This window comes from Eumetopias jubatus, unplaced genomic scaffold (assembly GCF_037043125.1).
Source record: "Eumetopias jubatus isolate StellerSeaLion01/CBP00866 unplaced genomic scaffold, mEumJub1_p1.0 scaffold_13, whole genome shotgun sequence".
Classification (NCBI taxonomy): domain Eukaryota; kingdom Metazoa; phylum Chordata; class Mammalia; order Carnivora; family Otariidae; genus Eumetopias; species Eumetopias jubatus.
Window position 1 is genome coordinate 9914220 of NW_028274819.1, and position 138414 is coordinate 10052633.

At 54.9% G+C, this 138414-nt stretch overlaps 5 protein-coding genes across 8 annotated transcripts; 2 read left to right on the top strand and 3 right to left on the bottom strand.

Annotated features, from left to right (window-relative positions):
- The first annotated feature begins 33166 nt into the window (after positions 1 to 33166).
- Positions 33167 to 47281, top strand: FADS1 (fatty acid desaturase 1). Of its 2 annotated transcripts, none has more exons than XM_028117890.2 (12): positions 33167 to 33478; positions 34945 to 35055; positions 35824 to 36021; positions 36696 to 36797; positions 36904 to 37032; positions 40980 to 41040; positions 42391 to 42467; positions 43580 to 43677; positions 43878 to 43974; positions 44241 to 44320; positions 44430 to 44555; positions 44895 to 47280. In XM_028117890.2, exons 1-12 carry the CDS (start codon positions 33287 to 33289, stop codon positions 44944 to 44946), a joined length of 1323 nt encoding a protein of 440 aa, XP_027973691.1. In that variant the 5' UTR covers positions 33167 to 33286; the 3' UTR covers positions 44947 to 47280. The 2 variants fall into 2 exon arrangements, with proteins under 2 accessions (XP_027973691.1, XP_027973692.1); XM_028117891.2 differs by lacking the exon at positions 33167 to 33478 and adding an exon at positions 34299 to 34464 and having other exon boundaries at positions 44895 to 47281.
- A 2550-nt stretch (positions 47282 to 49831) lies between these two features.
- On the bottom strand, positions 49832 to 54386 carry FEN1 (flap structure-specific endonuclease 1). 2 transcript variants are annotated; one of them, XM_028117893.2, is made up of 2 exons: positions 54173 to 54386; positions 49832 to 51733 (listed from the first exon to the last, which is right to left on the bottom strand). In XM_028117893.2, exon 2 carries the CDS (start codon positions 51710 to 51712, stop codon positions 50570 to 50572), a length of 1143 nt encoding a protein of 380 aa, XP_027973694.1. In that variant the 5' UTR covers positions 51713 to 51733; positions 54173 to 54386; the 3' UTR covers positions 49832 to 50569. The 2 variants fall into 2 exon arrangements, with proteins under 2 accessions (XP_027973694.1, XP_027973695.1); XM_028117894.2 differs by lacking the exon at positions 54173 to 54386 and adding an exon at positions 53658 to 54045.
- Positions 54387 to 54526: 140 nt separating this feature from the next.
- On the top strand, positions 54527 to 57657 carry TMEM258 (transmembrane protein 258). The gene is made up of 4 exons (XM_028117896.2): positions 54527 to 54635; positions 56147 to 56256; positions 56836 to 56972; positions 57550 to 57657. Exons 1-3 carry the CDS (start codon positions 54633 to 54635, stop codon positions 56960 to 56962), a joined length of 240 nt encoding a protein of 79 aa, XP_027973697.1. The 5' UTR covers positions 54527 to 54632; the 3' UTR covers positions 56963 to 56972; positions 57550 to 57657.
- A 3032-nt stretch (positions 57658 to 60689) lies between these two features.
- MYRF (myelin regulatory factor) lies at positions 60690 to 88760 on the bottom strand. Its single transcript, XM_028117892.2, has 26 exons — positions 88742 to 88760; positions 79125 to 79212; positions 78680 to 78940; positions 76291 to 76352; positions 75100 to 75379; positions 73877 to 74127; positions 73658 to 73781; positions 71804 to 71999; positions 70581 to 70657; positions 70293 to 70403; positions 69805 to 69895; positions 69217 to 69417; positions 68836 to 68947; positions 68196 to 68305; positions 67407 to 67567; positions 67261 to 67333; positions 66899 to 66987; positions 66535 to 66603; positions 65746 to 65834; positions 65447 to 65638; positions 64948 to 65199; positions 63337 to 63424; positions 63046 to 63120; positions 62573 to 62678; positions 61037 to 61111; positions 60690 to 60835 (listed from the first exon to the last, which is right to left on the bottom strand). Exons 1-26 carry the CDS (start codon positions 88758 to 88760, stop codon positions 60755 to 60757), a joined length of 3333 nt encoding a protein of 1110 aa, XP_027973693.1. The 3' UTR covers positions 60690 to 60754.
- Positions 88761 to 98755: 9995 nt separating this feature from the next.
- Positions 98756 to 122624, bottom strand: DAGLA (diacylglycerol lipase alpha). 2 transcript variants are annotated; one of them, XM_088017454.1, is made up of 20 exons: positions 122502 to 122624; positions 121892 to 122103; positions 120384 to 120485; positions 119841 to 119979; positions 116200 to 116283; positions 115225 to 115256; positions 114032 to 114177; positions 113470 to 113547; positions 111511 to 111635; positions 108556 to 108709; positions 108080 to 108163; positions 107896 to 107973; positions 106906 to 106986; positions 105893 to 106035; positions 105499 to 105567; positions 105076 to 105148; positions 103666 to 103862; positions 102810 to 102939; positions 102120 to 102304; positions 98756 to 100757 (listed from the first exon to the last, which is right to left on the bottom strand). In XM_088017454.1, exons 1-20 carry the CDS (start codon positions 122594 to 122596, stop codon positions 99779 to 99781), a joined length of 3186 nt encoding a protein of 1061 aa, XP_087873580.1. In that variant the 5' UTR covers positions 122597 to 122624; the 3' UTR covers positions 98756 to 99778. The 2 variants fall into 2 exon arrangements, with proteins under 2 accessions (XP_087873580.1, XP_027974041.1); XM_028118240.2 differs by lacking the exon at positions 115225 to 115256 and having other exon boundaries at positions 114032 to 114166; positions 116196 to 116283.
- Between the last annotated feature and the right edge of the window lie 15790 nt (positions 122625 to 138414).

A 138414-nucleotide genomic window follows, 5' to 3' on the forward strand; every position in this document is an offset into this window, starting at 1 on the left:
AAAGTCCATAGGTTAGGGTTCACTCTTAGGGTTGTACATTCTATCATTTGGACAAATGTGTAATGACATGTATTTATGATCATGGTATCATATAGAATAGTTTCACTCCCTAAAAATCCTCTGTGCTCCACCTATTCATCCCTCCCTGCCGCACTAAGCCCTGGAAACCACTGATCTTTTTGTTGTCTCCCTTTCCAGAATGTCATATAATTGGAATCATACACTAAGCAATGGAATGAATCTTTGTGTCTCCCTCAAAATTCATTATGTTGGACTTAATCCCCAATGTGATGGTATTTGGAGATGAGTCCTTTGGGAGGTGACTAGGTCATAAGGGTGCGGCCTTCATACATGGGATAGAAAAATGAATGGGCCCTATAAAAGAAACACTACACCCTATGGCCATGGAGGTGAAAGCAAGCAAGATGCCCTCACTAGACACCCATTCTGTCAGCACTTTGATCTTGGACTTGCCAGCCTCCAGAACTTTGAGAAATAAATTTCTGTTATTTAAATCTATCTAGTCTGTGGTATTTCTATTATATTAGGCTGAAGCGACCAAGACTGGTTTCTTTCCCTTAGCAATACACATTTAACTTTCCTCCATGTCTTTTTGTGGCTTGATATCTCATTTATTTTTAGCACTAAAAAAAATAAATAATCCATTGTCTGGATGAACCAAAGTTTGTCCATTCACCTACTGAAGGACATCTTGGTCACTTCCAGGCTTTGGTAATTATGAATAAAGCCAAATATTGGTTTTAGCAAACATTGGTTTAGTAAACACTGGTTGCAGGTTTTTATGTGGACATAAGTTTTAAACTCAGTTGAGTAAATACCTATGAGTGCAATGCCTGGATCATGTGGTAAGACTATGCTTAGTTTTGTAAGAAGCTGCCAAACTGTCTTTCAAAGTGGCTGTACCATTTTGCATTTCCACCAAGCAATGAATAAGAATTCCTGTGGCTCTACATCATTGCCAGCATTTTGGTATTATCAGTGTTTTGGATTTTTCCATTTTAATAGATGTGTAATGATAAGTCATTGTTTTTTTAATGTGCAATTCTCTAACTACATACAATGTTGAGAATCTTTTCATATGCTAACTTGCCATCTGTATATCTTCTCTGGTGTCTGGTAAAGTCTTTCTCCATTTTTAAAAATTAACATATAATGTATTATTTGTTTCAGGGGTACAGGTCTGTGATTCATCAGTCTTACACAATTCACAGCACTCATGATAGCACATACCCTCCCCAATGTCCATCACCCAGCCACCCCATCTCTCCCACCCCCGTCCACTCCAGCAACCCTCAGTGTGTTTCCTGAGGTTAAGAGTCTCTTATGGTGTGTCTCCCCCTCTGGTTTCATCATGTTTCATTTTTTCCTCTCTTTCCATATGATCCTCTGGCTTGTTTCTCAAATTCCACATATCAGTAAGATCATATGTAATTTTCTTTCTCTGACTTATTTCACTTAGCATAATACCTTCTAGTTCCATCCATGTCATTTCAAATGGCAAGATTTCATTTTTTGGTGGCTGCATAATATTCCATTATACACACACACACACACACACACACACACACACACACATATACACCATTTCTTCTTTTTTAAAAAAATTGTTTTAAGATTTTATTTATTTATTTAATTGACAGAGAGAGGGAGAGACAGCGAGAGAGGGAACACAAGCAGGGGGAGTGGGAAACGGAGAAGCGGCCTTCCCACCAAGCAGGGAGCCCGATGCGGGGCTCAATCCCAGGACCCTGGGATCATGACCTGAGCCGAAGGCAGTCGCTTAACCAACTGAGCCACCCAGGCGCCCTTATACACCATTTCTTCTTTATCCATTCATCTGTCGATGGACATCTTGGTTCTCTCCATAGTTTGGTTATTTTTTACATTGCTGCTATAAACATTGGGGTGCACGTGCCCCTTCAGATCACTACATTTGTATCTTTGGGGTAAATACGCAGTAGTGCAATTGCTGGGTCATAGGGTAGCTCTATTTTCAACTTTTTGAGGAAACTCCATACTGTTTTCCAGAGTGGTTGCACCAGCTTGCATTCCCACCAACAGTGTAGGAGGGCTCCCCTTTGTCCGCATCCTTGCCAACATCTGTCGTTACCTGACTTGTTAATTTTAGCCATTCTGACTGGTGTGAGGTGGTCTCATTGTGGTTTTGATTTGTATTTCCCTGATGCCGAGTGATGTTGACCACTTTTTCACGTGTCTGTTGGCCATTTAGATGTCTGCTTTGGAGAAATGTCTGTTCATGTCTTCTGCCCATTTCTTGATTGGATTATTTGTTCTTTGGGTGTTGAGTTCGATAAGTTTTTATAGATTTTGGATACTAGCCCTTTATCTGATATGTCATTTGCAAATATCTTCACCCATTCTGTAGGTTGCCTTTTGGTTTTGTTGACTGTTTCCTTTGCTGTGCAGAAACTTTATCTTGATGAAGTCCCAATAGTTCATTTTTGCCCTTGCTTCCCTTGCCTTTGGTGATGTGTCTAGGAAGTTGCTGTGGCTGAGGTTGAAGAGGTTGCTGCCTGTGTTCTCCTCCAGAATTTTGATGGATTCCTGTCTCACATTTAGGTTTTTTATCCATTTTGAGTCTACTTTTGTGTGTGATGTAAGAGAATGGTCTAATTTCATTCTTCTGCATGTGGCGGTCCAATTTTCCCAACACCATTTGTAGAAGAGACTGTCTTTTTTCCATTGGACATTCTTTCCTGCTTTGTTGAAGATTAGTTGACCACAGTGTTGAGGGTCCATTTCTGGGTTCTCTATTCTGTTCCATTGATCTATGTGTCTGTTTTTGTGCCAGTACCATACTGTCTTGATGATTATGGCTTTGTAATAGAGCTGGAAGTCCGGAATTGTGATGCCACCAGCTTTGGTTTTCTTTTTCAAAATTCTTCTGGTTATTCAGGGTCTTCTTTGTTCCATACAAATTTTAGGATTATTTGTTCTTTGTTTAGGATTATTTTTCTTTGAAAAAAGTTGATGGTATTTTGATAGGGATTGTATTAAATATATAGACTGCTCTAGGTAGCATAGACATTTTCACAATATTTGTTCTTCCAATCCATGAGCATGGAACGTTTTTCCATTTCTTTGTGTCTTCTTCAATTTCTTTCATGAGTTTTCTGTAATTTTCTGAGTACAGATTCTTTGCCTCTTTGTTTAGATTTATTCCTAGGTATCTTATGGTTTTTGGTGCAATTTTAAATGGGATTTAATTCTTAATTTCTTTTTCTTCTGTCTTGTTGTAGTTGTATAGAAATGCAACTGATTTCTGTGCATTGATTTTATATCCTGCCACGTTACTGAATTCCTGTATGGGTTCTAGCAGTTTTGAGGTGGAGTCTTTTGGGTTTTCCACATAAAGTGTCATATCAACATCTGCAAAGAGTGAGAGTTTGACTACTTCTTTGCCAATTTGGATGCCTTTTATTTCTTTTTATTGTCGGATTGCTGAGCCTAGGACTTCTAGTACTATGTTGAATAGCAGTGGTGAGAGTGGACATCCCTGCTATGTTCCTGGCCTTAAGGGAAAAGCTCAGTTTTTCCTCATTGAGAATGATATTAGCTGTGGGTTTTTCATAGATGGCTTTTCTGACATTAAGGTATGTACCCTCTATCCCTACACTGTGAAGAGTTTTAATCAAGAAAGGATGCTGTACTTTGTCAAATACTTTTTCTGCATCTATTGAGAGGATCATATGGTTCTTGTTCTTTCTTTTATTAATGTAGTGTATAACATTGACTGATTTGTGGATGTTAAACCAAATAAATCCCTCTTGGTTGTGGTGAATAATACTTTTAATGTACTGTTGGATTCTATTGACTAGTATTTTGGTGAGAATTGTTACATCCATGTTCATCAAGGATATTGGTCTGTAATTCTCCTTTTTTTTTTTAGGATTTTAGAATTTTATTTATTTGACAGAAAGAGACAGCAAATGAGGGAACACAAGAAGGGGCAGTGGGAGAGGGAGAAGCAGGCTTCCTGCAGAGCAAGAAGCCTGATGTGGGGCTCAATCCCAGGACCCTGGGTTCATGACCTGAGCCAAAGGCAAACACTTAAAGACTGAGCCACTCAGGCACCCCTGTAATTCTCCTTTTTGATGGGGTCTTTGTCTGGTTTGGGGATCAAGGTAATCCTGGCCTCATAAAATGAGTTTGGAAGTTTTCCTTCCATTTCTATTTTTTTGAACAGTTTCAGAAGAATAGGTATTAATTCTCTTTTAAATGTTTGGTAGAATTCCCCTGGGAACCCATCCGGCCCTGGACTCTTGTTTGTTGGGAGATTTTTGATTACTGATTCAATTTCTTTGCTGGTTATGGGTCTGTTCAGACTTTCTATTTCTTCCTGTTTCAGTTTTGGTCATTTATATTAGTTTCTAGGAATGCATCCATTTCTTCCAGACTGCCTAATTTGTTGGCATGTAATTGTTCATAATATTCTCTTATAATTGTTTGTATTTCTGCAGTGTTGGTTTTGATCTCTCCTCTTTCATTCATGATTTTATTAGGGTCCTTTCTCTCTTTTTTTTTTATAAGGCTGGCGAGGCATTTATCATTTTGTTAATTCTTTCAAAGAACCACCTCCTGGTTTCATTGTTCTGTTCTACTGTTTTTTTTTTTTAATTTCTGTATCATTGATTTCTGCTGTACTATTCATTATTTCCCTTCTCCTGCTGGATTTAGGCTTTATTATTTTCCCAACTCCTTTAGGTATAAGGTTAGGTTGTGTATTTGAGACTTTTTTTGCTTCTTGAGAAAGGCTTGTATTGCTATACACTTCCCTCTTGGGACAGCCTTTGCTGCATCTAAAAGGTTTTGGACTGTCATGTTTTCATTTTCATTTGCTTCCACGTATTTTTTAACTCTTCTTTAATTTCCTGGGTGACCCATTCATTCTTTACTAGGATGTTCTTTAATCTCCATGTATTTGAGTTCTTTCCAACTTTCCTCTTGTGATTGAGTCCAAGTTTCAAAACATTGTGGTCTGAAAATATGCAAGGAATGATCCTAATCTTTTGGTACCTGTTGAGACCTGATTTGCGACTGAGGCTGTGATCTATTCTGGAGAATGTTCCATTTGCACTAGAGAAGAACGTGTATTTTGTTGCTTTGGGATGGACTGTTCTGAATAATCTGTGAAGTTCTTCTGGTGCAGTGTGTCATTTAAAGCCTTTATTTCCTTGTTGATCTTTTGCTCAGATGATCTATTTCAGTGAGGGGGGTGTTAAAGTCCCCTACTATTATTGTCAATGTGTTTCTGTGTTTTTGTTATTTTTTGGCTTATATAATTGGCTGCTCCCATGTTAGCAACATAAATATTTACAATTCTTAGATCTTCTTGTTGGATAGACCCTTTAATTATGCTATAGTGTCCTTCCTCATCTCTTATTATAGTCTTTGGTTTAAAATCTAATTTGTCTGGGGCACCTGGGTGGCTCAGTCAGTTAAGTGGCTGTCTTTGGCTCAGGTCATGATCCCAGGGTCCTGGGATTGAGTCCCACATCAGGCTTCCTGCTCAGCGGAGAGCCTGCTTCTCCCTTTCCCTCTGCCTGCTGCTCACCCTGCTTGTGCTCTCTCTCTCTCACTATCTCTCTCTCTGTGTCAAATAAATAAATAAAATCTTTAAAAAAATAAAATCTAATCTGTCTGATTTAAGGATTGCCATTCCAGCTTTCTGTTGATGTCCATTAGCGTGATAAATGGTTTTTAACCCCCCCTCTTTAAATCTGAAAGTGTCTTTGGGTTAAAATGAGTCTCTTGCAGACAGCATATCGATGGGTCTTGCTTTTTTTATCCAATCTCATACCCTGTGTCTTTAGATTGGGGCATTTAGCCCACTTATATTCAGGGTAACTATTAAAAGATATGAAATTAGTGCCATTGTATTGCCTGTAAGGTGATTGTTACTGTATATTTTCTCTATTCCTTTCTGATCTATGTTACTTTTAGGCTCTCTCTTTTTTAGAGGACGCCTTTCAATATTTCTTCTAGGACTGGTTTGGTGATCACAAATTCTTTTAGTTTCTGTTTGTCCTGGAGCTTTTTATCTCTCCTTCTATTTTCAGTGAAAGCCGAACTGGTTATAGTATTCTTGGCTGCATATATTTCTAGTTTCTTACCCTGTATATATCACACAATCTTTCTAGCCTACCATGTCTCTGTGGATAGCTCTGCTACCAATCTAATACTTCTACACTTGTAGGTGACAGACCTCTTATACCGAGCTGCTTTGAGGACTTTCTCTTTGTCTCTGAGGTTGGTACCAAAAGATTGGGATCATTCCTTGCAAGTAAGTTTTGAGGGGCTTGTTGCATTGATTCCCAAAAATCTTTGACCCAGTCAAAGTTGCTCTGCCCTTGCCAGGGGCCAGATTAAGTAATCTGCTCCAACTTGCTCTATGTGGCTTTTGTTCCCTGAAGGCTTTCCACGCCGCTTTGGAGGATGAGAATGAAAATGGTGGCCTCCCCGTCTCTGGCCCCGGAGGAGCGGAGACCTGCGGCCTTACTCCTCAGTGAGCCCTCAGAGAAAAGCAATCACTCCTGTCTCCCCGGTCTCTGGCCGCACTCCATGGTCACCCAGCTTGTGACCCAGCCTGGATTTTGATGCCGGTTTCCTTCCCCAGATTAGGGAAGTTCTCTGTTATAATTTGCTCCAATATACCTTCTGCCCCTCTCTCTCTTCCTTCTTCTTCTGGGATCTCAATTATTCCAATATTGTTTCATCTTCTTGTATCACCTATCCCTCCAATTCTGCCCTCGGGATCCAGTAGTTGTTTATCTCTCTTTTTTTCAGCTTCTTTATTCTCCATCATTTGGTCTTCTATGTCACGAGTTGTCTCTTCTGCCTCATTTATCCTAGAAGTTAGAGCCTCCATTTTTTATTGCACCTCATTAATAGCCTTTTTGATATCAACCTGATTCGATTTTATTTCCTCGGAAAGGGATTCTCTAGTATCTTCTATGCTTTTTTTTTTTTTAGCCCAGCTAGTATCTTTATAATCGTCATTCTGAACTCTAGCTCTGACATCTTCCTAATGTCCATGTTGATTTGGTGCCTGGCAGTCGGTACTGCCTCTTGTTCTTTTTTTTTTTTTTTGAGGTGAGTTTTCCCGTTTTGTCATTTTGTCCGGAGAAGAATAGATGAACGAGAGAACAAAATACTAAAAGGGTAACAACGACCCCAGAGAAGTATACACTAAACAAATCAGATGAGATCCGAAACCGGGGGCAGAAAGAAAAGAATATGACTAGGCTGGTGAATAGAACAGAACCACACACTAGATTCTGGGTGTATTTTGGTCTGTGAGAAGAAACTGAATCCCAAAATTTTAAAGAAAGAAAAACTTATGTATATACAAAGATAAGGGTAAATACAACGAAGGGATGGAATATGACTGTAAAAATGAAAATTAAATAAGATTTCAGAAAAGGAATTGATACAAAATTGGTTGAAAATGGAAAGAAGAAAATTTAAAAAATAAAAGAGAGAATGTGATCAGGCAGGTGAATAGAACAAAGCCGTACACTAGATTTAGGGTATATTTTGGTCTGTTAGAAGAAGCTGCAACCCAAAATTTTAAACAAAGAGAAACATATATATCTATACGAAAAATAAGGTTAAATACAATGAAGGGGTAGAATATGAGTGTAAAAACGAAAATTAAAAAAGATTTTTAAAAAGGAATTGATAAGAAATTGGTTAAAAAGGGAAAGAAGAAAAATCTAAAAAATAGAAAAAAATGAATATTAAAAAAATTAACTTCAAAAGACTAAAGAATCATGGGGAAAAAAGCCATGAATTCTATGGGCAATATTCCACTAGCACTGGAGTTTTGCCGGTCCAATTGGTCAGTAAACTTGGCCTTGGTTGTATGTTCTTGCTGATCTTCTGGGGGAGGGGCCTGCTGCATTGATTCTCAAAAGTCTTTGACCCATTCGGAATTCCTCCGCCCTTGCCAGGGGCCAGATTAAGTAATCTGCTCCAATTTGCTCTATGTGGCTTTTGTTCCCTGAAGGCTCTCCACGCCGCTTTGGAGGATGAGAATGAAAATGGTGGCCTCCCCGTCTCTGGCCCCGGAGGAGCGGAGACCTGCGGCCTTACTCCTCAGTGAGCCCTCACAGAAAAGCAGTCAATCACTCCTGTCTCCCCGGTCTCTGGCCGCACTCCATGGTCACCCAGCTTGTGACCCAGCCTGGATTTTGATGTCGGTTTCCTTCCCCAGATTAGGGAAGTTCTCTGTTATAATTTGCTCCAATATACCTTCTGCCCCTCTCTCTCTTCCTTCTTCTTCTGGGATCTCAATTATTCCAATATTGTTTCATCTTCTTGTATCACCTATCTCTCCAATTCTGCCCTCGTGATCTAGTAGTTGTTTATCTCTCTTTTTTCAGCTTCTTTATTCTCCATCATTTGGTCTTCTATGTCACGAGTTGTCTCTTCTGCCTCATTTATCCTAGAAGTTAGAGCCTCCATTTTTTATTGCACCTCATTAATAGCCTTTTTGATTTCAACCTGATTTGATTTTATTTCCTCGGAAAGGGATTCTCTAGTATCTTCTATGCTTTTTTTTTTTTAGCCCAGCTAATATCTTTATAATCGTCATTCTGAACTCTAGCTCTGACATCTTCCTAATGTCCATGTTGATTTGGTCCCTGGCAGTCGGCACTGCTTCTTGTTCTTTTTTTTTTTTTTTTTTTTTTTTTGAGGTGAGTTTTCCCGTTTTGTCATTTTGTCCGGAGAAGAATAGATGAACGAGAGAACAAAATACTAAAAGGGTAACAACGACCCCAGAGAAGTATACACTAAACAAATCAGATGAGATCCAAAACCGGGGACAGAAAGAAAAGAATATGATCAGGCTGGTGAACAGAACAGAACCACACACTAGATTCTGGGTGTATTTTGGTCTGTGAGAAGAAACTGAATCCCAAAATTTTAAAGAAAGAAAAACTTATGTATATACAAAGATAAGGGTAAATACAACGAAGGGATGGAATATGACTGTAAAAATGAAAATCAAAAAAGATTTCAGAAAAGGACTTGATACAAAATTGGTTGAAAATGGAAAGAAGAAAATTTAAAAAATAAAGGAGAGAATGTGATCAGGCAGGTGAATAGAACAAAGCTGTACACTAGATTTAGGGTATATTCTGGTCTGTTAGAAGAAGCTGCAACCCAAAATTTTAAACAAAGAAAGACATATATATCTATACGAAAAATAAGGTTAAATACAATGAAGGGGTAGAATATGACTGTAAAAACGAAAATTAAAAAAGATTTTTAAAAAGGAATTGATAAGAAGTTGGTTAAAAAGGGTAGGAAGAAACATCTAAAAAAATAGAAAAAAATGAATATTAAAAAAATTAACTTCAAAAGACTAAAGAATCATGGGGAAAATGACATGAATTCTATGTGCAGTATTCCACTAGTGCTGGAGTTTTGCCGGTCTCATTGGTCAGTAAACTGGGCCTTGGTTGTATGTTCTTGCTGATCTTCTGGGGGAGAGGCCTGCTGCATTGATTCTCAAAAGTCTTTGACCCATTCGGAATTCCTCCGCCCTTGCCAGGGGCCAGATTAAGTAATCTGCTCCAACTTGCTGTATGTGGCTTTTGTTCCTTGAAGGCTTTCCACGCCGCTTTGGAGGATGAGAATGAAAATGGTGGCCTCCCCGTCTCTGGTCCCGGAGGAGCAGAGACCTGCGGCCTTACTCCTCAGTGAGCCCTCAGAGAAAAGCAGTCAACCACTCCTGTCTCCCCGGTCTCTGGCCGCACTCCATGGTCACCCAGCTTGTGACCCAGCCTGCATTTTGATGTCGGTTTCCTTCCCCAGATTAGGGAAGTTCTCTGTTATAATTTGCTCCAATATACCTCTGCCCCTCTCTCTCTTCCTTCTTCTTCTGGGATCTCAATTATTCCTATATTGTTTCATCTTCTTGTATCACCTATCTCTCAAATTCTGCCCTCGTGATCTAGTAGTTGTTTATCTCTCTTTTTTCAGCTTCTTTATTCTCCATCATTTGGTCTTCTATGTCACGAGTTGTCTCTTCTGCCTCATTTATCCAAGAAGTTAGAGCCTCCATTTTTTATTGCACCTCATTAATAGCCTTTTTGATTTCAACCTGATTCGATTTTATTTCCTCGGAAAGGGATTCTCTAGTATCTTCTATGCTTTTTTTTTTTTTTTTTTTTAGCCCAGCTAGTATCTTTATAATCGTCATTCTGAACTCTAGCTCTGACATCTTTCTAATGTCCATGTTGATTTGGTCCCTGGTGGTCGGTACTGCCTCTTGTTCTTTTTTTTTTTTTTTTTGAGGTGAGTTTTCCCGTTTTGTCATTTTGTCCGGAGAAGAATAGATGAACGAGAGAACAAAATACTAAAAGGGTAACAACGGCCCCAGAGAAGTATACACTAAACAAATCAGATGAGATCCGAAACCGGGGGCAGAAAGAAAAGAATATGATCAGGCTGGTGAATAGAACAGAACCACACACTAGATTCTGGGTGCATTTTGGTCTGTGAGAAGAAACTGAATCCCAAAATTTTAAAGAAAGAAAAACTTATGTATATACAAGGATAAGGGTAAATACAACGAAGGGATGGAATATGACTGTAAAAATGAAAATCAAAAAAGATTTCAGAAAAGGACTTGATACAAAATTGGTTGAAAAAGGAAAGAAGAAAATTTAAAAAATAAAGGAGAGAATGTGATCAGGCAGGTGAATAGAACAAAGCCGTACGCTAGATTTAGGGTATATTTTGGTCTGTTAGAAGAAGCTGCAACCCAAAATTTTAAACAAAGAGAAACATATATATCTATACGAAAAATAAGGTTAAATACAATGAAGGGGTAGAATATGAGTGTAAAAACGAAAATTAAAAAAGATTTTTAAAAAGGAATTGATAAGAAGTTGGTTAAAAAGGGAAAGAAGAAAAATCTAAAAAATAGAAAAAAATGAATATTAAAAAAATTAACTTCAAAAGACTAAAGAATCATGGGGAAAAAAGCCATGAATTCTATGGGCAGTATTCCACTAGCGCTGGAGTTTTGCCAGTCCCATTGGTCAGTAAACTTGGCCTTGGTTGTATGTTCTTGCTGATCTTCTGGGGGAGGGGCCTGCTGCATTGATTCTCAAAAGTCTTTGACCCATTCGGAATTCCTCCGCCCTTGCCAGGGGCCAGATTAAGTAATCTGCTCCAATTTGCTCTATGTGGCTTTTGTTCCCTGAAGGCATTCCACGCCGCTTTGGAGGATGAGAATGAAAATGGTGGCCTCCCCGTCTCTGGCCCCGGAGGAGTGGAGACCTGCGGCCTTACTCCTCAGTGAGCCCTCAGAGAAAAGTGGTCAATCACTCCTGTCTCCCCGGTCTCTGGCCACACTCCATGGTCACCCAGCTTGTGACCCAGCATTTGTATCTCAGGTATACACCCCATTTTGAGTCTCCAAACCCAACGGATTCCTGCGGTGCACTCCTGTAGTGCTCTTCCCCAGGGGAGGAAGAGGAGTCTCCCCAAATCTGCCGCTTGTTGGTTCTCTGCTCTAAGAGTAGCAGCCCAGCTGTGCTGTGGATCATGGTTTATGGCAACCCTGAGCTGAGAGCCCACCCCTCAGCTCCGTCTCTGCAGCTGGCTTCCTCTCTCCAATACCTGGGAGCTCTGCCGCACTCAGGTTCCCCCGGTCTTTCTGTGACCCCAAGGGTCCTGAGACCACACTGTCCCAGTGAGGGTTCCACCCCCGCTTAGCCACTGGAGCGACGTCCCTCAGCGGAGCCGACTTCTAAAAGTTCTGAATTTGCCCTCCGCTGCTCTGTCACTTGCCAATAGTCCGCTGATGGAGGCTCCCCACCCCGCATGGTCTATCTTCCCATATATCGCCTTGGATTCACTTCTCCACACACCCTACCTTCTCTAGAAAGTGGTCGCTTCTGTTCATAGAATTGCCGCTATTTTCTTCAATCTCCTGTTGAGTTTGTAGGTGCTCAGAATGGTTTGATACTTATCTAGCTGAATTCCTGGGACCAGATGAAATTTACGTCTCTTTCTCCACCATCTTGCTAACCCTTCCTTCAAGTTTTTTGCCCATTTTTAAGTCAAGTTTTTTCTTATTTTTTTCCAGCTTCATGGGATATGTTTGACATATGTACAAGTTCAAGATGTACAGCATGATGATTTGATATACATATATACTGCAAAATGATTACCACAATAAGGTTGGTTAACACATCCATCACCTCACATAGTTACCTTTGTGTGTGTGTGTGTGTGTGTGTATGGTTGAGAACATTTAAGATCTACTTTCTCAGCAACTCTCAGGTATACAATACAGTATTCTTGACTATAATCACTATGGTGTACATTAATCCCCAAAACTTATTCACTTTACAACTGGATGAATTTCTTACCCTTGACTACCATTACCCATCTTCCCCATCCTCCCACCAATCTACTTTCTGTTTCTATGAATTTGGTCTTTTTAGATTCCACATATAAGTGAGATCATACAGCATTTGTCTTTCTCTGTCTGACGTATTTGACTTAGAATAATGCCCTCAAGTCCATCCATATTGATGCAAATGGCAGGATTTCCTTTTTTTTTGTGGCTGAATAATATTATATTTTGTATACCACATTTTTATCCTTTCATCCATCAATATACACTTAGCTTATTTCCACATCTTGGTTATTGTGAATAATTCTGCAATGAACACTGGCATGCAGATTATCTCTTCAAGATAGTGATTTCATTTCCTCTGGATATATACCCGAAGTGGGATTGCTGGATCACATGGTAGTTTTATTTTTAATTTTTTGAGAAACCTCTATATTAGTTCCCATGGTGGCTGTACCAACTTACATTCCCACCAACATAGCACAAGTGTTCCTCTTTCTCCACATCCTCACCAATGCTTGTTATGTCTTGTCTTTTTGATAACAGACATCCCAACAAGTGAAATAGTATCTCATTGTGGTTTTGATTTGCATTTCCCTGATGACTAGTAATGTTGAGCACCTGTTCACATACCTATTGGCCATTTGTATATCTTCTTTGGAAAAATGTCTATTCAGGTCCTTTGCCCATTTTTTAAATTGGATTATGTGGTTTTTTGCTCTCGAGTTGTATGAGTTCCTTACGTATTTTGGATAATAACCCCTTATCATATATATGGTTTACAAATATTTTCTCCCATTCATTTTTTTCATTTTTGAGTTTTAAGAGTTCTCTGTATTTTTATTTTTTTAAAGATTGATTTTAGAGATGGTGCTCACACATGTGTGAGCAGGGGCAGAAACAGAGGGACAAGCAGACTCTGCACTGTGTGTGGGGCCTGATGTGGGGCTCCATCTCATGACCCTGAGATCATGACCTGAGCCAAAATAAAGAGTCAGACATTTAACTGACTGAGCCACCCAGGCGCCCCTGTGTATATTTTACATAATAGTCCTCTCTCAGATGTGTCTTTTGTAAACACTTCTTCCCAGTCTGTGGCTTGTCTTCTCATTTTCTCGACAGTGTCTTCTACAGAGCATTAGTTTTTAATTTTAATAAAGTCCAGTTTATCCGTTATTTCTTTCATGGATCATGCCTTTGGTGATATAAATGCCATCACCAAACCTAATATCACCTAGATTTTCCATGTTATTTTCTAGGATTTTATAGTTTTGTATTTCACATTTATTTCTATAATCCATTTTAAGTTAATTTTTGTGAAGGGTCTAAGATCTGTGTCTAGATTTTTTTTTTTTTGGTATATTGATGTCCAGTTGTACCAACACCATTGTTTGAGAACTATCTTTTCTCCATTGTATGTCTTTGCTCCTCTGTCAAAAGCCAGTAACTATATTTGTGTGGGTCTATTTCTAGATTCTATAGTGTTCCATTGATCTAATTTGTCTATTATTTTGCCAATACTACATTGTTATAATTACTGTAGCTTTATAGTTAAGTCTTGAAATTGTGTTATTTATTAGTAGTATAACAAGAAATGTTCATCTTAAAAATCAGAAAATACAGATAAGCATTTTAAAACATTAAAAAAAATGCTTATCCTGTCCACCTAGAAGCGACCTCCTTTACTAGCACTCTGAGCTTTCTTCAAGATTCATGCATGTCTGTATAAACATATGTATAATTAAATGGAATAGCCTTAGTCTCATGGAGATCACAGTATGGAGGAAACACAGCCACTACACAATAGTCACAAGATACTGAGTTAAAGTTTGAGTGTTAGGAAGAGATACAGGTTCTAGAGTGACCTGAGAGCCATGAAGGTTGTGTGGAGTTAGGTGAAAAAGGACCGAGGAGTGATAGCAAAATGTTTCTGGAAGTGGAAGAGACTGCTAAAGGCACAGAAGTGAGAGAGAACTTGGCTGTTATGAGGATCTGAAAGAAGTTCTGTAGGTCTGGAGCACAGAAACTAGTCAAAGGTTGGAGGAGTGGAAGGGAGAATTTCAGGCAAGAAGAGTGAGGGATGGGGCTGGAGGGGCAAGAAGGAATAGCTCACAAAGGGCCTTGCAAGTTATGTTAAGGAGTTAGGCTTTATCTGAAGGCAGTGAACAACCAGGAGGTTGACTGGCCATGGGAGAAAGGGAATTGGAGAGTGACAAGACTGGATGTAGGAAGTAACCACTCATTCATTCCACAAATATTTATTGAATACCTACTATATGGCAGGCACTGTTCTACATGTCGGAAGTACAGTTGTGTACAAGCAAGAAAAAAGTGTCACTCTCATGGTCTTTATGTTTTAGTCAGAGAGAGAGATAACAAATAACTAACTTTAGAGAGAGAAATAGGTGCTGTGAAGAAACAAAAATCAGGTAATAGAGAGCAACTGAGAAAGGGTAGTAAGAGATAGGGTGCCACAGGGAGACAGGTCATGTGCAGTGTTAGAGAGCTGGAAGCAAAGATGTGGTTCATCCCCTACATGGGGATGCAGTCTTGCTGGTACAGAATATGGTTAAGAATTAGCAGACCCACTGTGTATAAAGATGCCCTTAAATGGAAGCATCTTGCTAGGAAGTCTTCTCACTTGGTGACATAAGTCTGAGTTTTAAAAAGCAGTGATGTGGCAAGAATCTGGCTTCCTTCTCAATTCTGGCAGGACCCTTCTCGTGCAGAGGGATCAGGGGGCAAGTGAAAAGTTGAGACAGATGGGATCTCCACTCTATAGCTATATCACTTCCTACAAATCTTGTATCATAGACTAAATAAATTAGGAATTTAAAGTAGGAGTGTACATCTCTGTGCATGTGTGTGCATGTTTGTTCTCTTCTTGCCAATCTCTTATCTAATCTGGAACATTGTAGGAAGGCAAGGAAGACCTTTTTGACATAAGCACATTTATTTAAGCTAAGAACTGAATAAGAAGGAGCCACACTTATAAAATGTTGATAGGAGAGCATTCCAAGAAGAGAGAACAAAAGGGTGGTGAATTTGGAGTGTTTGAGCTACAAAAAGAACCGGGATATATAGTGACTGGAATTCCGGCTGGAATATATAGTGACTGCATGGGAACCAGCTGTAAATGGGGTTTGAGAGGGAAGCAGTGCCCAGAACACTCAAGATCCTAAAAGTCTTGGCAAGTGTTTATATTTCAAGTACAGTGAGAAATGATTGAAGGGTTTCAAGTTGGGGAGAGGAGTGATCTGAATTTTTTTAAAAGATTACTTTGGCCTATGTGTAAAGAATGGATTGTAAAGGGGAAAGATTGGAAACATGGAGCCCAATTAGGAGACTATTGGAGAACTCCAAGCAGAAGGTAGAAGTGGCTTTAATAAGGGCAGAAGTGATGAAGATGTAGGGAAGTGGATAAATTCAAAATCTTCTGGAGGTATAATTAAGACCTATGAATGAATTGGATGTACCAGAGAAGGGGTGGTAGTGGTGGTGATGAAGGAATAAGAGAAATTGAGGAAGACTCCTGGCCTTTGGCTTATGAACTAGGTAGATAATGATACCATTTACCAAGACGGGGGAATAGAGCAGATGTAGGTTTGAAAAATCAAAAATTCCATTTTTTAAAAGATTTATTTATTTTAGGGGGAGGGGCAGAGGAGAGGAAGAGAGAATCTCGAGCAGACTCCCTGCTGAGTGCAGAGCCCAAAGCGGCACTTGATCTGGGGCTCAAAATCATGATCTTGAGATCATGGCCTGAGCTGAAATCAAGAGTTGGATGCTAAACAGACTGAGCTACCCAGTGCCCCCCAAATTCCATTTCTAACATTCGGTTTGAAATACCTATTAGACATTCACATGGAGCTGTCAAATAGCTTTCATTATAAAGACTTTGTCTATCTCTTGTTAAAATATATCCCTAAATATTTCACATATTTGCTGTTACTGTAAATAGTAGTTTTGAATTTCATTTTCCATTTTTCCATTGCCAGTATATAAAAATACAATTGATTTTTTTAAAAAGATTATTTATTTATTTATTTGAGAGAGAGAGAGAACGAGCAGGGGGAGGGGCAGAGGGACAAGTGGACTCCCTGCTGAGCAGGAGCTCGACATGGGGTTAGATCTCAGGACCCTGAGATCATGACCTGAGCTGAAGTCAGATGCTTAACCAACTGAGCCACCCAGGTGCCCCAAAACACAATTGATTTTTATATATTGACCATGTATCCTGTGATCTTACTGAATTACTAGTTCTAGTGGCAGGTTTTTTGTTTTGTTTTGTTTTGCTTCTGCAGATTCCATAGAGTTTCCTGCATACACATCATCTTCTCTGTGAATAATAAGTTTCACTTTTTCCTTTTCAGTCTGTGTATCTTTCATTTCTTTTTCTTGCCTATGCAACTGGCTTAGCTGTCCAGTACAATGATGAACAGAAGTAGTGAGAACAGACATTCTTTCTTTCTTTTCTATCTTATAGAGAGAGCATTTAGTCTTTCACCTTTAAGTATGATGTTAGCTTTAGGTTTTTTTATAGACGTCCTTTATCAGATTGAGGGAGTTCCTTTCTACTCCTAGGTTTTTGGGTGCTTCTATGATGGAGGGTGCTGAATTTTGTCAAATGCTTTTACTGGTATCTATTGTATAATTATCATTTGTTTTTTTCTCCTTTATTCTGATAATGTGTTGCATTGCATTGATTTTCAAATTTTAAGCCAGCTTTGCATTCTTGAGATAAACTCCACTTCTTTTATTCTTTTTAATATATTACTGATTTGATTTCCTAATATTTTAATAGAAAAAAAATTTTTTTAAAGATTTTATTTATTTATTTGAGAGAGAGAGGGAGAGAGAGAGAGCACATGAGAGGGGGGAGGGTCAGAGGGAGAAGCAGAATCCCCGCTGAGGAGGGAGCCCGATGCGGGACTCGATCCAGGGACTCTAGGATCATGACCTGAGCCGAAGGCAGTTGCCCAACCAACTGAGCCACCCAGGCGCCCTAATAGAAAATTTTATGCCTATGTTTGTAAGAGATATTGGTCTGAAATTTCACCTTCTTGTAATGTCTTTGTCAGATCTTGGTCAGGGTTACACTGGCTTCATAAAATGAAATTCCCTTCTCTATTATTTGAGAACATTCATGTAATATTGCTATTACTTTTTCCTGAAACATTTGATAAACTTAACCAACGAAGAATCTGGGCTTAGAGTTTTATGAGAGGATTACAAATTTGATTTCTTTGATATGGGGGTTTTTAGATTTTAAAATCTCTGATGTCAATTTTATTAAGTTGTGTATTTGATGGAATTTGTCCATTTTATTTAAGTTGTTCATTTATTAACAAAGTTATTCATAGTATTCCCTTATTATTTTTTAAGTATGTAAGATCTGTAGTAATGTCTCTTTTTTCATTTTAATTTTGGTAACTTGTGTTTTCTTCTTTCCTTCATCATTCTTAGTAAAGATTTATCAATTTTGTTTCATTTTTTCCCCAAAAAAACAATTTTTGCATTGGCTTTCTCTACTTGTATTTTATATTTCATTGATTTTATATTCTTTTCCAAAATAAGCATTTAAAGCTATTAATTTTCCTCTAAGCACTGCCTTAGATGTATCCCACAAATTTTGATATGTTGCATTTTCACTATCATTCAGATCAAAATATTTTCTAATTCCTTGTGATCTCTTTGACTTATGGGTTATCTGGTTATATGTTATTTTCACATATTTGGGGACTTTCTGGACATTTTATTGTAATCAACTCCTAATTTAACACTGTTGTGGTCAAAAAATATAATCTGTAAGATTTCAGTCCTTTGACAATTAGTGATATATTTATTTTGTGGCACAGCATATAGTCTATCTTGAGGAATGTTCAATGTGCTCTTGAAAAGAATGTGTATGTAGTAGTTCCATGCAATGTTTGATAAATGTCAATAGGTCAAGGTGGTTGATGGTATTGGTCAAATATTCTATGTCTTTACCAGTTTTTTTGTGTTCTATAAACTACTAGGGAAGTATTAAAACCTCCATCTACTATTATGGGTTTGCCTACTCCCTTGAGATCTGTCAATTTTTGCTTCATGTCTTTTAAAGCTCTGTTATTAAGTGCATATAAATTTTGGATTTTTTATTTCTTCTTTATGAATTGTTTATTAAGAAAATTCCTCTAGCAATACTCTTAATTTCACAGTCTATTTTATCTGATATCAATTAATATAGCCACTCCAGCTTTCTTATGATTAGAATTTGCATGGTATATCTTTTTCCACTCTTTTACTTATCTGTGTCAGTATATTCAAAATGCAACTCTTGTACATAACTGAGTGTTGCTCTTTTATTCAGTTTGATGATCTGGAATACATGGTCCATTTACATGTAGTGTAATTATTGATATGACTGATTTTTTAAAGATTTTTAAAATTTTTTATTTATTTGAGAGAGAGCACAAGAGGGGGTAGGGTCAGAGGGAGAAGCAGACTCCCTGCTGTGCAGGGATCCTGATGTGGGACTTGATCTCGGGACTCCGGGATCATGACCTGAGCCGAAGGCAGTTGCCCAACCAACTGAGTCACCCAGGCGCCCCTGATATGACTGATTTAAGTCTATCATTTTGCTATTTGTTTTCTCTTTGTCTCTTCTATATTTTGTTCCTTTACCCCTTTCTTCTTGCTTTTTTTTTCTTTTGTATTTCATTTTATCTCCTCCACTAGCTTTTTAGATATACTTCTTTCTTTTAAAGGTTGCTTCAAGAAATACAATATACATCCATAACTTAGCAGTCTATCATGAATTAATATTCTATCACATGTAATGCAAGAATCTTACATTATGTTTTAAACCTCACAATATAGTATTATATATATTTTTTCTTTAAACAGTTATCTTTTGAAAGAAACTTAATAAATGAGAAAAAAATTTTTTACCCACACATGCACCATTTCTGGTGCTTTACATTCCCTGGAATAAATCCCAATTTCCATCTTGCATCTTTTTCTTTCATCTTGAAGAACCTGCTTTACCATTTCATTTCTTGTAATGCAGTCCTACTGGTGAATTCTCTCAGCCTTTTTGTCTGCAAATATTTTTATTTTGCCTTCATTTTTTTTTAAGATTTTATTTATTTATTTGACAGAGAGAGAGACAGCAAGAGAGGGAACAAAAGCAGGGGGAGTGGGAGAGGGAGAAGCAGCCTACCCGCTGAGCAGGGAGCCCAATGAGGGGTTTGATCCCAGGACCCTGGGATCATGACCTGAGCCAAAAGCAGACGCTTAATGACTGAGCCACCCAGGCGCCCCTACCTTCAGTTTTTAATAGACTATTTGTAGAGTAGTTTTATGTTCACAGCAAAATTGAGTGAAATGTAGAGAGTTCCCTTATATCCCTTAAACAACCCCTCAACCACCACCACTATTGGTCTTCATTTTTCAAAAATATTTTCACTGGATATAGATTCCTAGATTAACAGTATTTTTGCCAATGTCCTCTGGGTAGCATTATTTCTGGTGAAAAATCAGTGATAATTCTTATTGTTGTTCTCCTATCTGTAATGTATATTTTCTCCTCTAGGTACCTTCAGAATTTTATTTTTTACTTTTAGAAATTTGACTATGTTGTTGCCTGGGCGTGGTTTCCTTTGTACTTTTTCCTGCTCGGTGTTCATTGAGCTCGTAGGATCTGTGAATTGTTATTTTTCTTCAAATTTGGAAACATTTTAGCCATTATTTCTTTAACTGTTTTCTTCTACCTTAATCTTTTTCTCCTCTTATTCTAGGACTGCAATTATATATGTTAGACCATTGATACTGTCCAATGGTTATTGTCCTTTTTTCTTTTTCCTATTTTTCCCCTCTGTGAGCATCACTCTGGATAATTCCTATGTTCCTATCTTCAATTTCACTGATCTTTCCTTCTGTAGTTTCTATCTGCTATTAATTCTACCCATTGAATTTATATTTCAGATGCTATTTTTCTCAGTTCCCAAATTTCTATTTCTTTTTTTTTTATTGTTTCTATTTCTTTAGTAAGAGTTTCCATCTGTTTACCCAGTGCAGAAATCTTTTCCTTTAAGTCCTTAAGTATATTTATAGTAGCTGTTTAAAAGTTCTTGTCTTCTGTTTACAACATTTGTCATCTGTGGGTCAATTTCTATTGTCCTTTTTTTAAAATTTTTTTTCTGATTTTTTTCATATCCAGAAATTTTCCATTTTATGTTGGACATGGTGAATGCTAATTTTTTTTAAAAGATTTTATTTATTTATTCATGAGAGAGAGAGAGAGAGAGAGAGAAGCAGAGGGAGAAGCAGGCTTCCCCACTGAGCAGGGAGCCCAATGCGGGACTCGATCCCAGGAGCCTGGGATCATGACCTGAGCCGAAGGCAGACGCTTAACCATCTGAGCCACCCAGGCGCCCTGAATGCTAATTTTTTTTAGTGTCAGGATTTAGTTGCCTTCCTTTAAAAGATGTTGTGTCTTGCTCTTTTATTCTTTAATTTTTTTTCAGTAGGATCCTTGCCCAACGTGGGGCTTGAACTCACAGTCACATGTTCTACTGACAGAGCCAGCCAGGCACCACTGTTGTGTCTTCTCTTAATCAACAGTTAATTTACTTGTGGGTAAGCCTGATTCTTTTGAGGCTTATTTTTAAACTTTACTGGAGGGGTGCCTAGGTGGCTCAGTCAGGTAAGCATCCGCCTTTAGCTCAGGTCATGGTCTTGTGGTCCTGGGATCGAGCCCCGCATCAGCCTCTCTGATCAGCAGCAAGGCTGCCTCTCCCTCTGTGATCTCTCTCACTCTCTCTCAAATAAGTAAATAAAATCTTTTTTTTTTTAAGATTATTTATTTATTTGACAGAGAGAGACACAGTGAGAGAGGGAACACAAGCAGGGGGAGTGGGAGAGGGAGAAGCAGGCTTCCCGCCGAGCAGGGAGCCCGATGTGGGGCTCAATCCCAGGACCCTGAGATCATGACCTGAGCCGAAGGCAGGCGCTTAACGACTGAGCCACCCAGGTGCCCCAGTAAATAAAATCTTCTAAAAAAAAACTTTACTGGGGTGCTTGGGTGGCTCAGTTGTTGGGTGTCTGCCTTCAGCTCAGGTCATGATCCCAGTGTCCTGGGATGGAGCTCCAAATCGGGCTCCCTGCTCGGCGGGAAGCCTGCTTCTCCCTCTCCCTCTGCCTGTTGCTCCCCCTGCTTGTGCTCTCTCTCTCTGTCAAATAAATGAATAAAAATCTTTAAAAAGGGCGCCTGAGTGGCTCAGTTGGTTAAGCGACTGCCTTTGGCTCAGGTCATGATCCTGGAGTCCCGGGATTGAGTCCTGCATTGGGCTCCCTGCTCGGCAGGGAGTCTGCTTCTCCCTCTGACCCTCCCCCCTCTCATGTTCTCTCTCTCTATCTCATTCTCTCTCTCAAATAAATAAATAAATAAATCTTAAAAAAAATCTTTAAAAAAAAGTAAAACTTTACTGGAAAGGTCTAGAATGACACATAGCCTGGGACTAGAGTGGTGCTACTCCTAATGCATGGCTTTTCTGGGTCGTCAGCTGAATGCACGGAATATTTAGGGATGTCTCCTGATTCTGGCTAGTAGGAACTCCTATGTCTCCCAATACTGTGAGACCAAGTAGCTGTATCTGCCAGACTTGTGAAGTCTCACCCTGTACACTATCTTTAGTATTTGCCTACATACTTAAGAAGACCCATATGCAGATTTCTGAATTCTCTCTAATAGCATGACCCACAAATCCAAGCCGTCTCAAGTTTCAAATGTTAAAATAAATCTCTTCTATATTTTGCTTGGATTCCACCTCAATACAGCATCAGAAAGTATCATCAGGCAGAAAGCCAGAGAGACAGTCGGGTCCACTTTGTATATCACAATCTTGGGGATCACAATCTTGCACTGCCCATTGTATAATGTCCAAAAACAATCACTTCATATATTTTGTCCAGCTTTATGGTTGTTATGGTGTTTATAGTGGGAGGGCCATACAGTATAGAATTTCAAATACTATATTTAGGTAACCAGTTCCCTACTATGATAGACATTTAGGTTGTTTGAAATGATAGTGTAGTGTTAATGATTAAATGTGCAGCTCTATGTTAAATTCCTGGTTGTACCACTACTGGCTGTGGGTCCTTGGGGGGATTTGCCAGCTCATCTCCCCACTTAAAAAAATGGGATATAATGATAACAACCGCTTCATAGAGTTATATGAGATACTATATGTGAGATAATTAGAACAGTTCCTGGAACACAGCAAGTACTCAAAAATGTCGGTTATAATTATTCCATATTCTTACTGTTACAAAAAAAAAGTGACAACGAATACTCTGTGACATTTTATTTGCACTCTGTGAAAGTCTATCTCTATTATTCCTGGGTCAATGGATATATGCCTTTATGTTTTGATAGATATTGCCAAATGCTTTCTAAAAACACTGCACTAATTTACCATCTCATGTTTTTCCAAACTCTTGCCAAGTCTAAGAGATGCCAAACCTCTAAATTTTGCCAAACTGATACATGAAAAGTACACCCCCCCTTTTAATTATGGGACAGAGTTTGAGCATCCTTTCATGTTTATTGGCTCTCTATACATTTTTTCTTATGACCTCCTGTTGGTGTCACTCATTTTGGTTTATTTTTCTCTTATTGATTTTATTCATTCATCCAACTAATTGTATTGAGTACATATTAGGGATACCACAGTGAACAAGACAAAGCCTCTCCCTCATGAAGTTTATAATCCAGTCAGGGAGACAGAAAATTGGCAAAGAAAGATTTAAATGATTGCAAATCCAGGAGCACCTGGGTGATTCAGTTGGTTGAGCATCCAACTCTTGATCTCAGCTCAGGTCTTGGTCTCAGGTCATGAGTTCAAACTCCATATTGGGCTCTGCACGGGGAATAGAGCCTACTTAAAAATTCAATAAATAGGGGCACCTGGGTGGCTCAGTTGGTTCAGTGTCTGATTCTTGTTTCACCTTGGGTCCTGATCTCAGTCATGGGATCTAGCCCCAAGTTGGGGTCCAAGCTTGGCATGGACCCCCCAGTTCTCTCTCTCTCGTATAAATAAATAAATCTTTTTTAAAAAATTAAATAAATTAGGGGCACCTGGGTGGCTAGTCAGTTAAGCAAGCATCTGCCTTTGGCTCATGTGGTGATCCTGGGGTCCTGGGATCAAGCCCTGGGTAGGGCTTCCTGCTCAGTGTGGAGTCTGCTTGAGATTCTCTCTCCCTCTCCCTCTGCCCCTCGCCCTGCTCTCTCACTCTCTCTCCCCCAAATAAATATATAAAATTTTAAATAAATTAATTAACATTTTTTAAATAAAAAAATTACAAGTCTTATGAGAAAAAAACAGACATTAAAATCATGAGAAAGCAGCAATAGGCAGAATGGGGGAGCACCACCCTTAGAACAAGTGGTATTCATGGAAGGAGCATTTGGAGAAATGAAATTTATGTTGGGAACAGATGGTTGAGGAGACAATCATGTGAGGAACAGGGGGTCACATTTCAGGCAGAAGGAACAGCCATATGCAAAAGCTCTAAAACAGGAATGAGCTTAGCATGTTTCAGAAAGAGAAAGGCCACTATGGCTGTAGAGTACTTGGTGAGGGAAGAAAGACATCGGATGAGATTGGAGAGGTAAGCAGGAGGCCACAAGAGTAGGAATTTTATTTCAAGTGCTATGGGAAACCAATGGCAGGTTTTAAGCAGGAAACTGACATGATCTTAAATTCTTAAAGATCACTCAAGCTCTTCTGTGAATAGATAGCAGGGAGTCAAATGTGGATAAAACAGGAAGGCTAGATAGGAAACTTGTAGGAATCCAAGCAAGTGACAATAGCTTGGATAAAGTGGAGACCCTGGAGACTGAGGAAAGGGAGGAGATTTATGATATTTCTGGAGGTATGGCTGCCAGGATTTGGGATGGACCAACCATGGGGGCTCACTGGGAATGAAGTTTCAAAAGTGAATCCCAAGTCTTTAGCTTGTTCACTGAGTGAACAGAGCATTTACAATGATTGGGAAGACAGGTTTGGGAGGTGAAGTGGGAGATGGAAAGTTTGGGTTTAGATATCTTAATTTGGATATGATGGTATGACACCCCAGCGGAAGTGGAAAGAAGGCATTGGATATGTGAGTTAAAAGCTTCAAAGAATAGTCTGGACTACACATATAAATTTATTTTATTTTATTTTATTTATTTTTAAGATTTTATTTATTTGAGAGAATGAGAGACAGAGAGAGCATGAGAGGGGGTAGGGTCAGAGGGAGAAGCAGACTCCCTGCTGAGCAGGGAGCCGGATGCGGAACTCAATCCTGGGACTCCAGGATCATGACCTGAGCCGAAGGCAGTTGCTTAACCAACTGAGCCACCCAGGCGCCCAAATTTATTTTATTTTTTTGAGATTTTATTTATTTGCCAGAGAGAGAGAAGGAGATAAGTAGAGCGAGAAGCAGGCTCCCCACTAAGCAAGGAGCCCGATGTGGGATTTGATCCCAGGACCCTGAGATCATGACCTGCGCCAAAGGCAGACGCTTAACTGACTGAGCCACCCGGGCGCCCCTAGAGTTTTGCAATCTAAAATGATATAGCTGTTGGGGCGCCCGGGTGGCTCAGTCGTTAAGCGTCTGCCTTTGGCTCAGATCATGATCCCAGGGTCCTGGGATTGAGCCCCGCATCGAGCCCCGCATCGGGCTCCCTGCTCCGCAGGGAGACTGCTTCTCCCTCTCCCACTTCCCCTGCTTGTGTTCCCTCTCTCACTGTGTCTCTGAGATCTGCCAAATAAATAAAATCTTTAAAAAAATAAAAAAATAACATGATATAGCTGTTAACTAGACTTACTGTGGTCATTTTGCAATACATACAACTGTCAAATCATTATACTGTGTATCTGACACCAATAATAATGTTATATGTCAATTATACCTCAATAAAAAGAAGAGCAATGGGTTAGAAATTTTTTTTTAAAGATTTTATTTATTTGAGAGAGAGAGAATGAGAGAGAGAGAGCACATGAGAGGGGGGAGGGTCAGAGGGAGAAGCAGACTCCCTGCTGAGCAGGGAGCCCGATGCGGGACTCCATCCTGGGACTCCAGGATCATGACCTGAGCCGAAGGCAGTGGCTTAACCAACTGAGCCACCCAGGCGCCCCTGGGTTAGAAATTTTTACAAAATGACTTAGCAATGGGAAGGTCTTGCACTTACATGGGGACTTTCCCTCAAAAAATGCAATGCAAGTTGAATCAGAATGGCTGATAAGAATGAGGAAGCCTGGGGCGCCTGGGTGGCTTGGTCCTTAAGTGTCTGCGTTCAGCTCAGGTCCTGATCCCAGGGTCCTGGGATCGGGCGCCCTGCTCCGCGGGAAGCCTGCTTCTCCCTCTCCCACTCCGCCTGCTGTGTTCCCTCTCCCACTGTCTCTCTCTCTCTCTGTCAAATAAATATATAAATAAAATCTTTAAAAAAAAAAAAGAACGAGGAAGGCTTACACCCGGGAGGAAGCAGGGGAAAGACTGTCCCGCCCCTACAGAAGGGCATGACAAGTCTGGAGCCCTCCCCCACAGTGAGGTATCCAATCGCTCGGCCACATTTTTATAAAAACTCTAACTCAGTTTTTAAAAACAACAAAAAAAAGAGTTTAGATGCCATAGTACTTGGTAAAGTGGTCTCTTTTCTGGGTTTCCACATTTAGCCTTTCTGGATGAAAACTTTTGTTTTGGTTCAGTAAATACAATGAAGTGCTGAGCACATTGTAAGTGTTCAACTCAATGACTCGCTGCTATTATTAACATTAGAAAAAAAGGACCCTGGCCTGAGAGCCAGAGGTTTGGGGTTCATTTCTTTATTTCCTTATACTAGTATATAAGGAAAAAAAGAAATGTATTGGCTCACCTAGCCTGGAAGACTAGCCAGATAAGTTACAGAACTAAACAGCTCTGGAAACCACGGCCTCTGGAAGCAGCAGTTTGACACTTTCTAACGTCCCTGCTTTTCTTTCCCTATCGGCCGGATTCTCTTACTGCAGAAAGATCTGCATGGGACAGATAACTTAGCTGTGCCTGCCGAGCAACCCTAGCAGAAAGAATGCTCCCCCACCCCCTGCTTCCGTGAATTAATCCCAGGGAGCGACTCTCATGGGCTGGAGGTCACATGTCCAACCCTCGGGCCAATTACTGCTGTCAGAGAAATGAGTCGGTTGGCCAGGCCCAGGTCACAAATCCAGCTGTGGATCCGGGCTGTGGGGAACAGGTCTGTTCCTTCTTGTGGGAGGTCACAAATCAAAAGCAATCATAGCATACCTTAGTATTGCTATACCATCACTTCACTGCAGGCTGCTGGGTCTCATGGCCACTCTGACCCATGGTTTCCTCATGTGATAAAATGGAGATTTCTGACTGATCTGTCTCGTTTTCTTTCTCTTTCTTTTTCTTTTTCTTTCTTTCTTTCTTTCCTTTTTCTTTCTTTTCTTCCTTTCTTCTTCCTTTCTTTCTTTCTTCTTTCTTTTTCTTTCTTTCTTTCTTTCTTTCCTTTTTCTTTCTTTTCTTCCTTTCTTCTTCCTTTCTTTCTTTCTTCTTTCTTTTTCTTTCTTTCTTTCTTTCTTTCCTTCCTTCCTTCCTTCTTTCTTTTAAATAATGAGGGTCAGGGCAACCCTCTCGGGTCCCCTCCCTCCTCAAGAGCTTTGTACTATCACTTTGCTATCGCTCAATAAACCTTGCTTTGCTGCCCACCAAAAATACATACATACAGACATACATACATAAAAAATAATGAGGGTCAGAGGACACATGGCATGTAAAAATGCCATACACCTATTATCTTAGTGAACAATATCAGTCAGGCCAAACTACTGTAACCAAGCTCACTGGATAACAATTTGTTAACTTGTGGTGAAAGCCGTAACTGTTTTTTAAAACATTCAATACTTTCGACAACAAAAACTGGCAGAATGATAAGGCTACCCAATTTAGTTGCCTTACGGGACCGGCTGGGGACCCTGTCTAAGAAACTGAGTTTTTATCAACGGCATTGTCTTGGGCGCTTGGGTGGCTCAGTTGGTTAAGCGACTGCCTTTGGCTCAGGTCATGATCCTGGAGTCCCTGGATCAAGTCCTGCATCGGGCTCCCTGCTCGGCAGGGAGTCTGCTTTCCCTCTGACCCTCCCCCTTCTCATGTGCGTTCTCTCTCTCTCATAAATAAATAAAATCTTTTTTAAAAAAGGCATTGTCTTTTTTTTTTTTTTTTGAAGATTTTATTTATTTATTTGACAGAGAGAGACACAGCGAGAGAGGGAACACAAGCAGGGGGAGTGGGAGAGGGAGAAGCAGGCTTCCCGCTGAGCAGAAAGCCAATGCAGGGCTGGATCCCAGGACCTGGGATCATGACCTGAGCCGAAGGCAGATGCTTAACAACTGAGCCACCCAGGCACCCCATTAGAGTTTACTTTAAAAACTTTTTATTTAACCTTTTTTTTTTTTTTTGAGAGACAGAGTACAAACAGGGAGGGGCAGAAGGACAAGCAGACTCCTTGCTGAGCTCGGAACCTGACTCAGGGCTCGATCCCAGGACCTGGAATTATGACCTGATCTGAAGGCAGACGCTTAACAACTGAGCCAGTCTGGTGTCCCTCCCTTTTATTTTAAAAAGAGATCCTTTGTACTGTAAAGTGTGGCATTAAAAGACTAGCAAAAAGCTGACCTGGATGCCCCAGGGGCGGTGTAGACGAATTCCCTGGGGGATATCTGCAGCTCTGGGGCCTACGGGTTTAGACCTGCCTTCTCCCATTTCACAAAGGCAAGCCTGAGCGCCTGTGGGGAAGAAGGCGCCCCAGACAAGTAAGGACAACCACGCTGACCCTGCCACGTCTTCTCTGAACCAGGGTGGCCTTATATCAAACACATTCATTGAACCTACGGTTTAGGAACTATAGTTATCATCAGGTCTAGGGGTAAATTCCAGCTCAGGTCTCCTATTTTTTCTATGTGTGGCTGCAGCACTTTGGATCTCAAGTCACCTTACCTGTAAAAGAGTGGGTTTAACACACCTGTCTGTAAGGTGCTTATAGTCTAGACAGTCATAAGATCCCACTAAGAAAATTCCACGAGTTCATCCTCCATGGGCCCCTTGCCGCTCCTTCTCCCATGCTCTTAGAATGTGGTAAACTGAAGGAATACTCTTTCTAGTCATCCCTGTACCTCTAATAAAAGTGTGATCACGAGACTCTCTTTAGTTCAAGCACTAGACATCATGATTTTCTTTCATCTTAACTTACAGCTATTACAAATGATTTTTCATAATGCAAGGACTGATTCAGTTCACTTTATTAGAGCATACCGTAAGGTACTGTGTTCACTGTGTCCCCACAAATTAGCTAATTTCATAGCAACCCAGCCACCAAAAGATGGCTTTGATCTTTAAGGGTCTGAGGCATTGTCAATTGACAAAAGGCTGCAACAGGAGCCAAGCACAGCCAACACTCTTCCTCCTCTACTTGTTGACTTTGTGAAGGACTCAGTCCCTTGTCTATGACGTCTGTGATTCTTGACAAAACACATCAAAATCTGAACTCACACCTCAGGTTGTTCCAATGGCCTTTTGTAGTCATGTTACTGAAACATGGTCTGATGAGAATTGGCAGGAGGGCCTTCAGCTGATTTCCCCCCCATTCCCTTAGTAATTCCCTTAGCCTGAATAGCTGGAGGAGTATTCACAAGTCTCAATCTGGAAATACGCATATGATTCATTTCCTGGATAAGGCAAGTTAATGGGATCAGCAGAGCCCACGAGGCAAAGGATTTGTCCAGTGGGTCAGGCCTGGGAATAGATTTTTTACAATCTCCATGATCATGTATGTAGGAGCACAGGGAAATGAGAAGGCATTAGGGTATCTGTCTGGTGGCCTATATTCCTGCTAACCTGTATTTTTTTCAGGCTGAAACGATCAGTTATTTCAACAAATTTATTGATTCCACGCAGAACCCCAAACTAGGGTACTTTGAATATACCAGGTAGAAAGAAATAGAATTTACAGTCCCTTCCCCGGAGCCAAAATACAGGACACTATGTCCCCACAAATTAGCTAATTTCATAGCAACAAGTTTATTGATTCCACTTCTGAAATAAGAGCGCTTGCAAAGGAAAGAAACATGAAGGCAACTCCACGTCACACACACTTCTTAAATGAGAATTAGAAAAAGGAGTACCCTCTTGACCTCTAATCATCTTTTCCAGTGGTCTTAAACTAGGCATGATCCATATGATATTGGACTTTGTATTCCCAGCGCCTATTAAAATAACTGACAAAGAGCAGACACTCCACAAATGTTAATGAAACACTTGGTGAATGGTTTTAGGAAGGTGGGGTTAATCAAAGAATCATCCTACAAGTGGCATTTTAAAACAATAAACTTTTTGGGCGCCTGGGTGGCTCAGATGGTTAAGCGTCTGCCTTCGGCTCAGGTCATGATCCCAGGGTCCTGGGATCGAGTCCCGCATCGGGCTCCCTGCTCCTTGGGAGCCTGCTTCTCCCTCTGCTTCTCTCTCTCGCTCTCTCTCCCTCCCTCTCTCTCCGTCTCTCATGAATAAATAAATAAAATCTTTAGAAAAAAAATAAAATAAAACAATAAACTTTTTTTCTGAAGGTAAAAGTAATCCATGCTCATAATAAAAAATTCAGAAAGTATTAAAGAAAATATAAATGACCTTGTTCCACTCATCCAGAAATAGTTACTATTATCATTTCCTTCTAGTCTTTTTCTAGAGTGACGATTATCTCCTCAGCCAGTAAAATTTCATCACATTATTTTTAATGTCTGCTTAATATTCCACTGATAGGCATCTAGGTGGCTGCCATTTTTTGCTGTCATAAATATTTCTTCAATGACTATTTTTTGGTTATAAATATTTTTCCCTAAAAGATTTCCTTAAAGCAGAGCCAGACCTATAAATACAGAGAACAAACTGGCCATTGCCAGAGGGGAGGAGGTTGGGGGGGCGGGGAGTAAAATGGGCGAGGGCAAGTATAGAGATAGACTTCTAGTTGAATTAAGTCATGGGAATAAAAAATACAGCATAAGGGGGAAAAGTTTCCTTGGGCTATATCCTGAAACGTGAAGTTATTGGAAACATTTTTAAGGTTCTAAATAAAGTTACCAAACTAGTTTTCCAGAAAGTTTCATCAATTTACATTCCCACTAAAAGAATACGCTACAGGAATAATGGTTGTAGCAAGGTCTTTCTTTCTTCTTCAGTGAGATTAAGCAACTTTACAGAAAAATAAAGAATGTCAAACTATGAAATGTTTTCACTGTGGCAGAGTCTCCTCTGTTATTTAATACCCATGGGATTCTTACAAAACTTTAATCAATGAGTACTCTGGGTTCTGCTCTTTTCACCACAAAGTACTTTCTACCTATAAATATAGTTCACATCATGGTCATTTTAATCACTCTGTAATTCCTCATTGTGCTAATATATCCCAGTGAGCCTGAAGGTTTTCTTACTGTCAGGATTTGTAGCTGTTTCCAGTCTTTACTATTAAATTAGCAATAAACACCTTTGTAGCTTCCCACTCCTGGCTTTTCCAAGAGTGAAATTACTCCACTGAAGAGTACAAACCATTTTATAGCTCTGGTTACAAACGGCCAAGTTGCTGGGCAACGTTTGTTTTTTTAAAAAGGGAAATTGGCATACGGGGCGGGGGGCAGGGTGGGTTGTCTCTCATTCTGCAACAAGGTCCAGGGCCCCGGAATCTTAACCAGAAGCCAGGATACCTGAGCTTCCTCACAGGCACTTGGGAAGTCCCTTTCCCCATTCTGAAACTCAATTCTCTTATCTATAAAATGAAATATTTGGATCGAAGGGATTAATGTCCTTTTCCACCAAAAATCCAGCCACACTCTTCCCAGTCTGCTCTACATGCCCCTCTCTTGACTCCTAGGAGCTCATTCTCTAGCTCAGTGCTTGGGACAAGGATCTGCTTCCTTTCTCTTGGCTGCAGAGTCCCATCAAAGTACCCAAATACTAGTGTCCTCAGAGGAGAGACAGCAGAGCCTAGGGGTTCAAAGCAGCACAAGCTGGTTTGAATCTCGGCCCTGCCACTTACTAGCTATGTGACAAAACACGTAACGTCTCCTCTGTCTGGAAGGTTAATACTAGTTTCTACCTCAGTGGGTTGTTGTGAGAATTACGTGAATTCATGTTTATAAGACACTAAGAACAGTGCCTGGCACGGAGTAAGTGCTTTATAGTGTGCTTGTTGAGTAAATAGGAGAAAATTTAGCAGTAAACTCTGGGTCTCTTCCTACTGCAACAGCTCCTTGACCGGCACCCCCAGCCTCTGTGATGGGGGAACAGAAGGCAAGCTGAGGACAAAGCAGAAGCTGACACCCCCCCACCCCACCCCCGGCATGGGATCTATGTGACATTCCTCAGGCACTCCTAAAGGAAAAACAAATAGTTAACTTATACAGATCACAATCCTACAAGATGGGCGTCTCCCTCAGTTTACAAATGTTTTAGCAATCTACAAGAACAAAGCATTCCTATCATAAATAACCTAGCTTCCAGAAGGAAATGTAGATAAAATTAAATGCCCTTATAACCTGCAGCCCATTGATAGATAATTGAAGTAGGCAGAGTGTAATGTTCCTCCGGGAAGCTACCAACTATCTTAATGTTAATGCCTTACTAGAGGGGTAAACAACCTCAACTTGACAATGGCAAGGCCGCCGGTATCTTGTAGGTCCTCTTTAGCATATGAAAGTTCTTTTGAAACCTCCCTTTTTCCTTACCGCCCCCGAACCCCATAGTATATAATCAGCCACCCCTCACAACCCCCGGGCAGCAGCTCTTTCTGTCCGTGGGTCCTGTCCCCGTGCTATAATAAACCACCATTTTGCACCAAAGACGTCTCAAGATTTCTTTCTTAGTCGTGGGCTCCGGACTCCACCCCACTGAACCTCACCTATATCCCAAAACCCCATCATCTGGGTGCTTCCTCCCTCCCTCCCAAAGCCCAGAGGTCTGAGCCCCAAATCCCTCTACGTAAAAGCCTCCTATGGCTCCCGGGTGCCTTCAGGACGTCGTAGGGATGCCTCAGCTTGAAGACCCAGGCTCTCCACACAGAACCTCCCTGAGGTCAGGAGATGCTGAAAACCACTTCCTTTTATTTAAGTATTCCAGTTAATTCAGAATAGACCAAAAATTAAAACAAAAAGGGTAAACAGGGCTACAAAAATTGTGGGGCATTTTTAACGTTATTTTGGGCAAAAGAAAGCATGAACATGCCCCAAACCCAATTAACCGTAATTACGTAGGTCACAGATAACCGCCAAGGGTTCGCACACTGTTATTTCAGGCCCCACAACCGTGGGCGCCCTGGCGAGGAGGCCGGGGGTTTATCAGATGGATCTGCGCTGGGTCGGCGCTGGGTCGGCGCCCGGGGCCTAAGGACCAGTCCCCTAGGGCAGCCTCGACCCCAGGACGACCCCTCCCCACCCACCGGCGCGCCGAACCCCGCACCCAGGAGCGTCCGCAGAGACTGCGTTCCAGCTCGCAGGACCCCCGGGAGCCGTACCGCGAGTCGGGAAACTGAACTCCGCCACGAACCCTCCACGGAGCCCGCGAGGGGGCGCGCCCGCCCTAATCCTCCCCAGCCGAGCCCGGTGGGAAGGCGGGGGCTCGCTCCCCGCGCCACGCGGCTCGACCAATGGGAGCGCGTGCAGCTGGGCTCCGCGGTACGCGCCGCGGGTGCTGAAAACCCGGCGCGCGCAAGCGGGTCCGTTCTCCGCGCTCGCGAAGGTGGCGCGTTCTACCCCACGGGCCCGGAGCGCGCGCCTGACCGCCTCTGCCCGGATGGACTCCGAGACCGCTACCCAGGCGCCGACCCAGCGCTACTTCACGTGGGACGAGGTGGCGCAGCGCTCCGGGCACGCGGCGGAGCGGTGGCTCGTGATCGACCGGAAAGTATACAACATCAGCGAGTTCTGCCGGCGGCACCCCGGGGGCTCCCGGGTCATCAGCCACTACGCGGGGCAGGATGCTACGGTGAGCGCTGCCCGACCTCGGCACGGGAGTGGGCGGGGCCGGGCGGCTGCCGCTGGAGGTTGAGTGCGCCAGGCAGGAAGTTTGGCACCCACGGACGAACTCCCAACTGATTCGGGGGAAGAGCCAGCAGGCGTCGAGCGTACCCGTTGCCCACCACTTAGCACGGGATGCAAGGGCAGGAGAATGGCTGTGAAAACTGAATCAGGAGAGTTGGGGATGGAGGCCGGCAACGTGCCCACACAAACAAAGGACTGCGCCGCCCGTATGCGTGCGTTCCGTCTGTGGCCCCGTCTTTGGTCGCCAGACGTAGGCAGACGTACCCCAGAGCAGGACAAGCAGGGAGGAAAGCCAGGATGCAGGGTGCCGGGGACGGCGGAGCGGCTGAGGCCGAGGGAGGGAGGGGTCAGCGGCAGGAAGAGGGAGTCTCGAACTGTCTCGGTGGGTGCGAGGGGAGCGCAGTGGGCGTCTAGACTGCGCGTGCCGGCTTGCGAGTGGGAGCAGGAGAGGGAAGCGTTCTCGGGGATAGGGCCGAGGCGGGAAGCCAGCCAGTGCCCGCTGCCGTGGGAACCCCCGTACAGGGTGAGGGGGCGGATGGGCAGGCAAGGCCAGAGCTTGCAGCGGTCACCCCGACTGACCACTGGGAAGCCGGCACTGCCGAGAGCTAAGAGGTGGGCGCTAGCGCATGCGCAGACAGAGCAGGCACCGACGCAGGGTCTTCACGCAGTGTGATTTGGGGCCGGGGCTGGGGCCGGCCGCAACGGGGATAGCGATTGGTCCAGATGCGTGGTGCCACCGGCCGCCGGCTCCGCCCCGGCTCCCGCCTCGAGTGCCGCTTCCCCGTAAGGCCTGGGACCGCCTGACCTACCAAAACCAAAAGTAGCCACCCTGCGGCAGGGGGTGGTCAGAGTCTTAGGGGAAATAATGGAACCCTACCAGGAACAGCGGCAGAGAGAAGGGGGAGAAATGCAAAAGTTCCCAGTTCGGAGGTAGGGAGTCTTCCTACTCACATTTTATGAAGAACGCTGGCTCAGAGGGGATCTATTAGAAGTCCCATAGGTAAAAACAGAAGTCTCAACAGCCCCACCCATCCCTTCTAGTTGTTTCTCACCTAGATCTTAAATTCTTGTGCAAGAGCTGTCCCTAGACACGCCTAAAGGACAGGCCAGCCTGGCGGACAGGCCAGCCCAGAGAAGTCTTTCTGTGGTCACCCCTACCCACGCTTCTTATTCCTTGCTGTGGTGCCCTTTTCACTAGAACACATGCTGGGTGTTCCTGAGCTGTGCACACACCTGGGAAAGGTCTAAGCACCCTCAAAGGGCAGCTGACTGGAGGGAAGTGGTATCTCTTTGAACTTGGATACAGCCTCCTTGCTGGATCAGGAGGATGGCCTCTGGTGTGAGCCCTCCAGGAGCCCCGGGGGCTCGGGCTGGCTTCCTAACCGCTCTGTCTTCTCCCTATCCTTGCAGGATCCCTTTGTGGCGTTCCACATCGACAAGGGCCTTGTGAGGAAGTATATGAACTCTCTCCTGATTGGAGAACTGTCTCCAGAGCAGCCCAGCTTTGAGCCCACTAAAAATGTGAGACTCTGCTGTTTGGAGACACTTTGATTGTTGAAGGGCAGCGGGGAGAAGGAAGGCCTAGATAAGACCAGAGTTGGTCACAGTCAGTAGTTTTTTTTTTTTTTTAAGATTTATTTTATTTGAGAGAGAGAGAGAGAGAGAGCATGAATGGGATGAGGGGCAGAGAGAGAAATAGATTCCCCATTGAGCAGGGAGCCCTATGCGGGGCCCGATCCCGGGACTCTGGGACCCTGACCTGAGCTGAAGGCAGACGCCTAACCAACTGAACCACCCAAGCGCCACCACAGTCAGTAGTAGTTCTTGTGAAATCTTGAGGTCCCTGTTTCTCCCACAGTCACTGGGACACAGGCATAATGAGCGGGGCTTTGAAACCTACGGCTCTCACAAGGCCACCACCACCACTACCCTCATCAAGACCTATTAAGCATGTACTCTGTGTCCGCCATAACCACATAGAACCTGTACGCACTTACAGATGAGAAAGCTGAGGCTCAGGGAGGGTGACCAATGTGGCCAAGAATCACTGTTAGTAGATGGCGGAGCAGGGACTTGATTCAAGTCTGTTTAACTCCAAAGACCACATGCTCTCAGGCATGATCCCTCAGCACGTCTTTCCTCAGTGTTGTGGTAGACTTACTTAGGATTATGGACTTCCCACAGCTATCTGGGGGTGGGGGGTCCTGGAGCCTAAGAGGGCCCCTGTGTCCAGCAGTGTTGGGTTACAGCTGGGAAGAATAACAGCCCCTCCCTCTCACTCTTCCACAGAAGGAGCTGATTGATGAGTTCCGAGAGCTTCGGGCCACAGTGGAGCAGATGGGGCTCATGAAGGCCAACCATGTGTTCTTCCTGTTGTACCTACTACACATCCTGCTGCTGGACGTAGCTGCCTGGCTCACTGTTTGGGTCTTTGGGACATCCCTTGTGCCCTTCCTCCTCTGTGCAGTGCTGCTCAGCATGGTTCAAGTGAGAGCTCTTGGCTAGTCAAGAGCACAGCCATGCTCAGCATCCTCATCCTTGGGGAAACCTCTTTGTATGCCTCAGAAGGCCAAGAAGCCTGGCACTGTGACTGGGGCAGCACTGAGGATATGGGAGAGAGTTAGCGCACAAAGACATTTTATCATCTGTGCCTTTTACCTGCTCCTTAACCGCACGTGCACCTTCACTTTGTGTGAAGTGTAGCCCAAGTGTGCCAAGAACCAAAATTCTGATTTCTCAGAAAAGCTTGGCTTTCTCCTCACCACCACATTGCCCAACATGCTAATAAGGCTTAGAACCTGATATCAGAACCCATTTCCCAAGCCTGTTACTCACCTCTGAGTTTGTCACTCTATCCTTTTTTGTAGTCTGGATATTCACTCCATCATAAGTCCTAGAACTCCGGAGAGTTCTATGGGAACTCTTCTAGGGAACTGAAGAACAGGGAAAGGATAGTGACTTGCCCCAACGCTCGCATGAGTTAGGGGCAGAGCCCGAGTTAGGACCCAGGCTTCCTGACTCCTTTCCTGACATGCTCGAGGTACTGTGGCAATCACAGGGCTAGGCAGACGAAGGAAGGGGGTGAGGCAGGGAGCCACTGAGGTCACTGAGATGGAGCCTGGGCTGGTGGGCTGCTCTCAGCGCTAACCTTTCTCACTCAGGCCCAGGCCGGCTGGCTGCAGCATGACTTTGGGCACCTGTCTGTCTTCAGCACCTCCACCTGGAACCACCTGCTACATCATTTCGTGATTGGCCACCTGAAGGTCAATGAGCTGGGGAGGGGCTCTTGAAACTCCAGTCAATGAAGGGTTTCCTTGGGGGGATGGGGGAAGGCTAGGCTTTCATACTCATGTCCCTGCTTTTCTGTAGGGGGCCCCTGCCAGTTGGTGGAACCACATGCACTTCCAGCACCATGCCAAGCCCAACTGTTTCGGCAAAGACCCAGACATCAACATGCACCCCCTCTTCTTCGCCTTGGGGAAGATCCTCTCTGTGGAGGTGAGTAGAAATATCAGTGGAAAGGTCTTGGGAGAATGGCAGCCAAGCAGAAGAGAGGGCTCCGGGGAAAATGTTCACAATGCTGTCAGTGTGGGTGAGACAGTGAGGCCAGGCTGGCTTGCTGGCAGTCGCCAGAGGCAACAGGCAATAAAGAAGCTGCCCAGGACAGAATCACCTGTTACCCCTGGTGAGTGCAAGCCAACAGTTACTGCATAAACGTACCTCACGCTGCAAGGGATCCAAACAATGACCAGATTACTGTGCAGATCTCTGCAAATCGAATGGATGGTCCTCCTTGGGGATGCTTTTTAGATATTCCTACCCCAGGCAGTCACCCCCACCCCCACCCCCCCCTCAACTTTGATATCCTACTGTGTGCAGTCTTCCCCATCAAGGGCTGGACCGACTGTCTTACTCTTCTTTGGTTTTTTTTTTTGTTTTTTTTTTTAGAGTTTATCTTTTTTTTTTTTAAAGATTTTATTTATTTATTTGAGAGAGAGAGAATGAGAGATAGAGAGCACGAGAGGGAAGAGGGTCAGAGGGAGAAGCAGACTCCCCGCCGAGCAGGGAGCCTGATGTGGGACTCGATCCCGGGACTCCAGGATCATGACCTGGGCCGAAAGCAGTTGCTTAACCAACTGAGCCACCCAGGCTCCCTGTCTTACTCTTCTTTGATGCCCAGTGCCTGGAACATTCATTTGCTGAGTAATTCTTCCCACCCATCTGACCCCAGCCTGACTTCCAGGGTGGTCAGTGTTGGGTTTGAGTTATCACCTGAGGTTATGAGCAGAAATTGTAATGCAGCTGCTAAAGGATGAATGCCTGAGGGTGGAGATCTGGAGAGCTTTTGGTGAACATAAGGCCACAGGAGGCTTTGAATGGCCAATAGAGTTGTTTGTAAAGTTACTTTAAAACCTTCTGTGCCGGGGTGCCTGGGTGGCTCAGTCGTTAAGCGTCTGTCTTCGGCTCAGGTCATGATCCCAGGGTCCTGGGATCGAGGCCCACATCTGGCTCCCTGCTCGGCGGGAAGCCTGCTTCTCCCACTCCCACTCCCCCTGCTTGTGTTCCCTTTCTCGCTGTCTCTCTCTCTCTGTCAAATAAAAATCTTTAAAATAAAAAAAATTTAAAAAAAAAACCTTCTGTGCTGAGGCTCTAGGCTGTAGTTAGAGTCCCGCCAGTTCCCCCCCCGCCCCACTGTATGATACTTCCGCGTGCCAAGAATTCAGACTGTTCCATCCTAGGCATGAGTGAGTGCAAGGTAGCCTGGCTGTCCTCCCCCTCTGGCCAGGAGAGGACTCTATGGAAAGGCTTTTACAGCGTTGGCTGTCCTGGCACCAGGAGCCCCTTGTTCAGGCTTATGCCCCACCTTTCCATAATGTCCTAATTTTCCTACCTCCTAAGCAAGGACTTGGTTTGCTACACGTCCAACACTGTATTATGGTCGGTCAACAGTGTGCGGATGATGAATCAGCCCTGGCCCCGCCTGTGTGGGTGATTTGTTAGGCAGAGCATCTAGTTCTTGGTAGCACTTCTGTCACTACAGAGGGTTAAAAAAAAGAAAAAGCGTGGGAGTTTAAGTGGAAGAGAACCTTCTCACACCACTGCCTTTATTGCTTCTTGGTACTAGGGTTTTCAAGAAACTCCCATTTGCAGACACTAAAAACAGAAAGTGATCTAGGATCGATAGATATTTTTCTGTCTAGTTATGAGCCTGAGGATGGGCTGCCTATTAGTAAATGCCTTGGCTGCAGGCTGCTGGGCCTTTGCTTCAGCCCCTCTGGGAGCTGATCACCATGCTAACCCCGGGGCATCCACCTCAGTGCCTCCCGAGTCTCCTGGAGAACAAGAAAACGCAGGGGACACCTCACCCTAAATACAAACTTTCTGGCTCTGTCCGAGAGTTGAAACACAATAGGGCGGTTATTAGGATCATAATAGCATCTGATTGCCATTCAAGAAGGCAGCAGTGGACAGGGCTCCCTTCCATAACAGTTCCAAAATAGGCCAGTGTCTTCCCACTCACCCCCACCAAACATGACAGGTGCTCCTCATCTGCTTTTCCCCGTAGAGGATGGGGTGAACTTCACCCCAACGTCCAGTTTATCAGCAAGCCTTGTTAATACTGTCTCTAAAACATCCCAAATCCCTTGACTCCTCCATCTCCATTGCTTCCCGTCCCTGCTCCCCCCCAATCCATCTTGGAGCCTGATTCCTGCTCCAGCCTCTTCACTGGTCTGCCTGCAACTATACCTCCCCCCACTACAGTTCATTCTCTCCTCCTGCAGGCTGAGTGAGCCTTTCGAAGTGCAAAACCGATAATGCTACACCTGTTGAAAGCCGTCCAGTGGCTTCCTATCACCACTGGAATAAAACCCAGGCTCGTTACCAAGGTCTTCGCAGGGCTCTCTAAGGTCCGCTGTGAATTGGCCTTCCCTAGTTGTCCAACCTTATCGGTCCTTCTCCCCTGTTGCTTACTGTTCCCGGCCACACTGCCCCTTCTGTCCCTCACACGTCCTGCACCTTTGTACTAGCTCTTCCCTCTGCATTAAATGCTCTTCCCCTGTATTTCTGCTTTGCTGGCTCCTTTTCATTCAGGTCTCAGTCCAGATGTCAAAAGCTCAGAGAGACCATATCTGACCACCAGAGCCAAAACGCTGCCTCCCACACTTTGTCCTATTTTCCTGTAATTACCTAATTAGTTCTGTTCACACGTTTGTCACCAGCTTCCTCTCCTCAAATTATAAGCTCCATGAGAGTAGGAACTTCTGTGTTGCTCACCTCTGTATCGTCAGCACCTAGAAGAGTGCCTGGAACATAATAGGTGCTCAGTAAATACTTGTTGAATTTAATCAGTTAATACAGAAAGGATGCTTCATTTAGCAGAAATGCCTTGCACAGAATCAATCAATCAATAAGAATAAATGTTATTGTCAAAAACAGTGGGTGGATGCACAGAAGAAAGAGGGACTGGCGTTCCACTCGGGAGTGGAGTACCTCCTATGCTCTGGGCTCATCCGGTTGCCAGAACTAATTGGGGCAAGAGGGGCAGCAGGAGCCATCAAGTGAGACAGCAGAGCTTAGCTGTCATGATTTCGGGTGCCCATGCGGGCATTCAGGCTGACTGACCTGACAGCACCAGCCCATCTCTTCAGCAGCTAGGCTTATAAAATAATCACTACCCACTGGGAAAAGCCTTGCCAGAACCTTCAGATTGCCAAGTTCTGTCCCTTTCCGCCGGTATTTGCCAACTTCGCTTAGCATTCAAGGGATTTTATAAAGTTCATGTTGTAATCAAGAGACCAAAAGAGGGTCTGGATGGATCGATATAGAGAGAATACTGGCCTGTGTGGGGGTATAAATGGTTGTCTCTGGTCAAAAAAGTACCAGATGGATGGGGCGCCTCAGTGGCTCAGTTGGTTGAGCATCCGACTCTTGATTTTGGGTCAGGTCATGATCTTGGGGTCCTCGGATCGAGCCCCCAGTCAGGCTCTGTGCTTGGTGGGGAGTCTGCTTGGGATTCTCTCCCTTTTCCGCCTCCCCACCCACTCTAAAGTAAACAAATCTTAAAAAAAAAAAAAAAAGTACTAGCTGGGAGAAGGGGAGAGGATGTGGAGGGGCCTGGAAACCTTAAGACAAAGGTGTCTTTGGATGACGTGAGGAGTCCTGAGGACCTGCAGCGTCTGCAGTGCTCGTGCCTCTTGTGGGCAGGGGCCATGGAGCTGTATGCCATGGTGTGTGCACCTGGCCGATCACAGCCTGGGCCGTCCTGCGCCAGGTGCTAGAGGTAAAGCCAGGCCTGCTGGAACATTCTAACAGCACCAGCAAGCTCAGCCGACAGCCCCTGGAGTAGGTCTCAACTCCTGAGCAGGGAAAAGCCAAGGTCACAGGGGGAAGGGAATGGGGTGACTGGTCTGTGGGTACTGATTTGTGTTTGCTTTTCTTCACAGCTTGGGAAAAAGAAGAAAAAGTACATGCCATACAACCACCAGCACAAATACTTCTTCCTGAGTGAGTGTCCTCATCCAACACAGAGGGACTCTTGGGATGGGGGTGCTGAAGGGGTGTCAGGAAGAAATGACTTTCTGAAGGATTATGGTATTTAAGTGAAGACTGGAGGAAGTACCCTGTCCCTGACTGGTTACTGCCTGCATGGGAGCAGACTACCATCTCAGTTGAGCAAAGTTAACAGGCTAATGTTTGGTCAAGCGTCATGTGTATCGGGGCAGAGGAGTTCCTCTGGTCTCACCCTGGCTTCCACAAGAGCATTGAGCGGCCAGGTACAGCCCTCGTGATTAAACCTTAAACCTTGGGAAACAGACTTGGGCCAAGTTGACTCTGTGGGGCAGTCTACCACCCAGGGGGATAAAGGCAGACATGGCTATGGGAGGACTGGACTCACAAAGGAAGTGGAAAGGCTGTTAGAGCTGAAAAGGAGTATATTTCTGTGGTTGTCTTAAGCTCTCTCTGAAGGCTGTTCTATATTCCTTGCTTTTAAAACCTTCCTAATGCCTAAAATTGGAGTTTTCAAACTTCTAAAGGAAGGGAAAGGAGGATTCCATTGATCCCATTTTAGTTGAAAGGAATTTATCCTAACTGCCTATTATGAACCATCACTACTGGAGAAAGGGGATGGGGTAGAAGGGTAGAGCAGAAATGTCTGGAAGAATTTTAGAATCCATGGCACATCAGGATAGAGGAGCCACAGGTGAGCACGGTCGTGCAGGGGGTTATAGGGAGCTTCAGGGCCCTGCGGAGAAGGGACACAGAAAAGGAAATGGGACAGCATTAGGACGGGACCACTTCTTCAAATCCCTTCCCACACCTACCCTCCAGGGCTTCAGGTTGGGCGGTACAAGCTCATTTCCCTAATCCAAAGAAGTAAGCTTTCAGCCCACTGAAGCATCAGCAGCCCCACCCCACCCCACCCCACCCCACCCCAACACACACACGCAAACTTCCCTGCTCCTGTCCCTTCGCCTGCAGGCAGAGCATCCAGGAACGCAGGGCAGGTGACTGCAAGGCAGGGGCAGGCCAGGGAACACGGGGAGAACCCGCAGTGGCCTTCTAAAGGCTTGGCAGCACAGCGGCTTCCGGGCATGGAGCTCGAGAATGGAAGAGAATGCCACTCCCACCCTCACCCTCCTGGCATCCTCTTGGGAGGTTTTGCCTTCTTCAGACTTGCACTCATGCCCACCTTCAGGGCCTGCCGGTTCCAATGGAGTGAGGGATGCCAAGGCAGCTGGAAGGGGCCACAGTTAGAGATGGCAAGGGGGTGGCCCCACGCCGGAGGCCACCTCTCAGGCACTGAACTGCCCTCATGCTGCTCACACCTCCTCCCTGTCTCCATTTCCTTCCCAGTTGGGCCCCCAGCCTTGCTGCCTCTCTACTTCCAGTGGTATATTTTCTATTTTGTTATCCAGCGGAAGAAGTGGGTGGTGAGTATCTATGGCCCCCAAGTTCCACATCCTTTGTCTTCAGAATCCTGAGGGAGGGGAATGCGGGTTCTCCAGAGGAAAGCTCACTGAGATTTACTCCAGGCCTAATATAGAGCAAAGTTAATAGAACTGAGTATAGACCTTCCTTGTCTCTAGATGGGATGATCTGGACTCAGCAGACAGCCTGACTCCCAACGCCCTATTTCTTTTTTTTTTAAAGATTTTATTTATTTATTCATTCATTCATTTATGAGAGAGTACGCACACACAGGCAGAGGGAAGGGCAGAGGGAGAAGGAATCTCTCAAGTAGACTTGGTGCTGAGCATGGAGTGCCAGGCTCAGTCCCACGACCCTGAGATCATGACCTGAGCCAAAACCAAGAGTCGGATGCTCAACTGACTGAGCCACCCAAAGCACACCCCCCCCCCCCCACCGATGGCCTATTTCATTGAGCTGGTACCTCCTGAGGTTCTTGTGCTTGTCATAAAGCCAAGAGCCAGGCTTGGGGGTGGGGAAGAGGTAGACGCAGAAGGTTCTAGGATTCCAAAAGGGTCTTGCCTGCCTCTGGCTGGATGAGGGGCATTAGAAAAGGCTTTGTGAAGTCACTTTTGTAGCTGGGCCTTGGAGGATAGGCAAAGGTGGGGTTGCGGGGGATGGACTCTGAGCAGAGAAGCTGGGAGGTGAGGGGCAGTTTTGGTCACTTGGACATGTTGTGGACTTGTGCCAGGGGAGAATTGTGGTGCAGAAGAAGTGCTTGATCAGGGCCCTGGCACAGACCGAGCCTCTGTCCTGGAAGATTCATTTGGCAGCATGATGAAGGGATAAAGAACTTTGATGGGTTGGGAGGAGCTGGAGGCAGGGAGACCCCTGTAGGCCTTGGCACCTGTGAAGGAAACAGGCAAGGAGGACAGGGGGCCCCCGCCAGGAACGGAAGGAAGAAGTGGGGTGGCATGAGATATTGCAGGACCGGGCGACAAAGAGAAGCTGACGGTGACAGAATGTTCCACTCTGGGTTCCTGGCAGAGTGGCTGTACCACGCAAATAGGTGAAATGAAAGGAAGAGGAAGAAGTGCTTTGTGCCAGTCATCATGCTCTCTGCCTCTCAATGTAGGACTTGGCCTGGATGATCACCTTCTACGCCCGCCTCTTCCTCACCTACGGGCCGTTTTTGGGACTGAAAGGCGTCCTGGGCCTTTTCTTCCTGGTCAGGTAGTATGTGATGGGGAAGGAGGGGTGGCAAAGAAAAGCTGCTGTTTGGGAATAATGAGTGTGGTCTGGGGGCTGTGCTGGGGCTTTAGGCGGCAGGGGGTGTCCCAGGTGTTGGCTTGGGCAGATGGCCAGGCCCGGGGTTATCTGAGGGAGAAGAACTCTCACTTGTATTATTTTTGTCTGTGTACCATATCCACCAGGTTTCTGGAAAGCCACTGGTTTGTGTGGGTCACACAGATGAACCATATCCCCATGCGCATTGATCACGACCGGAACATGGACTGGGTCTCCATCCAGGTAAGGGACGGTCACTTGGAAGATCTGGGGATGACACAACTAATGAAAAAGGCGGGTGGGCACAGATGCAGGCTAGGGGGTGGGCGTCCCCAAACAGCACTGCCTCATTAGCTTAAAGCTTCTCTCCTGCCACCATGTGGAGAAGGGAGTGACCAGGGACCGTCCCACCCCCCCCCCCCCCCTTAGCCAGCTTTGCCTGGAGAAGGCTGGGTTGGCCTTTCCATCTGGCACCCAGAGCCACGCTCTCCCCTGCCCTCTTCCTCCAGCTCCACGCAACATGCAATGTCCACAAGTCTGCCTTCAATGACTGGTTCAGTGGACATCTCAACTTCCAGATTGAGCACCAGTAAGTAGGGAGACCTGAGAAGCAGGGTCCTTGGGAGGGTCCCTACGGGGAAAGTGGGGAGGTGGAAAGAGCAGAGTAGGGGCCACTGACGGTCCCATTCTCCCTGAAGTCTTTTCCCCACGATGCCTCGACACAATTACCATAAAGTGGCTCCCCTGGTGCAGTCCCTGTGTGCCAAGCACGGCATAGAGTACCAGTCCAAGCCCCTGCTCGCAGCCTTCGCCGACATTATCTAGTGAGTACCTGAGCCTGGGAACAGGGCAGGCAATGGGGCCGGTGCTGTGTGGGGTGGGGGCAACAGGCAGGGTCCCCCTGGAATGGAGGCCACCAAGACAAAGGCAGGGTGCTCTGCTGGTCTTGCAGCCAAGTCAGGCCTTTGTTCTCAGTGCCATGGCCCAAGCTAGTTCTCAGAAGCAAACGGGAGGAAAGGGGCCATATGCCATGGAGATCAGCCTCCATTCCTCTGTAAGAGCCCCACTACATGTCTGTAGGGTGGTTTGGCTTTTGGGCCTGGCTCTGCGTGTGCGCTCACTCTCTCTCACTCTCACTTCCTGCTCCCATCTTGCCCCCACAGCTCCCTGAAGGAGTCTGGGCAGCTCTGGCTAGATGCCTATCTTCACCAGTAACACCTCCCCACCCCAAATCTGGAAGAGATGCCTGTCTTCACTGATAATACCAGCCCACCTGGAAGAGGAGTTTCTGGCACCAAAGCAGAGGGGGGCTTGAGGGACAATGCCACTGTAATTATAATATTCGGGGGGGGGGTTGAGGAGATAAAGGCTCAACTCAAACCCTTCCCCTTTATCTTCCTGGCACAGATCTAAGACCCAAATGGCTAGGGGGACGTGCATGCCCCCTGGAGGGAGGGAAGGAGCTATTGGGGCAGAGATGTGGGAGTTTACTTTGCTTTTTCTAGTTTGGCAGATACAGATGCTTGGTGAGCAAAGAGGGAGTCAGAGGGTGTTGGAAAAATAGGGAGGACATACTGAGCCCCAAAATCAGTAAGAGATTTAGCATTAAAATTCCAGCCAGGAAAGGGGTGAGCCCATCTCACTGGTGTGCTTCTCAGTGCCTTCTCCACCCTCTACTATCTGAGGAGATAGAGCAGCTGAACCTTCCAAGCAAGATTTAGATTTGAGGCCTGGCATAGTGCACTGCCTTGGAGGCTCAGCTCACTCTAGGGCTAGGTGAGACCTAGGTCTGCCTCAGGCTCCTGGAGAAGCAGTTTTCCCACTTCTAGAAGCAGGCAGAGCAAAGCCAGGACTGTGGTGCTGGAGACATCTGACTTTGAAGGATCCTGGCATTATCGATTTTGAGCTTATGTTCCATCCAGGGCACCCAAGGTGCATTAGGTCATAGTTCTTGCCAAAATAGCAAGGAGAGTTACTGGCCATTCAGAATCCCCTTCACCTTGGGATCACCTCTTGTAACCACCACTCAAGGAACAAGACACTCCTAGGATGGGAGTCCACTTCTTGATTCTTCATCCATAAACAAGTGAACAGATGGGACTTCTTCTCCCTAAAAACAAATGGGGGTTCCCAGTGCTTTCCCTTTGTCTTCCTACCTGTAATTCCACGTTTAACAAAGTAGTTAGCACAAGTGACCACGTTGGGAGACCCTGAACTCCAGTCCTAAAGAATATAGTGGTTGTTAAGAAATGTTCTACAACCTAATTATGTTACAGTATTACTTCTGAGTGGGAACGGTGAATTAAATATGATCACTTCACAGTTCTAAACCAGAGATAGGAAGATAAAAACAGTTTGTGAACTGTCAACTCTGTTCAAGCATCTTCTCGGCTGGACACCAGGTAGGAATTTAGGATAATCTCTTAAAAAGCCTATCCATCTAGGACTCTGAAAAACAAACTGAGGGTTCTGGAGGGGAGGGGGGTGGGGGGATGGGTTAGCCTGGTGATGGGTATTAAAGAGGGCACATTCTGCGTGGAGCACTGGGTGTTATGCACAAACAATGAATCATGGAACACTACATCAAAAATTAATGATGTAATGTATGGTGATTAACATAACAATAAAAAATTTAAAGGGAAAAAAAAGGCCTATCCATCTAATACTGAAATATAGTTTTTTAAGAAGAAATCTCCTGGTTCTTAAAGGTAACAGTTTAACCCATCTCTTAAGCAAACAAAGGAATGAGCCCAGGAGTCTTGCCTTAACCCCCAGGGCTTGTCATCTGCATTCACACCCAAAGCCAGCCTTCCCGCCAGGTGAGGGGGTGATTTGCCTGTTCAACAGCACCTACTCTTAAGCATAGAGCATTTTGGATATGGAGAAGAGGAAACTCAAAACTAGAAGGAAAAAGCAGAGCCGTAGGAGAGTCCACATTTCATTGTAGGAGAGAATAAAGGTGATCTGAAAGTGAGCTTCCATGGGGTTCGGACACCACTTGTGGAAAGGCTGTGGGGATGACTTAGAGGTTTGTCAAAACAAAGATTAAGGAGACAACGGGCAGGACGGGTTGCAAAAGAGTTCAGCTCGGGCGCCTGGGTGGCTCAGTTGGTTAGGCGACTGCCTTCGGCTCAGGTCATGATCCTGGAGTCCCAGGATCGAGTCCCGCATCGGGTTCCCTGCTCAGCGGGGAGTCTGCTTCTCCCTCTGACCTTCCCCCCTCTCCTGCTCTCTCTTTCTCATTCTCTCTCACAAATAAATAAATAAAATCTTTAAAAAAAAAACAAACAAAATAATTCAGCTCTTCTCCATTTGGGCAGAACCTGGTTTGAAAGAGCCTGGGTTGAAAGACTCGAAGCAGGATTGAAAAGTTCTTTCATGGGGCGCCTGGGCGGCTCAGTCGTTAAGCGTCTGCCTTCGGCTCAGGTCGTGATCCCAGGGTCCTGGGATCGAGCCCCACATCTGGCTCCCTGCTCGGCGGGAAGCCTGCTTCTCCCTCTCTCACTCCCCCTGCTTGTGTTCCTGCTCTCGCTATCTCTCTGTCAAATAAATAAAATCTTAAAAAAAAAAAAAAAAAAGAAAAGTTCTTTCATTGGCTTCCTTGCTCCAGAATAGGTGCCGATCCTGCCCCATCCCTCTGGTCCCTACTACCCAAGGTTTAGGAGTTCTGTCACCAGCCTGTCAAGCCATCTGGCTGCTAATCTGAGCAAACCCAGTGTGGCTAACTGAGCCAAGTCCAGGTCCTCAAAGCACTTCAACCACTGCGGCCTTCTTTCCTTAACCTAGACCAGTGAGGTCTCACATGGCCACAGAGGGACACATCGGTGACAAAAAGGCTCAACACTGAACACAATGAGTGATCTCAAATCCAAGCAATGACATGAGAAAACAAGCTTAAGACAAGTCACCTCCAGTCACAGATTGTGGCAAAACGTCTGAACTCAGTGTTTTTAAAATTCCAACATACATGTTTATCTTTGTTAGTCTCATCTTCCCACCACTTTACTGGAAGCACTTTCTTTAATTAGGCCCCACATCTGTATCCTTTTTGTGTGTGCCAATTTTGTTACCACATCCAGACAAGGAAAGATGAAAAATAAAGTTCAGTTTGACCAAACGAAGGCTATTCACTTATAATCCACGATTTTCTTCTGCACATGTCAATGGGACTCCCCATGCCAGTGCTGTAAGTTACTACCTACCTACCTCTATGGCTGGAACCTTCTGACCAGGAGTTCCCAGACTCCTCTGCACAAGGCCTTTGGGCAGAACATCGGGATCCTCCGAAAGAACACCAAGGCACAGGTAGGCTATGGCAAGGAAAAGCGAAGCCAACCCCTTCTCAGGACCCCTGTATGTTCAGGTGTTAGACTGCTCAGTAACACTAGCCAGGTGTGCATGCGTCTCCTGTCATGAGGCAATACCCTCACCCTTTCGATCTGTTTCTAGTCTCAATACGGGTAGTCCCTAAAAGTCTACTGTTTTGCCTGAGTCTTTCTCTGCAGGCGCAATGCTTCAGAGTGGGACTGCAAAGCAATGCCTTTTAACCCCAATCCTGCTAGGACAGCTCCCTTTGAGCAAGAACATAACATGCTAGGTAAAAATTTGCAGAACTGGTTTTCCCTGCAATGTGCAGTGGTTAATAAACTAGAAAAGACCAGACAACTCAACTTGAAAAAACAAGAGGAGGGGTGCCTTGGTGATTCAGTTGGTTAAGCATCTGCCTTTGGCTCAGGTCATGATCCCAGAATCCTGGGATCAACCCCCACATCAGGCTTCCTGCTCTGAGCATCTGCTTCTCCCTCTGCCCCTTCCCCACCCTGCTCATGTGCACATGCACACTCTGAAATAAGTCTTTTAAAAAAGAAAAGGGGCAATTAAAAGAAATTGTTAAAAAAAGGGGCGCTTGGGTGGCTCAGTCGTTAAGCATCTGCCTTCGGCTCAGGTCATGATCCCAGGGTCCTGGGATCGAGCCCCGCATCGGGCTCCTGGCTCAGTGGGAGCCTGCTTCTCCCTCTCCCCCTCCCCCTGCTTGTGCTCCCTCTCTCTCTGTCTCGAATAAATAAAAAATCTTAAAAAAAAAATTAAAAGAAAAAAAAAACAGGAAAACCACTCTACACGTCTGACTACTACAGGGCACAAGCCCTTAACTAGAGCTACAGCACTGAGACCATCACTCCATAAGAAGTCTTTGCACCTCTGGGCCCCAACATCATTACCACAGACTTAAGATTACTTGGCACTCCCAGAAGTTGTGTGGCTTAGTCCAATCTGACAAAACCCGTTCCATTCAACTGATGGATACAGCAGTGAACAAAACCAAGATCCCTGCCCTCAGAATAGAACTGTCTACACCAGTGGTTTGGGAGTCCCCTAGTTATATGAGAGCACTGTTGGGGAGACTGTCCCACTCCTGCTTCAACCAGAGCAGCTCAAATCCTGAGGTTCCACATAAAATTTCACTTGAAAAATAGGTTGCTCCATTAGAAATTTTGAAAACCACCAGTCTTTAGTCTACCCGCTTAATCTGTTAGAATATTAGCAGTTTAAATTTCAGGTTGCTTAAGTGTGCCTGTTAACTTCAAATGGCAGTGACAGGAATGCTAAAAAATTAGAAACTCCCCACCAAGTTTTATCAGGATTATAAAATTTTTAAAACATTCCATCTCTATGGGAAACGGCGACCCGAATTTGATGTCACAGAAGGAGCATGAAAGTTATTTCTGAAGTGCAGTTTTTTCACAATTTATAAACTGGTAAGGTAAAAGCTTGGATGCTATGAAGTAGTTGATTGAAATTGTGAGGCTCTCTCCAAGGAGCTCCTTTATCTCACACAGGAGGTGGGAAACTAGAAACCCATTCAATTTATGAAAACTTCTTTCCTAGTTAAACTAGGCATCCTCCTCCAAATGGCTGAAGTACTGCCAAAGCTACTTTAGCCATTCTATGGGGTGTGGCGCCATCTTGTGGCCACTCTCAAACCTCTCGTAACGGTACAATTCTGGGGTGTTCTCTTCAGTGCGAAAAGAACATTACACTGCCTGAAGCCTGGGGACGCTCGAGATGTTTTCAAATGTTCTCAGAGAACGTGACAACCTGGTTACTTTTATAATTTTATTGACTTTTCTCATATCTTTAAAACAAAACAGCACATGAAAATAGCATCTTATCCCAGTCTCAACTCAGTTGACTGCCTCAGAGAGGACATTAGAATTTCGCCATCTTATGCCCCTAAATAACCACTGTGAAGACTCAAGTTACATAGCAAGTTCAAGTTTCTGCCCACCCCAGGACACATAACCAGTAATCAGACCCTTACTGCCAACTCCAGGGACTCTAGCTCTCCCTGCCTATCTTAGTTCTCAGCACTCTCCCCATCTGTTAAGACTCTGACTTCCTGACGGCTGTCTCACAGGGTGGGTCAAGGCTGAGCCAGAGAGAAGTGCAGTCTGGTTCCACCACCCACTCCCATCAGCCACCAGTTGGCCAGCCAGGAAATCATTTTTGTCCAGCCTGCTATCTCTACCGTTTATCTCCCACTCCCTCTTCAAAACTTGTTGCTATCACTTTCATTTAACAATAGATTCAGTGTCCGGTAAATTGCCTGAGAGGTGTTTTGAGCCTGACATACTTTCCTGAGCTAAAAGAGAAAACAAAGTAGCTCTATGGCGTTCCTGCCATAAGATCAAGTACAAAAGGGAAAAGCACTACTTGAGAAGGGTAGAGCCAGAGAAGCAACGCAATCCCCTCCCTGCCCCCAGAGGTTTTTCTAGTGCTAGCTCTTGAGGGTACCATAAGGCAGATATTCTAGGGTCAAGGAGGTATGAGGGAAACTCATTTATTTTCCCCTTTTGAACTTCCCTGCTGCCCCAGTCTTTGCCTTCTTCTTGGCAGATCCCTGGGGTCCGGGCTCCTTGCGCTTAGCTGAAGAGAGAGAGCCAGTCACCTTGAAGAAATCATCCAGGCGGCCCTGGGTGCTGCCCTGGCGGCTCTTGCTCAGCCGCCTGACCCCACTGCGGATTCGCTCCTCAGAGAACTGCTTTTCACCACACATGAACTTGACGAGCTCTTCTTCATTTGGCTCACTCCACTTCAGCTCCACAGACTCTGGGTCAAGCACCTCGGGCTCCAGGAAGAGCTGCTGGGCCTCCTTGTGGAGCCAATTTTCTGGCACGGGGTACTTGCTGGGGTCAAGCCGACGCACGATCTCCTCAATGCTCTTGTGCTTCTGGATGAGGTCCACGGCCCGCTTGGGCCCAATGCCCCGAATGCTCTCACAGTAGTCACTGCCCAGCAGGATGCACAGATCTACAAACTGCTCCTGGTTCAGGCCCAGCTCCTGCAGGATCCGGCTCAGGTGGAATTCCTGGATGGGCAGCTTCTTGGCCTCGCTGGCAGTCAGGTGCCGCATTAGCACAGGGCTGCCAAAGGTCAGGCAATCCATGTCCTCGGTGGCCGCGGCATAGACTTTGCCAGCCTTCACGAGGGCAGCACAGCTGGCCTCGGCCTCACTGGGCGCATCAAGGTATGGGATGCCCATGAGGCTCAGCAGATGCTTGCACTCATCATTGTGTTGCTTGGTGACCTTTACCAGCCTCTTAGTAAACTTTTCTACCTCCTCCTCGACCCCAGCAGCCTGAGCCTGCTGCAGCTGCTTCTCGGCCTCGGCCCGCCGCTCACTGCGTTTGGCCAGCTCACCTGACTTGAGCTGTGGTGGCTTGCCGTCAAAGACATACACGGGCTTGATGCCATTCTCCATCATGCGGATGGTGCGGTAGAACATGCCCATCAGGTGGCTGGTAGTCTCACCCTCCTCATTCTGCAGCACATCCCCACCCTGGCGAACAGCAATCAGGAACTGATAAATGCTCATAGAGGCATCAATAGCCACCTTGCGGCCAAAGTAGCTCTTGATGTCATTCTCCCGGATGGCACCAGGGGCCACATCAGCAATCAGTTTGGCCAGGCCTTGAATTCCCATAGCAACACAGAGGAGGGACAGCTAAAAAAGAAAGGAGTAAAGTAAGAAGAGGAGGGACTTAAAGGATGCAAAGGATCAAGGGTTATAACTGGTGCCATCTCACCAGCTCCATGCCTTCAACTGAACAAACTGAGCACAACACAAAGGACGCCAATTTGGGACCGCAGAAGATGAAAAGATGAACAAGACAAGGTCACCATTGGTAAAAAAAACTTACCGTCTAGCAAGGGAGCCCACTCAATACCAAGGCTTCCTGAGTATCGGGGAAAAAACTGGGTGTTAAGAGGAATAAGATCCTGCTGATGTCGAGGGACTTAAGGTTTCGTGGATAAGGAAGGCAGCAATAGGGCTCACACGCAGTAAGGGCTACAACTGGTGTGGGGGGAGGAGAGTGCCTGGCCTGGCCTGAGGAGCCCGGGGACCATAATGACAGAACCAGGCCCTGAAGGACAAGCAAATACTGGCTAAACAAAGATGACACAGGTACAAAAGCAACCATAAAACAAGGCTGAATGTGCACAGTGGCAAAATAAACACGAGTTATCTAACCTCTTGCCAATTCATACATTCCTCCTCTGTACCTTCACGCCAGTCCCTGAACACCCCCAACTCATTCCTCTGGCTCCCCACCTCTTAGCAGATGGTTAGTTTCATGTGCCAACTTGGCTAGGCTAAGGCACCCAGTTATTTACTCTAACACTAATCCAGGTGTTGCTGTGAAGGTTATTTTGTGACATCTATCATCAGTTGACTTTAAGCAAAGGAGATTCCCCTCCATCACATGGGTGGGCCTGATTGGTTTTAAGGCCTTGGCAGCAAAAACTGAGGTTTCCCAAAGAAATTCTGCCTGAAGACTGCAGCATCAACTCCTGCATGAGTTTCTAGCCTGCGGGCCAGCCCGATCATTTTCAACCTTGCCAACCTCTTACAGTCACCTGAGCCAATTCCTTAAAATAAATCTCCTTATATATGTCCATATCCTATATCTTACTGTTTCTCCGGAGAACCCTGATTGATACAGTAGCCCTGAAGAAGGACTGGCAAAAAACCATAACTGGATGGGAGTTATGTGGCTTTCTCACACGCTGCTGCTCGAGTCTCCCTTCAGTAATCCTTCAGCACTGCGACTGGTTTCTACTTCTACCATGAGGTTGCTAGGAATTCTAAGTCTTTCCCTTTGTATTTTCTCTCCACCACTAAGTCTGAAAATGTGAACTCCGTGGCTCCTACCTGACCCTAGGTCCTGATCTAGAAGCCTGGCAACCTGTAGTTGCTCAGTCCCACGTTGCACTTCTGTGGTTCAGGCCCCTTCACAAGTATTTCCTAGGGCATTGTTTCCCGAACTTCGGTCAGACCCAAACCACCCTCACAATTTTTTGCCACTTTCATTCACTTAATATTTTCTTTAAATGGACACCATTGTTTTAAAAACTCAGGTAAGTTGAAAAAGAGAGCTCTTAAGCAGTAATGTCTGTGCTGTATCAGTTATATATATATTTTTTAATATTTTATTTATTTGAGAGAGAGAGAGAGCATGAGAAGGGGAAGGGTCAGAGGAAGCAGACTCCCTGCTGAGCAGGGAGCCCGATGTGGAACTCATCCCGGGACTCCAGGATCATGACCTGAGCTGAAAGCAGTTGCTTAACCAACTGAGCCACCCAGGCGCCCCTGTATCAGTTATATTTTGATGCGTTCAATGTGTAACCATTAAAAAGGATTTTCTGGGTGCCATTTAAAGTCATCTTGTGCCCACTGGTGGTATGTGTCCAACGCTCCAAGAAATATTACACTAGACGTTTTCGTTGCTCCCACTTTTCACAGGATTCTTTCTAAAGCATAAGTGACCCTGCAACATTCCCCCCGCCCCCCCCCCCCCGCCCTTCTACTTAATTCCAAACACCTCAACCTGTCGTCAAGATCTTCCATGCTTTGCTTCCCAACCTACCTTCACAGTCTGGGGGCCAACGCCAAGGCTGGGATAAGGCCCGCCCTTTCTCACTGCTGCTCAGCCGTGCCCTCCTCCCGCCATCCTCTAGCTCTCCTGCTCGGAACCGTTCCTCCCGCAGAAGCCACTCGATCCTCTGGGTCCGGCCTCAGGCTGCCTGCTTTGCTAGAAGGCTTACCGGGAGGGAGGTCAGTGCCTGCTGGCCGGCTAGCCTCCCACAACCCCCAACAGAGGGAGGCGGGAAAGAGATCTAAACCAGTGAAGTCTCCAAAATGTTTCTCATCCAGGATCTTGGTCAAAAGCCACAACGGCCCCTTTAAGTGGAAGCTGTTCCCTCCCCGCCAACAAATGAAGCAAGAGTCTCGGAGGTTAGGCGACCGGTCCAAGTCGCACTGCGGGAAGGTGGCGGGCGCCCGCGCTCTGGCCTTCGCCCCGCGCGCGGCAGACGGCCCCCCACAACGCCCAGAGCGAGGCGGACCCCGCCGCCCTCGGAGACACTTCCCATGGGGTCTCACCTGGCCTTTGGGGCGCGAGGCCTCGACAGCTAGCGCTCGGTCCGGGGCTGCCCAGGGCGGTGCTCAGTCCCGCACCCTCCTCAGCTCCGCCGCGGATCCCCGTCGTGCTCCGACGCCTTCCAAAGCCCGCGCTCCGCTCACGTGACCCGCCGCCGCGCACAGCCTCCTGGGAAGTGCGGTGCCGGGCCCGACCCCCTCGGCCAGCTCGCCTTGTGGCAAACAGGCCCGCCGGGGAGAACGAACCCTCTCAGCGGCTCTGCCCTACGCTTCTCCATCGCTTGCCCCAGCTCCACATCAGGGGCCCACAGGTCCCAGCCCCAGCTACACCCTGACCCACGGGCCTACAAATCCCACAATGCCACTCGCGCGGGCGCACTTCCTCTTCCGCTGAGCGGGGCTCCTGCTCCTGCCGACGTGTTATTCCGGTGGCGGAGCGGCGGATGACCCTGTGCCTGGCAAAATGGTGAGGGGGTGGAGGGGCGTTCCGGATAGGGCTGTGAGGACCCCCTTGGGGCCCGTTCCACACCCCGATTCTCTCGCAAAGGCCTCAGACGCCTGAGATCCAGACAGCGGGAGGCTCCTGTATTCTCCGGCTTGGGCGGAGGGACGGGACGGGAAGCCCCTTGCCCTGGCCTCGTTAGGCTGAGGTTTTGATCTGGCGACTTTTAAGGGGTGAGGCGTGTGAGGTGCATTTTTAATACCTTAAGCTTTTATTTCTGTTACCTGTGATTAAGCTGTTACCTCTATTTGGAAAGTTCTTCCTCCTGCTGAACTCCTACTCATCCTACAAAGCCCAGGGCAGATGTCAACCTTCTTGGTGAAGCACGTCCAACTCTCTCAGGCACTTGGCCGCTGTCTCCTGGGAGCTCCCACCTCTGTACAGACCTCTTGCCACACGTCACGGTCTTCTTTGTTATCTGCCACGCTGCCACGCCTCCTAGTGACCACCATCTGACGTGCATCTAGCTCTGGGAGGATGTCTATTCATCTTTGTGTTCCCAGTGCCAAACACAGGGCCTGGAGGCCCAATAAATGGCAGCGATTGTCTTTATCATTTGGGGGGGGGGAGGGGGCGTAAATGTTTACTGAATTGAATTCCAGTGTCTCTTAGAACAATGGGGTCAATTTATTTCTCTAGAGTTGTTATGTTCTGGACTTTAGGAGCGCTGGCTGGTGAGTGACAATGGAAGTCAACATTTGTACAGAACTTTACGTTTACAGCCCTCCTTCACAAGCATTATCTCATAATCTTCCCTGTAAGCTTGGGAAGGAAACAAACACCTTTTGAACGACTACTCTGTGCCAGGAAGTGAGCTAGATGCTTTGACGTTCATCATCTTTCTTAAATCATACATCAACTCTGTGAGTGGTGTTATTATAACTATTTTACTGAGATTCATATTATTCAGTAGAGCCAGAGTATTAACTGAAGTTTTTTGCCAGTAGATCCTGAGATTTCATAAGAGCGTAGTGTGAAAAATACAGATGTAGAAGTTGAGATTGGCTCCTGGCCCAGGCTCTGAATTACAGCAGGATTCTGAGCTTGGTGTCTACAGACATGGGTCCATAAAGCTCCTAAAAGTATAGGCAAACTTTTTCTTCCTTCTGGTTTACCCTGGGCAGGGTCCATACTTTTTATCACATTTTTTTTCATAGTCATCAGTGGTCTCAAAAAATGTTAGGGACCACTGGTCGATAGCTAATCAATCACCTTCTGTGTCAGCCTCTGATTCTTAGCTGCCCTTCTTGTCTCATGTTGAAAAAGCAAAGCGCCACCTTGGTTCAAGATGTCATTGTTGTCATTTCCAAATGGAATCACTTGGTGTTGGTTCTGAAGGACTTTCATACTTCCCAGGCTTCATGAAGCAGACCTTTAACAGTCCTAGAGGAGGAGGCTCCTTGACGACCTCACACTCCCCCTCAGGTTTAAGTCCTGGGATTCTTTGATAGCTCTGATCTCATGCCCTCCTCTAGGAGCTCGAGGCCATGAGCAGATATACCAGCCCAGTGAACCCTGCTGTCTTCCCCCATCTGACTGTGGTGCTGTTGGCAATTGGCATGTTCTTTACCGCCTGGTTCTTCGTGTATCCTTTTACTGAGCAGCCAGTGAGCCAGAATTAGCAATGTGGGAAACCGAGGGAGAAACCATGCTGGGTACGTGCACCCTGCCAGTTTTGCTCTGGTGTGGGGGTAGGGGGAAGGTAAGGAGGTTGAAGAAAAGCTGTTGATGTCCAAGGTCAGGTGCTGGCCTTATTTCCCAAGTTCAGGGGAGCTTAGTTTGCTCTTCAGATTTCCAGGATAGTGAACGGAAGGCCTGGCTGGACTGGAGGCTGGGGACAGGGAATCTGAAGTTGGGAAAGTGGTAAAAGGGTATGCTCAGGCGGCAGGAGATCTGAGGGCTAGTGCCAGTTCCACTGTTCACTAGCTATGTGACCTGGGGTAAGTGACCTAACCCCTCTGGGTCTGATTTTCTCCATGGGTGGTTGAGGGCTGGTAGGAAGCAACAAGAGTCCAGGTCATCTCTCAGGCCCTTCTTCCTGGCAACACTGAGCCAGGCAAGCCTTCTAGAAGGCTCACCCTATACCTTTTTCCCAGAGCTGCACTGGCCAGGCTTCCTGTCCTAGGCAGTCCATCCCTTTGCTTCTCCTTAATCACCCTGCCAGTTATGAGGTTACCTCTACCAAGTACACTCGGGATATCTACAAAGAGCTCCTCATCTCCTTGGTGGCCTCACTCTTCATGGGCTTTGGAGTCCTCTTCCTGCTGCTCTGGGTTGGCATCTACGTATGAGCTCCCAAGGGTAAGAGCTGCGAGAGGGTGGGCACTACAGAAGCTTCCCACATCCGCATCAGTGGGGTCCTGAGGCCTGTGCAAGACTTTGGTTAACGGTGACAGACTTAGAGTGGAGAGGGACACCAGGCACGTGTGCCTCTTTCCCTGTCCCAAACGGGGATCTGAGACCTACATTGTCATTCTAAGTTCTGCACACTGCCCAGGGCTTTGGGATACATTTCACAGGGCCGTGGGCACAGTCTTCCCATGTTAGACATTTGCATCCTTACACATCATACATCATTGACCTGGCGAAGCTGCTTGGGAATGGATTAGAAGGGGGTCAGAATCTAGGAGTACCATTGTGGTTAGTTTGAATGTTTTCAGTCAGTAAAATAAATCTTGACTAAGTGATTAAAAAAAAAGACCCAAAACCCTTGCTGCAGATAATCCACCGAACAGGTCACTGAGAATCAGCTTTGGTGGCTCAGCTTCAGAGTAGTGTGCCCATCAGCCCTTGCCCCAGGAGCACAGGGTCCAGTGAGAAGAGGAGGTGGAAAGAAGGGTCATCGGTTTCATTTTGATACCCCCTCTCCTCTTTTCAGGTTCCAACCAGGAGCTTCACTGAATTCCTGCTTTTGTAAATTAATTTTTTTACTGTTGCTGGAAGTGTCCCACCTGCTGCTCCCAATAAAGGCAGATGTGTGACCATCCGTCTGGCGCCCATTCTGCAGGGGTGGGGCAGCGGTGGAGTGGCACCGGGACCCACGTGACTTCCCCAGTCCCACCCCTTCCCATTTTTCTTCTGCCTTTCAGATGGTTCCTCCTGCTGGGAAACCCTGCTCTCTCTACCTGTGAGGGGTGAGGAGGGTATGGGAGGGGTGTCTGTCCTTGGAATTTAAAGCTCTGTGGATAGGAAGGGGCCAGGCCAATCCTCCTCTGTTGTTTTTAGAGCAGACTTGTCTGGGAACCCGCACCAATCAAGTCTGCCCTGGGCCAATCCCATCCTCTAAATGTAGGCACCCTTCTGTGTGCTGGGGAGCTTCACAAGGCTCAGTTTGTGCTGCCCAGGGGAGGTTTATCCTAGGGTGGCTCCTTTAACCGGGGCAGGGGTGGGGGGGCGGCGGCAGCCGTAGGTCCATGGGATGTGACTAGGGGAGGGGGCTGCTGAGTCCTGTTCCCAAGCCTAGCATGAAGCTAAGGAGGATAATGGGATACAAGGCATCCATCTGGCTCAGGAACCCCAGAACTCCAGTTGGTCTTAGCCCCACAGGCAACTCCATCTCCTACCACAACAGTCTCAAGAAGAGATGGGGAGGCAAGGTCAGATACAAAGCCATGTTTTTACATTTATTTATATATGTATATTTACTTCAGAAGGAAAGAACAGGGACAGGAAACAAGCAGGCCCAGGGCTGCTTCCCTCTGCCCACTCCAGAGTCAGAGTTGGTACACGATAAATATGAGTCAGCACTCAGGGACAGGAACTGGGAGTTAACTGGGAGGGAGGGGCGCTCTATGCACATGCAGGCTTTTGGGGGGGGAGGGTACAGTATGGGCAGAGGGATTTGTGCATTGAGAGGCCCTATGTACAGCTTGAAGCTTGGGGGAGATTAGCCCAGTGGCTTCAGGAATAAATGCCAAAGGGGAGAGGGGAAGGGAGGGATGGCTGCTGGACCCCATGTAGGGAATGGAGCCAAGACCCCCACTTACCAGTGCCAAGCAGGCAGCTGTCAGCCTCCAGCAGGTGACCCACTACCCTCCCCTGAAGCCCTTTTACCTTCATGGGCTTAAGGCAACTTTGGTCCAAGGTTGACCCCCCCCCGCCCCACCCCCCCCCACCCCACCCAAGCAGCTTGGAGTCCCAGCTTGGCCCCAATCCTTGCACTGAGGACCCCTCCTCAGGCATGGAAACAGCCAGCTGCTAACCAGATTGGGGCTACGCTGTGTCCGGAAGGGCTCCAGGGGGCAGTGGAGGGTCACTTTCCAGTTAAGGACTGAGGGGCCACAGTCCAACGACAGGCACCCTCACTGAGGAAGCCCCAGAATCCTATTGCAAAGGGTGGGGCTCAGCAGTTTTAAGGCATTTCGGGAGGGTTCCCCACAGGGGAGGACAGGGGAGACAGAACAGAGTAGTCCTGCGGAAGGCCTGGCTCCCTGGCTCCCTGCGTGGTGTGGGCAGCCACGTAATTCCTATGTCAGAATGAGGGAGGGGAGCCACACTGGGGAGGGAGCTAGGAGGCGGGGTAGCCCTCTCCCCCAGCTCCCCTGAGGATAAGTGCTTTGAGACCCACGGCAGAAGGGGGCCCGCACTTCACAAGCTTCTTCAAGATTGCAGCTCCCCACAGAAAGGCCTCCCATTCAAAGCTGAGAATGAGAGGGGTAAGGCCTGGTTCCCAGAGAGGTGGCAGAACACCACAGGGCAGGGATGGCAATTCCTGTTCCCCTCATTGAACCCGTGTAGCCGTGGCTAAATGATTTCCACACTCCTTCTGTGAGCCTGGATGTGGCCTTAGAACATTCCAGGCTCCCACCAAGACCGGTTACTTTAACACTGGCACTTGAGTTAAGACGTCTTCAGTAACGCAAGCCCATTGCTCCACCTCCGGGAGGAGAGGGCGGAGATGGAATCTGCTGCCGAGCCCGACATGGGATCCCTTGATTTGGGGAGACAAGGTCGCCAGCAGACAAGAGAGGAGGGAGAAGCCAGAGTCTTAGTGGTTGGGAGTGGGATGGGTGTCTCAAGCCTCCCTGGGATGGATCAGAGCCAGGGCCCTGTGTTTGTAAATGTTTCCCCAGGGCTCTGCACCTCTCTGGCCTTTCCATCTCCATCCTTCCACTCGTGCCCTGGCTTAAGTGCATTTTAGTAATTACTTCATTAATAACAGCAAAAGCTATTTGTCTCCACGCACCAGCCAAGACCAGCCTGCTGCCCTTACAGGGATTCCTGCTCCTCTGCTCAGAGAGAGTGGTGGGTCACCGATACCACTACAAGCTCTGGAAGCTCCCAGAAGCCCAGGCCATGGGGCCACAACACCCATCTGGGGGGCTCGTGGGGAACTTCCAGGATACTCCAGGTTTAAGGGCCCAAGGCTGACCTGGCCCCCTGGCCCCCCACACTGGTTCAGCCAGGCACTAAGTATATGTAAGGCACATGGTCAGTCTTTGCAACCCATCCAGGGCTGGCTTCAGCTGCCCTGGGAGCTCTTGGGAGCCAGTGCTCCCAGGGAGAAGACACCTCCTGGGCCACACTTAAAGCTTCAAAGTCCCAAGTCCAGCGTAACAGTCAAAGCCCAAAAAGTCCACCACCTCGCCACCCCCCAGGGAGCAGCTTCCAGGGTGAGGGCTGTATACTCTCCGCCGACTCATGGATCCAGCCAAGTCTTTTAGGGCTCCAGCCAAATCCCCACTCCAAAAGAGGGGTGGCTCGCAGTCTCAAAAGGGGAGAGTGGGAGGATAGGCTCTGGACAGTCACAGGCTTACCCTTGCCTCCAGGGCCCCTGCAGCCAGCCCTCCAACCACCATATCTGGACAGATACGACGTGGTCCAGTCCTGGCCCCAGGGGGTCTCTCGGGCTCCCCCTGTGGTGTGAGGGGCGACCAGCAGGAACAGCAACTCCAGTGTGAGGACTCCGACGAGTTTCCCCAGTCGTGGGGAGGGCCAAGCCCGATTCAGTCTCTCCGAGGGAGTGCCAGCGAGCAGCAGAGAGCTGGCGGGGCGGCGGGCTCCAGTGTAACGCCACGGCGTCCAGTGTGGAAGGGGCGCGTGGGGCCCCGGCCCGGGTCTGGTGCCGCCTCCGGGAAGGCAGCTCAGTCACACAGGCGGTAGAAATGGAAGTAGTAGTCCGTGGCCGGCCGGACCGGGGCCTCCGTGCTGCAGTTGGCCTGACCCTTGTGGGGGAGGGCAGCAGGAACAGGTAAGGTGGCTCAGGGGGTGCAGGGCAGGATGCACTCCCCCCCCCGCCACATCACCTGGCATTGCGCCCCAAGTCTTGCCATGTGCTCCGGGAACCCCCACGTCCTTTCCCCAAGCCCCACACTTGAGATGCAGGTGCCCGGGCCTCTGGGGACAGATGGGTTGCCTGTACTCACCAGCAGGGCCACCCGGAAGTGGTAGGTGAATTCTCGGAAAGACAGGATTGTTACTGGCCACTGGTGGGAAGTGCCCTGGAGAAAGGGGAGAGGGAGGGGTAAAGACAGCCCCCTGGCCCTATCCCAGCCAGCAGCCCTGGGCTCTAGGGCAAGTGTTATGGAGGCTAAAGTCAGAGCTGGGAAGAGAGAAGGGAGGGAGCACGTTCTGCTTTGGGGAGCAGTAGCACCCTTTACGCAGACTCGGAGCCAGGCTCCCGCAAGTCCAAAGCTGCCCTCCCCTGGTCCCTGCCTTGTCTTTTGCCGCCTTCGCTCCCCGTTATGCTCCAGGCACATCAGAGTATTTCATGAACCCCATCCTCACCCCAGCCCAGTAAGGTGATGCTGCTTATCGATGAGGAAGCTGAGCTATTGCTTGAATCACACGGCACCGTGTGGCAGAGCGGAGATTGACACACAGGCTCCTGGGCTGTCGTGCTCTCCCTTGCACGGGAGCCTGAGGCCCACCTTCAGACAGCTTGCCCGTGTCCCAGCTGAGGCTTTGGCGTGGCCTCCCTGTACGTGGCCCCGGGCCTGAGCTCTGCATCCTGACAGCGGCTGGCTGGGCTCTCCCTCTACTTGCGGGCGTGCTCTCCTCTGCCTGCGCCTCTTTCAAGGCTCTCACCCACTCAAGTGACTTTCTGCACATCTTCCCAGCTAGGGAGTGCATTCTTCCAAGGCAAGGCCTGTGTCCACCCTCGCCCCCCACCCCGGTCTCCCCACAGATGGGCCCAGCACAGGGCCTGGGACAGAGGAACCCCAATACATTTTTGTTGAATAAACATGAATCGTTGAGAAGAAATTCCCACTTGTGCGGAGAGTCACAACTTGGGTCACATGGGGGTAGGAGCTGGACAAGGAAAGGGCCATGGTCATTTGGTTCTCAGAGCAGGAGGTAGGCCTCTACAAGGTAGGCTGAGCAATCTTCCAAACTGGAGGACTGAACTGTGCCGCTGCCCAGCCTGAGCTTGAGGACTGGGCTCCTTCCTGTTTCCCGACTCCTAGCCTTTTGCCACACCTCCAGCTCTGCCAGAAGGTCACACGTTCCCTGGCCTCCAAACCTCTGCACGTGCTGTTCTGCTCCTGGGACAGTGTCCTCTTTTCTTTGTCCAGCTGACCCCAAATCATGCTGCAGGTTTCGTCTTCATTAAACATGACTTTTGGGGTGGCTGTTCTGACCCTGAGCACAGACAAGTTTAGCTCTCCCTGCCAAGGACCTCTAGGATACCCTCCTCATCCCCGCCACTGCGTTCATCCCAGGTTAGTCCTGGTGGAACTGTTTTCTTGCCAGGGGCTCTTGGCAGGGATGGGATAGAGCAAGGACAGGGCAAGGAGATGCTCTGCAGTGAGCCCAGAGGCCCAGGCCTTAAGGGACCCTTGTGGAGATGCCTTCACTCTGACTCCCAGCTCCTTCTCTTCACCTGTTTGGGGGCCCAGTTGTGCCAGGGAAGATGAAGCCCTGGGGCCTAGCTGGCCCCCAGCTTCCCAGTCGCCTCCTACCTGGGTGTCCTGGTAGGTGTGCAGGCTCTGTGGGAAGCCCCCCTCCTCACACGGCTCATCCTTTGACATCAGGCTGCACAGCACCACAGACACGGGAGACGAAGAGCTGGGGGAAGGCCCGGTTAGCGGGGAAGTGGGGTTCCGAGTTCCTCAACCCCACCCCGCCCCCAGCCAGCCCTCCACACCACCTCCCCTGCCCTGCTGAAAACAAGCCACGAATCCTCACACAGCCCGAAAATGATGCCTACTAGTCAGGCCCTAGACAGCCCTTTCCCATCTACCATCCCACATGGTCTTCACACCCGTGAAACAACAGCCTTTTCTAGATAAGGAGCTGAAGCCCAGAGACCGCCAGGGTCATACAGCCAGTCAAGCACAGAGCAAGGGATAAAGTTACTTAGCATCCCTTCTCAGACCCCTTCCCCAAGTTGCCGAGGACTGCCGTGTCTCCACTGCCCCATGCTGGCACTCACTTCATCTGCAGAGTTAGGCTGAGGTGCAGCGGGGTGCTGCTGCTGACAGGGATGTGGTAGGTGAAGTTTCCAGGCCTGTAGGGGCAAACACGGCTCCTTGGACCAAGGATCCCTGCTGAAGCCCCTTGCCTGCACACCCCAGCCCCAGGTCTGTACTGGAGCCCATGGAAAGCGGCTGCCCCACCTTGGGGGCGGGGTTGGAGGGGGACGGCATCTGGGCATCTGCCCTGCCTGGGCTCATGGCACCTGAGGGAATCTGTCCTTGGGGTGAAGGGAGGGAGCCAAGCCCACCTGCAGGCATCCCCTGGAGCGCAGTACTGGGAAGTGATGGGCATTGATGTCTCCAGCACCTGGATGGAGGTCAGGGAGGGCACTGGGTCTGCAAGGAGAGGGGCTGTGGGGGCAGGGAGGAGGGTGACAAGGCAGGATACAAATAAGCAGCAGCCAAGCTGTTCCTTGCCAGGCTCACATTCAGTCACTCACACCTTAGTATAAGTTAATTTCAGGTTATTCTTTCCAGACCCCCACAATGGCCAGGGTCACACCGCCCTCTTCCCCCCGCAGCACTACGAAGAGCCGCTTCCCGTGAGCCTGGGGTCTGCCTCCTTGACAGAACCTGAATACCAGGAGCAGGGATGGGTCTTCCATATCCTTTGCCAGGGGCTTACAGGAGCCCGCTCACAGTCCTTTCTCCTGTCTGCACACATCTCCTCCATATTCAGTTCAGTTCAGCGGCATCAAGTTGGTAGCTTGAAGTCAGCCGCAGTGGGAGCACTCAGTCACCACAAATCAGGGCTTTTTTCCCCAAGAGCCAACTGTTAAACACCTACCAGCACCCCACTCGTGAGGGCCTGTGGCCTTCTGTGGATAAACCCACCACAGACTGGCTGGCTGGGTGGGGGTGGGACTGAAGGGTGACGTGGCGGGTGGGGGAGACAAGGCTTTCCTGGTCATCTACGGGCTGGCTGCGCCTGACCCACCCACCCCCACCTAGGAAGGGGAGGCTGGGGCCACAGAACATCTGCTGGACCTGGCATGTTTTCAGCTCTGAGGCACAACCCAGGCACGCAAGGACCCCCCCACAGGACCCAGCATGCCCCTGGGGTCACGGACAGATACCTAGATACAGACAAGACGGAAGGTACCCTTCTCGTTTCTCTTCTGGGCAAACTCCTGTGGTCCTTCAGAGACTCAGCTCCAATGTCACCTCCTCCAGGGAGGCCTTCCTGATCACCTCCCCACCTCAGCCTGGACAAAGCGCCCTCCCCCGTCACCAGGCTGCCTACCCGTCCCCTCAGAGCCCCGTCACGCTACTACAGTACTGTGTTCTCAGGTCTCTGAGCATTTCGGGGTCAGGGCGTGCCTCTCTTCATTACCCCCATACGATGCACACAGCCGGCCACAGAGCACGAGCCCCTGGGGTTTCCCCATCACTCTGAACTTCAACCTCAGCAAGTCACCATTCCTAAGCTCTTTTTTTTTTTTCTTTAAGCCACAAAACCCATCAAATGAAACCTGATAAGGAGGCCCAGTATCTAGAGCAGAGCCACTTGGCTGAAGCCCAGAAGGCCCCTGGCCTCCTCCGTGACCTCCGGGGCCCTGGCATTGGCCAACATGGGGTGGGATTCCAGCTCTGTGGCTGCCCGGCCACACAACCCGGCTCCGTTTCCCCATCTGAACCATGGGGATGACCCCTTCCTCGCTGGGATGTGTGAGCACTGAATGAGGCGAGTTACATATGGCCCCCAGCCTCATGGCTGGGACTGCACAACGCCCAGCAAATGGCTGTCGACTGACGGTCCTGCGCCAGGCCTTCCGGAGCCTGGGCTGAGCGGCGCCCTGGCCAGGGAGCCTCGCTGGCTGAGCTGAGAAGATGAGGGGGCAGGCAGGTAGGGCAAGTACCTGGCTGGCCCCGGGCCTGAGTGGGCTGAGCGGGGCTCAGGCCAGGCTCGGGGGCCCCTCGGCGGGTCCGGCCATGGAGGCCAAGGCTAGGGCTGTTCTTGGCTTTGCCTTGCCCTCCAGGGAAGGGGACTGCAGGGCTGGCCAGAGGCTCTGAGCTCTTTGGATGCTTGGAGTGGCCAATACCATTGGCTGACAGGCTCCAGGACTTGGCTCTGATGTTGGTGACTGGCAGCAGGGCCATCTGGCTAGGGCCTGTGAAAAGAATGAGGGATAGGCTGAGCAGGGGGAACTGGCTGTCTCCTGTCCCGCTTTCTCTAACACCTCACCAGACTCTGGGTGACCCCCCTCTGTCTCTTCGTCCCCTCGGGGAGACCCACCAATCTCTCCAGAGCCCCATTCTGGGCTTCAGGATACCCTCCCACCAATGAGACTTCGGGGCCTTCCTCGGGACTCACATAAAACCCCCTCAACCCAAACCCGGGACCCGGGAGAGCCATACCTGAGCGGTTGGTGGAGGGGCTGGGACTGGGGCTGAGGCCGTGGCCAGGGTTAAAGCTGGGGCCAAGACTCGGGGCAGCGGTAGGGCTGGGGGTGGGCGAGGAGCAGCAGACGACTGGGCAAGGGCGGCTGGAGCACAGGTCCAAGGTGGGGATGACCGGACCTGGGGCCGAGCTGGTCAGGCCAGTGGTAACTGAGGAAGCCGAGGCTGTATGAGCTCCAGGCCGGGCAGCTGAGTCCCCGCTCAGAACACCGCTCCCTTCCCCCCACCCCCACCCTCCAGACCCACCCAGCGCGCACCCAGCAGCAAGGAGGGCGGTGTGCCTGGCAGCCCAGTGGTCCCGGGGGAATGTCGGAGCTGGGTGGTCCCGAAGCTCTGGCTGGACCTGCTGGGGAGGGGCGAGCTGAGCTCAGAGGGACTGCGAGAGCCTGAGCAGGGAGGCCTGGGAGTCCCAGAGAAGTGGACAGGAGAGACAGAAGGGACAGGGATGGTGGAAAAGAGGCAGGGGGCAGGATGGCAGAAGCCAGAGGTAGGAGGGAGGGGGCTTGGTCCAGACACGTACCATGGGCACATGGCCTCACTCCCCCCAGGGTGCTGGGGCCGGAGCAGGGCCAGAAGACAGGAAGTGGACACGGCATAAGAGCTAAGGGGTGGCAGAGAGGAAAAAGAACCGGGGCGGGGGTGGGGGGGAACAGGTGCAGGGGAGGAGAGAGAAAAGACACGGTCAGAGATAGCCCCGGAGCCGAGGTGACAGTGGGCAGACAGAGCCCGGGGTCCCACCCTGGCCCTCCTTCCCTGCCAACTCCCCCTTCCAACCTGGGCCCCTCAGATGCCCCCTGACTCACAGAGGCCCAGCTACCTCAAGGAGCACTGAGTAGAAACATTGGCTTCAGCCTGGACAGCGAAAATGCTGCCCCTCCTCCAGGGAGACCTTCCCACCCGGCCCTGCAAGCCCGGATGGGCTGAGAGCCTGAGGCGCTGTCCCCTTCGGAGGAAACAGCTTCCACAGCTCCGCTGCCCCTGGGCTGCCCACCAAAGCCCCACCTGTCCTGGCAGCCTGGCCGGCAGCCAGGCCTCCAGGGACATACCCATCAGTTTCTACCAGGTCCTCCTCGGCGCGCAGGCTCAGCACGTACAGTGTGGACATGGACACCACGCTGGGAGCCACAAAAAAGGGCCACTGTTAGAGCTGCCGCCATGGTCCTGGCCCTCTCTCTAGGGCAGGGTCTGTGGTCCTTGGCTCCAGGGGCTGTGCTTGCGAATGAATGATGCCTCTCCACGGTCTCCTCCCACCCCCGGGGCATGGGACAGAAGGAGGCAGCCCGCTTCCTTCCCAGAGACCTCAGGCAGGTCTCATCTCCCAGCCCCATCTTCCTCTTCCTCCAGGCCTGGGCCCAAGGGCAGCTCACCTTCCCCCAGCCAGCCCTGCCTGGAGCCCGGGGCACAAGTCACCTGAAGGCCATGACCACCACTAGGGCAATGATGGTTCCCTGCAGGAAGCGCTGGCTGATGCAGGTCTGGTCTGGGACCACAGAGGACGACTGAGGACCGACAGGAAAAGGGGAAGAAGCAGAAAAGGCCCAGACTTAGGGAGACCATGGTGTCCCTTGGTGTGGGCTCTGCTGGAGGTGGGGGTGCTAAGGTCTACTCATGCCTACGGTGGGGGTGGGGGGATGGACAGAGGGAGAGGAAGGAGAAACGGGGCCAGAGAGCTAGAAAGCTGGGAGAAAAGAGGAGCCCTCGCAGTCAGAGAGCCTGGAGAGCGAGGGCCCGGCCCAACCTGCCTCCCATCTCCCATCCGTGCCCACCCTCACCTTGCTGGCCACCTTGGGGGGCCTCTTCTTGTGGGGGACACTGCCCGCCCGGCTGAACTGGCTCCCTGCACGGCTGCAGCAAGAGGGCCAGGGTCAGAGGTGCCTCTGGGAAGGGGATCTTGCCCCTGCCTGGCCCACGCCCCCACCTGAAGGCGCCCGAGCTGCCCGTGGACTTGAGGCTGTCCAGCCGCCGCAGTTTGGCCAGCTTGTGGCTCCAGCGTTCCAGCTCATCAATGCGCGTCTCCAGGTTGTCCGTCAGCTTGCACAGCTCCTTCACAGCACCCACGTTCTCCATGAAGATGCGCTCCTGCCACGGGGGGTGGGCGCCGTCAGCCCCTGGGGAGCCCTGGGCTACAGGGAGCGGCCGCGTGGAGGCCCTCCAAGCCTCCCTACCCAGGCCAGCCCTAGCTCCCCCAACTTCCTGTGCCTACCTCCAAACAGCTGCCCCACCTCTGCACCATTGCTTGGGCCACCTGTCCAGCCGGAACGGCCCTTCCCGCCCCTTCGGAACAGTCTCTCAGAGGCGCCCAACCTCTGATCTCGTGAACGTGGGGTCGTACGCTTCAGCTCCTTACTATTCAGCCGAGGCCAAAACCTATGACTTCACCCTCACCATAAGCCATGTTCAAGCTTTGCGATAGCCACCCGAGAGGGTCTTGGCAGTGACTCTTTAACCTCCTTTCGAAGGGGAGGAAAATGACCCCCAGTGCGCTTCGTCTTGCTGTAGACCACACAACCATAGTGTCGCCAGCTGGCCCTTGGATGCTCACCCCCTTCCCTGGGAGGTGGGGAGGGGGCTCTGGACGCATGAGAGAAGACTGGGCTGCCCTCACCCCCTGCATTTCAGCCCTACCAGTCTCCAAGGGGGAGATGAACACCCCCCAGCTGGCCCACCCCCTGCCCTTGGGCCACCCAAGACCTCCCACCCTGCAGACCTTGTTCACCACCAAGAAGTTCTCTATGGTTTTCCCATTGGCAAAGACCAAGTCTCCAGTGTCCTTCACGGCCTCAGGCAGGATCTCCTTCACTTCCTGGGCGATGACACCTGCGGAGTTGGGAGGGGAGTGGGGTGGAGAACGCCCACAGCACCATCATGTAAGGAGGGGGCCCGGTTTGAGGAGGGCAAAATTCTGGGGGCTAGAGATTTGGGATCCAAGGTGCCCTGGAGCAGGAAGCTCCAACGGAGCTTCAGTTCAGAAGGCTGCAGTTCCGGGGCTCAGGTGTGGGGTTCCCTGGCCTGGGGCAAGGGTGGATTCCTCGGAGGAATGATCCCAGTGGAAGTGGGCAGAGATAAAAGCAGGATTCACCTAAAGAGCCGAGGATCCCGGGACCAGGATTCCGGGACTTCTAGTGTCAAGGGGGTAGCTAGCCGACACCCGGGGAGGTCCGATTTTCCAAGGGCTGAGGGGTGGGACTTCTAGAGGGCAGGATTCCCTGGGTAGGAGTTCCAGGAGTCAAGGAGAGGGGGCCTGGGAGTGGGGTTTCCAGCGGGCTGGGACAGGGGACGGGGTGACTGAGGGCCGAGGTTGCCGGGTTCCCGGACCCCAGCCCCAGTCCGCGCAGGCCGGTCCTTACCGGTCTCTGGTGCTGTGGCCTCGATGCCCGCCGTGGCTGCAAACTCCGGCTTGTATCTGTAGTGCACCAGCCGCATGCGCGAGATCCTCTTCAGCTGCTCCGTGGTGTCCACCTGCCCGGGAACCAGGACCGAAACTGAACCCCTCCCCTCCTGGGCCCATCCGAGGTGGGGTCTGGGGTTGTACGGCGGCCGCCCGGGCTCTGCGGTGCGGCGGGGAGACCCCTAGGGCCTGCCTCCCTCACCTCCTTCCCCTGCCGCCCTGCCCTTCCACCTGGCCCCGCCCCCCACGAGCCCCGCCCCCTCGCCCTCCGCCCCTCCCGCTGGGAACTCCGCTCTCCCGGCCGCACGGCCCCGCCCCTCGCCCACAGCCCCGCCCCCACCTCCTGCACGTGCTCCTTGGCCCGCAGGTCCGAGGGGTGCATGAGCGAGCCCATGACCTTGACGTTGCCGTGCACTACCAGCGCCTCGTCGGGCCGGTCCGTGTTGATGCCCACGCGGCCATGGTGGAAGACAGTGTCGGGCACCTGCGCCCGCTGCCACAGCACGTCGCTGTCACTCTCAAACTGGCCTGGGTTGGAGGCCTAGCACAAGTGGGCCGGGGTTTGGATCAGTCCCAGGGGCGGGGGACCTGCAGTGCCCTGGGCAAAGCGGAAACCCTGCAGCTACCTCTCCGGCTCCAGGCAGGGATCCTCACCCCACCACGCCCAACTTAAACTGCACCTCCCACTGTGGCACCTTTCAGTCACTCGTGGGATCTCAGGAGGCTACCCAGGCCTTGTCCACCTCCACCCTTGTGAAGGAGACACTGTGGCTCAGCGGGTGGGAACTTGCCCGAAGCCACCCAGCTAGGGCCTAGCAGGATCAGCATTCTAGCTCCTGACTCCCCAGGACCCCAGTACTTTTCCTGGGCGCCACCGCTCCCAGCTCCCGAGAGAACTCTTGATCCCTTGGGAGGAGGTAGCCCTCACCCTCACGATGATGCGCTCTGAGATTTGGGCAGCCAGCGTGTAGTTCTGGTTCTGGGCGTGGGCCTGGAGGGCCACCACCAGCATGAAGTACCTGCAGCACACAGGGGTTTAGAGGCACCCGGGGTCCTGCCCCACCTGCCCCTGCCCGCCCACCCCCTTCTCCCCGGCCCATGTCTGCTGTACAGTGCCCGGGGTTCCCAGCACCCCAGTGGGGAGAGGGCATTAACACCTCATCCTACAGAGGAGGAACCTGAGTCTCCACCAGGGGGCAGAAACTCCCCAGGGCCCACAGCTAGGACACCTGGAGCTGCTCATCCAGAAGCCAGGCTTCTGCTCTCTCATCCTTAACTCCATTAGCCTTAGCTGGGAGGCTCAGGTCTCTCTTCTGTAAAATGGGTCAGTGTGTGGGACACTGCGACAGCAGTGTCTTCCTGCCCCTCCTCCTTAGAGATGGAGGGCCGGCCAGGGCCAGGGTGCAGCCTGCTCACCTCTGGTCAGGGTTGGGTTTGCCCTTCTTGCGCATGTTGTTGGCAGTGGTCTCACTGAAGTGCAGACGGCCCACAGTCACCTTCGTGACCTGCTCAGGGGGCAGATTGACCCTGCAGAGGAGCGGCAGGGGACTCAGGACACAGGGAGGGGGGCTTCCAAGAGCCAGGCGCCCAGTCGGGAATGCGCGGGAGGCAGATATCGTGGGTGCCTGCCTGGCCCCCTCAGCTCCCAAGCCAGCTCCAGGGCCAGCCCACCCGGGGACCACCACCCCCAGGGTTGACACTCACGTGACAGGGTTAAAGGGCCGCTTGCTCCGGTCCGACTGTGACTGCTCGATGTTGATGGACTGGTTCAGGGCCTCCAGCTGGGGGAGAAGCAGAGGCCAGTGGCTCATCAGGGCCGGGGTCCCCGCCTGGTTCTGCCACCCTTCAGCCGCTCAGCCCGGGCCTGGCCCAGCCCGAGCTCCCCTGGAACTGGAGGCGAGGCCCTCCCTCCAATGAGGGCACAGACAGTCACATGGCTCTCCCAGCTACGCATGCACCCACTCACACATTCCACGGACACACGGCCCCCACCCCCATCCCCGCGGCCCCTCCATGAGCAGCGGCGGAGCCACGCCAAGGCGCCAGGTTCCAGCTCCTGGCAATGGAGGAAACCCACGCAGCAGTGCCCCCAGGGAGGTCGTGGGCTCCAAATCAGCCACTCCGAGGCTGGGGCTAGAGGGGCCCCAGGGGAGGAGCCTCAGGGCAGGTGTCCCCAAGGGCCGAGGACTGTAGCAGAGTGAACGGGAAGGCCAGAGGAGGAGGGATGGAATGGGCATTCTCAGGGTGTCCCAGAGGTGGGGAGCTGCCTCAGGAAAGCGGGGGCTGCGAATGGGCACAACCCTGTTTGGGGCACAACCAGAGGCAGGGCTGGAGGGAAGCGCTCGTGGGCGAAGCTCAGAAGTCAAGGTTTCGCTGGAGGGCACCAGGAGCTCTGGAAGAATGGCAAGTGTCGTGCCCGCTGGTGTCTCGGGGGGAGAGTGAGCTGGTGGCCCCCGTGGAAGCTGCTGTGGTCACTTAGACGAGGTGGGGGTGTGGTCGGGGCCAGGGAGAGGCAGAGGGGAGAAGAGAGAGGAGGTGGGCAATGCTCGAGGAGAATAGCCAGACCTGGTGCATGATGATGCGGTGGGGGCAAGTGGGCCCCTGGATGGATGGCCCCCGGAGTGGCTTGGGTAACCAGCGCCCCGCAGCCCTACTCCCTGAGTGGGGAGCCCCGGCGGAGGGGCAGGCTGACAGGGAGTTCGTTGGGGGCTGAGGATCTAAGCCGACATAGGGGTCAGGAGAAGGGCCTGGGTTGGGGGTATAGATTAGGGGGTCACTGGGTAGAGAAGGAATCAGGGAGCACAGCTGAGAAGGGGGCTGAGGGGGCTGACGGTTGGGGTGCAGGTACCCTCATTTTGCCTTGGGGTCGTTCAGGTCCCCAAGCATTCCCTGCTCCCCTTCCCTCCTGGCTGAGCCCCCAAACCTGCCTTCACTCCGTGCAGTTTCAGGTAGAAGCAGTCGAGGGGCTTGAGGCCCTCAGGCGTCTTGACGTACTTGGGCTCGCCCAGCATGCCGATGTACACCGTGACCTGGAAGTGGTTCTTCTTCTGGCACACGAACGCGTCGTCGCCCACCGAGAAGTTGAAGCCCTTGTCAGCGTCCACACGGTAGGTGAGCATGGGCCTAGGGGCAGGTGAGGGTACTCACCAGAGGCACCCCCACCAAAGCCAGGCCTGGAATGTCCCTCCCCCATGCCTGCGTTGCAAAGCGATTTCCTACCCAGTCCCCACCGCCACCCCCCGATCCTCAGACCACTCATGGGGCTGCCCCCCACTTCTCAGAAATGAAAACTGAGTCCCCGGAAGGATTTGAGCTCAGGTCGGCCAACTCTTCAGCCAATATTCTTTCCTCTATGTGGCTGGGCCCAGCCCACCCTGGTGATGGGGGGAGGAAGGGCAAGACCCCTGAGGGCCACGAGAGGGCAGTGAACTCCTGAGGAGGGGGCTTGACGGCCCCTCCTCACCCTTGGCTCCTTCCCAGGAGGCTGCCTGAAGCCCCCTCCCTCACAGGAGATGGGGTGAGAGGGGGTGCGTCTGCAGAGCTTCACTGGCCTGACAGCTGGTTGCCATGGAAACGGTGGAACCAGGCGCCGGCTCGGGACTGGCCCAGCCCCGGCCCACTGGCTTGCTCAAGCCCCCAAAGTCCTCATTCTGACTCCTCCATCCGCCCAGGTGCGGAGAGGGGCACTCTGGGCAGGGTAGACACAGCCTCAGTTTACCCATCTATGGCTGGGCAAGGATTCCAAGGATGGATCCTTTGGGGGACCTCCGGGCAGCAGGAAAGGGGGCAACTGTTGGCTCATCCTCACCCAGGTCCCCAGGCACAAAGCAGTGCCCCCAGTGCCCAGGGCCTGCCTGGAGGAAGATGGGCAGAGAATGATTCCAAACTTGGGGGAAAAGGCTTGGGGGCCTGGCTAACATCTACGGAAAGGCCTGGGGCTCCACCCACCTGCCTGCCCCAGGGGAACACCCAGGAAATACATGGGCCACACTGGGGGTCTCCGCTGCCAGCTTCCTGGCCTTAGGGCCTGAGATGGCAGGGCTGGCCTGGACAGCATGGTAGTGAGAGTGGGGGCGGTCGTCCCCAGGTCACAAGGGTAGGATCCTTGAAGACCTCTCCCCCCATCCTGACAGGGTCTCAAGGGATCCTTCAGCCAGGACAGCAGCTGGATCCCCCCCACCCCAGCCCCGAGCGCTCTGGCTAAGGGCTTCAGCCCCAGCCCAGCTCCAGGACGCTGTTCTCAGCCACCCCGCCCAGGCCTGGCAATGTCCAAAGGGAGTCGGTGAGCCACCCTCTCACCCCCACCGGACTTCTGCAGGAGTGAGGGGAGTGGTCCCACAGTGCTCCTGGCCCGGTCCCAGGAAGCTGAATCCACATGGGTGGGTGCTGAGGGAGAGCTAGGAATGCTCGGACAGCCCTTGCCTCCCCCACCTCCTCGTCCCTCCCTTCCAGGGAGGGGGCTGCTGGAAGGGCCCTGCCAACACAGCTTCCTGCTACCTTCCTGGAATGCAGAAGGAGTGGGGGAGGAGGAGCCACCCACTTCTCCCTGCCTTGGCTCCCACTGGCCCCTCCCTGACAGGCACCACCTCCTTAAGGAGGCCTGGGGCAGGCCCACAAGTCGGGAACCCCGAGGGCCTGGCCTGGTTCTGCCCTGAGCCTGCTGCTCTCCTGTAACCCGGGCCCAGGGGGCGCCAAGTGTGCTCCCAGGCCCCCTTGCTCTGGGACCCTGACACCAGGGCCGGTCCCCGGATGCGGTGGCAGGGGTGGGGCGGGGCACTCACAGCTCCTTGTAGTTGGCGTCGTACAGTGTGGCCCACTTGTTCTGCTGATGCGGTTGCCACTTGATGGACTGGTAGTTGGGGTCCAGGTAGGAGCCACTGAGGCTATCATTGTCCTGCAGGAGACCTGGAGGGAGGAAGCAGCCACATGGGCCCTGGGCCCCAAGCCCCCACCTCAAGGGGAGCTGGCTCGCTGTGAGCTCCAGCAGGCCAGGCACATACCTGGTGAGGGTGCCCCTGGCGGGTGCCAAGGTGGTGTCTGGACCCGGGCAATGCTGAGGGGCAAGGAGCCAGGCCCAGGTGAGAGGGGGCCCTGGGGAGGCCAGGGTGGGGATGGGGCTCGAGCTGGGTGTGGGGGCAGGGTCGTTGCTGTCCCAGGCTCCTGTTTGATCATTCCATTCAGCATCTGGGCATTGAGGGTGTTGGGAGGTGATTCGGAGTGCTTCCTCTTCTTGGAGGGGTGTGTGGGGAGCCTGGGGGTTACACAGAGGCGTGCCATGGGGGGCTGGCTCTTCCTGAGCCCCCTCCCCCCTGGGCAGTAGCCCCCGTTCCCTCTTCACCCCGTTTCAGCAGGATATGTCCAATCCAGAGGACACCTCCTCCAAAAAGCCGCTAGGCTTTACCTCCTCAGTGCTCCCCCATCGCTCTGTAATGCCATTCTCTGCTTCTGTCACTCCTCTCTACCCCGGCAGCTCATGGAACCCGGAGGGCAGGAGCCACACCTGACTTGTCTGTGTGCCCCATCAGGCCCAGCCATGGGCCTGGCGCACAGAGTGCCCCGAATTGTTTGTGGAAGGAACAAGCCGGTTCCTTCCCTGGGGTGTCATTCTCAGGGCCACCCTTTATAGTGGGGGCTCCACGGAGAGCAGCCTCCGAGGCTGGAAACAAGCTCCAGGGGGCGTGGGCCACCAAGGCTGAGAAGGAGAGCTCCTTGGAGAGGAGGCTGTGGAGTCTTGCCCTGAACTAAAGCTTTCATGACATCTCGATGTGTCAAACAAACAGATAAAAGGACAATTCTCCTGGTTGGAGTCAGAGGGGGAGCTTGGGTCCATAGCTAGAACTTCCTCCAGAGCCCCCGGACTTTGTGAGAAGGTTGGAAAGTCACTGGTGTCTGGGGAAAGGCACAGGCCCGAGGTTCAAGTCCTGGCTCTGCCCCTTCCTGGTTCCATGACCCGGACAAGCATTTCCTCCCCCTGGGAGCCCCAGTTTATCTATCTGGGCAATGGGGGTGGCCATGCTCACCAAATAAGGTAGTCGGAAGCATCTGGCCGGCCTATCTGGGCTATCTGGCTGCTGGGTGGGCACATCCGTATACACGTGCTGACCCTGTCTCCTGGGGGCAGAGCCTTCTGCCCTCCTGGCTCATCCGGGTCCCCACCTCCATCTCTGCCCCACCTGCTGCTGCCCTGGCCCCCCACCCCCAAGCCCACCTGCCCCAGTCTTACTCAGCTCCATGCTGCTGCAGCAGCTGATGCAGCATCTGGGACTGCTGCGTGTGGTGGAGATCGCTGGGCACGAGCCCCTGCCCCATGGCAGCATAAGGGGGCATCGGGGGCTCGGCCTTCATGTACAGGTCCCGCTGCAGGACAGGGTAGTGAGGTGGGGGTGGCGGGGGCGGTGGGGGGCCTGGGAGGTGGGCCGGAGGTGGAGGCGGGTGCTCCAGGCGGGAGGGCACTCCCACGTGGCACAGGGTCTCAGGGGTTATGGTGCGCAGGAGATGGGGGTCTGCGGGAGAGATGGGGGGTAGGCATCAGAGACCTACATCACTCGGGTTCCCGGGCACGGGGTTTCCCACCTTCTCCTGAGACAAGCCCCGGGGGGCTGACCTCCCACCAACCCCACGTGGGAGGAGGGCTGGGCAGCCTGAGGCTGGCCACTAGAGGCCCCGGCAGGGAGAAAAGCCCCTGTCCAGGGGGTGGGCAGCTTCTCCCCCCTGCCGTCCTAACCGGCTCCTTTCCCCCAGGCCTGGCTGCCCAGCTCCCGGGGGAAGGCCCCGCATCCCAGCATCCTCCCCCAGCCCCTCTCAGGCCTGATCCTCCTCTGGGCCTCAGGAAGGAGTCTCTCGGGGACCCTCAGCACAGTGCTGCGGCAGCCCTCCTCCATCCCGCAGCCCCTCCAGCGGGCTCCCAGGGGCCAGCCCCCCAGCTCCCTTTGTTCCCCAGGAGGCATTCCAGAAATGTTTTTGGTAAGATAAACAGAACTCTTGACCCCTCTCTGGGCTGTGGGGAGCCGGCTGCCCGAGATCCTTCTGCTTTGGGCCACCTGGGGGCCGCGGCACCCCTGGCACCCCCCCACCAGGGGAGGTGGGCCCAGGAGGCCGGCCAGGCCTGTACTCGGGCTGCACCCACAGCCTTTCCCCAGCCGTCCACTTACCGCCGAAGGGCGCGTCCATGATGGCGCAGGCGGGCAGGCGGGTGGCATCACCGGCAGGGACACTTGCTCAGAGGCAGGGCCAGGCTCCCCACCCGCCCGTGGGAAAACAATAGCCAGCACCGGGGAGTATTTGACCAGCGATAATCTGGGCCTGTTGGGCGGCCGCTGGCCCCCTCCCTCCCTCGCTCCCTCCCTCCCCGATAAGGCCGCCCCAACCACTTGCCCAAACCCCGGAGGGGGAGGGCGGTGCCCGCTGAACTCACCATTCACCTGCTGGGGGGAGTACGCCTCGGAGCCCGAGTCTGGGGGAGAATCCGGCAGTGTGCTGCAGGAGCAGGAGGAAGGGGCTGTTGGGCGGGCAGCTCGTCTGTGGGGCCAGATCCCGGAGACCACAGATGCTGCAGGCCCTGAGGTCCCCCACTCCCCTCTTCAGGGGAATTTCTCTGTATGAGCCACCTTGGGGTGCCAGGCAGGGCCTCTGCCTGAGTTGTAGGTGGGGGGCCTTGGGCTCCTGCCCAGCATCCCCTCAGACCTACTGGGCACTTGGGGACCAGGAACCAGTGTCCCTGATGATGGCACAGGGATTCGAGGAGGAGGCCCCTGCTCCTCGCTTCCCACACCCACTGAAGCCCCACTTTCTAGAAACTCTAGGGGAGAGCTCTCGGGGGCTCTAGGAGGCTGGGCCGCCCCACCAGGGGCAGGTGTGGGCTGGGCAGGGAGCCAGCCCCACCAGGTTGGGGTGTATTTTTTTCTTGCCGGTTTTGTTTTATCAGCGGTTCAGGCAAAAGAACAAACTCAACCCTGAGAGATCAACATGTCCTGCGTGAACCCTGTGTTCGCCCGGCGAGGGGAGGCTGCGGCCAAGCAGGGACCCAGCTCTCTGGCCGTCCTGGTCCCCACATCTGGAGAGACTGCGCACCAGGGTGCCCAGGCAGCCGAGCCCTCATGGACACAGCCCTGGGCTGATTCCAGAGTTCTCATGCTCCCCTGGATGAGCCACCCACCCAGCCCCCCCCAGGCTGTGTGAGAATGACAGAAAAGGCAACAGGGACCCGATCCTCTGCAGCCCTCAAGGTCCCCGAGGGCTGCCTGGGGCCTCTGCCCTGCGCCCACCATCTCCTGCCTACTTTCTGTACAGTGGCCATCGGGTTTTCCGGTGTGTAAAGGTCCCGCACACCCTCTGCTCCCTGCAGTGAAACGTCTCCAGTCCGTGGGACCTTGTGTTCCTTCCCCACGACTCCTCGTGCTGCTCATTAGTCCTCGATTTGGTGATTTTTTGATTAATAAGTCCCTCCCCAACCGGCCTGCAGGATCCACCTCAGGAGGGACATGTTTGTCTCATTTGGCTCCTAGAACAGGGTCTGGCAGGCGCAGGGGTGGTGAAGGGCCCTGGGTCCCTCCCGGGGGGATGGGGGCGGGGGAACAGCCCGGGCCACACGGTCTCTGTGTGCTTCTGGGCAAGCCCCTTTTCTCTCCCTGAGAAATGGCATCGGTGTGCCTTTCGAGTCCCGCCAAGGGGCAGCACGGCTTCACTGGCAGGCCAGCTGGTTCTGGGGTCTCCCAGGAGCTGCTTACTGCAGAGGCTCGATGAGCGTACAGGGTCCTGCAGCAGGCAGGTGCTCCTCTTGTGTTCGTCCTTGGTCTTTGCCCTTCGGGGTCTGGGCTCAGGGACAGCCTCTCGGCCGGATGTCTGCCTTCCGCAGCGAAAGCACACCCCTAACACCCCAGCTCACTCCCGCGGGCCTCCCCCAGTAAGCCAGGAGCCAGCTCCAGTACTCCCCCCTCCACACTTGCTCTGGGCTTCCTCCCCTTATTTCCACAGTCCTGGAGGGGGAAGCATTTTGAGCTCACTCCACAGCCGCAGATGCTGAGGCCCTGACTGAGGCGGTGGGTTATCACGCCACCAGGCTGCAAACGCTGGAGCTGGGGGTAGGGCCAGGCTGTGTAGACAGCATCACGCCCCCAGCACTCTTACTATTCTTCTACCCAAAGACAGGGTCCCCTGCTCTCCTGCTACCCACGCTGGGGAACCCAGAACTTTCTCAGAGCCCCTCTGCAGAACCCAGCAGACCCATGTTCCTGCCTATCCTCATAAGCACGGGTCTGTGGGCGGCCCCGGAGTCTGGCTGGGCTGCTGACTGCCTGCTTCCTGTCGTCACAGCAGGGCCCCTGGTGTGGACTCCTTGGAGAAAGGAGAGAAAGGGCCTGGGAGGCTGGCTTGGGTAGGGGGAGCTGCAGGTACCGTATCTGTGCCGTCAGCCAGCTCCCTGTGGCCCCAGCAAAGAGCAGCGAAGATGCAGGAGTGGATGGGCCTGGGGCAGTGATGTATGTGTGCACACAGTGTGTGTGTGTGTGTGCCTGTGCGTATCCGTGTAGGTACGTAGCCAGGTCTCTAGGCTCCCCTCCTCCCATCCCCTTTACACAGCTGTCAGAGAATTTTCTAGCACTTACATCAGCCCTCATCACTCCCCTGCTCAGAATCTCTGGGGCTGCCCACGGCCTCGGAACAAAGCCACGAGTCCCTCCTCAGCCACCCTACCTACCCACAGGGCAGCCGTCGCCCCTGCCAGGCCACCAGCAGCACCTCCCAGGCCATGGCCCCTGCCCCTATACCCCGCACACCTGCCCCCCACAGTCCCCACCCTCACTCACCCTGGGGCATAGGGAGCCTTGGGCTCGGCCTTGATGGGGGGCCCAGAGCCCCCCAGGAAGGGCTTGGGAGCACTGGCCATAGCATTGTTGTTGCAGTTGAGCGCGGCGCTGTAGCTCGGGGCGGGGAGGGAGCCGTGGCGCCCCGGGGAGGGTCCGCCCCCAGGGGGACTCAGGTGGTGGCCCCCGCTGGAGCCCGGGATCGCCGGCGGCCCGTGGGGGTAGGAGGCTGCACTGGCTGGAGCCGAGATGTCAGGGAAGCAGCTGTGGAGAAAGGAAGCAGCTCAGCGCCAGCCAGGACCCCAGCCCCTCCCCAGGCCCCCACTTGCCGGGGGCAGCGTGGAGTCAGCGGATGGGAAGAGACGGGGGAGCAGCTTGCAGACTGGGGCTGCAGCACACCTCCCAGGTGAAAGGTGGAGGCCAGGGGCGTGGGGGCGGGGCCACTCACAGGTCAGAGGCGTCCTCCTTGCTGATGTACTCCTCCAGGATGCTCGTGTCTATGTTAGAGGGCTCCAGGGCACCGTTGATGTCGTGGCCTGCAGGGGAGGGGCAGATGTGAGCTACCCCTAGGCCTCTGGGCCCTGCCCTGCAGCTCTCCCCAGGCCGGGCCCTCCAAAACATATGCCCCCAGGCTCCTCCCCATCTGTGTATCCGTGTCCCTGGAGAGTCCTTCAGTGCCCACCACCTGACGCCCCTCCAGGGGGCATCACACTGATGATGCTTCCCTCGACTGCCAGCCTGCCCGGAGTCTCTGAGGAGGGGAGGAGCCCAGAGCGCAGATCGGGGACAGACAAGCCATTTCCTGTGACATGAGCAAGTCCTTCCTCTTGTCTGCAAAATGGGGTCATCGTTCCAAAGCCTTACGGGGGGCTGGGAAGAGTAACTGAGGTACTTTACTGAACTGAGTGCCCAGTGGATGCCCACCACCCTTGAATGCTGGACCCAGACTTGATGACTCTGTCCTGCGCTGCCTCCCTCCAGACGGCCCAGCTGCTGGGCACCCAGGAACACGATGCCGGGCTGGGCTGGAATCACACGTCCTGGGGTGGTGGGGCCGTGCAGCCAGGGGAGCCTCCTGCACCCCAGGCCCCAGCTGCAGATGGAGAGGGAGTGGGGAATGGAATCAGAAGCGCCCGGCTCAGCCTGCTGCGTAGCTCGTCGCCCCCATGACGGGGGCTGGGGTGCCCATCCCTGGTGTTCCAGAGAAGGAAACGGGCCCAGAGAGGTAAGGGCTTGCCTGGCCTCACAGCAGGGAATGATGGCGGCCTGAGGTCTGCTCCTCCACCACCCTCTCCTGGGCCCTCCCTGCTGGCCCCAGCCCCACAAAGGGGAGGGGCTCACAAAAAAGGAGCCCAGTGCTCTTGGGCATAAGCAGGGGAGGAGAGGGGGAGGCGCTGGCCCTTCCCCTCCCAGGGTCACCTTGCAGGGGGGAGCGGGAGAGCGGGGTGATAAGGGGGCTGACGCAGAAGATGCGTCAGCCCCGATAATGGAGGACGGCCCTACCCGCACTGCTGACCTGGGCTGACCAGCCCCACTGAGGCAGGAGGTACCCCTCCCACAGGCCCCTGGAGCCATGAGCCTGGGGTCTGCACCTCATGCCTTCTCCCGGGCGAGCCCTGGAAACAGCTCAGGAAGATCCAGGAACAAATCCTGCCTTGCCTACTGCCCGCTGTGTGACCTTGAGCAGGTCACATACCCTCTCTGAGCCTCAGTCTCCTCATTAGTAAAATGGGGACATGAACAGCTAACACTTTACAGGGTTGACTATGAAACAAGTTAAGGTACGTAAGGCGCCCCGCATATAACGGGTGCTCAGCAAACAGAGTGGATGTCCTCACTTCACAGACCCAGAGCCCTGGGGTCCCCAGGAGCCCCTGGCCCAGGCCCCTCCCTGGCCCCAGCCGGCATTTCAAGAATGCTGAGCCCCGCTTAGGTGATTAATGAGTGGCTAAGCCCTCCTAGGAGTCACGCGCTGCCTGGGACAGGCCCTCCTGCTGGCCCCCACCCCTGGCTCACCCAGCCGGGAACCAGGGACACCCACCGAGCACTGCCAGTGGCCATGCAGGGCCCAGTGTGGCCAGGACGAGAGAAGCTTCTCAAGCTGGGAATGACCAGCCTGCACATCAAGGTTCTAGGATTCCCGTCTACGCCCTGGCCCCCACCCCGTCCTTCCCTGTTACCCAAAGATCCCATTTATTGAATGCCTACTGTATGCCAGGCACTCTGGGAGCCGAAGACGTTAACAATCATAGGAGTTTGTTATACACAAGGCATCCCGCGGGTTCTGCACGTGCAGTGTGACACTTAACCCTAGTCGGGAATGGTGGTAACAAGAGGACAATGATAGGGGCGGCAGCTCCGGCGGACCGAGCGCCTGCCTACCGGGCCCCGCCACTATTCTCAGGGCTTTACAGGAGGATCGCCCAATTATTAGCATCATCCCCCTTATTCAGAGAGGTTAAGTCTCTTGCCCAAGGCAACACAGCGAGGGCGATTCAAACCCGGGCACAGGGGCCTGACTCCAAGGGGGAAGGTGTGATTGGTGGTGGATGAGACTTCCTGGCCATTCTGGGCTGCCCCACCTTATGGGCTGGCAGGGGGGAGGGGGCTTCCTCAGGGGGTAGGGAGGGAGGGAGCACTGGAGCATTACCCCCCCACCCCCCCACCCCCCGCCCTGGCTGCTGATGTTGCAGGTTTTTGAGACTGAACTTGGAATCTACAGTGAATGATGGGGTGATGGAGTCATGGTGTTGCTATTTATAATAGGCCAGGCCCCCTCCTCCCCTCCTCCCCCTCCTCTGGCCAGGAGCACTCCTAATCACCCCTAATCCTCCTGCCCACCTCCCTTGGGATAGGGGGGCCTCAGGCTGAGGCATCCTGGGAGACCCTAACGAGAACCAGATGTGGTTGAGGGGAGGAGAGACCCTCCCGTGCCAGGGGCCGGGAGGACGGGAGGACAGAGGAGGGAGGAGGGAACCACTGGGGGGGGTGGGGGAGAAATCAAAGGTTTGGGGAGTTGGTGGGCCTCCTGAGGAACCCTGAGCCCACATCTTCTCCTTCTCTGGGACCCCACAAGGCCTGCCGGACGTTCTCCCCACACGGCTCAGCCGAAAGTGTCCAGCCACCAGGCAAATGCCACCAGACTGCCCCAGAAATCATACTGGAAACTTCTAATCAAACATTCGGGAGGACAGGGTGGGGGTGGGGGCTTGCCAGAGCGCAGAGATTCCTGAGGCTGGGGCAGAGCCCCCAGGAACCCTGGAGGAAGGCATCAGCACATTTTGGGGGGCCCCTCTCCCCAACTGTTCCCAGAAAGAGCTCTGGAACATCCTTGAGCCAACAACAGATACCGGCCAGGCAGGAAGCTAAACGTGTCTCCTGCTGAGCCTCAAGATCTCCCTGGGAGTTGGGGAGGCTGCCCAAGGTCCCACAGTCAGAAAGTGGCACCACCAGTATCCCCGCTTGCCCCCTGCTCAAACCCTTCCACAACTTCCCGCTGCTGAGGATAACCAGAGCCCTCCTGGAGGTCCACAGTGGTCCCCCTACCTGCCTCCCCCAGCCTCCTCCCCTAACCAGTTCCCTCCCCGCACCTCTCTCGGTCCTAGGGCCCTCGCACATGCTGTTCCCTCTGCTGGAGGAAGCCCATTCCCATTCACTGGGCTTACATGTAAGTTTCTCCAAGACGCGCCCTCTGACTCCCATTCCCGTGACTGGCAGCCTCCTTTCTCATCCAGCTCCTTACTCGGCTGCCCAGCAAAGCCCTCACAGGTGGGCGGAGGGTCTGTCCCCTGCCCATCCGCTGCCCATAGCTCACTCACCGAGTGGTCACCCTGTGCCCACACTCTATATGGCTCACATTTAACTCCCATAACAACCCTACAGGAGAGGTGGTTTCCTTGTTCTCCGTTTTACAGATGAGGAAGCAGGCTCAGAAAGGATAAATGCCTTGCCCAAAGTTTACAGGTGTGGGACCCGGGATATGAGCCCGGCCCTGTTCTGCCTCTCTGGGATATAAGCATCTAAGCATACAGTAGGCACACAATTAATGTTCATGGAATGAATGAGCAAAGTGGCATGCAGGACACTAGAACCAGGCCTGCCTGGGTCTGGGGACCTCCACCCGGTCGTGTTATGGTCAGGGTCCAGGGCTAGACAGGGCCCCTCCAGGTACCGCCTCTGCCCTGCTGAGCTATGCGCCCCAGCTGCTCCTCATTAATTAGGACCTTTATTACCTGCTTCTAACAGGAGCCAGACACTGCCCTGCCCCCTGGCAGGCTGGGATAGGGGCTATGGAGAGGAAGCCCCCTCCTCTCTTCTCTCCTCCTCGCTTTAAGGCCACCCGGCTGGGCAGAAGAAGAACCGAGGGGATACGAGCCAGGTGCAGGATGAGGGCGGGTGGGGGCCCAGGTGGTCCTCCACCCTGGACCCCTCCCTTCCCCCTCCTCATGCTCATGACCACCCCCCGACCAGCTGTGGCCGCTGGCTGAGTCTGAGCCATTGTCCCAGGGAACGGGGGGGAGGGTGGGGACACGGCACAGTGGGAGGCTTGTGCCCTGCCCACACCTCCCCCCCCACCCGTCAATGGGGCACTTGTCAATTCATGTCCCAAACATGGCGGAAATCCCGTCGGCCACGTGGCTGTGGGCAGGGGAGGCCAGGGCCTAAGGATGCTGGCCAGGCCTAGCTGATCAGAACCTGGGGCTGACAGGGCCCAAGCCTGTTCCCCGCATTCTGCCCTGAGTGTCCACCCCAGGCGTCTGAATCTGAGGGCACCCCGGCTCCAGGCCATGGCTGGGAGCCAGGATGGTAGGGGTTCAGGGGACTGCCCACCCTAGCACCCCCATGATGCCCTCAGGGACTCCTAGGGTCAAAGAGGCCTAGCAGCTAATGTGGGCCCCCCTTCAATGCTATGCCACCCTTGGCAAGTGACCTGCCCTCCCTGCGCCTCCGCTTCCTTCTCTGTTGAGGGAAGCAGGGATCCCTGCATCACGGAGTGGTCCCGAGTCTTCAACAAGAGGGTAGGAAAGCTCCTCACTCCCCAGAGGCCATTCCTCAAATAACATTCATCGCTGTTTCCTTCTCTCTTGGGGCTCCCCTCCTCTCCTGCCCAGGCTCTGCCCCTCTCGCCCATGCCTCTCCACCTGTTGCATATCTGCTCCAGAAAGCCTCTGAGGGGGCCTCCGACCTTCTCCCGAGTCCCTCTGACACATGATCGGTACCATACTGTTATTCTGGCACATACACAGCAGAGTCCAGCCTCCAGGCCTTGGCTATAGCCCCCCCCCCCCCAACTACCCCGGTGGGTAAGCCTGTGACTGCCTCCCTGCTCTGGAAGCCCCTCCTCGATCTCCTCCATCACAGCGGGCCCCCAGTGCTGTCACTTCTTTCCTAACATGGCCTGACCTAATCGACGCGCTCCAAACTAGTTCACTCTGGGACAGGGCACAGTAGGCTCTCACCTCCTTCGGCTTGAACTTTCCATCTTTATTAATACGATCTGTGATTAATGTAATAACTGCTAGCGGTCCCCGCTTCAGGCTTCAACCTGTGACCAGACCCTCTCACTCAAAATGCCTTCCGGTCAGACGCTTGATTTTGCAAGCTATCCTTTGCATCTCTGCATCAAGTCTCCAGTTAGCTGGGGGCTGAATGACAAGGATATGGCTCCTAGGTCACTGCCATCAGGCCCTTAAATCTGAGCCATGGTTGCCTTTATTTGCCAAAAATGCAAAAGAACCCCCATCTCCTCCAGGGGACCTGGAATCTTTGGCCACCCCTGAGCTGTAGCTATGTCCCCCCCCCAGACCCCACACAGCTACCACCCCGTCCTCGGGTCGACACAGGCTGAAGTCAGAGCCCCAAGAGGCTCCCAAGCCAGGTCCAACAGAACTAAGCCCAGAAGCTGCAACGTGTTCTGTGGGGAACCCACACTAGTCCCCAGGGATCTTCAGTTTGCTCTGGGGGGCCCCCCGCCCTGATGCTACAGGGCCAAGTGAGCTCCTACCCGACGGCCCCATCTCCGTCATACAGGGACCAAGCCAGGCAGGCTGGGGAAGGCCCTCCCCACAGGGGCAGAGTAGAGACCCCGCAGCTTGGGGTGGGGGCGGGTCTCTACCAGGGTTACCCATGTCTATCTGTATTCACACACCAGCATGTCCCCCCAGCACACACACACGTGTGTACACAAGGGCACACTCCCACTGACAAACACACGCTCGTGTACGTACACGTACACACACACACACACACACACAGTGGCATCCCCTTCCCACGCGGACACACACGTGTGCTCATTCATTCAAACAATTACTGAGCGTATGCCATGCGTCAGGCACAACGCTTGGCTCTGGAGCTGTAGTAATGAACAAAACAAAACCTCCTGCCCACGAGGAGCTGACCTTCTGGAGGCAGAGTCAGATGACAAGATAGAGGAGTAAAAATCCATAGCATTTCAGAAGGTAACAAAGGCTACGGGGAAAATAAAGCAGAGAGAGGGGCGGGGGTGGCAGGAGAGTCAGGACGAGTTGCCGTTTTAAATAGGACAGTCAGGGAGGGCCTCACTGAGACGAGATGGGAAGGTGGTGAGCCACAGGGATATCTGGGAAGAGCATTCCAGGCAGCGGGGAGCCAGTGCAAAGGCCCTGAGGCATGAGCATGCCTGTGCTTCTTCCCATGTCGGCACCCCTCCCAGACTCCAACGCTCGGTGCACACAAATGCTCACTGACCCAACGGCAGGCCCAGGCCAACAGCCCTCCCGATCGGGTCTGGCTGGAGCCAGATCCAAAAGAGCCAAGACAGTACTGCAGAACCCCGGCTACCCCTACCCCAGGCCGCAGACCCCACAGGGGAAAACCACAGAGGGAGAAGAGAGCTCAGGGACTGAGATGGTGAAGAGGAGAGCGAGGGAGGGCCCCGAGGGAGGAAGGGTCCCGAAACTCCAGAGAGGGACAGAGGCTGTGGTTGTCCCATCTGAGAGCTGGAGGGACCCAGGTCGGAGGCAGGCAGCGCTTTCTCACTGATGCAGCCTGGAGACAGGCAGAGGACGGGATGCCCTGGGGACTCCATAGGCCAGGCCAGTGGAGCCTCTGGACCCAGCTGCCCGCCCCCCACCAAGCCAGGCTTTTCTCCTTCCCTCCCCTCCCCCTCCAGGCCTTGGCACTCCAGGGGTCTCACTGCTCACATCACGCGGCACACAGCCTTGAGCCTCTGAGGGAGGGCTCTGAGGCCCAGAGAGGTCAAGGGGCTGAATGGAAGTCACCCAGCCCAGCCATCCGTGGTGGCTCGGGACCCTCAGCACTCGAGGGGCCCCCTCCCTGCCCCACTCTAGGCTGGCACCCAACTGTGACAGGGGCCCCAGGGGCCCACTGCGGCCCTGCTGTGGCAGCCCTGAGTGAGGCGGACACATCACCTTCCTCTCCTGCCTCAGCACCGCCCTCTTGGAAATGAGACACCCCTACACTTGCACAGAGCCCCGGGACTCCCAGGAGGCAACTTATGCAAAACGCTCCGGCCTGGGTGCGGCAGGCAAAGACAAAGGACAGTCAGCCCCTTCCCCCTGCCACCAGCCCCCCCACCCAGGCCCAAGTTCCCCATCCCTGAGGGGCAGGGTGGGGCCCCAGCTGGAGGCAGCAGGAACCAGGAGCAGGCATCAGGACCCCGCGGGGGGCCAGCCCTCCAGGATGCTGGGTCCCTGCCTGCAGAGTGCATCCCATAAAGCTGCGGGGTACCCCCATCCTTGGCATAAGCAGCCCAGAGAGGGTGAGGGGCTTTCCCAAAGCACACAGCGCTGGCCACAGGCCCCAGCCCAAGGTGGGGCACTGACCTACCCCGTGGATCAATACAACCTCGAAGTGGGGGGCATAATACCTGCCCTGAGCCAGGTGAACGAGGCTGTGCAAGCCCCGTGGGACAATAATCACCATCCAGGCTGCCGTTTCTGGGGCGTTACCACACCGGGCACTGTACCAGGCCTCAGAACACCCAGTTTACCCAATCCCCGCAGAAACCCGGGGAACTGGGTCCTGGGGCTGCAACTGTATTCCCATTTTAAGGATGAGAATGTGGAGGCACAAAGAAGTGCAGAGATCTGCCCAGGAGAGGGACCGTGGGCAGGCAGCCGAACTCGCGCTCTGGGGAGTGCATAAGGCCATGACATATCCGACAGCTGCCCCCCAACCCAGGGGCTACCCATACCCAGTGGCAGCAGGGGCTGAAGACTTTCATAGGGGAGAGGAGCCCCCCCCCAATACACACAGCCAGGCTGTGAGGGAAACTGAGGCCCAAGACAGGGGGCCATGAGGAGGAAGACGGCGGGTAGGAAGGGCAGACAGCCTGGGTAGGGCAGGGCCACCCCGCCCCCGTTAATGATCCAGTTAATGATTTCTGCTCCCCTTCTTATCAGAGGGCAAAGTCCAAGGGTAGCAGCCAATCAGCAGCCTTGCTGGGCTGTTTGTTACCCAGCAGCCTCAGCTGCCAGGGCCCCCCCAGTCCTATAAGCCCTTGAGAGTTAGAGAGTGGGGGCCAGGTCCCCAGGAGGAGGCCATTCTGCCCAGAGCGACGTACTTGTCTTTCCCCCAAACACCCTGCTTGGCCCTGCCTAAGACCCCAAGGGGTCCTCTGCCAAGGCCCCCAGACTCAGGAGAGGCCCTGAGGCAAGCAGGTGGGAGACAGCCTTCTCCTCCCCAGCCCCCCCGCCCTGCACTAACCCCAGGCCCTCCCAGAGTGATGACTTCCTCGGGTGCACCCCCCCACCCCACCTTTGTTCACACAGCCATTGTTGCCTCCAATGTTGCCTCCAATGACCCTGAGAATGTTTCCTGCCCCCACCCCAGCCCCATGCCACCCTGTGCCCTGTGCTGGGTGTTGGGAACATGGGGATGAGTCAGACCCTGCACTACTATTTCCCCTCCAGCTGGACTCAGGACCTGGGGAGGAAGGGCTGAGACAGCACTCCTCCAGAAGGCACCCCATCTCATCTTCTCGACAGTCAGGGGTCCAGCTGCCTCCCCCATCCACCCTTCCACCATCCTTGGTGCACCATAGACGGGTAGACAGGCTGACATGGGGCACAGGGCCGTGCGATCACACACCCCAACTCAGCCCCAGACTCCTGTCCCAGGTGGGCATCCTCTCCCCAAAATCATCAGGTGGCCTCCCCCTGCGGCCTTCTCCTGCCCTCTGGAGGCAGACAGGCTGGTCCCCACCGGAAGGCCACCCTTCCTCCCCCAAGGCCCTGGTGGCGGAGGAAAGAGCTGGGGGCTTGGCAGCTCTGGCTAATGCTGGCTAAGTCCCTTCTCTCGGAGTCTTGGCCCCTGGAAAAGGGGGCCAGTGCCGGCCCCTACCTCAAGTGGCTTTCAAATCAGGATCCCGGTGCTCTGGGGGCTGTGGGGAGCCCCGCCGCCCCCACCCCCTGCCATGAGTTTGCCTTTCTTTGGTGCCTAAAAAGAACCTCACTGGAAGCCCCTGGTCTGGTCCAATCCACCTGCCTACCCCAGGAGGGGAAATGAGGCCAAAGAAGGGAAGTCACCGGCCCAAGCCACCCATCAGGTCTGTAAGGAGTAAACGCCCTGGTGGGGCTCTGGAGGCCAAGTGGAGGTCCCCCCACCTCTCAGTGGCCTTTTCAGCACCTGCTGGAAGCCCAGTTCCCCTAGGTCTCCAAGGCTTCCTCCCCAGCACCTGCTTTCTTTGGGGAGGAGGTGGGCACTGCTCGCCCAAGCCCCAGGTGCCCCTGGAACCAGGGGTCAGCACCCTCCACCTTCAATGCTCTAAAACGGCCCTCCTGCCAAGGGCTGGGAGACGAGGCTCATCAGATCTGAAGGCATCAGTAAGACCTCTGCCACCCCTTCCTGTCTTGCAGGTAAGGAAAAGGGGTCCAGAAAGGGTGAGAGCTCAGCACAGGGTCACAAAAGTCTCAGCGGCAGGGTCCGAGCCTGTACCAGAACCTCTAAGGTTCTGTCGGACTCCCCTGATGTCGTCTTGCCCCCGTCCCTGACCAGGCTCTGGGAATCCAAGGTCCCAGCCAACCAAGATGCTGAGGAGTATACCTGCCACCACGACCCTGTTACCTGCCGGGAGCCAGGGCATCCTGCCTGGAGGGTCCCCTCTCTGCAGGCCCTGTGCCCGCCGATCCAGGCGGCCGGAGCCTCCTTCTAGGGGATTAGCAGGGCGGTCACGGGGGCCCGGCTGTACCAGCCTCGAGGGGGCCGCCCCGTCCCAGCCTCCCACCCGAGGCCCAAAGCGCCTTAGCCCCGAGCCCACCACCCTGGGGTGGGGCACAGCCTGGCCCACTGCACAGGGCAGGACCCAGGACATAGGCAGGGTGTTCCTAGAGAGTGGGCCATGGCAGACAAGGGGTCTCGATCCGCCCCTGCCCTTCAGCAAAGGCTTTTTCCATCTCCGGCCCAGAGCTGAAAGCACGGACCCTGCCCATGTCCCCACTGTCCACAGGGAGTGAACAAGGCCACGTGAGGACCAGACTAAGAACTCAGGTTCCAGCCCCAAGTGCGAGAGTTCAGGAACAACATAGCCACGTGCACAACACTCACTTGCTTTCACACTTGCACTCACGCGCACACGGAGGCCTGGCCCTGAGGTCTCCCCCACACCACTGCATACCCGCTCCCCGCCAGGGTCCCCCCTCCCACGTGGCCCCCGAGACTCCTGGCCCTCAGCACCGGCGCACCTTCCCGCTCATCTCAGGCTCTGGGAACACTTCTCCAGTCCCTGGCTCCCTCCACCCGCCTCAGCGGGCAGCACCCCCCCCCCCCACTCCCCACAGACATTCTTGAGTCTCCTCTTATCTCTCTGGAGGGAGCAGCACAGCCTCCCCGCCAGGCCAGCCGCATGGCTGAGCTGTGGCGTCAGCCCCCACCCCCCACCCACGGCCAGGAGGGAAAGTTTGGCTCAGGAGATGGGGAGCCTGAGCGGGCCAGGCCCACCGCTCTGCCTGGGGTGCAGGGTCCTGGGGGAGGACGCATGGGGACTTCTGCAGGAAGCAAGGGGCCTGGCCCATGGCCGTCCTTGGTATCTAGTGGGCTCAGGGCACCCCCAAAACAGTACCCTTTCCCTCCTCCCCAGGGGCCCCCAGCCCCCATAAGGCCCCTTGAGGGTTCATAAAGGATGAACAGTGTCTAGGGAGAACCACAGCCCCTGGGACTAATGGGGGGGACTGCCTAGGACCCTCCAATGGCCCAACTGCCTCGGGATCAACCATTTAATCTAGTCCAAGCCTGATTTCTTGGGGTCTGGGTCTGCTGGGGTGTCCAGAATCCTGAAGTGAGGAGGCCTGAGGCTAGGAGATGCCCTTACCCATGCAGCAAGCAGGAGTGGACAAAGGCTGCCCCCGCCCCCCACCCCAAGTCACAGAAACAGAGACACTGAGGCAAAGGAAGGCCTTCCTCTCTCCCTCCTGGACTCCAAAGGTATCTGGGTGCTAGGCTTGAAACTTGGGCCATGATCCACCACCCTGTAGCCCAACAGCCCCAGCACAGTGGTGCCCCGCGGACCGCCCCATCCCTAGGGGCAGGTTCACGCTGAGGAGTAGTAGGCTGTGGGCTTAGGGGCTGGGGAGAGAGGGTGGGGACAGAGGCTTGACTACCCAGGTTGGTGGAGAGGAGCACAGGAGGGGCCAGAGGGGCTGGCGAGATGTTCCAGTGAGGGTCTGAGAAGCCAAATGGGCTGGGAGATGTCAGCCTGCACCTCTGCCCCCCCTTCCCACACTCTGTCCCATTCCTCCAGCGTCCAGCACCCTGGAGGAGGGGGAAAGACCTGGAGGAGGGGCAGAGGCTACCCAGGAAAAGGGGAGGGCGGTCTGGGTAGATATAGGAGCTGACCTCCAAAACCACAGAGGGTGTGTTGGGGGGTGGGGGGCAGCGGTAGAAGAAAACATTGTAGATTGTGTGTAGATGTCTAGATCCCCACGCTGGGAAGGGTCCTCTCAGGATTGAGGTGAGGGGGGTGAGGTCACTCCAGGGCTCGGGGGCAACAATCAGAGGAGGCAGAGCTCCAGGGACAGGTGTGGGTGGAACAGCCCCGAGGAGCCTCCGAGGGCTGGCAGGATGCAGTTCACCACTTTGGGAGGGTCTCAGAGTGCGGAGGTGGCTGGCAGCAGGGATGCCGACTTCGACTTCGAGAAGGTTCTAGCCCAGGGAAAGCCTTTCAGGGTGGGGGGGAATCCAGCCCATGGAGGAATGCTGGGGAGGGGTTCCAAGCCCTGAGTAAGGAAGGGGTAGCTGCTTCGAGGGGAATTTCAGCCGTGGGGGAGGGAGCAGCTTTGCAGAAAGTGGGTGACAGTCTTGAAGGGGGTCCTAGTCTCAGAGAAGCACAATGGGGAGGTCTCAGCTCCTAGGAGTCAGGCTGGGGGTAGGGTGTCCACCTGAAAAGGACACAGGGGCCTGAGTCTCTAGGCAGGGGGCCCAACCTCTGGAAGGCATGCTGGAGGGCTGGGGTGCCAGCCTAAGAGGCATGGAAGATCCTAGAAGGCATGCTGGGGTCCAGGCCTCAAAGGGGGTCCGGAAGTCTGGGTCTGTATGAGGTTCCAGGGAAGCACAGCGGAGGGTCCCCAAACTCGGGAAGTGCACTAGGGGTGGGAGGTGTCAGACTTTAGAGGGGACTGCAGGTCCTGGAAGGCATGAAGGAGGACCAAGCCTGGGAGGGGACACAGCTCCAAGAAAGTTGTGTGCTGGGGGGACCGGGAGGGGGTGCCCAACTTTGGTAGAGGTGGGCAGTAACCTCCAGGAGACTCCCAGCCCTGGGAGCCAGCCCGGAGGGCCCCCCCTCCCCGCCCCGCCGCCCAGAGGAAGCATTCTGGGGGGTCCCAGCGTGGTCGAAGCAGAGTTGGGGATCCCGGTGTCCGGGGAGATCGGCTGGGGGTTCCCAGCACGAAGGGGGGGTCACCGCCCTTCCCCCCCAATCGCGCCCCCCCCCCCCCGCCGGCGCCCCGCTCCCGGCTGGCCCGCGGTCCCTCACCTTCGAAGAAGCGCTGCAGCGCCTCCGTCTCGTCCACCACCTCCATGTCCGGCCTGCCCGGCGCGCGCTCCGCCGCGGCCCCGCTACAGCCCGGCCCGGGGGCGCGGCATCGCCGGCGCGGCCCGCGCGACAGTCCCGGCACGGCTCCCGCTACGGTCCCGCCCGGCCCGCCGGCGCGCTCGCCCCTCGCGCGGCCCTGGCCCGGCCCCCCGCCCGCCCCCCGCGCCCCGCCCGCCGCACCCGGCGCCCCCTGCCGGCCTGGCCCGCGCTGCAGCCCAGCGGCGGGCGGGCCGCGCGGCCCCTCCAGGCGGCGCTGGGCGCGGGGTGACTTCCCGGGGCGGGGGGTGGGGTGGGGGGCGTCCCCCCGCAGTCCTCGCCCTCCCCTTGGGCACGGGACGTTAACAGGCTTCTGAATCTTAGCTTCTCGGGCCAAACCTCAGAAGACACCCCCCCATTTCTTCCCCTGCCCCGCCCCCCGACCTCAGCAAGAATAGCACCCACGTCTGGTGAAGAGACAGTCGCACTGAGGACTTTACGGTGTCGCCTCATCTAACCCTGGCAGGTGTCCCACCGAGGACACACTACTATGTGCATTTTGCAGAGGAGGACCCCGGCTCAGGCTCAGTGATGAGCAGTCCTGTCGGAGGGAGCGCTGTCCCGTAGAACTTTTCCTGGTGACCGGAATGTTCTCTGGGTGACTGGGTGATCTAGTAGGGCACCCACTAGCCACACGTGGCTATCGAGCACTAGAAATGTGGCCGGTGAGGCTGAGGAACTGACTTTTCAGTTTTATTTTATTTTCAGTAGCTCAAGCGCCAATAGCCATGTGCCGCTGCGGTAGTGGACGTCCCAGGTCTGAGGCTTTCAAGGTAATTGGGGTCCAAGCCACATTCAGAGCCCGATCCCGGCTGACCTGGAAAAGCAGTGTCTCGTTCCTGTTTCCCTGTGTGGGAGCGTGAGGCCTGCAGGTTCCACCTCCTGTCCTAGCGTGTGTGTGCAGGATAAACCCACCATCCCCGTCCCTCTGTCTCTATCTTGGCAGCGCCTCCTTGTCTCTCTTTTGCCCGACTGCGCTGCCTCTGTCCCCAGTGATGGCCTCTAGAACCTCCCAAACCACTCTTTTTTTTTTTTTAAGATTTTATTTATTTGAGAGAGAGAGAGAGCACGAGCTGAAGGGGAGGGGCGGAGAGAGAGGGAGAAGCAGGCTTCCCGCAGAGCAGGGAGCCCGATGCGGGGCTCGACCCCAGGACCCCGGGATCATGACCCGAGCCGAAGGCAGACGCTTAACAGACTGAGCCACCCAGGCGTCCCGCTTTGAAACATTTTTTTAAAAGATTTTCTTTATTTGAGAGAGGAGTGAGCACGAGAGCGAGAGAGCACGAGTTGGGGGAGGGGCAGAACGAGAGGAGAAGCAGACTCTCCAGCTGAGCAGGGAGCCCCGATCCCAGGACCCCAGGGCCCCAGGATCAGGACCTGAGCTGAAGGCAGACGCCCAACTGACTGAGCCACCCAGGCGCCCCTCAAATCACTCTTTTTAAATGTCACTCAGATCATGTCATTCCTTTTTGAAAACCAGTAGTTGCCCATCATGTTCAAAACAATATCTAATCCTCTTGTTCTGGTCTCTGAGGCCTTCTGTGAGCTGCCCCTGCCCGTACCACTGACCTCAGCTCCTCCTTTTCTCTTCATTGCTCCCTAAGTCACAGCCCCCAAGGCCTCCTTGCCCTCCCTCAAGCATGCCAGGCGCATCTGCCACATGCTGTTCCATCTGTCTACAATGCTTGACCCCGCATGATGGTTCCACGTCACTCATCACCTCTCCGACCACCCTGCCTGAAGCAATTCCCCCTACCTGCCCTTCTTTCTCACCACATAAAAGATTTGTACTTGGGGCGCCTGGGTGGCTCAGTCGTTAAGTGTCTGCCTTCGGCTCAGGTCATGATCCCGGGGTCCTGGGATCGAGCCCCACAACGGGCTCCCTGCTCGGCGGGAAGCCTGCTTCTCCCTCTCCCACTCCCCCTGCTTGTGTTCCCTCTCTCGCTGTGTCTCTCTCTGCCAAATAAATCTTAAAAAAAAAAAAGATTTTTACTTAGTCTTTGTGATTATCCTTCTTGCTCTAGATCCAAAGCTCTGTGAGGGTAAGAGATTTTTCTCGCTTGGTCATTGCCGCAGCTTCAACACCAAGAACACTAGCTGGGACGCCGTACGTGCTCAGTAAATATACGTGGAATGAATGGACAATAGCATCTTCACACCTCAGAATCCTAGATCTCTGAGACTTTGGAAGCAGAGAATTCTGGAATCTCTGACCCAGCGAATCATCTCACTACGGAGTGGTGCTGCTCACAGCCGCTCGGGATCCTCCAATACAGCAAGTCAGAGCTGGAAAACTGATCCCACCCGACCACTGTTTGACAGATGATGGGACTGGGACTGAGACCGCGAGGCCGGGAGGGGCGGGAGGACCACCGGCCGACCGAGATCGCAGCCCCACCAGCCCAGAGCGTGCCGCGCTGCCCGCCAGTGGCCCCCCGGAGGAGCGTGGGGGGGGGGCGAGCGGGCTGCTGGGGGGCACGGGGGTGAGAGCCGGCGAGGCTGCGCCCACCCAGGCAGCCCTCCCCTTCCTCAGCGGCCAGCTGTGGGGGAGGGGCGGCCGGTGCCTGAGCCCCAGATGTGGCCCAGTCAGCAGGCCCGTGGTGGCCCACCGAGGAGGGTCAATGCCACGACAGTTCTGGGGCTGGGGGAGGGGGCGCCCAGGCCGGCGGGCGCCTCACAATGAGGTTCTGTCCCTCCGGGGGCCGCTCTCCGAGCCTTTGCTCCCAGATATATAGAATGGGATTTTGCTGGAGGCCCCAGCTGTGTGTGCTGCCGGTGCCCCCCCCGCCGCCCGCAGGGGCCGGGCTGAGAAGGGGGGAGAGGGCCACACTGAGACGCCTATTCTTTTCCAGCTGATACACCCCAGAGGTTTTTTTTGCCCTCCGCAGCCTCCCTTAAGACAATTGTTATTCTCTGCTCTGCCCCCTCCCCCACCGGGTCAGGCCTGCCTGTGGACAAAGTAGACACCCGCCTACGCCATGTGATTTTTTTTAAATGAATTTATTTTAGGAGTTGCCCGGGACCAGCTGGAAAACTAGCTCCTTTCTAAGCCTCCACCTGCCCACAGGTCTTTCCACCATATTCCACATGGTGCTGAAATGTCCACCATTTGAGGGCCATCGTGATGAGCTAAGCATTGTCCTTGTATGGGTCATCAAAGGAGTGGGATGTGCATATTTTGTCCCCAACACCCCAACTCCTCAAGTTGGATCATTAAGCCTCTGGGGTGGCCTTGAACTTGGATGGGGTGGGATGGGGCTTCCGGTTCATCCTGTGGGAGCTGGCCTGGCTGAGGGGTTCTGGCCCTACCATCTCCCCTGATTCCCCTCGGCCACTGAGCAAAGGAGCAACTGGCCCAGGGGTTCCCATCTCTGGGCTGGGGGAGAGGAGTGGCTAAAGTCCCAGACTCCGGGGCTCAGCCAAAAGTTGGTGCTGCCACCCCCAAAGCCCATAATGAAGTTGGGGTCCAAGCCTCTCTGGGACAGGGCGACGACAGCGAGGGCTGGTAAGGGAGCCCGAGGGAAACTTGCATAACCAGCACTATGAGGGAGCCATCCATAGAGAGGGGCCCCATCTGTACCCCGTCCCCACCAAGCCCTAATGAGTGAGCAGCCGACATGTCATTCCCGGTCCTGCAGACACGTAGCTGTTCCTGTGGTCATCTCAGCCATCCTCCAGGGCCTGCCCTCGGGTCCTTGGAGGACTCATCTGTAAATCAGTCTATTATTCCCGCCTCTCTGAGCAGGTAGAATGTCAGGGAAGTGATCAATAAATCCTGCTTTCTTCTGTTCCAGGACAGTTCCTGGTGCTCAGCTCCGGCCGGTGAGTGATGGCAGGGCCAGCGGGAGGCAGAGCTGGGGAGAGGGCGGAAGGGACTGAGGGTGACCGGGCTGGAGGCCAGGCCAGGAGAGGGTGGGGCTCATCAGCCAGCCAGAGGGCCAGGCCTCCCTGCCGCGGGACTGCCGACCCCCCATGGGCTCATACAGCCCTGGCACCTGCCCCCCTTTGCAGAGGAAGGGAGGAAGGCCCAAGGGGTGGTAAGTGGGAGCCCAGCGTCAGTGAGTCTGGGGGTGCGGGCTTCCCCGGACTGGGGTGAGAGGGGCGGGGGGAGCCCTGCAGGACAACCTCCCTCCCACCTCCCTCCCAGCTGAGGTGGACAGGGCGGTCCACAGGGCCTGCATGGAGATGGGAGGCCCAGCGCTGCTCCAGCCCTTCCCGGAACTGCCCCTTGCGAGAGCCCTGCCCCACACAGTCTGACTGTGTGACCTTGGGCAAGTCACAGCACCTCTCTGGCCCCAGGCTTCTTCTGCTTCTGCTCCATTCATCGGACAGGACAGTTTGCAAACTCAGTGAGACTGAGTTTCTGAGGAAGAACCTCAGAAAACCATAAAATGATAGGATGGAGGCCAGAGTCCTCAGCTAGGAGGCCCGGATTCTGGTCTTACATCTGTCCCCACAGCCGGAGTCACCTTAAGCAGGTCTTTGCCCTCATGGAGCCTCTTCTGTTCAAAGAGGCTGGGGGTGAAGCCAGGCACTGGTCTGTCGCCTTCCCCCAAACTCCACCAAGTAGGGTCCCTCCGGGCTTGGGGGTGGTGGTGAGAGGGTGGGCAGTGTGGGGAAGGGGAAGGTCAAGGTCAGGTCAACGCTTGGTTGGCTCAGTGCCTGGGCTCGCTCTGCAGGCACCCTGGGACTGGCTGGAGGAACAGCGCCACCTGCTGTACGGGGCCGGGGGTGGGGCAGGCCAGGCCTGGGGCTCCAGGAGGCCCAACAAAATGTCGGCTCACCCAAGGCCTGCAGCCAGCTGCCCCCCAGGCCTCACGGTCCTGGAGCCTGCATGCGCTGGGGTTCCTGGGGTGGCCTGGCTGGGCCTGGCCAGCTATTCTGCACCCTCCTAAAGAAGCACTCGGCAAAGGTTTCCAGTGGCCCTCACATTTCAGGGCTACCCTGCTGGAGGGGGGGTTTACTGGAGTCCTTCCCCCTCTGCTCTAGTTCTCGGTATTGGGTATGGGGAAGGGGGGGAACTGTCAGACCAGCCTGGTACCCCACATGCTGGCTCTGTGGTCTTGGGCAGCTTACTTACCCTCTCTGTGCCCCAGACCCTTCAGGGAGGAGAAAAGCGGCTGACAAGTCCCGTCTTTCAAGGCCCTGATGAGGTCATGAAAGTGGATCCCGCCCCCCCCGCCCCCACCTGTACATCTTTCACGGGGGCAGGACTCAACAAGGGACTGCCCCCATTCGTGTGGGGCTCTGAGGGTCTTCTGGTCCCTCACTGTGACTCTGAGTGTGGTCCTAGACCAGGGCATCGACAGCAGCGCGAGCCAGGCTCAGAGGGCACCCCCCCCCCCCCCGCCGCCACTGACCTCAGCCGCGGGGCCCCGCCAGCCCATCGTCCCCTGCTGGGAAGAGAGGTCACTCAAGGCAGCGTGCTTCTACATCCAGTTTATACACAGCTCTATACAATATACAGAAACCTTTATATACAGATATATTTATAGAATAAGCTATATTAATTTGTCTCTCCTTTTTACAGCAATATTAGTTTGGATCTTTCATACAGTAAGTACAAAAAGTCGTGGGCGAATGGCACGGACAGTGCATGAGTGTCTCTGGGGCCCAGCTGCTCGCCACCGATTGCATATGGAGGTCACCCAGGCCCCTGGGAGAACAGGCCAGCGCACGGCTGGGAAAGTTTGTGCTGCGGTCTGGGGGGAGCGAGTGGGGGTGGGTCTGAGCCTAGCTGGGCTGAGGGGGGTGGCTCAGACCCCCCAAAGTGTGGTGTGGGGAGGAAGGGAGAGATGCGCAGCAGGCCCACTCCTTCAGGGATGTGGGGGGCAGGGGGCGGGTTCGGGGCGGGCTGACCCTGGGGCATCCAGGGCTGAGTCCGAGCCTGCCCCAGCCCCAAGTCTGTAACCCTGCGCGGCTGCAGCCTTGGGGGTGGGGAGTCTGTCCCTGATGGCTCAGTCCTGGGCATGGGTAGGTACCACGCCCCCTTAGAGGTCCCAGGGCCCACCCTGGCAGAGGAAGAATTAAAAGGCCAGACACCAAGTCTTGCCCAGCAATTGGCTGAGGTGCTTGTTGGAACTTTACTCTGATTTACGATTTGTTTTTTTTAAACTCTTAAGAGCCACTGATTCCATCTTGCTTCTGCCGGGCCCAGGCTCTGCCAGCAGCGGGCCCCTCAGCAGGGGCGTCCTGGAGTCTTGTTGGGGGGGGGTGCTTGTCAGAGAGGGAGGTAGGCCCAGCTCCCCACTCTCTGTCTCCATCTGTCAGGGTGGGCAGGGGTCCCAGAGCAGCATCCGGGCCAGTCCCAGCTGTGTGGGCCGGAGGTCAGGACACAGGCCCCAGATACCAGTGATCATGAGATTGGGGGGGGGCGGGTTTCTTGGTCAGGGGAGTCTAGCAGCCCCGGAGAGGCCATGGAGGGGCCAGCGTGTGGGGGGGGGTCTGCCTCCAAGACGAAGGCACAAGCGGGCGGTCAGCGCCTGGGCACACAGCAGTTTTCCAGACCCGGGGTCAGGGCAGCAGGAAGGACACGGGGGATGGCGACATCTGAAACTGAGCTCGCCCTATGCATCCCTCCCGCACAGGCCCCCATCCTAGTCTAGGTTCTCGGTGGGCTGGGAGGGACAGCAAGCAGGCAGGGCAGGTCGGGTGGGCTGGGAGCCCCAGCAGCCCCTTCCCTCCGGAGCGGCGCACACTCATGCACATGCACAAACACGACCCACGCCAGCATGCACACCTTCCCCGGCCAGCTTTCCCGGGCCGGGCCGGGGTGGGGGGCGTTCTCCGACTCCCCCTTGCTTCCCCAACCCAGCAGGGAAGGAACCCCCCAAACGTGGGCTGTGGAGGCCTCCAGCTGAACGGGGAAGGCCCCAGAGCCCCTAGCCCTCCTTCTCCCTCTTTAGCCCGGTCCCACAATGCACCACTCTTGGCTCCAGGTCCTGCCAACAGGACATCGAGGGTGGGGGGGGGGGGGGAAGAAAGCCCTGCTGCTAGGACAGAGCTCAGGCCGGTGAGGAGGGGGCGCTGAGGGGAACGGAGGTGTGTTTGGTTTCAGATCCCAGGGCCTGAGGCTGCCTAGGCGTGGGGGCGAGGTGATATAAAGGGGTTACATGGGGCCCTCAGAGGAAGGGGGATTTGGGTGCCCTCCTTCTTCCCAGGGCACTGACCCTGCAGCCAGGGGTGGTTACACCTGTGACTTCTGCCCTTTGAGTGGCCAGGATCCCCGGGGGTAGAAGGCAAGCCGGGAAGTAATGGGCAGATGGGGCAGGCCAGGGTACCTCGGACCCGTTGCCAGAGGGATCATCATGAGGGGCACCAAGCAGAGAAGGGGTAGTCTCGACCCCACTCTCCTCCAGGCCCCCTGCAGGCCCCGTGGCTGCCTTGGGCTCTGTGGAGACGGGCCCCCTCCCCTCCCTGCTCGAACCCATGATGGGGCAGGGTGGGGTGGGGGTGCTTGCAAGCCCAGGACACATCCTGAGCCCAGCCCAGCAGCATCTGTAAACATACACAGCACTGCGGGCCATCTTGGTGTGGGGTCACCCCAGGGGGCTGGCCAGCAGGCACCAGATCTGGGGGGTGGCCAGGGCAGATGCCAGCCTGGACCACAGATGTGAGTATGTGGGGAGAGAGCCGCTCTCCATCTCGGCCCCGGAAGAGCAGCCGGAGGGCAGTGATGGGGAGTTGCCAGACCCACGGGCCCCTGTCCTGTGGGGCACAGTGAGGCTGGGAGGGCGGAGTGCTGCCCTGCCCACCTGACAGGCTGCCCCAGGCTCCTCCCTGCTTCACACTCCTCCCCCATCTAGAGGACCTGGATCCCGCCCCGCCCCAGTGGCCCTAAGCTGAGGTAGGGCTGCAGACCCCCAGCTCAGCAGCAGTGCCCCATGCCTGAGGCTAAACTGGCCCCTGCGGCGGGGTGGGGGGGGGGGACTCTCCTCAAAGCGGTTTGGCCCTGGGGGCAGCCACCAGGAGCCCGAGGGGCCACCTGCTCTCCCCCCTCCCCCCGACCCGGGCCTCAGCCGGCAGTCACTCTTGGGGTGCTAGCGTGCCGAGATGACCAGGTCGTCCTGCTTGGCGGGGCTGGCCCCGTGGCCGGTGGGGGTAGAAGTCCGGATCTTGTCCACTGCCAGGCACTCCTGGCTGCTGAGACCCGTGGGTGTCAGGTCCATGAGCTCGCCCGAGGAGCTGAGCGGGAAGGAGGGCGAGAGCGAGATGCCCGAGGAGGGGTCCGCTGAGCCGGCGAAGCGCCTCGGGGGCTTGGGCACCAGGTTGGGCTCAAACTGGGCGCGGAGCAGGATCTCTTGCTGGCTGGGGGACTTGGGGCCCTCGGCATAGTCGCTGGTGGGGCTCTCGGGCACCACCATGCAGTAGAGGTCCTGGAAGGAGCTGCTCTTACTGTCGAGGTTGAAGAGGCTGTCGATGAACTCCGCAAACTCCAGCACCTGAGGGCTGGGCGAGTCCCCCAGGCGCCCGTTGTGCAGGGCCAGCTCTGCTCCGGCGGCCACCCCGCCGCCGCCGCCGCCGCCGCCGCCACCGCCGCCGCCCTCCTCCTCGTCCTCGGTGGCGGCCGCACTGGGGGGCCGCTCGGGAGTGATGCCCCCGCTGCCCGGGGCCGCCTCCAGGGGCTGTGTGTCCTGGGAGTGTTTGGACAGGCTGTCGGCCCCCAGCAGCTCGGTGCGCGAGCTCAGGGACGGGTTCTCCTCGGGGATGGCGGGGTCGATGTAGAAGAGGTGGCCCTCGTCCCGCTCCAGCACGGCGTGGAGGCTGGGTGAGCCCCGGATGCTGCGGAAGCCCGACGAGCGGCGGGAGTCGAAGCTGTAGAGGGACTCGGTGTCGGACAGGCTCTCCATGGTGGCCAGGGGCGCCCGCCGGGCCTGCAGCTCGGCCGCCAGCCGCTCCTGGGTGGAAAGCAGCAGCAGCTCCACGGGGTCCTGGCGGGCCACTGCCACCGCCGCCGCTGGCGTCAGCAGCCGCCCCTCTGAAAAGCCCTCCAGGCTCATCTCAGACTGGGACTTGCTCCTACAGAGGGCAGGGCAGGGGGCGCGAGACTCAGGAGGGGCAGGGACACCAGGGTGCGGGGGGCTCCCCCTCCTGGGCTGCAGGGAACTTGGGGAAGGGGGGAGGGGAGAGTTAATTTAGCGGTTGCTCAACAGGGTGGGGCAGGGAGGCTTATTTTGAAAAAAACAACTCACAAGAACCCAAGACAGAAGGCAAAAGGGGCTGATGTTGTGGGTGGGGGCACCGAAGGCCTAAGGCCCCGCTGGGAGCCCTGGGGTGCCCAGAGCGCTGCCCCAGTCACTCGTGAGGCAATGGTGGGAGGGGAGAGTGGGGAGGGGGAGGGAGAAAGGGAGAGAGCACTGCCCACAGCTGCCCCCACTGGTTCTCTCGCACCCTCAGGGCCAGGGCCCCTTCTGCATGGGGGGGGCGGCAGCGGCAGGGACCACACACTGGGGTTCCTCCCCCCTCTGCCATGGGTTAGACCCTCTGCTGGACGGACAGGGGAGAGGCGGGAGCGCGGGGGGGGGGAGGGGGCCCAGCAGTTCCTCTGCGCAGATGTGGTCAATGCAGCGGCCACAGGCAATGCACAAATGGTGGGGAGAGATGTCCAGGTGTCCCCACCAAGGGCCTGGAAGCGGCGACCACCCTTCCGCGCAGCCTCCTGGCCAGATCTGTGACCTGGCCCCGAAGGGTCCCAGAAGGGCAGGAAGATTCCTCCCCCCGCCAAAAGGAGCCACCCTTTCAGAGCCAACCCCTGTAAGAGTGTGTGTGAATACTGAGCGTGTGCGGGACTGGGGGCACGCACGCAAGGCCCTGTTATGTGTGCAGTGTGCATACCAGGCTGGCTGCACGTGTCTACGTGTCCGGACACAGGTGCACTCACACACTCACGTGCACGGGGGCCCATCCTCACAGCCCTTTTGTATGTGCGGCTCGGCCTCTGTCTTGTTGTGCACCCTGTACGGGAGTATGTCTGTGTGGGGCCCTCCGTGCACTTAGAGCTACTGCTCGTGAGCACGTATGTGTACGCGCTACGAATACTTGTGTGCGTGTGTGTAAGCGCACGGGTCTCCATCTGTGTGGGCTAAACGGCTCTCAGTGAATCTATGTGCTTGTGGCCCCGGGTCTGTGCATCCCTAGGTGACCACCATCCCATGTGGGCTTTAGTGATGGCAAGCTAGGGGGGCCAGGGGAGCAGGCCAGGAGATCCTGGAGAGAGGGGCAAGTTCGAGCCTTCTGCGCAAGCGTGCAGAGCTTCGTGAACACCCGGAGGCCCAGTGCGTGCATGGGATACACATGTGCACAAGCATTCACGCTCCGGAACGCACCTGTGGCGCCACACGTACCCAACGCGGCGGGGTGGGGCTGCGCGGCAGGACTCACCTGACGCTGTTCCGGTGGTCCGCGGTGGGCAGCTCCAGGGCGAGGCCAGTGGGCATGGGTGGCCCCGTTGGCAGCGGCTGCTGTTGGAAGATGAGCTCGGGAGTCAGGTCCACCTCAGTGGGGCTCACCATGACCTTAGCAGCAGAGAGCAGGGCCGTCTTCCCCTTGTTGTAGTTCTCCAGCACCTGGGGACAGGTCGGGCAAGCTGGTGGCGGTGGTGGAGGGGTGACAATCACATGTGGGGGCGGGGCAGCAGGCCAAGCCTCTCAGGCCAGAGCCTCATGGGGTCGGCCGGGCCCCACTCCTGCCCCCCACCTCCAGCCCAGGTCCCTGCTCCACCAGCACGGCCTGGGACTGGCCCTGCAATCATGCCTTGTCCTGCAGATGAACCAAGCTGACGTTCTCCTTCCCTATGGGCAGCCTTTCCGCGGCCAGGTGATGGCTGAGGGTGCCCCTGCTCGGCTGTGCATCTGTCATGGGCCAGGTCCCTGGGAGTCTCCCAGACCCCTCCCCGCCATGGGGCCCACATAGCAATGTGGACAGCAGAGGTGTGGGGACCAAAAGACGAGTTCCGGCTCACTTCTCTGAGCGTCCGCACCCTTGCCTGTCCTACGGGGATGGAGACCTGGCCAACAGGGCACTGCAGGGCTCTGATGAGGCGTCACTGCCCAGGCTGCTCCGGGGGCTCACCTTGTTGAGCCCCTCCATGACCACATAGGGGAGGTGCTCATGTAGCATGGCCGGCGAGATGATCACTTCGTTGAAGGCCTTGTTGTCGCCCCAGATGGCAAAGTACGTGGGCTCCTCCTGCTCACAGCAGCTGGGGGAGCATAGGGGCCGGAGGGGAAGATGAGGGTGGGTGGCAGCCTGGCTCCGGTCCCCAGGTCCCTGGGCTCCCTGCTCCGGCCTCACCCGAAGCCCTTACCCTCCCCCTCCCCCGGCCAGGAACGTTGATGCCAAAGGGGCCTAAGCCACAGTCCCTACATAGCCTACTACCTGCTCGTGGCCTGGGCCACACCTGCTCGGCCCTGGGCAAGGCCCGGCTCACAAGCCTTTTGTCACTGGGACAGAGGGTTCAGGCCCCACCCTCTGAAAGAGCACGAAGTGGGAGAAGTCTATGTACTGCTGGCCCACTCATCTCTCCCGCCCCCGCCCCACCCCTGCTCACAACCGCTGCCCACTAATTCCAGAGGGGATGCCACACAACTGAGGCGGGAGCTGGCCAGGGCCTCAGGGTGACCCCCCAGGGCATCCGCTTTTAAATGGACCGTAAGTGGGGAGAGCTACCCTGGGGGACACCAGGGAAGGCCTGGCACTGGGAACAAAGGCTGGGACTGTCCAGAGAGGAGCCTGGGGTCCTGCTCTGGTCTTTTGTTCTACTTCCACGGCCCAAGGACAGTGCAACCCTGCCATGAGTGTCCTGGGCAATCCTCTCCCCGCCTCTGCCCACAGTCCCAGGGGGGTGGCTAAGCAAGGCCAGCCCCATCCCCCACGCCCCTGGGCACTGCCGCCTCCCAGCTGACCCAGGGCCACAGGCAGCACCTACCAGCACTGCTCTGCTGGGTGGTTGTGGACCACATGGATGATGCGGCCGGGTGGGTAGAGAGGGGTGCTGGCAGACAGGGCGATGGTCAGGTCGCTGGGGTGGGTCCAGAGCCGTGTGCTGGCAAGGGTGGCCACCTCAACCTCCTCAGGCAGCTCCGACTTGGGGATACATTTGGTGGCCCCCACGATAATTCGCCACTGTGCAGGGTTGGGGGGGGAGATGGGGACAGAGCTGACCAGGGCTGGCTGGTGGGCAGCGGCAGGAGGGGCCTCAGAGGTGACAGGGATGGCCTGTCCTGGATGGCCACGGGGCAGAGGGAAGAACAGTGCCCACCTGAAGAGGCAGTGGCTGAGGCATATGGTGGCCACAATGGCCAAAAAGATGCCAAGAACAGATGACATGACTGTTGAATTTCAGGGCTAGAACGGGGCTGGAAGACCAGTCAACTCCTCATCTAGAGGATGGGGAAAACAGCCCAGCAAAGGAAGGGACTTGCTCTGGGTCACGTCCCGCGTCAGAGACACAGCAGACACCGAAGTTCAGTCCAGCTGCATCTGCGAGGCCTGGACACGTCTGGGTTGACCCCAGCCACCTGACGAGCACACAGGCCTGGGTCCGATAGGAGCAGCTCTGCCTCCCAGAACCGGGCTCCTCCAGGCAGACATGGCCCCCTAAGGCTCTGCTGCCCTGCCCACCTCTGCCACCTGGTGCCTGGCCCAGGGCCCTGCCTGCCAGAAGGTCATGGGCACCAAGGCTGGGAACAGTCCAAACTGGGCAGGGATGAGTGGGGTGGGGCCGGGGGTCAGAGAAGACATGCTGGTCTGGGTTGGCCCCTTCCTGCCTGCCTCGGGGTACCTGGCCATGGCACCCACGCCCGCCTGGCACGCTGAAGCTGGCTCGGCACAGGAAGAGCCCCCAGTGCGCTCGGAGACCTGATGAGGGATGAGGCAGGGCTGAGCCTCTCCTTAGCCCCAGCGGAGCATCAGAACAAACTGCACCCAGACCCCCTCCGGCGGTGGCATCAGGACTCGGTGGAGTCTGGGGAACCGCAGCGGGCTCGGCAGAGGCCTTCCTGTCACGAACTCGAAGCACTTCGAGTTTGAGCCTTGGGCCTGCTTTTTCCTGACTTTAGGCAGCTCTGGGTGACAGGGCTGGCACTCAGGAGCCCCTGGTCCCAGTCCTGACAGCGTGTGTGAGCAAAAGCAAGTCCCTTACCCACTCTGGGCCTCGGTTTCCCCGCTCTGTACAAGGACAGGTCATAGGGGAGACAAGATGAGCGCGGAGGTGCTGAGAGTTTGACGGCCCGGTGTTCCCGTGACATCGGCCACATCGAGCCTGGCCTCACATGGCTGGGCCCTCTTGTGCTTTGTGCAAGCCCAGCATGCCAAGCAGGGGAGCGGGGGAACTCACTTTGGGCTTGGTGCTTCGCTGTAGGACGTCTAGGAGCTGTCTGCGGAAGCCTTCCAGCTGGGAGAGGCCGATCCTGGGGAAGGAAGCAAGCCGGATGTCAGCCTGGCCGGGCCAGGGACTGGGAGGGGTGTGGGGTGTGCGGGCGGAGGGGCAGGCCCGCCCACGGCAGCTACGGAAAGGAGAAGACCACGCCGTCGGTATCATGGGGTGGGAGGGGTGGGCAGGGGTGAGTCTGCAGCTCAGCAGGGCCTAGCCAGGGAAGGGAGGTCAGGCAGGGTGGGGCCACCTGTCCTCTCGCCCTGGGGACTCTGGGGGCTCTGGGATTCGCCGGGGAGATGGGAATCTGAGGGAGAGGCCCCAAGGGGGCAGGAATAGCTGGCCAGGATGGTGGTGAGAGGGAGCGACTTGTGACTTGCAACTCACCTGGGGACAAGATCTTTGCCCAGAACCACGGCCGTCACAAATTCCTTGGAGTACTCCATGGCGTCCTCACTGCAAAGGAAGCCAGGGGTTGCTGAGGCAGGGGTGGTGAGGGGGCCCTGTTCCAGCGTTCCTGGGGTTCGTGTTTTGGTTCAAGGCCCTGCGGGGAGCTCACAGGTGCCAGGCTGGGCTGCCTGCTCCTGGTCGCACCCTTCCTGCCCGTGAGGCTTTGCGGGGCGCAGATCCTGGGGTCTGCCTGGCATTTGACAGAGCACCCCTCCCTCCACTTACCAGGCCATTCCCAGGCCCCCATGTGACCAGAAGCCAGACTGCCCAGGCCAGCTCCTAGGCCTTTAGCCCCATCAACCCCAGGCAGCTCAGGCTCCGGGCTGCTCACCTCAGCAGGCCTCCTGGTGGGGAGTAGGCAAAGCACTTGAGGGTAGGGTACTGGGGGCGCAGCAGGAAGGAGAGAATGGCGGCGGTGCCTGCACCCAGGGAGTGGCCCACCACAATCAGGCCGTAGTGTTTTGTTCCTCGGCCCTGAAAACCAAGAGAAGTCTGAGAGCCCTGCCCCCTGGATTGTCCAGACTATAGCTGATACCGGGCAGGCAGAGGGGTCTTCCCAGAGTCCTGACACGGGGTCTGTGCTGTGTGGTCACTGTGGCAGCAGAAGAGCCAAGCTAGACTCGCACAGAGCAACTTCCTGGGGAGACTCTTCTAATAAACTCCTACTCACCTTTCAAAACCTTGTTCAGAGTACCTCCTTGGAGAAGCCCCTCCTGATTTTCCGGGAGAGGCTTACTCCCTCCTAGACCCTGCATCTGCACGCATGGGAGACCTTTACATGTGGTAATTACACTCTACTGTAATAGCGTACAGTTCTACGGAGATTGTCACCTGCCCGTTTCTGTGTCCCAGCTACTAGACTGGGGTCTCCTGAGGCCAAGGACTGCTTGGCTTTGGGAAGGGCGGTTGCAGCACCTTGGGGGCTGCCTGCCCGCGGAGCAGGGGATGGGTAGGACCCAGATTGCCCCAACCAGAGCAACACCCTTCCTATGGGCTCTGTAATTATTTTTCTTTGTGGCCTGCTCTATATTTTGAAGCCCCTGCCCAGAGCCATCTTTGTGCCCCCAGTGCTTGGCATGGAGCAGGTGCTCATGACTGGGGGTGCTGGGCAGGGAGGCCCAAGAAATGCTGGTACGAGAGAGGAAGGGGTCAGAGGCGGGGGAGGGACTGAGCAAGTGAGGAGGGGGCTGGGAGTCAGGCATCAAAGGGGAGTGTAGGAGCCTGGCTTGTGCCACCGCACAAGGTGTGGGGGGGCTCCCCCATGCACGCACCCTGCCCCCAGGGCTGTTTTGGGGGAGGCAGAGCCAGCACGGCCAGGGCTCAGTGCCAGGGAAAATGCCTCACCAGGTCTCGCCCAAAGGCCTGGGACAGGACCATCTCCTGCTCCAGCTTCTTCTTGATGTACTCAGCCGAGAGGACCATTCCCTGGGCAAGGAGGGACAGAGGTGGGTGTCACGGGGAGGGAGGTCTTTTATTTTTTATTTTATTTTTTTTAAAAGATTATTTATTTTGAGAGAGAGAGCGAGCGAGAGAGCATGCAGGGAGCAGGGGCAGAAGGAGAGGGAGAGAGAGTCTTAAGCAGACTCTGTGCTGAGTGTGCAGCTGGACACAGGGCTTGGTCTCACGACCCTGAGATCATGACTTGAGCTGAAACTAAGGATCAGACGCTTGAGGGCGCCTGGGTGGCTCAGTCAGTTAAGCGTCTGCCTTCGGCTCAGGTCGTGATCCCGGGGTCCTGGGATCGAGTCCCGCATCGGGCTCCCTGCTCAGTGGGGAGTCTGCTTCTCCGTCTCCCTCTGCCCCTCCCCCTGCTCACGTGCGTGCTCTCTCAAATAAATAAAATCTTAAAAAAAAAAAAAAACCCAAAGAATCAGACGCTTAACTGGCTGTACCACCTAGGCGCCCCGGGAGGGAAGTCTTTCAGAGACCAGCAAAACCATGACTGGAATCTCACCAATCCTGTCTCAACCATTTCCCCTTTGGCCCTCCTAACAACCTGGCTGTGGGGGCCGGTGGACACTTTATTACATCATTTCCATTTCACAGATGACAAAACTGAGGCTCAGAAGAGTTGTGTGTCTCACAGAAACCAATCTCTTCCCAGCTGCCTCTTCAGGCTCTTCTGGGGCAGGATCTGGGCCAGGCAGGACTGCGGGGGTCCCGGTGGGTGGGCCACAGTGGATCTTCTAGATGAATCCGTGGCTCCTCTGACCCATCTCTCCCTGGCGGCCCAGCAAGCAGGGAGACCCCCCCACCCCAAGAGCAGGACAGGTGTGTGTGCTGGCAAGGGAGGGGAGGGGAGAAGGGGCCTCGGGGGCCGGGGAGGAGCGGTACCTTGTGCCCCAGCCAGGCGCCGTGGTGCCCCTCCACGGGGAGGCGCTCGGCGTCACCGGTCAGGTCTGTCAGGGCATCCTTGTGGAGAGAGAAGACAGGTGAGGGCTGGGGTGAGGCCAGGAAGGGGGAGGCGGGCACCCCTCGGAGGCCGTGAGGGGTGGGCTGGGAGCCACACGGGGCATACCTTGGGGGAAAGGGTTCCCCGGATACTGATCACCACCTTCTTCTTGTCGTGGTCCACTGCCACATAGAAGGGGGTCTCATAGACCTAGGATAAGGGGGGCTCATGAGCCAAGTGGCCCTGGGATGGGGCCAGACTCGGGGAGCGACCTACGCAGGTCTCCTGACCAAGGAACCAGCTGCCTGGGCCCCCGCAAGGCCGCCGGGGCTCCCTGTAGGCTCCCCTCCAGCTCAGGCTGCCTGAGAGCTGCTGTCCTGCCTGCGGAGTCTACAGGGACCGCTGCCCTCTCCCCAGGGCCTCGCTGCTGGGTCCCCCATCCCTTCCCCCACAGCGCTGCGCCGAGAGGGCCCGGGGCTGGGTGCGGGGTCGGGGAACACTCCCTAGCCCCAGAGGGGGTGCGGGCCCGGCCGTGGCGGCGGGGGGACGGGGTAGGCTGGGGGTTGGGGGGCGCTGCACACGGGCCCGGCGTGGCCGCTCACCGCGTCGTGGCAGGAGGTGTACACGATGTCCACCGCGGTCATGTTCTCGTCCAGGAAGTGGCGCCGGATGGCGATAGCGTTGCAGCCGCAGCAGTTGTCCTCCTCGATGGTGACTCCTGGGGCGAAGCGGGGCCGCGCGGGGCACAGGCAGCACCTGGCAGGGGGGCGGGGGCTCAGAGACCCCGAGAGCACCTGTCCCTGCCAGCCTCTCTGGAACCCCCCCTCGAACGGTCCCAGAGCCCTCACCCTACTTGGCCTCCTGGCGGCAGGGGACCCGGGGGGCCTCTCCCGCTCCCCACAACGCTCTCCCCGCCTCACCCCTCCATCGCTCCTCCCTCACTGGCGGCCTCCCTGGGCCCATCCTCCGCCATAGCTGCGCCCTTCTCTTCTTGCTAGCTCCTCACCCGTCTCCGGCCTCTGAGCTACCGAACCGCCTGACCTGCTCCGGGCCCCCAGATGCCCCCCTCCCGCCTCCCCAGGCCCTGCTGGCCCGCCCCCGTGTGCTCCCTGAGTCCCCCTGCTCATTGCCCAGCGCCGTCCTTGGAGCTGGCCTCACGTCCCCTCCCCACCTCACGTCCCACAGCCCATCGGTCGCTCGGCACATCGGCTCGCCCTGCCTTCAACTTCGGAACGGACTCCAACCACTTTCCCTCGCGCCCACCCCTGCCACCATCATCTCTGCCTCGGAGCGTCATGGTGGCCTCCTGACGTGCCTCCCTCATCTACTCTTGCGCTCGATGTTCTCCATCGGCAGCCAGAGTGACCCCCTAAGACCTAAGTCGAGCCATGTCGCTTCACTCGAAACCCGACAGTGATGCCCTTCCTGTCCAGTGTAAGAGCCAGAGTCCTTGAGAGGGTCACCGGCGCTGCCCCATCTGGCCCGGTTCCCTGGCTTGCCGCCTCCGACCTCCCTCGGGCCCCACTGGCCCTCCTGCCCACCCTCGCATGCACTGGCCAGACTGCCCGACAGGACTCCTCACTTCCTACGCGCCTCTGCTCGAGTGTATGTCATGGTGAGGTCCGCCTTGGACACCCCCTCTAGCCCAGCCAGCCCCCTGCCAGTGTTCCCTGGCCGGACAACACCCCCCCTTTATTTCTCTCCCAAGCGTGCCGCTGGTCCTGGAGGCTCTGCGCCCTTCTCTGTGTACTGTCTGCCTCTCCCCCCGGCAACGGCTCCCCAGGGCCGGGGCTGCTCTGCCCCATGTGCAGCCACGTGCCCAGCACCAGACACACAGAGGCATCCCCCAAATGAACAGCTGAGCATCTGAGGGCCCCCCCACCCCCGGCCCCGCTGCTCAGGGTGCAGCGACTCCTCAGGCCGCCAGAGGGAGCCAGCAGCCAACAGATGGGACCCTGGAGCCGTGAGCCAGAACACCAGGCCCCATGGGCTCCCTGTCTCGAGAGGAGAGCTGAGATTTTATGAAGAGTCCCGAATTTCGGGGATGCTGAGCGGTTTGTCCTCACCCAAGCAGCGCCTAAGGGACTGTTACCTACTTCCCAATGAGGAGAGGCCTCGCTGGGAAAACTCAGCGTCCAGCCGAGTCTGGGAAGCCACGGGGCCTGCAGTGGGCGACCACCTCAAGGCACGTGGGGGGAGCCCTCCCCGACTGCAGGGCCAAGGGGGGGCCGACCCGGGTCTGGGGTCCAGACTCCTGTTCCCAGGCAGCTGCCTCCTCTCCGTAGCCTCAGCCGGCATGTGGCCACCACAGTGTGGCCTTCAGGGACAGACACCGGGGCTTTCTCCTCGCAGCCCCGAGAAGCTGACAAAGCAGCATCCCTCCTGTCTGCAGATCCCCCCGAGGGCCCAGCCTGCCAGCGACTCCCTGGCTTCTCAAATACCCCATGGGCAGGCTGGACAGGCATTGCCTGCACTGGCGATGTCCTCACCCTGCCAGTGAGTAACGGAGCAGAGCCCGTCAGAGCCCAGGGCTCGAGGCTCCTGGTCTGGTGCTCATTTGGAGAAGCTTCTCAGCAGTGGCAGGGACTCCCAAGGACGCTGGGAGGACAGCCAGCTGTGGGAGGGGGCATGGGGTGCCTGGTCCCACTCACTCGGTGAGTCACTGGAGGATGGGAGAACAGGGTCCCAAGGGCTACCCATCCTTCTGCAGAAAGGAAGGGCAGCGCAGGAGGGGTGTGGCTGCCCCAAGGGCAGGGGTGTCACAGACAGAAGGTCAGCCTTTCCAGACGAAGGAGCCAGGGACCTGTCCTCCTTCTGTCTGGGCCAGGCTGAGGGTGGAGACACCAACGGAGAAGGGCCCCTCCTGGAGCTGTGCCCTTCTCTGGCTCAGTTAGGAAAGCAGAGTCCACCCGGCGCCCAGGGGTGGCTTGTGGGCAGGTTTGGGCAGGTGCTTGCCCAATCCCTGTGAAGAGGGTCAAAGTCTTTCACTAAAGGGCCTTCTTGACACCCTTCCAGAGGCCTCCACAGCCTGGGCCTCTACTAGGAAAGTCCTTTCTTCCAGAAAGGCAGAGCACACGGGACAGGAGCAGGAGAAGAAAGACGTAGGCAGAGGGGAGCGGAGTGGTCGAGCGGGGCAGAGAGGGGCGGGAGGGGAAGGGAGCCAGCAGGGTCCGATGCTGGGCAACCCTCACTCGATCCTCTCAAACCAACCCCAGGAGGTAGGTACTGCCATCCCCACTTTACAGATAAGGAAACTGAGCCTTGCGGAGGTAGGCCGACTCGCCCATGGCTGCCAGCGACAACATCTGGATTCAAACCAAATACTGTGTGATTCCAGAGCCCACGCTCTTCCCCGCCTAAGGATAATGCAGACCTAGAGAGGCCGAGGCCCAGAGGCGGTGTGGAAGAGAAGTCATGCAGGCCACAGACCACGGGGGGCGGGGGGGCAGGCACAGTCTGTTCGGGGAGAGTCTCCCACAGGCTGGCCCAGCCTCAGGACCGCTGCTGGCTCACACACGCCGGCCGGCCGGCCGGAAGGACGAGACAGGGGTACTCACGAGCAGGACCGCGCCAGGCGGCAGAGGCCGCAGGCCGGCTTCCGCATCAGGTACATGGGCCACCCATAGGCGGCCAGGGCGAAGAGCATGTAGTAACAGACCTCTCTGTAGCGGAGCATCTCGTGCTGGAAGAAAGCAGGGGGAGGCGGTCACCTCTCACCGTTCCGGCCTACAGCCTCTCGGCCCAAGGGCTCCCCTTGGATGGAGGAGGCAGCGGCCCTCCTGGCCTCCCCGGGGACTGCGGGCCCACCGTGCTCCTGCCTTGGAGGAAGGACCGCTCCTCCAGATGATAATTGCATTTCCCTAATTATCTCCATGCAACCAGGGCACGAAGCCTCCTGGGGCCTCTCCTGATGCTCCAACCTCCAAATTAATGATTTGGGGACAGAAAACCACTCGGAGCACTGGATCGATTTCCTTGCCTGTTTTCCAGAGAAGGGAAGTGAGGGGGAGGCGTGAGTGGCCATCACCCGCCTCAGCAGTCAGGCCTGGGAAGGGAAGTTTAACCCTCAGAGGCCCTGGGCCCTGTCCTCCAGCTGGGGGTGTCCGGGCCTTGAGCAGCAGGGCTGGCCCTGTAGACGCTGGGTGACCTGACAAATCGGCAACACTCTCTCAGCCCGCAAGTTCTTTGTCTGCAAATATGGGGAGACTCCAGTTTGACTGGGCAAGTCACGGGCTCCCCACGGATGTCTGGAGCAGATTGGAATCTCTGCACAGAAAGGCACCAGTTTGAAACCCAGAGTCTGAGGCCGGTGGCTATTGTTATTATCAGCCCAATGGGCTGGAAGGAGACAGGAGACACAGGTGTCCCAGCGAAGCGGCTTCCAGTGTCCCGGGTGTGCCAGGTGCTGGAGGGCTCCTGCACTTAGGGGGAATTAGTCACCTTGTAAAAGTTAAAGAGGGTGATTAGTCATCTTCTGAAGTGAAATAGGTAGCACTTTAATAAGGGCCCAGAGGGGTGGAAGCATCCCCGGGCCAGCTCTGTCTGCTCTTTAGGAATGAGCTGGAGAAGGTAATTAACTTCTCTGTGTGTCGGAGCTCGGCTCCGGCTGGAGGGCGGGGCGCTGGCAGGCTCTGCCAAGTGGCAGGCAGAGACCCCAGCACCTCAAGGCCCTGCGGCCCGCCTCTGCCCCCTCCTCACGTGGCGGGAGAACCCGGGGCGATCCAGGTAAGCGAGGCCAGGCAGGGCACCTGCTGCGGGCGGGCCATTTTCAGAGGGGATACACGCAGCTACTTTGGGCAGTGGGGACAGATGGAGACTGGAGGCTTTTCTAGGGGATCTAGATACAAGGGAGGAATCCTTTCTAGTAGGTCCCGACTGCGGAACTGGACTCAGAATGACTCATTTCCTCTCCACTAGCGCTCTGGGGGGAAGGTACGCCCAGCATCATTACCCACGCAGGAACGGGCTCAGAAGGGATGGAGGACTTGCTCAAGGTCACAGCGACAGCAGCGGAGCTGAAGCACCCCTAATCGGTTTGCTCCTGAGGCCGCCAGCTGCAGTGTTGGCCCCGGGCAGCACAGGGCCCTTGTGGTGGTGAGGGGGCTCCCCTGGCCACAGGACCGGCCCCACCTTTACCTGTGAAACACTGGGGTTCTAGTACAGAGGCCTGAGAAGAGGTTCCATAAGCAGTGCGGTATGTCACGCTGCCTCTTAGAACAGGAGTAGCAACCGTGTAAGCCGCGCACGCCTGGGAAGCACCTTAGGATCTCACGAGGCCAGGACTGAACATTCTGAGTGTAGTGAAGCTGATTCCAGGGTTTTGACCATGGGACCAGCATGACGGGGGCGGTCCTCAGGAGGAAGGGGTGTGAACTGAGGAGGGAGGCTACGTGGAGAGCTGCGGGGGGACCCACAGAGGAGGAGGTGCCGCCCATGCTGTCGGGGCAGTGGGCAGGTGGCCTGCTCAGGCCGCCCCAGCAGAGGGCGAGGGACCCGGGGCAGGGGGTCTGACTCACCGAGTTCTTGAGGTCAAGATACTTGGTGTTTCTGGTCACTGGCATCCCAGACAGGAAGGTCAAAATGTCATTGTTCGCCTGTAAAACCAGGGTGTGAAGGTGGCTGTCCCAGGTCCAGGGGGTATGGCGGAGAAAGGGGGTCCAGCCCCCCAGGCTCTGACTCTGCCTGCTTCCCAAGGGCCTGAACACCCAAACGAGTGTGTGCTTTCTAGCTCTTCCACGACCCAGCCAGTTTCCCCAAATCGGAGGTCTCCTCACATGTCCATTGCTCCCTTGCCACCAAGAGCATCAAACACCGCCCCCGCTGCCCCGGGGACATTCCTGCCCAGGCTGAGGGTAACGTGCTTTGTAGGGAATGCTGGGAGGTCCCAGCTGAGATCGGGGTGCTGGGGGGGGTGGGATGGAGGTAAGTGCGGAGGGCCGAGGCACCGAGCATCATTATTCATGAGGGCGGCTGGCCTGGCAGAGGGAAGTCACTCAAGCCAGAGGCAGGAGGGGAGCTGGCATCAGGGGGTGACCAGAGGGACCCCGGGGAGGGGCCCGGAGGAGGGCAGGTGCTCACCTCGTCCAGCACGGCGTTGCGCTTGGCCCGCTGCCGCTGCCGGAGCAGCACCAGGCCAGCAATGATGTCGGATGGCACGATGTCGAGGTCTCGGAAAAACTCGGCAAAGAGGTAGGCGATTTCTGAGTAGGCGTCCTGTGGGGTCCGGGGGGGTGGGCGGGAGGCAGGGGCAGGGGAGCAGGAGAGAAGGTGAGAGACCAGGCATGAATCCCCCGGGACTGGGGCTCTGCTCCGGGCCCAGGGCCAGCTCGCCCCCAGTACCTGCTTGGCACCAGCCGGGCCCACCCCCGCCTGGCCCTCTGCAGCCATGACCCCGAGGGCCCTAGCCTGGGCTCTGGACCCCCGCAGACGTGGCCAGAGCTGTCTGTGACAGCCACCGAACCTTGTCCGGCCTCCACCTCCCGGCCCTCTCCTGTCCTCGGAGCTCCTACAGCACTCACCGTCACCGCCTACCACGCACAGATGCCAATGTGAGCCATTTCCCGTTCTTTCCCCAGCCACTAGGAATCAAGGCCTGCTCAGCCCGGCTTGTTTCTCCTCCGCCTTTCTCTCTAGCAGAGAAGCCCAAACTGAGCTCCTGACTGCTGCCTCCCCACACTGAGTTGCTTCCCACCTCTCAGCAGCTGTGACCTGGAAAGGCCTCCTAAGGGCCGAGCCTCGGGGCGGGGAGGGGGGGGCCAGGCCCCCCTCCCCCACCTGCCCACAGCTGCCGGCTCAGGGACCCTCACAATGTGCCTGGATAAGGGTGTGACGCCGGGCCAGTGGCCCCTCTGGCTTCCCCGCAAGCCTGGTCCTCGGGCCAGCCCGAGCCCAGGGCAGGAGGCAGGAGGTGCGCAGCCAACGGCCGCCCCGCCTGTCCCTGAGCCCGGCATCCTCCCTGCCTCGGTCCGCGTGGGAGTCGGGAACCTTTTCCCTAACCTGTTGGGGTGGGGGGGCTATGATGGGAGCAAACTCGTGGCAAGTGGTTTTCTCTCGCTGGGTTTCACCCTTGAGTGCCCGGCATTTGTAAGAGAACAAAAATCGGGGGTTGCAAACTCAAAGGCCTAATGAGGCCAAACGGCGCTAGCTACTACTCGGCTCCGGCTGACTGCCCTGCGAGGGGCCCACACTGCCAGACCTAGAGATACAAAACTGTACATGAATGCCCTGCTTCTTCACGTTAGCACTCAATTCAAATTTGAAGCCACCACAGCACAGAGGGATCAAAACGTGCTCTGGGCTGGACCTGATCCCCAGTGTTTGATGGGACCCAGATCCTGGGCCACCCCTCCCCGCAGTGCCCTAACATCAGCCCCATGTGCCCAGGAGGGGTGGGTGTGTCCCTCTAGACCCCCCAGAGAGGCCCATGGGGGTGATCCCCACCCACCAGGGAACCTCCGGGGAGTGGGGGGCTTTCTTATACCTGATTACTCACTCTACAGCTCACCAGGGGCTGCTGGAGGGAAGGAGCCACTCAGGCTTCCAGTGGCTTCCATGGAGGGCACTTGCTGTCTGGCTCAGGGAGGAGTGGTCTCCTGACCTCACTGGTTCTGCCACTAACTAGCTGTGGGACGTTGAGCAAGTCACACCACCTCTCTGGGCCTCAGCTGTCTGATCTGAAAAACGAGGGGTAGGGGATGGGGGGGACACTAGATGGTCTCTAAGGGCCCTGCCAGCGTGGGGGGTCTGTCTCGAGGACCCCAGGGGCCCTACTTCCCCCCCAGGGGCTGCCCTCTGCTGAGCCGGCCTTGCTTTGGCAGCACCGGGCCCCTCAGGCTGCTCTTCCGAGCACCAGGCCCAGAGGCTGGCTACAGGCGTCTGGGCTCGGCACCTGACAGCTGCGACGGATCTTCCAGAGCCCTTTGCAGCTGGTGACACGCTGCTTTTCTGTGCTTTCAGGTCACCCTGATTTTTTAGTGTCTCCTCTCCTAAACTACTGTAAGTTCCAAGGGGCTGGATGAAAGGTCTTGAAACCCTTCCGTCCCCGCGACAAGGCCAGGGATTGCCCGTTTCACATGCCGGAGGGAGTCGGCCAGTCAGTGGATACCAGGTCCTCACCTTGCTCCTGCTTAAAACCCAGGGCCCTTCTGGCAGCCCTGCCCCACCGGCTCTGCCGAGGAGTGGCGGCCCCTCAGTGGCTGGCGGCAGAGTGTGCGCCAGAGGGAAGCGATGTCCTGGTACTTACTGACTGGGAGTCCTTTGTCCGAGTGCAGCACAGGAACACCTTGAGCCGGCGCGACCAGCTGGTGGCCTGACCCTCCTCCAAGCGATGCCTGCAAGGGGACAGAGTTGGTATGTGTGAGGTCAGGGGGCGGGACCAGATGTGATGGGAACAGGGCAGCCTGTTCCCAGGATCCCACCACGGAGCTCTCCAGCAGGGGGTCTAGGAGAGAACAGGCCTGGGCCTGGCCAGGGTCCCATGGGGGGACACTGCTGGTCTAACATGGCCTACGGTTGGCCATGCTCCCAGCTTCTGGCAGACTGAACACCAGCATGCCCAGCGGACTTCAGAGGTGGGAGCCCAAACTGGGGGCCGCTCTGTGGCTCAGGTGTCCAACGGCTCAAACTAAGAACCCTGGGACACTGCAGCAGGGTGCTGGGCCTCTTAGCCAACTCACTGGAGCAGACCTGTTGGACAGACTTGCTTCCCCTTGGAAAGGATTTCAGATACCCAGCACTCTCTGTATTTGGGGGAAATTTAAGGGGCACATGAGGCTCTGCATCTCCCAACTCCTTGGATCTGTTACATTAGAGGGGGCAAGGGCCCCCACCCTTCATCTGCATGGCTGGCGCCTGTCCATTCCCACCCCCAGCCCCAGCCCCAATGTGTCTAGCTGCTCTGACAGGGAGTCAGGATATCCAGGAGGCCACACCCAAGGGCAGAGTGCTGGCTGATTATCCACAGAGGCCCTTCCAATGCTGGGTCCCAGAAATCGGTGTGGTTTTTTGTTTGTTCTGTTTTTAAAGATTTTATTTTTATTTGAGAGAGAGAGTGAGTGAGAGAGCACACGAGCAGGGGCAGAGGGAGAGGGAGAGGCAGAGGGAGAAGCGGACTCCCCTGCTGAACAGGGAGCCCGATGTGGGGCTCAATCCCAGGACCTTGAGATCATGACCTGAGCTGAAGGCAGACGCTTAACCGACTGAGCCACCCAGGTGCCCCGAAATCGGTGTGTTTTGAGCATAAGTTTAAGAGACCCAACATTAAATATGTAAGCTTCCAGACTGAGCAAGAAGAGGCTGGTTTGCTTTTGTGACACGTGCCCTCCCCTCCCTCCGGTCCCTGAAGATGCTAATGCTTGGGGGTCCGGAGGGGAAGGCACGGGTGACCCCGAATGATTGCAAGGCACTTAGCATCCATCAGGAGTGACAGGCCAGGCCCTCCTTCCCGAGCCCTCTGGCTTCCCTCTGCAGCGAAGCGCTGCTTCCTACAGCCCTAGTTCCATAAGGCAGTGGGCCACAAGGACAGAGAAGGCCACAGGGCTTTCCAGGACTAGGGGAGGGGTTAGGAGAGGGTAAGAAGGATACAAGGGAACTGCTGCTTCTGGAATCTACGAGCTCTAAGGGACTTGGGCCGCCTTACATCACAAAGCAACATGCCCCTGCCAGGGGCTTGATAGAGGGACAGCATGCTGGCCATCCGGGATCCCAGAGCATCACATTCCTTAACCCTTTCTAATCTAATGGGCTTTTAAACATTCAAAGCGTAGTTCCTGCTGGGCCTCTGGCTGATGGAGTGCTGACTGTACGCTTTGCTGCACTACCCCTTATGCCCACCAGGAGGCAGATGGAGCCAGGGAAAGGTTTGGCCTAATGCATCAGTTAGAGACCAGCACAGGCAGATTGTGAAGCTGGACGGCAAGTACATGGACCCAGCACCCCTCTGGGAGTGCAGACGCCCCTGCAAAGATCCAAGGTCAAGGCTCCCAGGGAGCAGTGCTGGGAAGAACCCATCTCCCCACCTCTACCAGATTTCATTGGCAGGAGAGAGGGCCCGGGGCTTAAACAGCTTCCTGACTTCCAAAGATGCTAAAATAACCTATCAGTGTGGCACGGGGTGGGGGGGTGGGGGGTTGTGTGCGTCCCCAAACCTGGAAGTGGATGAAGGGCAGGCAGGCTTGAAAATGTCCCTGTTAGAAAAACGGTTGGTTTCAGAGCTGAGGGAGGGCCAGTGGAGACCAGCCCGAGAGGTGGTCACATTAACCAAGCCACAGCCTAGGCCTGCCCTCCCGACCCCTGCAGAGAGCTGGAGAAGACGCAACAGGTCAGAGCCCATGAGCTCTGAGGCCTCTCACTTACCCCCACAGGACCCGAAACTGCAGGAAAACTTTCTAATTAAAACTTCAGCCCCCGACTGCAAAGGCGCTGGCTTCCCTGGGCCCCAAAGGCAATTACCCAGAGTCAGGGAGGGGAGATTTTTTTCCCCAGGGCCCCAGAAGCCTAGAAACCAGGTCAGGTGGGGGCGTATGCTCAGAATGAGCAAAATGGGACGGGTGGTGGTGGCCTGCTACGCCAGGAGGGAGAACAGACTCCGGGGCCTTGGCTCCAAGACCTGGTATTTTGGGCTGGGAGGTGGCCAGCCCAGGCGCGGGTGTGGCTCTGGCCGATCTGCCGAGCTGACGTGGAGGGCCTGAGAGGAGCTGAAAGCAGAGGCGCAGGAGGGTGGGGTGAGGAGAATTCCCACTGGGCCCGGGGGCCTGGGCAACCCGCTGGTCTGGCCGAGGGCTCCTGACTCCCCTGCCCTGGGGATGGAGTGCCAGATCTGCTCCCCGTCAACATGACCTGCGGCAAGTGACCTGCCCTCTCCAGAACTTGGACTCCTCATCTGTAGACTGGGTCTCCTAAGGGCACCAGGGCCGGCAAAAGGACTGAATGGGCTGATGGTAGAAAGGGCTCATGGCAGGGCCTAAGTCATAGTAGAAGCTCGGTGCCCCCCCCCCCGGAAGCCCCCCTCTCCCCCCGCCGATCTTTTTCTTTCACTAAACAGGAATTCCTGTGACCCTGGATTCTCTCATTTTCTTTACCGTGGCACAGCATTTCCCTTCTTTCGAAACACCGTGCAAAGCTTACCCCCTCCAGGAAGCCTTCCTTGATTAACCTTCTCCAGGCCCCTTGATCCTAGAGGGAGCCCAGCCTAGTGGTTAAGAGCAAGGGCCCTAGGGGCGCCTGGGTGGCTCAGTGGGTTAGGTGTCTGCCTTCGGCTCAGGTCATGATCCCAGGGTCCTGGGGTCGAGCCCTGCATCGGGCTCCCTGCTCAGCGGGGAGTCTGCTCCTCCCTCTCCTCCCCACTTGTGCTCTCTGTCGCTATCTCTGTCTCTCTCTCAAATAAATAAATAAAATCTTTAAAAAAAAAAAAAAAAAAGAGCAAGGGCCCTAAAGCCAGACCGCCTGGGCGGGAGCCGAGCCCCACCATATTCCACTCGGGCAAGTCCCAGCTCTGTCTGTGTTGCGGGGATGATGCTAACAGCCCCCTCAAGCAGCCCCACGTGCTTGGCTTGGCTCGGGCGTGCGTCCTGCTGTGATGACCGCATGGTTAACAGCACTGAAGATGGTGCCAATGGTCATGATGGCCGAACTGACTGAGCACGTACCAAACGTGTGAGCAGAGCATCAACCGCTCTGCACTTGTTTTATTGAAATCTCACGGCTGCAGTCTGAGCAGTCACGATTCCCACTTTACAGACCAGGAAACTGAGGCCGGGGGAGGCTAAGACTGTCACCAATGCCCATGGCTCCCACAAGCTGATATGTGGTTCGGGAGGCACGGGGGCCAGCTCTGCCCACCTGCCCGCAAATCTCCTGGGGGGGCTGCCCGCCCACCCGGCCCACTCACCGGAGGTTGTAGGTCCGGAGGTTGCGCTGCCGCCTCTTGGTGGCTCTCAGCTTGACAAAGGTGCGGCCCGTGGGGTCGAAGACGCAGAGGACAGTGATGCAGACACTGAGGATGACCACCCAGTTGCAGACGACCATCCCTGCAGGGCAGCAGTGGGAAGCAAGAGGTGGAGGTACTGGGGGGGCGGTCCTCCCTGGCTCACCTGCTCTGTGGAAAGGGGCCCTGGCGCCTCCCTATCATCATCTGCTTCTGGGGCCCAAGAGCAAGGCTCAGAAGCCCCTGACCCCAGCCTCTGGCCACCTGGTTGCCCCGTGCTGAGCCATGACCCCAAGGCCCAGCCTGGGTACAGAGCAGGCAGCTCTGGGCCCACCCCTCCACAGCAGGTTCCCTTGAGGGCAGGTGGCCGAGCACGGGAAGAAGCCCACAGCCTCAGCCACCATCCTGCCCGGTGTCCTCACAGCAACCGTCCCCCTTGGGAGGTGCCTGAGCTGCATCCTCTCTGAAAGACCCCGTCCCGGCCACCCCTGGGGCTGGCTGACATACCGAGGGTGACATTCTTGGCAGTGAGGTCGTTGCAGGAGGTATAGTACTGAGTGAGCCAGACGATGCCCACGATGGCATAGATGAACTCGATCACCAGGATGGCTGCGAGGAGAGCAGGGACCAGGCTGAAGGACGGCCACGGTCTGCCTGCCCGGGAAGGGCCCTGGAGCCTCCACCTGGCCCCTCTGCAGCAGGGGCACCAGACCCCCGCCCACCCCCTCCCCCCGGCACAGGCCTCGTGGCAGGTAGGGCCCAGGGAGCGCGGCTGTCCCACCACCGCTCTGTCCTGCTACGACGCACCCACCACCTGTTCTAGCGTAAGTGTCCTCAGGCCCCCCGACACCTCCCTGAGAGGGTGATCGCAGGGGCGGATGATGAAGAGGCATTTCTCTGTTCTTTCAGGATTTTAGACTTATGTCCATGAACTCTGCTATCAGACGTATCTTAGGCAAGTTACCTAATCTCCCTGGGCCTCCGCTTCCTCATCTGTAAAATGGGGTGACAACGTCTGCGTTACAGGACTGCGGAGAATTAGATGAGAGAGGGTTCATCTCACGGAGACTGCTATTTCCCAGAAGGAGGCTCCAGCACTCGGGGCAGGAGGAGGGAGGGGCCCCCGCAGGCAGCAGCTGCTGCTCAGGCCAGGGGGCTGGGGGCACGGGAAAGCCTTAGAGGACCCAGCTCCAGAGGCAGTGCCCGAGGCAGCTGAGAGGCCGGGCTTGGAGACAGACAAGCTGGGTTCAAATCTCAGCACACACACACACACACACACACACACACACACACACACACACACTCTCTCTCTATAGCCATGTGACCCTGAGGGAGCTAATTAACCTCCCCGGGGAGGGGGGCCCTCAGATTCCTCATCTGTAAAGGGAGACCAATAATGGCTCCTCCCGCAGCTAACAAGGGGAAGGGCTTAGCACAGCTCCTGGAAGCACGCTTGAGAAAGATGGGGAGGAGTGGCTGGAACCCAAGCCGGGAAAGAAGACACAGGCGGGCCCTCCAGGGAGCTGATCTGGACCCCTGAGGGGCTTCCTGGGAAGGGGGGCTCTCTTTGGGGGAGGATTTCAAAGTAGCAGAAGCTAGAGGTGCTTGGCCTAGAACAGGGGCCAACAAACTTCCCCTGTAAGGGCAGAGTAAATATTGTAGACTTCGCAGGTCATCTTCTCTGTCCTGACTACTCAGCTCTGCCGCACTGCGCACGAGCAGCCAGAGACAGTGAGTACATCAGTGAATGAGTGTGGCTGGGTTCCAATAAAACTTTATTTACAAAAACAGACAGCAGGCTGGATGTGGCCCTCGGGCTGCAGTTTGCCCACCCCTGGTCTAGAACGCAAGCCCAGTAAGTCTGCTGGTTCGCGGCTGGACCCTGGTGCTGGCCCAGGGTCTGGCCCATCGCATGTGCCCCACAAATGCTGGCCGACTCAATGATGGAGCCCAGGGAGGAGGGTGGAGGTGGGGGTGGTCTGGAGCAGCCCCCACCCACGGCAGGTGGCCCTTACCCAGGCGCACGTAGAGCACGTACTGCATGGATTCGCGGGGCTCTGTGTAGAGGATGCCCCCGCGCATGCTCAGCCAGATGATGGCCATCTCGGCGATCATGCAGCTCAGCAGGATGCCCAGGTAGCCGCGGCCGTGGTCCACTAGGTTGAGGGAGCAGGCCTCGTTTGGGTTGTAGACCAGGCCGAAGAGCACCACAGACAGGATCACAAACCTGCAGAGAGGCACACGTGAGAGGGGGCCGGGCAGTCTGGGCACCTCCCATGGACCCTGGCCAGCCGGGACTCAGCAGCTAGAGGGCTTCACTGCTTCGGGCTCAGGACCACTGTCCACCTGGCAGCTAGTGCCTCTGAGGACAGGGGCGGCCGGGGACAGGGAAGCGAGAGCAGGGAGCCCAGCTGCTGGCCGTGGGCGGGGAGTGGTGGCAGCCCTGCCCAGTGATGGTGCTGGGTCCAGGGGTGGCCAGGCAGGGTCTCTGGGCTCCACGTGGGCATCTCCCTAAGCGGTGGGTGCTCCAGACACCAACAACTCCTAGGAGCCGGGAGCATGACAGGGTCGGGACGGACGGCCAGAAAGCCTTCTTCCTTCTTGTGGCACGGCCCTAAGACTCACCAGGTGGTGTGCAGGAGGAAGAGGAAGATGGCTGGCAGGACAAGGTCGTCACTGCCCACAGACCAGCGCCGCCGGAACACCACAATCCCGGGCATGGCTGGCAGCTCTGCAGAGGCTCAGCGGGCCTGGTGCTCACCTCCTGAAAGACAGCGGAGGACCCTGTGGGCTGCCTGGGCTGCTGCGGCAGCCGGGGCCACCACACTCCTGGCCAGGTGTGCACAGCACACCAGCATCTCTCCCACGCCCCACGGCCCGGATGCTTCCCGGCCATTGGAAATGCTGATCCACGGCTGGGCAGGATCCACCTCCAACCCTATCCACCCTCTGCAGCCAGAGACAGGCTGCGGCCTTACCCCTGAGGATTCTCTTGTCCCCAAGACTGGCACCAGCCCTTTGGAATTGGCTCTCCCTAGGGTTACTGCAATAGTAACTGATCACTTCCATTAAAGACCCGGGCTCACCCCTGCCTCCCCCTACATGGGATGAGGGGAGCCCCAGGTCTCCTGCTGCCTTTTCTCAAGGAGACCTGGACCAGTGCATGTAGTCCTTGGGGGTGGGGTGGGGGCTTCCCAGACCAAGCACGAGCCTGTCCCTCAGCACAAACCAAACAAGACAGGTAGAAGGCTGAAGACCTTGGGGAGGCGGGGGAGGGCATGCATGGATCTAGCAAGTATGGAGGCAGGAGAGCACCCAGCACATAGCAGGTGCTCAGTAAATATGTGTTGAATGAGATCTTCAGTTTCTTGCTTTGCTGGACCCCTGGGAGTATGCTCTATGCCTCGATTTCACACTCACCAGACAGAGTGCCCAACCACAGCTATGCCTCTTGGTAGGGAGGGACAGAGCTGGGATCTGGGGTCAGGGGCATGACTGGGGCCACCCAGCCCCTCTGCTGGAAGGGTGGTGAGTGAGTCCTGCAGGGCATCCCATCCTCCTGGCAACCACACCTCCCATGCCCACCCTGAGCCATGCAGCCTCTGCTGCCCGGTTGAAAACTCTCTGAAGCTGAATTCAGATCAGCCACAGGCAAGCTCAGGGAGGAGGGCCCAGGAATCCAGGGCCCCCACGCCCTAGAGACCTAGGAGCAAGGGGAGCGCTGCAGGCCAGGAGGCTCCCCACACGGCGGGGGGGGGGGGTTGCTCTGGGAGATACTGGTGAGAGGCTCCAGGGTAGCCCTGCGCTGAACTGTGCAGAGGAACCCCTGCAGTGGGGGTGGATGCCCCGCTGCTGGGCAGCTGCCCCCAGGCCCAGAGGCTTACATGGCACCTGGTTCAGAGGCGGGCGGCAAGTCCTCCTCTCCCCGGTGATGGCTCCGGGGAAAGCGAGTGTCCTCGGAGACCAGCATCACTCGGGAAGCAAGTGACCAAGTATCCCCCGGCCGGTGGGCACGGCGCTCAGGTTGGACGAGGGGCCATGGGGCCGGCTGGCCAGCCGGCATGTCCGGGCTGGCCTGTCTCGGTCCCTCTCTCTCTGGTGCAGCCACTTCAGCAGCCAGGCTGCTCCCTGCGAGCTGGCGGCCTGGCGGGCTAGCCTGGCGGGGTCGTGCCTACTCCTCCCCCCCTCAGGAAGTGATGTCATCCCACTCTCTCCAAGGAGGAGTCAGAGCGCGGATTGTGGGAAGTGGGAGAAGGATGAAGAGCGCGGGAGCCGCATGGAGGGGTGGCCGGGCGGGGGTGGGGGTCTGGGGCTCCAGCAGGGTGCCCGTCCCGACCAGACCAGCAGCTGACGGCCCGGGACGGGAGGGGCTGAGCCACCGCGGGCTGGGAGCCAGGCTGGGGCAGGACGGAGCGGTCAAGAGTGGTGTTTCAGCCCCCCGTTTCTCTAAGGCCCCTGTCTCCAGGTGGCTCACCTTAAAAATACTGGGCTCATGGGGCCCCCTCACACGAACGGGATGACTGAGAGGTCAGGCTGGGGGAGGGGGTCCCAGCAGGTGCAGCAGGTCCCAATCCCCTCTAAGCGCTAATCCGAGGGACCCCCCGCGGGGGCGGCTGAAGGGGAGTGCCGTCCCAGAGGGGCTGGAGGGTGAGGGTCCCGCCCAGAACACCTTGTTCTCAGGTGCGCCCTGCGGAAGGCCCTCTCCCCAATCACCTCGAGGGGCACCCGCCTCTCATCCCCACCCTTCACTTCTGGGAGTCTAGACTGGCCAACGCTCCTTCAACCCACACGTGCCATTCACCTCACACCTGCAAACGCGCACACACAGCCCCGCCTGTGCACACGGCCCTGCCCTCCCTGCTCTCTGGCGGGAAGTGGGGAGGGCCTGGCTCCCGGCCGTGCAGACGTAGCCCGAGATGTGGCAAGACGCTGGAGAGATACGGCCAGTGGCAGCCTCTGCCCAGGCTCAGGGGGTGACCAGCCTGAGGCTAGCAGCCGTGCTCAGGGCCAGTGCCCACCTAGATCATGTGGCAGGGCTCCTTTGGGCTGACCCCACTGGGTGCCCTGGTACAGGCCTGGGCACCACACCCTGCTCCTCCAGCCTGTCCCTGCAGCCAGAGCACCACTGCAGAATCCTGGGCACAGGGCTGGGTGCCCAGGCTGCCTGGCTTCGAAGCTGGGCCCCACCACCCACTGGTTGTGTGACTTACTCGCTGTGCCTCAGTTTCCTTATCTGTAAAATGTCACTCGACCCCACCTGCTAAAGTTCTGGTGAGGACCGTGGGGGAGAACATCTGCAGAGGCCCCAGACGTGCTGGATAATGCCAGGGACAGGCCCAGTGAGCTGGTGAGGCAGAGGACGAGCTTGAGAGCCCCGGTGGACCAGCCGCCCCTCCCCCGCCTGGGCTAGTGGATAGTTCAGCTGGTCAACGACAGGTCACGGGTGTGTGGGATGGGGGTGACAGGGCCCGTGCTGCTGGGAGAGGCTGGCCACTCCATTCCATGCGGACTCATCAATCGCAGGGCTGCTCTTTTTAAGGGCCTGAAAGGCACCCTTTCTCTGAGACCCCAGCCCTTCACAATGGGGGCCTGTTCCCCTGCTGGGATGTGATTTCATCTGGAGGAAATGTCTCAGGAGGGGGAGGGCAGAGGCTCCTTCCTGGTCTGGAGCTGCCACAAAGCACCTCCTCTGGCTCTCCCCCCTTGGGGCACAGGGTCGACGCCCTCCAACAACGGCATTTGTAGGACACACAGACTCCCCTCCTTACCCCAGACCAGTGGCACCTCCAGGGCAGGAGTGGGGCCCCCTCCAGCAGGGGACAACAGAGGCACTGCTAGGGGCTCCCCATATCCCCTGGCTGGGCCCCCAGCTCAGGCAGGTCTGAATGGGGTGCCAAGAACCTCCTCACGTGGACAGTTTGACTTGAGTGGCCCTTGGGGGTCCCTTTCTGCCCCCATCCACAAAACCCCATTTCCCTGCTGCCGATTCAGGCCCCCAAGTTAAGTAGTAACCATTTTGGGAGTTCCTTTCTAAAGATACAAAACTCTTTTTTTAAAAAATGCACATGTTATCTCCTATTTTAAAAACATTTGGTGGCTCCCCATGCCTGCAGGATAAAGTCCAAGCCCCTTCAGGCAGTGGCTAAGGGTCTTAGTCTCTGGCTGGCAGGCTGTGCAACCCCGTGCAGGTGCCTTGCCCTCTCTGAGTCCTGCGCCAGAAAGATACCCTCCAACCCCTGGGGATATTCAGGACGTAGTCAGCTACAGGCACAGAACCTGCCTTCAGCCAGCCAGTTCCTTCTGGCTGGGGAGGCACTCCATCCCCTTCTCACACTGCCCCCACCTTTCTTTCCCAACTCCCCCCAAAACTTGTTGTCTCCCTAAAAACGCCTCACTGGACGATTCCATGCTTTGCTTACTCCAGGTCCTCTGCCAGGCAAAATGCTACTCATCTTTCCAGGCCAGCCAAGAGTCATGGCCTCTTTGAAACCGTCCCTGACAGCACCCACCCCCCAACCCCACTCTTCTCAGGCAGAACAGGCTGCTCCCTTACGGGATCCCCAGACCTCTCGTCCCAATGTAGCCCTGGGCACAGTGTCTTACAGCCAACTTGCCAATTCCTGGCTGCCTAGCCCCACCCCAGCTCAATCAGAGCCCCTAAGGGCCCGGGTCTTGCAGCGGGTCGTCCATCTGTGCCCCTGGGGTGTGAACACATCTTACCTCAAACCAGCCCCTCTCCTCCTGAGCAGCCTCAGAGCCCCAAACCACCACTCCAGCCCCCCAAAGCTGCTGCAACATCTCCCCTCCAGCCGCAAGGACCAGAGACATGGCTCCTTTCCCTCTTCGCACACATCCTTGGCTTTTTGGGAAATGTCCCACCCCAGTGCCTCCCCTGACCACTGAGGGAGAACCATCTTTCCCCTCCTCTGGCTCTCTTGACAGTCTGGGGCTTTAGTTTCTTGGTCTGCAAATCGGGGATAACCCCACCCCTCAGAGGGCTGTAGCAGGAACTGGCTGGGACACGGTCACTAAGGCCGGCACAGGCCCCAGCAGATGCCAAGGGTCTATTTGTGGGCCTGTCGTAATCGAGCTCCTGGGCTCTCTGAGGACTTGCTGGCAGGGTGATCTGTGACTGGGTGCTGGGGTCTGGGCAGGTGCTGCTGATGCCCATGGCTGGCACCAGCTGGTAGGAAAGGGCTGGACCGAACAGGTTATAAGCCCAGACAGGCTAACCTGCCCTCGCCGCGGGCCTTGGGGGGTGGCTGGCTAAAGCACCCCAGGCTGGGCCTCATCCTCTGGTCCTAAGGTCCCCTTGGGGGTGGCCCTGGGAGCAGGTTTTTGGGGAGAAGAGCCCTTTCACAACGGGTGCTAGCCAGCGGGGTGCCGAGAGCCCCCAGGTGAGGGAGGAGGAGGGCATGGCTCTTGTGTCTACCCTCCCAGATGGCCCAGGGCTGGTGGGAGACGGGAGCGGGGCCCTGTCACTGGAGCCGGGCTGAGCCCAGCCCCCACAGGAAACAGGATGACATGCTGTGGGAGGCCCATTGAAGGCTACCTCCAGCTTCCAGGTCAGCCCATGAGATCTCCCACCTATCCTGAGTGGGCCCCAGGCCTCCAGGACAGGCTGAAGGTTGAGCTGGAAGACAGGGATAACCACCAGGTCCAGGCCATGGGTCCTGCCATAAGGTGAGCACCTCCTGTGCCCCAAGTTCTGGACTAATTACCTTCCACCCTCACGGCAGGCATGCTCTAAAAACAGACCGTGCCCGAGCGCTGGCTCTGTACTGACCGGCTGTGTGACCTTGGACAAGTTACTGACCTCTCTGTGCCTCAGCTCCTCATTTCTAAAATGGGCTAAGAACAGTACCTACCTCAGAACTCTCACAGGGTTAGATGAGCCATACGCTGAGGACAGCGGCTGTCACACGCGAAGTGGCCAGCCAACGCACCCCCCGACAGCATTACTCCCGAAGGAGGCCCTGAGGCTCAGAGGACCCCCCCCCCCGCCCTGACTCCCCATGAGAGAGCTCTTTCACGCTCCTGACGCGTGACCCTCTCGGAAGCTGGCCGGTCCACATGAGATCCGTCCCCGAGAAGCCATCAACCACATGTTCCGTTTCAAACAGAGTTATCTGTGGCTGGCCCTCCACCTCCCGTGGCAGGGTCCCTACTATGGCTGGCAACAGGCTGGGCCTAGCCACATCTAGAGCCGCCAGTCCCGGACCAAGAGCAGCGTCCCCGGGCCAGAGTGTCACTGCCCCTCCAAACCTCAGTTTCCTCTTCTGGACAATAAGGAGCCTGGGCTACCAATAGGAGGCTTGTGGTTTTGTACTTATGTTAGCATTTACTCGATTTCACAACAAACGGCTATGTGTGCGTTATAGGAACCAGAAACGATGAAGAGGGGGAGTATGAATTTAAGAACAAACACACGTCAGCACAAAAACTAAGGAAATTAAAATAGAAGGTGGGGAGGGGGGAATCGGTTGCACACGTGTTAAGAAGACATAAAGGCTCTCATAGGAACCATGTGTAAAACTATTATTAGACTCCATGCTTCCCGGTGGCCAAAGTGAAAAAGGAAACTGGGTAGTCTATAAGGTCTCTTTGAGCTCTGCAGGGCGTTTTGATCCTCGGTTCCCAGAGCAGAGGGCATAGGACTCCCTCCCTACCCCACAATGAATGGGATTCTCCATTTGGAAGGGCTTTGAAATGGGAAGGTGCTCCAAACAAGGTGAGAAGGACAGGTGCCTGCTGTCTGCTAGCTTGGTCGGATTCCGATTGTTGCCATGTTGGATGCTGGAGCTCGTCTAGTCTCGGTGCAGAAGGGCGTCTGACCTGGGGGGGTGACTGCAGTACGGCTGGGCCCCCGTGAGCCTGCAGGGTGACCGGCGGCCCCCAGGGGCTCCATCCTAGCTGGGACGGGCTTACCAATGGGCCACCCCCTTGCCAAACTGTGCTGGCAGATGGTTCTTGCCATCTTTAGCAGTGTCCAGAGCATGGGCTTCGGTGGTAGGCAGACCCCAACCCCCCCGCCTTCGCAGCTCCATGGCTAGTTAGAGAGCTAGGTTAACCTCCCTGCTCACTCATGTGGCGTCCACAAGAGCACCTGCAGAGGGAGGGGATCAACACAGAGTAACCTGGTTCTGATTTCCTGAAACTGCAGGGCAGTCCCAGGGTGTCAGGCTGATGGGGAGGAGACAGCCCACCTGTAAGGTGGGGGACCCAGTCGTTTCGCTTCCTCTAGCGTTTGTCAGCTGCCTACCACGTCTTGGGCCTGGTCTAAGCCCTTGGCACACATGACTCAGTTCTCAGAACAACTCTGGGAGGCGGGTACTGCTACTCCCTGTATTTTACAGATGAGGAGAAGTGACTTGCCCAGGGTCACACAGCCTAATTCCAGAGCCCGTGTCCTAACCGTGACACGCGGCCTCTGAGGAGCGGGCCTCAACCAAATGCCTGCTTCTGAACGCAGAAGTTGGCTTCAAAACTCCCCTCCCAGCGTGAGAGGGCAGGGCCCTGGAAACCATAAAGAAGTTTCCGGGTCTCCATGTGGCTGCAGACTCATGGTCGCACCGCCACGTGGGAGAGAGTGGGGATTGGCCTATTGTGCAGATGAGGAAGACTGAGCCCACGAGGGCCCCATGGCCTGTCTGGAGGCAAGCAGGCTGTGGGGCCGGGAGGGAGCACAGAGCGAAAGCTGTAAATGTGGTCTCATTCCAGCCTCATCAGGCTGTTACCCCAGCTTCACAGATGAAGAAACCACGGCTCAGGGAGGTGCAGCATTTGCCCAAAGATCCCACGACAAGGAGCTGCGATTTCAAGCAGTCTCCCTGAGTTACTTGTAAGGAAAGAAAGAATCTGCCTCCTTCCGTCCGACTCCTTATTCCCACACACAGACACCAAGACCCACACACGTTCCTTCCACCCCAAATGCCCCTTCTCCTTCCCGGGTCTGCGGCCCCACACAGAGGCTGGGCTCTGGAAGGCAACGGGAAGGGGGAAGGAGCCGAAGGAGGCAGCGGAGAGAAAGCACGCGTGGGCTGGGGGCCGCGTGCGCCACCAGCCTGGGCCCGGGTGTGTGCTACCCAAGTTAGGGGCCCAAAAGCTGTTGCTTTTCACGCCTCAGCTGTGCCCGAGCAGAAGACAGAGCCAAGCCTGCCCAGGGCTGGGGCTGGGTTTCAGCACGAGATGGGCCCTGGGACTAACACAGCGTGCCTGGTGCGGCGGGGAGCAGGAGGGGCACACCACTGCCTCTCGTGCCCTCTGTCCCCAGAGCACCTTCCCCTCCCTCCGGACCAGGTCAGCCTTGACGGGGAGACGCCTCCTCTGCCCTTCACTGCAGCCCTGGGGGGTGGGTATGGCTGTTCTCTCGTCATCTGAGGGGAGACTGAGGCTCAGGAAGTTAAATAATCTAATGAGTGAGGGGCCAAGTCAGGTTTTGAGGCCAAGTCTACCTGCTTGCTGACCAGAGCCCTTCCCACAGAGAAGCAATAGGGGGCCGGGCACAGAGTTCAGAGAAGAGAATGAAAACGAGGAGCCCCAACTGCTGGGGGCCTTGACTGCTAGCCGTCTTGGGCTGGGCCCAGAAGTAGCCCCAACAATTACTTTAACACCTGGTTTATTTTTTTTTTTAAAGATTTATTTATTTATTTGAGAGAGCGTGCCAGTGGGGGTGGGGGGGTGGGGGGTGGGAGCGGGAGCAGAGAGAGAGAGAGAAAGTCTGAAGCAGACTCCCCGCTGAGCAAGGAGCTTCAGATCATGTATGACCTGCGCCGAAACTGAGAGTCGGACGCTTGAGTCACCCAGGCGCCTCAACACCTGTTTATTTTTTTTTAAAAACCTTATGTGGCACTTAGGAAATGCCAGGTACTTCAGCAAGGGGCTCACCAATACCGCCTTACCGCCTCCTTTAATTTAATCTTTTTAATAGCCCTATGCGGTAAGTGCTGGTCTTACCCCATTTTAAGGATGAGGGAACTCAGGCCCAGAGAAGTTAAGCAACTTGCCCAAGGTCAATTAGGAAGTGGCAGAGCCAGGCTGGAAGCCACAGGCTGTGCTCCCAGGCCTCTTGAGAAGCCCTCCTCAGGGCTCCATTTATCACAGAGACTCCAGCTTCTCATTCTGACACTAATTATTTTCCACTCCTCCACAACGAACAGGACTTGCCATCTGCCACCGCCCTGTCACTGACACCAGCCAGCTCCCCAGGAATCAACTGGGGCCTTTGGTCTCCTGCTAGTTGCTCTGGGAGGGCAACCGGCTGCTGAGGAAGGAGGAGGCAGGGCCCCGGGCCCTCCTCCCTCCCGGAAGTTAACGCCAGGGCCCAGAGGATCTGTTTCCAATAGTGAAAGGGGTCCCCCAGGTTCTGGCCAGGCCAGGTTTTGTTTCTGAATTCTTCCTCAGGCTGTTTATTTTCCTGAAATTAGGAAAGGGCCCTTGTCCCACACTCCTGCTTGTGCCTGGGGCGAAGGTGCCCTGGAGTGGCCTGGGAAGGCGGGCGCTCTGGCCTTCTGATGGTGCTGCCTGGCTGTCTCCAAGCGCCGGGCCAGTTCCTCCTGCCTGTCTGTGGGGAGGGTGAGGGGCAGGCTGGCAGGCTTCGGCCAGCCCCAGGGCTTGTTTCTAACCAGGGGGAGCCCTTTCCCTACCGCCCCTGTGGTCCTCCCACATGCTCTAACGTGCCTTTCCCCAGCTCTCCCCTGGAACCCTCCCTCCCTCCAGTGCACCGACCTGGAGGGTGGTAGCCAACCAATGAGCCCACGGCTGCCTTCCCTCCAGCCCTGGAGTGAATCTTGATTCCATCCTTTCTAGTTGTCTGTGACCCTCACTTCCCTGAGCCTCAGACTCCTCATCTGCAAAATGGGATAGTGAAGGTACCTGCTTCAAAGGGAGTCACGAAGAGTAAATGAAATCACACATACAAAGCACTCCGCTCATAGAAAGTACTAGTCGCCATTACTATTCTTTATTAACCATGTCTCCTGAGAGCTTAGACCTTTTCCTCACCGCAGCGAGCCCCTACCCCCTGAGGTGTGGCAGGGGTGCTAATTTCTCTGCCATCTAAGATAACCCTCCTGAACAGAAAGGCCCAGCTCTCTATCCCTGGCTACCACGCCCGCCCTCACCCTTGCCAACCTACGTGATGCCCTGACCGACCTCTCCTGGGAGCCCCACCTGCTCTCAGGCTGAGGCTCCACTGGCCCTGCCTCCTTTACCCCATAAGGAGCCCGTGAGGTGGGAATCACCATCCCGCGGGTCAGTGGGTCAGCGTGAACCACGGAGCTCCATCCAAGGCCATGTTTATGCTCTTGCTAGAATTCCCTGCATCTGGGTCTGTAGCTTCAGGACGTCCCCCTGCTCAAACTCCGGACACCCCAAGGGGCAGAGGCCCACTATTCATGCCCATCTGCCCTCCAGCATCCTATTCACCTGCCCCCCTGCCACTCCCTGTCCAGCCTCCCGCAGGGCCTGTGTGAAAGCCCCTTGCTGGGAGCCCCCACCCTCCCCACGGCCCCCTCTACCAGGCAGTTCAGTGCAACGCCCTGGTCTGGCTTCTCAGAGCTTCCTGGAGAGGAGATTCCCTGTCCCGGGGCCTGGCAACACCTCCGAGAGGAATTAGCACCTTCCACTTCATTAGAGGTCCCCTAGTGAGGCTGTTAACAAGAATGCTAAGTGGGCCACACCCAGCCTGACACCTCGCCCCACGCCCAGCATACCCTGTGCTGGCATGGTCCTGCTGCGCACCTCGGGCTGTGGGCTGGGTTTCAGGGTCTGGCCCGCCCTGGGGAAAATGCCTCCCAGAGTCTGCATGGGCCCCGGATCCATGGAGGGGCCACCTCCGTGGGTGGCATGGCCATCTAGGGCACCACCCAGCTGCCTGGGCGATTGGGTTTCACTTCTACCGTTCCCTGGGCATCAAGGAAGCAGGCAGGCATCGAGTGACAACGTAACACTAGCTCCTTCCCAGGGGAGGAGATCTGCAGAGTTCCCGTATGTAACAGCAAGCGCCAACATCCTCTGCCCCCACAGAACATGGATGGAGGGAGCATGGGGGGCTTTCAACTGCACACAGGACTGGGCCCGGGCCCCACCCCTATGTGGGCCTCCTCTTCTGTGTCCAATGAAGGGAAGTCAGTACTCTTCAAAGTGGGCTTCCGGAAACCCTCAGGGACCACCAGATAAGGGCAAGTGGCCAGAGCAGGCAAGGCTGGGGCTTCCTGGGGCTTGCACGCTAGGTCAGTCAGAGTTGATGTTAGCCGCTTTACCCATGCGGGTTCCTCGTAACATTTTACTGGAATGGAACAGTCTCAGCGCTTAAAAACATTTGGGAGGCACTGGACAGGATGACCTCTCAGGTCTACTCTGGCCTTGACTTTTTGAATTCTACCTGGTTTTGGTGTAGAACGGCCAAGGAGAGGGCCTTGGGGCTCTGGGCAGGAGCCCAAACTAGTTCTACAGTCATAGAGTCTGCCTGGCCTGAGCCCCAAGGGCAAAAGGGGGTCACAGGAAACATTGCGGCAGGGGCTCCGACTGGGGCCTGTGGCTGACTCGGCTCCCCTTCAGACACCCCGCCCCTGCAACCACTCCCTCCCACCTCCCGGGGCACGACAAAGCTGGACCCAAGCCCCAGCTACCCCGCGGCCTCCAGGAAGGGGTAGGGGCTCAGAAGGTCCTCTGCTCCTGGATGGAGGGCAGGGCTAGCCCTGCTTTTGCCTTCTGCTCACTCAGACGTCCACTGAGCTGCGACCTTCAGAGCGCAGCGCAGGGACCATTCCCAGGACAAATCAACGACAGAACCCTGCGCTTCCTCCTTTGTAAGCTGGGATGGTGACGACAGTGCCTCCCTGGTGGGGCTGCTGTGAGGACAAAGTGAGTTCAAAGCTGTAAAGTGCTGAGAGCAGGGACCGCGCAGGGGAGGTGCTCGCCAGCATTAGCTACATGTACACACAGTTTACGGCTTTAATTAAATCAACCCCCTCCTCAAAAGCATATTATGGCTCTGAAATGCCCTTTAAATAAGATTAAAGCTGCCAACCACTGGCTGTAAAGCTCTCCACCAACCGCCCCCCCCTTCCGTCCCTGCCCATCGGACAAGCCCATTTCCTGCTCCTATGTCTCTCATCCGCTCAGAACTGAGCAAGCCCGGGGGTTTCCTCCTCTCCAGATGGCCCACTCACTTCAGGGGCCCCTCCCTAGTGACGCTCAGGGCCTGTCCCCGGTTGGCCATAAGCCCTTGCCCTGCCTGATCAGCCTACGACGGTCCAGAGTAGCCAGGGCCCACGTTCCTGCGGGCTCCTGGCCGGCCTGCTGTACCTTCTCCTGCTTGCGGGTGCTCCCAGGGAGAAATCTCGGCCTCCCCCTGCCTCTCTTCCAGCCTGGGGGGGGATGGGCCTGGCGGCTCTGGGCAGTCTGGAAATGGGGTAAGCCTGGGAGAGGAGCCCAAGCATCCACTCTGGGGGTAACCGCATCAGGCAGCTGACAAACGTCAGCCTTCTTCTGTCTGCTCACGCCGGGACAGGACCAAAGGACCCGCTTTGTGTCTGGGTAGGGAAAGGCTCCAAGAGCGCAGGGGCCTGGCCAGCTTGGCCTCGGACTCCAGGGCTTGGCGTCACTTTCTTTCCCAGAGGACTCACCCTCAGGGCCCGGGGCCCTGACCTTACCACACTGTCCGTTCTGTGGCCTCTGTCTCGCTGCCTGCTCCCTGGGTGTGGCAGGAGGTGGAGCTAGGTCGGGCTGCATGCCCAGCCCAGTGCTGGTGACCACCGGCTGCGACCGCCACCTTTCGAGCCCACTTAACAAGGACACAGCAGGGAAGTAACAGGCATTTGGTAGGGCCCCCTCCTCATCACCGTGGGGCAGGTGTCCACGGCCCCATGAACTGCCTGCTACAGGAGGAATGAGGCAGGCCTTCCACAGACCCCTGCTGGCCCCAGGAAGGTCGGCAAAGCTGCTGGGGACTCCAAGGATGAAATTTTCAACAAAGAGCTGATGGCACCAGGAGACACCAGCAGGCCCAGGCACTGAGTGCTAACAGGATGCCCACCTGGGACCAGGGAGACAGACAAGGTCCTGGCCAGACAGGCAGAGGCCGAGACTCCTGCCAGGCAGAAAGTGGCACCTCATCTCCCCCAGGGCTTGGGGAGGCAGGGTGACAATGCCTGCTCTCACAGCAGGCCCAGCCCTTCACTGCTCGTCCCAGAAAGGCTCCGGAGTGCGGGGTGGCGGTGAGTTAGGGGACCTGGTGGGGGGTAGCCTGCGTCACAGCTCCTGCTGACTTCCCCGCCCTTGGTGGCCACTGGCTGCTATAAATACCACTCCTGCCTCTGGATGTTGCAGGAGGTGACCTAGAATCGTGGGCTCTGGGGCCTCCTGGGTGCCCCCTCCCTGCCGGTGTTAGACCGAGCCTGTCTGACTAGAACATCCTGGCCTGGGAGCCCACCGACACGAAGCAGGGCCCTGGCCAGGAACGGGAAAGCCCCAACACTGAGGGAGACAGCTATGGCTTCCAGCCCCGAGCCTCCTATGACGAGCATTTCTACCATTTTATGGCAAGTGTTGAGGACACCAGGTCCCTGCAGAACAAAGGCTGGCCAGCCTGCAAAGGAGATGCCGTGCCCAAGGCTCCCAGCTTGGCCCCGAGACCACCCACCTCTGGCCTCAAGCTCAGGGGAGAAGGTTCCCAAACCATCTGATCCTGGGCCCCCTTCCCCACTTCCTTGGGCCCACTCTGATGCCAAGATTCTACCTGGTTTCCCAACTTCTTGTCACCCTGGAAGCCTCCCGGAGTGGCCCTGATAGTGCTCTACTAGAATGTGCGGCCCTTGTTCATTCTTCCAGCCGCGAGCATGCTTCTGAGAGGGCCCTTTTCTCTGTGATAGACCCCTGACAGGCCCAGGCCCCAAGCTCCCTGCTTGCCCAGCCCAGGAGCACAAGACAGGAGGTGGCCCCGGGCCCAGCAGCTGTGAGGACCCCCAACCCTCCCACAGGGCCAGGGTTTGGTTCCAGGCTCCCTGACTTGGGGCAGGGGAGGATGTGAAAGGAAGACTAGGCACAGGTGCAGGGGTAGGCTCCGGGTAGTGCGAATACAGGGGACATCTAGTTAAAATGAAACGCGTGCATGCGGCCATTCTCCATCCATCCAGCAAGTCATCAGAGTACCTGCCACACACCAGGGGCTGACGTGGGGCCAGCCTTCTCAGAGCCCACAGGCCAGAAGAAAATAAAGACCCGAAGCTAATCTTCACATGCGGCCAGGGAAAATTCCATGACGCGTGCTCGAGGGGGCGACCCATCAGAGCCCGAGTGAGGAGGTGAGGACCGGCTGCCTTAAGAACTGGGAGCAGGCTGTAGGACAAGCCAGAGGAAAGAGGCCACAAGGGGAGGGCAACACAGGGGACGCCCCTCAGCAGGAAGGCCCATGAAGGAGGAGGAGGAAGGACTGAGCAGGGACCAGATGAACAGGATAGAAGCAAGAAGGAGGCCCGAGGTGGAAAGGCCAGCGGGCCCAGGGGCATCTGAGCTTCATCAGGAGAACAGAGGGCAACCACGGGCCACAGCAGGCGTGAGGCTGGAGAGAAGCGGGGGCCCACACTGAGATTCAGCAGGCAGGGCAGTGGTGACAGATGGGACGGGGCAGTAAGGGAGAGGGTGCTGTCAAGGATGCCCCAGCCAGATGGTCTGTGTAACTGGACAAACACCAAGCGATCCTGACTCCGGGGGCCATCACACTCCGGGAGCCTCTCTCTCCCTGCAGACAGGGAGGGATGGATGGTGCTCTGGTTTCCCCTGACCCTGGAGGAGCACCGTTCGAACCCAGGCCCGGGGCAGCCTGCCCCACCCCAACATCTACGTCCTCTCCTGGACTTCCAGTCCAGCCCGGTCCAGCCCTCAGGTGGGTGGCAGGCCCCGGTGTCCGGCCAGCCCGCACCTGCTCAAGGGGAGTCACTAGGCTCTTCTCCCACTGTTCAGGGTGCCGGTGTTGAGCTTGAGGTTGGAGGCATTTCCCCTGAACATTCAACTCCTTACTCTTCCTGCCACCAAGCTCTGACCACAAATACGACCATGGGGAGGGGCCTTAACCCAGGCAGGGGACATCTCAGAGCCGATGCCAACCCCAAATAAGAGGGGAAACAGAGGCTCGGAGAGAGGATGTCTGTCTGCTGGTCAACCCCCCCCAACCACCATTTCCAGTCTCCCCACTCAGAAAATGAAGCCAGGGATTCTTCTGCTGGCCTGCCTGCCCTCACCTCCTCCCAGGCCGCCCTTGCAGATCACCCCCCAATGCTCAGGCCTATTCTCTGTCCCTCATGCAGCCAAGTGTGCCCTGTCTCAACATCCAGGCCCTCAGGCCTCGCCTCGCCTGGACATGCCCCCTGCCCCCTGCCATCTCTGCGCGGCTGGCTCTGTCCCGCCACTCAGTTCCTAGCTCAAACCTCGCTCCTCTGACCTGCCTGCCCTACCTCAGGTGTGCCCCTCCCTGTCCCTCTCCATCACCTCTCTGTCCCTCCTGCATTTTGCTCTGGGCACTCGCCAGCATCTAGCACTCTTGGCCTTATTGTCTGTCAGCCTTGTTACTACCTGCCTCCCCCACCACTGCCAGGGTGCGCCTCCTGGGGCAGGGGCCCTGCAGGAGGCAGGAACCCACCAAGTCCCTGCTCCTGCAGGAGGAGGAGCTGGGCCAGAGCACAGGCTGAGGGAGCCTGTGCAGAGCCCAGCCTGGAACCCAGGGCTCCTGCCTTCCAGCCCCAGGCCCTCTGCACAGCATCCACTGGCCCCGTCAGCTAGATCCAAGAACTGCCTTCCTGCAGCAGCAAGTGTGCCTGGGCCTCCCCACCCCTGATGACTGCACCACAGGTGAGGCAGGGGGAGGCGGCATCTTCGTTTTGCGGATGCAGAAAACTGTGGCAGGAAAGGGGTGCTGGGACACTTGCCTGAGGGGGCACAGAGAGAGCGGCAGAGCAATGCCCAGGGCCTGCCGTCTGAGGGGCTCCTCTGCGCCTCCATGCCCCGCTCTCCCTGTCCACCTGCGGGAGGGCGACAGGCAGGCGGCAGGGAGGAAGGGAGCACCTCCACGGGTGCTCCCTCTCCCAGCGCCAGCGTTCCCCATGGAACCCTCGTGGCCTATAGCCCGGATCCAGCCTGCCCGGGTGTCAGCAAGAAGTAAAGGGAGGATCCGGCTTCCCCTCCTAGAGCCTCAGCATCTTCATCGGAAAACAAGGTGAGTGACTGGATCATTTCCAATTTCCCTAGACTCACCTGTTTAGTGCCCTGAATGCTCAATTTCCGAGGCTCTCCAGTCTCCAGTTCCAGAATGTGATCCCTTGGAAGGCTCAGAGCGCCCCGGGAGGGAGAATGGGCCAGAAGAGCCACACTACAGCCCAGCAGTTTACAGGCACCAGCCTGTGAGGTCAGTCAGGACGAAGTTCAAAACCTAACCAGTCACTGACTTGCCCGTGACCATGACCGAGTGACCGCAGGAAGTCTCTCCGCCTGGGTTCCTCTCCAGACGACGCGGATGAGAATGGGGCTGCCTTCTGGGCCA

Bases quoted from the DNA above. Each gene is read 5' to 3' on its own strand.
- TMEM258 (XM_028117896.2), top strand. The intron at 56,257-56,835 runs GTATCCTTTTAC...TCACCCTGCCAG, and splicing joins TTTACCGCCTGGTTCTTCGT to TTATGAGGTTACCTCTACCA.
- DAGLA (XM_088017454.1), bottom strand. From the start codon at position 122,596: ATGCCCGGGATTGTGGTGTTCCGGCGGCGCTGGTCTGTGGGCAGTGAC. The intron at 119,980-120,383 runs GTATGTCAGCCA...GCTGCCCTGCAG, and splicing joins TGCCAAGAATGTCACCCTCG to GGATGGTCGTCTGCAACTGG. The intron at 111,636-113,469 runs GTGAGTCAGACC...GCTTTCTTCCAG, and splicing joins ATCTTGACCTCAAGAACTCG to CACGAGATGCTCCGCTACAG.
- FADS1 (XM_028117890.2), top strand. From the start codon at position 33,287: ATGGACTCCGAGACCGCTACCCAGGCGCCGACCCAGCGCTACTTCACG. The intron at 36,022-36,695 runs GTGAGAGCTCTT...TTTCTCACTCAG, and splicing joins TGCTGCTCAGCATGGTTCAA to GCCCAGGCCGGCTGGCTGCA. The intron at 41,041-42,390 runs GTGAGTGTCCTC...TTTCCTTCCCAG, and splicing joins GCACAAATACTTCTTCCTGA to TTGGGCCCCCAGCCTTGCTG.
- MYRF (XM_028117892.2), bottom strand. The intron at 69,418-69,804 runs GTGAGGGCTACC...CACTTGTGCTAG, and splicing joins CAGAGCGCATCATCGTGAGG to GCCTCCAACCCAGGCCAGTT. The intron at 68,948-69,216 runs GTGGGGGCGGGG...GTTCCCGGGCAG, and splicing joins CCAAGGAGCACGTGCAGGAG to GTGGACACCACGGAGCAGCT.
- FEN1 (XM_028117893.2), bottom strand. From the start codon at position 51,712: ATGGGAATTCAAGGCCTGGCCAAACTGATTGCTGATGTGGCCCCTGGT.